Source organism: Dasypus novemcinctus, chromosome 1, assembly GCF_030445035.2.
Source record: "Dasypus novemcinctus isolate mDasNov1 chromosome 1, mDasNov1.1.hap2, whole genome shotgun sequence".
NCBI classification, from domain to species: domain Eukaryota; kingdom Metazoa; phylum Chordata; class Mammalia; order Cingulata; family Dasypodidae; genus Dasypus; species Dasypus novemcinctus.
In genome coordinates, this window is record NC_080673.1 from 136700081 (window position 1) to 136844259 (window position 144179).

Genomic DNA, 144179 nt, shown 5'->3' on the forward strand with positions numbered 1-144179 from the left:
AAATCTGCTTTAGTCAGCAGTTACATTCCTTCTTATTTCCTCAGTCTTGAGGAATTTGGGACAATGTCCATTCTGACTGCTTCAGGTTTAAGACCTGCCCACCTTGTTTTTATTCTTTCTTTTGTTTTAAATGACTAAACAGTGTTACTGTTATTTTTAATGGTTGGAAAAGATTTGAAGAGACTGGTTAAGTATCTGTGAGGGACACTGTACAAGTGATTCCTGCTTTCAGAGGGAGATAGACTGAGTACTTCAAAAGTTCCTTCCTATGCTAAGAGTCATAGTGCAATGAATAATTTCAATATTTGTGTTGTCATGTTATCTGAAAATTCTTGCAAAAGTTGAAAATAAGTCATAGCCTTCTTCTTATTAAAAAAAACTTTTTTTTCACAAATATTTGTGCTATGAGTAACATAGACACCTTTCTTTATTTACTTTCTTTGTCTAGAGAAGATTGTTGAAATTACCAGGTATAATTTTGGATCTATTTCTCCTTTTACTTACATCAATTTGCTTCATATATTTTGAAGCTCTGTTATGAGGTATATACTTATTAGGATTATTATGTCTTCAGATGAATTGACCCCTTTTAATTATAAAATGATCTTCTTTATCCTTAGTAATATTCTTTTTTCTGATATCTACTTTATCTGATATTAATATATCCACTTCAACTTTACTATATTAGTGTTAGCATGGTATGTATCTACTCTCATTTTGCTTTTTATCTATTTCTTTACCTACTTTAGAGTAGGTTTCTTGGACATGGCACATAGTTTAGTTTGCTTTTTATAAAAAATCTGAAACTTATCTACGTTTTAACTGTGTTATTTAGACTATTAAACTACCTGCATTTAATATGCTTATCCTCGTAGTTGAATTGAAACGTACCATCTTGCTATTTGTTTTCTAGTTATCCCATTTCTTTGTTTCATTTTCCTTCTTTTCTACCTTCATTGGCTTAATAGAGAATTGCTGAGAGTTGCTATTCCAAGTTAGCAACCCCTGCTGTGGGCTGCTACTCTAAGTTAGCAACCTACGAGGACCGGGCGGGCTTCCACGGCTCGGCGGTGAGCCCCTAGGCCAACGCGTAGGCCTAGGTTCTCCAGGCGTGGGGCACGCGCGGTAAAAACCACGGAGACAGCCTGTGAGAATGAGCTAGTCCAATTTATTGCGGAAATACACTTGATTATATAAGGTCGGGTCAAGGGAGGGGTAGGAATTGGGGCGGGTAAACTACGGGGCGGTAGTGGATAGGCGGAACTGTGCAGGCAGCTATGAAGTAGGCGGTGATTAAGAAAGGGGGCAGATTATGAGTTGGCTAAGTGGACGGGACTGGCGGGAAGGATAGCAACGGCTGGAAAAGGGAGATAACAAAGGCTAGGAGGAGGGGTGAAGGGAGGCAGCAACAGAGAATTTTCTTGTAATTCTATTTTATCATTTCCATTGGCTCATTAGACATTCCTCTTTGTGTGTGTGTGTGTGTTTAGTGGTTGCTCTAGAATTTACAGCATATGTCTTTAAATTATTACAGTATATCTTGAAATAACATTATACCATCTCATCTTTTGTTGGGGATTGAATCATGTACCCTACAAAAGGCATGATCTTAATATGTGCTCCTCTGAGTATGAACCCATTTGTAAAGAGGATCTTTGAAGTTTTAATTATTAATTAAAGTGTGGCCTAATTGAATCAAGGTAGGTTTGTATCCATATTACTGGGAATTTATAGAGAAAAAATTCAAATGCAGTCAGAGAAGTCAGAAGATGTAGAAGCCAGAAGTCAAAGAAAGTCAGAAGAGGAGAGAAATAAGCAGTTTGCCATGGGATGGAGGGCTGCCATCACCAGAATGCTAAGAGAAGTCATGACCTTGCTGACATCTTAATTTTGGATTTCCAGTATTCAAAACTGTGATACAATAAATGCTTGTTGTTTAAGCCAACTCATTGTATGATATTTTAAATAGTAGCTCTGGTAATCTAAGACACGCCTTTAGCATAACAATCTCACAATAATATACTTCCTTTTACCTCTCCACCATATTTTGAACTATGGTTGTTACATATTTTATGTATATATACAATAGAAACTTCACAATACATTTCTTTTTTCTTCTTTTTTTTTGGTCTTTATATTTTTAATATTACATTCAAAAAATATGAGGTCCCCATATACCCCCACCCCCCTTACTCCACTCCTCCCCCCATAACAACAGTCTCCTCCATCATCATGTGACATTCATTGCGTTTGGTGAATACATCTCTGAGCACTGCTGCACCTCATGGTCAATGGTCCACATCATAGCCCACACTCTCCCACAGTCCACCCAGTGGGCCATGGGAGGACATACAATGTCTGGTAACTGTCCCTGCAGCACCACCCAGGACAACTCCAAGTCCTGAAAACACTCCCACATCTCATCTCTTCCTCCCACTCCCTACCCCTGGCAGCCACCATGGCCGCTTTCTCCACACCAATGCCACATTTTCTTCAATTACTAATCACAATAGTTCATGAATAGAATATCAGTAAGTCTACTCTATTCCATACTCTACTCCTCCATCCTGTGGACCTTAGAACAGTTGTGTCCATTCCACATCTACCTCAAGAGGGGGCTTAGATTGCAGATGGATGCTGATGCAATTCTCCTGCTTTCAGTTATAGGCACTCTTGGCTCCCTGGTGTGGTGGTTGAGCTTCTTCACTTCCATGTTAGTTGAGTGGGGTAAGTTCAATAAACCAGAGTGTAGGAGTTGCAAATCTGTCGAGGCTCAGGGCTTGGTTATCACATGGTCAGTCCAGAGATTCAGGTCCTCCGGGTATACACTATACCCCAGCACCAACTACAGTTCCAGTAAAAGTAGTAACAGGAGAGGCTTGTGAACAAAGATCACATCTGAGTCCAGCTCCATCACACAGAAACACAAACTCCAAAGTAGGGCCAACTGACATGGCACTGAACTCCATCTGCCATGACCATAGAACCTGTGGGTCTCTGTAGCCCTCAGAAGAACTAATACCTGGGATTGTGTCTACTTTATCTGTCTCTGGGACTCTGCTGAGGTGTGCATAAGGGAAACCCTCTGATAACCTTCCAGCTCTTTTTGGAGACTCATAGCCATATAAACTCATTTGTCCTTTCCATTTCCCCCTTTTATTCAGGTCAAAAAACATTTTTAACTCCTGGTATTATATGTAGATTGATATATTCTGCTGGTCTGAGTTGACTCTTTTATTCAAGGTCATTTTCTAGTTACATCATCAGCTGGTACTTGGTAGTAATCCCTTGGTGCCAGGGAGGCTCATCCCCTGGAGTCATGTTCCATGCTGGGGGGAAGGTAACGCATTTACATGCTGAGTTTGGCTTCGAGACTGGCTACATTTGAGCAATACTGAGGCTCTCAGGAGGTAACTCTTAGGCACCCTGCAGCTCTAGGCCTTGTTCTTATTTCAGGTGCACAGGCTCACAAGCATAGTCATTAGTATCAAGGGCTCATTGTTGAACCTTCCTTCTTTTTTGGTCTTTGCCATTGCACTTGGGGGATTGTTGCTGTTCCTTTAGGGACTATGATAGAGCTCTCCTGGCTAGGAACTCAGCACTCCCTCAGTTGTTGTTTTTAATTGTAACCACTATGAAAATATTCAAACATTTTTATGTACCCTGCATATATGCCCTAGAGAACTCCCTGCCAACCATGTGTCCCCTGTCAATAACATCCCACACCAGGATTCCTCCCCTGCCATTATTAAACCTCTCTGTGATCCAAAACTTCCTGAAAAGTGAAGTCCAATATATTGCCAGGTTCCATTAATAGTAAAATGGAATATAGTGATAAGTTTAAAGGTTAGATATAGAATACATACTAATTTAGAAAAATTAAGGTAAAAATAAATTGGGGTATCAAAAAATTTAAAAATATAAAAGCTTTGTTTTTGATGTTTTGCCTTCCATCACTGCAATAAGTGTTGCCCTGTATGCAAATTGGCAAGGCAACTACTTCTATCTTTTCCTCAGTGTCTCCATCCTATCTTTTTCTTCTTTTTTTTCTAATTATTAAGCTTATCTCACAAAAGTTTTAGATCACAGTAATTCATATATATAATATACAGTACTCCCACACACTTCTGTTATTTTGGTTTTGAATATCATTTAAACTTTACAGATACTAATTAAAATATGAAAAATGTCTTTAATATTCACCCACATAGTTAACATTTACTGTACTCTTCATTTATGCAGACATAAATTTCCATCAGGCAGAATTTTCCTTCTACTTGAAGTACTTCTTGTAATTTTTTAAAAATGTTAGTCTACAGAAGATTAATTATTTAACTTTTGCAGGTATGAATTACCTAGGTATGTACTTTTAGGTTAGGTGTTTTGTTTTTGTTTTTTCTTCTTTCACTACTTTATATAAGCTATTCCGCTGTTTTCTGGTTTGCGTTTCTTATAACAAAAAATGTAATGTTCATTTTTTTTCATTCCCCAATACATAATCTGTTTACTGTTGTTCCTCTGTTTTTAAGATTTTCTTATTATCACCAGTGTTCAGTATATTGATTATGGTGTGCTCAGGGGTGATTGCTTTCTCCCTCCCTCCCTGCCTCCCCTCCTTCCCTCTTGACTTTCTCCCTTTCTCTTTCTTTGAGATTATTTGAACTTCTAGGATATATGTGTATATGTATGGGAATCATCAAATTTGGAAACTTCTGGCCACTCTTTATTTCAGTATTTGTTTCTGTCTATAATCTCTCCTTCAAAGACTAATGATGTGTAAGCTAGGCATTTCTGTTATTTTTTTTTTCTGGGGAACTGGTTATTTTTCTCTGTGATTCATATTATATAGTTTCCTTTGCTATAACTTCAAGTTTGCTAGTTGTTTCTATATTGTTTCTAACTTTCTGTTAATCCTACCCAAATGTATTTTTTTAGATATTGTAATTTTTATCTCTATATATTTAATATGGATCACTTTTGAAATCTTTCATTTCTCTCCTCACCATTCTCATGATTTCCTGTATCTTCTTGTATAGAAGCTATTTATAATAGATATTTTAAAGTCCTGTCTCTTAATTCTATCATCTATGCCATTACTGTGATTTCATTTTACAAATGACATTTATTCGGGTTATTCGTGACATTTTATGCTTTGTTGTGTGCCTTATAACGTTTCATTGTGGATTTTACCTTGTTGGATGTGTGTGTGTGTTTATTCTTTGAACTACTAAAGACATTTGTTCTAGTAAAGAGATATTTGTATTTGACCCAGTAGATGCTTGCTTTTAAGTTTGTTACATCAGATCCAGGATGACTTTTAATATAAGGTAAATTTCACTCCACACCGAGACAATGCACATCTAAGGACACTACTTAGACTATTTGGAGAAGTTTTCACTTTGGCAGGTAGTCATATGAACTGTTCCTGGACCACCTACTTATTTTTGGTTGTTCTCCCTCCAATCTCAGTAGTTTCTTCACATGCATGTGCACATCAGTACTCAACCAAAGACTTCAGGGAACTCATCAGAATTAACCTTTAATTTTAGAAGCTTATCATGGAAGCAAAATCTCATATTTATCAGAAAAAAATAAACTTGGTTTATTTTTTTAGCTCCTCATAATTCTGTTTTCTCCTATTAAGATAATGTGTTATAATTTTATGCAACTCTCCTGTAAATCAAGCAGCTGATATGCTTATCATTACTCTGAAGTTTCATTTGCTTTTACTTTTCAAAATGCAAATAATAGCTTATTTTTCTCATGGAAAAAATGTTTTAATTCTAGAGAGATCTTGAGCTATTTTATAACTAACATCTACACTGTTTTAAAAGATTATATAGTGCAGTGTGAGATTATATTGTCTATCAAATTGCATTGGCCTATCAAGTTATATTATTCTTCCTTGTTAAGTCCATGATTACAGGTGTGGTACTCTTTGAGTTTTAATTTTTAAACTGCCCATGGAAAGCAGCTAACAGTTTTGAAATAACATTTAATATTATTACATAAGATATAACTGCCATAACTTTAAAGTAACAAAAGAATATTTTCTAAAATGTGAATATCAGGAAGAAAACGTTAAGGTCTTTTTTAAAAACTTTTGCAAACTCAATAATTTTTTTCTGCAGCTAAATATTTTGTGGCACTTTAAAGTAACAGGACATTAAAAGATTTTTTTTTATGATGTTTTTTCTTTCTATCTAGCAATTCCATTATGAGTTACCCAAGAAAGCAGATGCTAGATTTTCCTGCTCCACACTGAGGAAAGCCATTCAGCTATGAGAAATAACTTTGTCCAACTTTGTTTTTTTTTCTGTAACAATTAATATGTTGTCATTTTTGTAATTATAGTAAGAGAAGTTTATGTCATATATTTATTACACAATAAATGTGGAGTTATTTTAGTTTTCAATTTGAGTTGAATCAGGTGTGAGTTACTAGGATTCTATACTGTTTTCTGACTGATATTTTAAACATCATTCTGTGTTCCATGCATCTTCTTCTGGTGAAACAGGCATAGCCCATTTTGTATCATATATCCCAGCACACTAACTCACTCTCTGTCCAGGAGTGCCATTTATAAGAATTATATAAATTAGACATAATGAAATGAGGAATATTTTTTACAGGAGTCATAGCTGAGAAAATAGCTATACTTCCATGGCATAAGTGGGAAGAAATTAAGAGCACTGGACTGGCAGATTATAATATAATCTTAGAGCTACAGATAATGTCTGATGACATTAAAAAAGCAAGGAAAGGTGCTCATAAAGTAAACTAAATGAGACTAAAATTTTTTTAATGTACATTTTTATTTTTAGTTGAATTTTTAAAATTAAGATAGTCTCGTACAGCTAATGTCTATTCCTAAAAACAAAACATTGGCTACTGTTGTCCATTACATTGCTCCCAAGGGCCCAAGGTACTTTTGCAAAGTATTAAGATTTTGAAGGTTCACATATTTTATGACTGTGATTAAAAAGTAATGTTAGCATCATCTTTAGTTATTCACATTGTATTTTGATCTGAGCAATAGATGTAAGAAATAATATATTTTTGTCAATTTTTCAGGTGTTTATAATTGTCCCTCATATAGTTTTGCACATATTTTGTTAAATTATGCCTAGTAATTTATCTTTTTTTGTGGTATTATGAGTGGGTTATCTCTTCCAGTGTATCTTCTATTGGTCATTGCTTGTGTATATAAGTTCACTTCTCTTTTAATTTTCATCTTATGTCCTGGTTAATTTCCTTCATTCTCTTATCCTTTGTAGTAGTTTTCCAGATACATGTTCATATGAACTATAACCAGAAGTATATTATCTCTTCCTTTACAATATTTTTGTCTCTGATTACAATCTCTTGTCTGATTTCATTTCCCATATACCCAAAGACATATTTAATAATATGGGGGAAGGAAGCGGACTTGGCCCAGTGGTTAGGGCATCCATCTACCACATGGGAGGTCTGCGGTTCAAACTCCAGGCCTCCTTGACCCATGTGGAGCTGGCCCATGAGCGGTGCTGATGCCCGCAAGGAGTGCTGTGCCATGCAGGGGTATCCCCCACATAGTAGAGAGCCCCACGCACAAGGAGTGTACCCCGTAAGGAGAGCCGCCCAGCACGGAAGAAAGTGCAACCTGCCCAGGAATGGTGCTGCACACACGGAGAGCTGACACAACAAGATGAGGCAACAAAAAGAAACACAGATTCTCGTGCCGCTGACAGCAACAGAAGCGGACAAAGAAGAAGACGCAGCAAACAGACACAGAGAGCAGACAACCGGGACGGGGTGGGGGGGGGGAGGGGAGAGAAATAAATAAAATAAATAAATCTTTAAAAAAAAATAATAATAATAATATGGTAGATAGTTGCCTTCTTGTCTTATTTGTAAATACTGTGGAAATGACTCTAAAATATCAGATAAGTTAAGGTGCTGATTTATGAGTCATATTAATTAAATATCAATGAATTTCTCTTTATTTGAATACTATTTTGGTCAGATAGAATTGAGTGTAATATTTTGTCAACAGTCCTTTTTTCCATATATGGAAATAATTATATCAATTATTTTATTTACTTATGAGATTAATTATATTCATGGATTTCCTATTAGAGAATCATTGCTGCAATGAATCCCACCATTGATGAGAATGCAATGTGTGGTAGACATTTGCAACATGGTTGTCATAATTTCTCCCCCTGTAACTCTAGGTTTGTCCAGATAACTTACTTTGACCAGTAGAAGTCTACAGAAGTAAAATATGACTTCCATGCATAGGTCTCGAGAAGCCCAACTGCTTTTGCCTTCTCTCTCAGAACACTGCACTGAGCCTGTCAGATAAAGAAGTTCCAGCTTAGCTGGTCCATGGAACCAAGCAGCCGATAGCCAGCACCAACTACAGGTCATATAAATGAGGCCATCTTACTCAAGCAGAGCCACTAGATGACTCGCACTGCATGAAGGAAACCCAGCAAGTTCAGCAGAATTGCCCAGCTAAATATAGTCCAAAATGCTGACTCACATAAATGGTAGCAAATAAAATGATTGCTGTTTGAAGCTACTAAATGTTGGAATGATTTGTTTCACAGAAATAGATAACATACATATCAGAAAAATAAAACTCAGTGGTAAAAATGATAAGAAAAATATTTTATTAAATTTCACAATATTGATAGCCAATGAAAACAAGAACACTTTTTCTTTTAATCAAAATTATCAATTTATAATTTCTTGGGTTATAAAGAACATGCACATATTGAAAGAGCTCATTACTTTCACACATTATGACCAAATAATTTGTAGGAATAATGTATATCAAACACTCTCATACACATAGGCATTTTGGAAGAAAAAAAAATTGTTAACCTCAATATTATCTTTAGTAATGGGATGTTTACAAATAAAATAGAACATGGGTTAAGGGATTTTTAGTGGCTAATGTGTGATCAGAGAAATTATTTAGCACTCATGTCATCTTCCATTTGTGAAGGCAGAAGTTATATGATTAGGTATTAAAAACTAAGAAAAGCTTTTGGCTTTTTTTTTCAATCTCAGCTCTCATCCTGAAAGCTTTACTTGAAGAATTATTTAGCTGATAGGTGAATTACATTACTAATTCATGATAAAGAAATAAAACATGCACTCAATATCTCTTATCTAGAATCTGGATATCCATGAATTGATAAAGAATATTTGTAGTCAGGTGTGTGTAGAAGAAGAAACATGGATGTTTTTAGAAAGAAAGCTGTACCTGTAAGAGAACAAAAGCTCACCTGATTGTGGAGGAGAAAAGAATTTTATTAATGATCTTGCAAGAATGGTTGTGCGACTTGGATAAAATGGCTGGGTGCCAAACAACAAAAACAACAACATTTATATCCTAAGTCTAGCATGGAGGTCCCTCCACTGTTCCCCATTGATTAGGTACTTCAGAGGTCACAGCCTATCTGAGAGGTCTAATTAACTTACATGGGTTCCTGCTCTTAGTTACCGCTCTCATTCTCTACATTCTGGTGGTTTGGTAGTTGGCGCCGCTTTCAAACTCAGTGCCACTTTCGAACTCGGTGCCGCCTTCAAACTTGGCTCTGCCTTTAAATTTGGTGCCACTTTCAAATTCAGCTCCAGAGCCATTAGAACTCTTTTCTTTCCTTACTTTAACTGCAGAGCCAAGTTTAGGTTGATATCCATGTGAAAGCTAAATGTAACCTTTTCCCTTACAATGTGAAGCCCTGTATGCCTCCACATTTCTCACAGTTTACACAGAGTCTGTCTCTGAGGGACTATTTCTAATTTACAATCTGTATGAACTTTATTGCTACATTTGTTTACTAATTAATAGGAGTGATGTTATTCTATCCCATCACTTTATTACTAAATATGACATATTTTCAAACCTATGCCAAAGCACATACTAAATAAATTTAATTTAAAAATTTTATCCTGTTTCATAAATATTGCAGACAGACAGTAATGGTAATTTCAATAGCCAAGGAAGTTACATAATGAAGGTGTGTGGCTTTAAAATACTTATTTAATTATCTAAATTACTATATACTTTTATAAATGGCAAAGATTAATCAAACCACCAGGATTTTCCAGGGATGCTTCAAATGCCTTTCTTCTTCACTACATAGAGTAATTCAACTTTGCCCTGGCTTCTATCTCTGAATTAACATGCCTTCTCCCATCATCATAAGGTCCAGTGTAAAAAGGACTTGTCAATTTAAAAAAATTCCTTTTCTTATAATATTATATTATTATTTGAGATTGAGTGATGCTAATTTTACATACCTCTTAATAATAATCCAAGATTAGTAAGTTAGTAATCATTACTAACCATTATTTCAGATATTTATAGACAGTGGCAAATGGGAGAGGTGTAGAGAAGACCATGATAACAAAGTAAAAAAGCAATGCAAATAGTTACCAGTGGAACCAGTGGAACGATACACCTTTAAAAAAATGTTAATCCTCTTCATAACATAATGGGCGGGGAATGTTAAGCGTAAACAAATCTCAATAATCTTCTTTCACTTTAAGATCATATTCCATATTCCTCATCATATTTCTCTTTCCCAGTTTAGGACTTATTTAAGTTCAACTTCTCCCTGGTGGCAAACAATCACTTTCAAAGTTCCTCCTGGAAACTTCAGGTAAGAAATTTGAAACTTTGCATGACAAACAATATATAATATACAACTGGATTAAATCTATATTTTCTTCTAAAAGAAATATTAATCACTACAAGGTTGTGGGCTAACTTTTGGTTCTTTCTTTGTTTCCCCTCAAAAACTTTTCAGTTCTATTTTGAAATATTTTGAGCTTTTACCAGATTTTGTCCTTCAAAATAATTTTTTAGTAATAGAGTGAACATTTTATAGAGAAGTCAATTGAGAGCTTTATCTAAATGTCAACTCACTGGCATCTTTCACGATACATCTCTTTCTCATGATTGCAACAAGTGGAGAATACATTTGTTGCTCTATAAAACTACACATGGAATAATAAATAAGGTATAAGTATGATTTATGTGGAAAGGCAAGCACGATTCTCACAAATGTGCCACTCTCATCTTTAAAATTGCATATGCATCAAGCTGCAAGATGTCATTCTTTGGTGGGAATTATATTTTCTTAATATTGTATGTATTTTTCATGTTTATATATTTTAAATTCTATTTGTTTAACATAGATCAAAGAAGCTAAAATTTATTTATTAAAAAAAAGACAAAAAGGAAACTTTCTTAAAGTTCCTCTAAAAAATACTGTTATTTTGTTTTAAAAAAACCCTATAAATACTTTTGGTAAAGTAAATTCCATGCTTCCTCTCTTTTTATGAAATTAAATAAGTACATCTTTTATTTTCATCCTTTATAATAAAATATTTGCACGTCACTCAAATGTATAAAATTTTTCTCTGAACCCACCTGTTTTTAAAATATATTAATCATATATTTAACTATTATTTCTTTCAAAGTTTTCTTGAAAGAGTAGTTCAGCTTTTCAGTGATTTTAAGATCAGAATAATTAAAATTACAAGTTCAAACTTTCATTTTTGGCAAACTATTTTTTACAACCTCTTTAAAGCTGTATGGTCAATAGAATATCTTCCTTTTGGTTTTCTATTAAAATCAAGAACATAAACCAATATAAAATTTAACCTTCATAATTTGATTTAGAAGGTGGAATTTCTTAATGCTAGTCACATTTCTGAGGAGAAGTTATAAAAAGTGAGAATTCATTTATGGTTTTATGATGTACCATTGGCTGCCTATGTGTATTCTGCCTGTTTTCCTGAGTACTCTCCAGACTCATCATTCAATTTCTGATGCTCCATATTCTGAGATGAGCATCAAATACCACATCTCTCATGAAGACTTTCTTATACTCCCTGCATCACCCCTCTCTACCCCTCAAAAAGCTGGACGCTATCTCTAATCTCTAGAACTCTTAAAACTTTTTACCTGTGTCATTTCACCTGAGAAAGGATTAAAAGAGAACAATAGATTTTAAGCATCTGGGTTCTATAATTGTCACTTAGTTGCTTAATAAATATTATTTTATTTATTTAATTCTTTAAATATGTATTTATCTTATATTTTAATATATTATTATATAATAATATATGGTATCTATTTCATAGATTTTCATTTCTTAGAAAATAAATATTATATTATTTATTTTCTTGCATTATTTTATACTCACAAAAACTTCTTAAGCTTGTTTTACTTTTCGTTTAAAAATGAAGAAACTGAGTCTCATAAATGTCAAGGTACACAGGTTAAACTAGGATTCTTTGGTCAACATGGTTTTAAAATTTAAATTCTTTACATAATTGATGCTAACTCTAAGAAAACTTTTCTGATTTTTGTTACACTTATGTATATACTTTTATTTTCTTCTATTGACAGACTGTAAATTGGATATGAGAATTCTCTCTTTGATTCATCTTTCACCTAGTAGCATGTGCTGTGAATAGTAGGCATGGATAAACAATAGTAACTGAGTGAACTATTTTATTTTCATTATCTGAAACTGGATCTGATCCCCTGCTCATAGATAAAAAGTTAAAATGATAAAAGTGAATTGTGACCAGTTTTCCATCCTAGACAGTCTGACAATCACTACAGACTGGGCTGGCACTAGTAGGCAACAATTTTGCATAGACTTTAAAATCTTACTGCAGAGGGCCTTGAGTTGAAATCCATCCCCGTGAACTGTATGATCTAGTCTGCTAAACTTTGAGCAGTACTTTGTAAAAGTTAATAACTGTTTTAAGGAAATAGTCAATATTTAAACACAAATTATCTTTGATGATTGGAGAACTCAGAGGAGACTAAGGAGATAGTTACTATTTAACCACAAATTATCTTTGATGACTGCAGAGCTCAGAGGAGACAATGTTAAGACATCATCTAAGAATAAAGAATTTCTAACTTCAGCAGAATTATTATAATACAAGAGTCATTTCTATTTATTCACCGACCCAAATGCATACACATGTACAATTTTCATAGAGATAATTTTAGCTGTATGATTTGATACTACATTATCCAATGTGTGTTACACAAATTCATATTTTACATTTTGTGTCAACATGTTTGAGTCAATCTCTTGTTCTTATAGATGCCTTATAGTTGATAAGGATGCATGATACATCCTGATAGGACAATTTTAGTTGTCAGTGTAATGGGCTTTGGAAGCCAGAAAGCCTAAAGGTGCCACTTATCAGTCCCTTTATTTATTAGCTATATGAATTTGGCAAGTTACTTGACCCTCTGAACAATGGTCCCTTCTTTGATGTGGGGATAATTATAGACCTCACTTCATTGGAGTATTTTTACTGAGAAATAAATGAGATTATCATATATAAAACATCTTGAACAATGTCAAAGGGCTCAATGCATACTAGCAATCACTAAAGGCAGAGTCTAAATCTAAAGTATTTATTCACAGAGGCTAGTTAGCTTTTAAGCAGTGATTTAAGTAGAAGACTCTGAATAAGCAATTCCCTTCAAATAGGCTCCTTTTACACTAGTAAATTACTTATAATCTCTTGCACATATTACTTGTAGATATTGTATTCATTTAATTGCAATTTTTTTCTTAATGATCCATTAACATAAATATTTATCTAAACATTATTAAAGTAATAAGTATTATACTTACTATATTTGTACTTCATATTTTATAAATATTATCTTTGTAATCTACCTATCTCAATAATTAATAACTATTATAATTCAAATATTGATAATAGCAATTTATAAAATGTATTAAATATGATAAAACCTATAGCATTAGCATCACTATATTCTGAATGAGTTTTGGTCCTCACTGAGGTTTTAGGACCAAGACTTAGATGTGTAATAGAGATGTTCATTTGTTTCAGTCAATTCAGTAATACTAATTTAAAAGTTAGTGCTCTAGGTGCTGAAAATTGTGAGAATCAAAGAAAGGTCTGAGAAATACAGTTCAAAAGAAGGATCAAAATCAAGAATGACTAGCAAAGGTGAAGTAATAGGTTGAAAAGTCAGACACATTTTACACTTAAAACTGTAATTACTATAAAATATGGAATTACTATGATTAACACCATCTGGTAAAGTAAAAGCTCTTAAGAGTATTAACTGGTTTGAATGAAAACTGAGAAATAATTTTGTCTCTCCTTTTTTCTTTGAAAAATAGAGGAATTCATTTGATTCACATCTCACAAAATCTTTACTTCAAGCTATATCATGTTAAACAAGAAGATTCTGTTGCTGTTTCTCCAGATAAGTCTCCTAGGAACCACTCTTGGAGGGAATGTTCTGATTTGGCCAGTGGAAGGTAGCCATTGGCTAAATATTAAGATAATTATAGATGAGCTGATCAAAAAAGAGCATAATGTTACTGTCTTAGTTGCCTCTGGTGCACTCTTCATCACACCATCCCATAACTCATCTTTGACATTTGAAATATATAAGGTGCCCTTTGGCAAAGAAAGAATAGAAGGAGTGATCAAGGCCTTTGTTTTGACATGGCTAGAAAATAGGCCGTTTCCTTCAACCATTTGGAGATTCTATCAGGAAATGGCTAAAGTCATTCAGGACTTCCACAAAGTGACCAGAGAAATTTGTGATGGTGTTCTTCAAAACCAAAAGTTGATGGAAAAGTTGAAGAAAAGCAAGTTTGAAGTCTTGATATCGGATCCAGTTTTTCCTTGTGGCGATATAATAGCTTTAAAACTGGGAATTCCATTTATTTACTCCCTGAGGTTTTCTCCAGCCTCAACAGTGGAAAAGCATTGTGGGAAAGTTCCATACCCTCCTTCCTACGTCCCTGCCATTTTATCAGAGCTCACCGACCAGATGTCTTTCACTGACAGAGTACGAAATTTCATCTCCTACCATCTACAGGACTACATGTTTAATACTCTTTGGAAACCATGGGATTCCTACTATAGTAAAGCTTTGGGTATGTAACAAGTTTTGTTTTATTATTTGAATTTGAACAAAGACTTTGTGCCACCTATTCTTTCTTTATTTCTCAATGCCTATTTCTTTTCAATCCAACATACTGATGTACTCTCTACTACTATCACTTGATAGTGGAAAAGAAGATAAAAGATAATATACTTCAAAACTTCAGTGTGCTGTTTCCTACCTTTCTGGAATTGAAGATTCCAACTACTTTATTTTATATATTGAAGATTCCAACTAATTTATTTTATAACATACCTTAGTTTAAAAATATGACAGGTTCTCATTTACATGTTACAATGAAAAGAGAAATTGCCTGGAAACTAGTGTGTGGAGAAATTCACAAGAGATTAAGCTTTCTAAAGGCCATTCTTAATATATGTACTTATGTGTGTGTAAGTTTAAAAATATACACATAAATAGGTAATCTCTGATCATTGATCAAAAGAGCATTGCAAATAAAAACATTATCCATTTACACATTAAAATATTATGTATATTTATAAGATGTGAATTTTAGAGAAAATACAACATCAATGGTCAGGATGATTATTCATTTTAAGTTTATTTAAATGATTTAAGTGTGATATACTATTTATATGATGGGTATGATGGAGAAATATATAATCATTGGTATATTAGCATCAAAATCTATAATGATCATGCTGCTGTGTTTATATACCTATTAGTCAAAATTTCAAATTGGCTTTGTCCATTTCATGTTTTTGAGTTTTATTATTTACTCTTCACTAATTATGGAGTTTCTACCATTTACTAGGCACTCTCTTAGATAGAGAAGTAACAATAAAGACAGATAATATCCCTGACTTTAAGGATTTCATAGTCAAGCAAAGGAGTCAGACATGAAGGGAATATTACAATGTGATTGAGTGAGATAATGGAAATGTGAATAAAGTTTAGAGATAGTTAGATCAAATAGCCATTATGTGACAGGAGAAAGTGGTATTCTGAAAAGGTGAGTTAAGGTGATGTACAAAGAAATTTTTAAACAGTGAATTTAAGATTTCCTGCAAACCAAGTGTGGAGAAGAAAACTATATAACCTAAGTTATGAAGAATCAAAACAACAAAAGCATATTAGGTATTACTAATGGTTCAGAATTTCTGAAGGCCAAAAGATAAGCTGCGGAGGCTGGGAGACAATGCTAGAGATGCAGGGGTTGCAAGAATGAATTAATCCAATAAATATTTGTCAAAGCATCTATGTGATGTGGAGCACTCTGGATTTTATCTAATAGGAAATTGGGAGCCATTTAAATGGGTGTATTATGATTTAATTTGAATTTATATACGATACCCTGGATATTTGTGGGGTTAGAGTGGCCAGAGGTCAGACTGTAGACCACTGAGTCCTTCAGAAAAGACATGGTAAGACCAAATACTAGGAAAGTAACTTATGAATGAAGAAAAATAATACAGTTTGAGAAGATATTTATAAGATTACATAGTAACTCAATTAGGTTGTTGATACACAATTTCCAATTATTAGGGTGTGTGACCATGGAGAAGTTATTGTCTCTTTGCACCTACACTTCATTTTTTACATCTTTCAGAGGGCAGCTGAAAAGATCAAATTAGGTAATATAGGAAAGGATTTTAGAAGAGTGGCTGGATATATTAAGCATTCAATAAGTATTAGATGTTTATCAGGTGGAATTAATAGAAGCTAATGGCTGAATGTCAAATAGTGGTAAGACTGGTGAGGAAGAGATTTGTATGGCTTTAAAATTTCTGACTGCAGTAAGCAAATAAATGCATAGTCAAATGAGATTTTGAATATGAGAAAGAACAAATTTGGGGGTGGGAATAATGCATCCAATTTTGGGCATGCATTTGAGATGCTTTGGGGAATGTCCAATAAGAAGGTAGAAATGTGGGTTGAGATCTCAGAGGAAGTGTCATGAGAAATTTAGTGTTGTCTACTAAATAGACATAACTATTTTTGATATAACTAATTTTGCTTCTTTGTTGGTAATCTCATTTCTAAGTTTTCTGCTTTGCTTGTGTGTGCAGGCTATTTGATAATCTGCTTTTTTATATAACATCTTCCTGAAATTGTCAAAAGCAAATGATTTAAGGTCCAGCAATAATTTTACATGTATAAGCATGATTACCTTTCCAGCTAACATTATTCCACAAAGCATAATTATGGCCCATAATTTGTATATAGTCTTATCTTACTTGTTATTTACTCAATATCTTTCATGGTTTTCAAGATAGACTTCATAAGTACAGACTAAACCCAATGATAATGAGATGGAACATTACCTTTCGAAAAGTTGTATTTCTCAGATTAGTATTAAATTTTGAGACTTTAACTTTTCATCATTAACATCAACAAATTGATTCATGCTCTTATTTTAACAAAATAATAAAAACAAAATTCAAAGAATATTTAAGGAATCATACTTTCTTGTATACAAACTTCAGAAATTGCGATGTTGGCTTGTAGGCATAATTTGTGAAGCATTCAGATGGTTATCAGCTAATGAATAAAAATCCTAAATGGCATCAACAATTAAAAATGACAGCCTCCAATGTGCAAAAGAGTGGGTTGCATGAATCTCAAAAAGAGAAAATTTGAGGATCCTTTGCAGTGATCCTCTGTAGTGATAGCTAGTGACACGCTGGCTTCTTTGCTATAAACCTCTGTTCTAAAATAGTTATAAAATATGATCTATATCAATAAAAATAGATATACATAGCTTAGTGTATGAGACTGTGTGTTGCTAAAAGTGGATAAGAACAGGCATAGTGTTGGAGATTTGGACCTGAAGGGTATCGGGAATGAAAGAAAGAGAAAAGGGAGAAGGAAGCAAAGAGAAAGAACGAGAGAGCTGGGATCAGGGGGTCTGCAAGTAATGACTCCTCAGACAACTTTATTGTTTACAAGGGGCTTTTTATATACCCCAGTGTATGTGCTGAGATGCAGGCATACATAGCCTACGTGCCAATAAGCATAAACACATAGCCTATGTGTCATCAAGCAGAACATGTATTAACTATCAGCATTACCCATAGTCTAAGGAATTTAAAAAAATCTTATCTTAAGGTACAAAGTCTAAGTGTCCTATTCACTACAAAAGGTATGTGCTCATTTTTTCTTTCAGCCTTTAACAGCTTCATCCCATTTGCCGGGAACTCTTAATTACCGCATTCTTTGGGTTGCAAGCATAGCCATGGAGACAGCATGTCTCTCCTTGAGAGGCCACTGTGCCTCAGTTTCCAACAGCATACTCATTTTATTGTGCTTCGCTTTATTGTACTTTGCACATATTATGTTTTTTACAAACTGAAAGTTTGTGTTAAATCCTGTGTCTAGTAAGTCTATTGGCATCATATTTTTTATTGCATCTGCATGTGCCCACTTTGTGTCTTTGTATGTATCACATTTTGGTAATTTTTGCAATATTTTAAACTTTTCCATCATTAGTTATATCTGTTACAGTGATCTGCAATTAGTGATCTTTGATGTTACTATTGTAAATATTCTGGGACACCATGAACCATGTCCATATAATATGGTGAACTTAAGGAATAAATATGTGTGTGTTCTGACTCTTCTGTCAATCAACTGTTCTCCATCTCTCTCTCCTTGGGTCTTCCTAGTCCCTGAGATACAACAATATCAAAATTAGTCCAATTAATAATCCTAAAATGGCCTCTAAGTTTTCAAGGGGAAGGAAGAGGTACATGTCTCTTACTTTAAATCAAAGCTAGAAATGATTAAGATTAGTGAGGAAGGCATGTCAAAAACCAAGATTGTCCAAAAGCTCGACCTCTTACAACAGTTCACCAAGTTGTGAATGCAAATGAAAAGTTCCTAAAGGAATTTAAAAGCACTACTACAGTGAACACAGGAATGATAAAAAAGTGAAACAGCCTTATTGCTGATATGGAGAAATTTTAGTGGTCTGGATATAAGATCAAACCAACCACAGCATTTCCTTAAGCTAAAGTCTAATTCAGACCTAAGCCCTAACTCTTTTCAATTCTATGAAGGCTGAGAGAGGTGAGGAAGCTGCAGAAGAAAAGTTTGGAGCCAGCAGAGGCTGATTCATGAAATGTAAAGAAACCATCTCCACAATATCAAAGTGCAAGGTGAAGCAGCAAGTGCTGATGTAGATGCTGCAGCAAGTTAGCCAGAAGATTCAGCTAAGATAAATGATGCGGGTGGCTACACTAAACAACAGATTTACAATGTAGATGAAACAGCCTTCCATTGAAAGAAGATACCATCTAGGACTTCCCTAGCTAGAAAGGAGTAAGTGCTGGGCTTCAAAGCTTCAAAAACTGGTTGACTCCCTTGTTAAAGGATAATGTAGCTGGTGAATTTAAGTTGAAGCCAATGCTCATTTACCTTTCCAAAAATACATGTCATAAGGTTGTAACTATCATAGGTAGTGATTCCTCTGGTGCATCTGAGCAAAGCAAACTGAAAACCTTCTGGAAAGTTTCACTGCTCTAGATGTCATTAACATCTGTGAATCATGAGAGGAGGTCAAAATATCAGCATCAACAGGAGTTTGGAAGAAATCTATCCCAACTCTCATGGATGACATTGAGGGGTTCAGGACTTCAGAGGAGCAGGTAACTGCAGATAAGGTAAAAATTGCAAGAGAACTGGAATTAGAAGTGGAGCCTGAAAATATGGCAGAATTGCTGCAACCTCATGATTAAACTTGAAGGGATGAGGAGTTGCTTCTTATGGATGAGGAAAGAAAGTGGTTTCTTGAGGTGGAATCTATTCTTGGTGAAGATGCTGTGAACAATGTTCAAATGACAACAAAGAGTTAAAATATTATATCACTTTAGTTGATAAAGCAGGGGCAGAGTTTGAGGGTATTGACTATAATTTTGAAAGATTGGGCACAATGTGATTCTATTGTGGGTAAACTGCTATAAAATAGCGTTGCATGCTATAGAGAAATCTTTCGTGAAAGTAAGAGTCAATTGATGTGGCAAATTTCATTTTTGTCTTATTTTAAGAAATTGTCATGGTCTCCCTAACCTTTAGAAATCAACACTCTAATCAGTCAGCAGCCATCAATACCCAGGCAGGACCTACCACCAGCAAAAAGATTATGGCTCACTGAAGACTCAGATGATGGTTAGAATTTTTAGCACTATAAGTATTTTAAAATTAAGAATATACATTGATTTTTAAGACATAATGCTATTGCATACTTACTAGACTACAGTATAATGTAAATATAACTTTTATATGCAATGGGAAAAGAAATTCGTGTAATTGCCTTATTGTAATATTCATTTTATTGTGGTGGTCTGGAACCTAACCCGCCATATCATGGAGGAATGCCTATATAACCAAAAACAGGAGAGCTGATTTAATTAATACCGCTAATCAGCAAAAATCATCATCCCCTCCATGTATCTTATCTAGTTGTTACAAAGCTCAGAAACAGCTGTTTTTCTCCTGGGACATAAGAGGACCCAGTTGCTCTGTCATCCAGGGAGAACATAGCCATGAGGATTACAAATAAGCCTGAAGGTTTCCTTGGAAGAAGTAAGAAAATGCGCAACATCATAAGGCTGAAAATGGATCTTAATAAAAATGATGAAAGAGAAGGAACAAAGGGTACTTTATAAGGCAAATGAAGCTGTGAAGATCTGAAAAATTTCTCATGTCTTTGTGCAGGTACTTAACTAAAAGTGCCATCTGAATATATGTAGCATCTCAGTTAATGTAAAGCAGAACGTAAGTAGAATGGTCCTTCCTCACAATGTATGTTTACATTTTTGTCCCATCACTTATGCTTTTATCAAGTATTCTTCCTCCTCAGCCTTGGAATAATAATGTTCATGATTACAATGCCCCTTTAATGAGTATAAATACTCCTATATTGGTGAGGGCACCCCCCACTTATTCTTTCCCATGTTTGTAGTCTCAGAATCACGTGTTCCATTGTCTTTTGCTTGTAAGTTAATGCTGGTGATAAAAGCACACTATTCTCCCAGTATTAAGCTCTGACGCTGGGGCGCGCTGCCCCGCCCCTCGCGACGCCCCGCCCCTCGCGACGCCATCTTGGGCCCTGGGGCTCCGCCATCACCCTTGGCGCCGAGGCCCAGCGCGCCTGACGCCCCCGGACGCGCGCCTGACGCCTCCTGACGCCCCCCTGGCGCCGGGCAGTGCCGCCGGGCCTCGCCCTGGCTCCTTTGGGGCCCGCCACGTGGCCCCGGGGCAGCGCTGCACCCTCCAGCCCCCCTGGCTGGCCCCTGCCCGGGTGACGTCGCACCAGTAGAGATGCCTGTTGTCCCCGCACCCGTCGCACTTCCAGGCCGTGCTCGAGGCCCTTCCTCCTCCCCTCCGCCCTCGCGAGGGGCCTTCTCGTGTCCCCAAACAGCATGGGAGCACCCCTGCCGCGCCGCATTGCACGGGGCGCAGGCCCTGGGCCGCCTCGTGTCCTCGGCGGCCAGCCCAGGGCCCCCGCACTCGGCCGCAGAGGAGGACTGGGTCTCCGGAGGAGCTGCAGGGCGCGCCCGCTCACCCAGCGCAGCGCCAGAACGAGCTCTGGCATGCTCCTTCGGCCCTTCCCCGCCCGGGCTTTTGGAGGCAGAGGCCCCGCTGCACGGCCCGGGCTGGCGGGACGCCCGGGAGCACCGCCTGCAGACGCCGGCGGGCAGCGTGCGAGGGGCGGCTGGAGGGCGGGCAGGGGGCTCTGCTTGCCTGGTGGCTTGGGGGGTGGTCCGGGGGAGCTTGAGGTGTCTGCTGGGCTGACACCCCAGCACGGCTTAGTTTCTGTATTAGTGTCTTTTGTCCCCACTCCTCTTGCCCTTGGTGCCAGTTCAGTTTTTGTTCTTTATTTTGTTCTGTGATCTGAGAATAAATTTGTTATGAAAAACTCAAAAAAAAAAAAAAAAAAAAAGATACTAATCCTTCTTAACAATCTGTTCATGGGAAAAGTAATCAGGATTTCTAAAGATATTCTTAAGTACTCATTGTGACAGTATCATGTTTCTCATCCAATTACACCCTGCTGCCTCAGAATGACTAAGTTAGTCTTTACTAAAACATGGTGTTGTTCTTATGTTCCTGGACACAAACACTCATATTCAAAAGAGCAGGTAAGAAGTAAATGTACCGACATGACAGAGCAATTTATTTTATATAGAAGCCTTTCTAGATTTAGAATCATACATGAGAATGATAAATCAACTGTCTTATAAAAATAATTTCTTTACAATTTATAATTTGAGCTTGCCTTCTACAAATTTTGCTTAAATATTATAATAAAAGTCATTGTGCAAATCCACATAGCCATCTCTCTCAGGTTTCAAATTGTCACACTTGAATAAATAAATAGGACAACTGTCTCTAAGATTACTTTTCTTCAGTGGAACACAATAAGTACCTCAGTGTGTATCCTTAATCTCTGCTAATTGCTAGGTATTGGATACATGTTGTTGAAAATACTGGTTTTATTTCAGGTCATGCGTGCTTGGTTCAAAATCATAGATATAATATTAGTAATAGCAATTAACTTTAATTGATCTTTTCCTGTGCACTGGGCACTGTGATAAGTGCTTCACATATATTATCTCTAAAACCTTGAAATGAATTTATGAAGAAAAATCTATTGTCACCATTTTAAAGATGAGCTTATTAAGGCTTGAAAAGACTGAGCTATATATGTTCTTAAAATCTCATATAGCTACTAGATTGAGAAACTAGCTTTCAAACTAAAGTCCTTCTGATGCTAAACCTTCTATGTCATATTCTCTAGTTACAGAACATTTTTTCTCTCCTTTTAAAATTTCAGGTGGAAATCCATTTTTTATTGAGGATATTTTAGGTTTAATATCCTTGGGTACGTTTTATCTTCCTTTCAATGTATAAAGCCTTTGCAGTTTACTTTTCTATTTCTTACCTATTTTGAAATTTGCTGAATGGAGTTTAATTGGTCCATGCTATCACCAAGTAACTTGATATTCCTAAGGCAGAGGTCACCATGCGACTCTCTTACCTTGAGCAGGTTGCTTGAGAATTTCTTTCTGACCTTAACATCAAAACGCTCCTTAACATCTTCTAATGAAAGCAAGAAAATGATTTCTTCAGATTTCAAAATGTTCATTGAAAACTGAAACAAGTAAATTTAATTTTAATTTTCATAATAGCAACAGAAAAGCTACTATAATTATGAACACATTTAAAGAAAGGATCCTGCAATGTTTTAACACCAATAAAAATATTTATACTCCATAAACATTGCATATTATTAGCAACAAAGAATCTTACCTTTTAGCCACTTTAAAAACAAAAAGTAGGATGAATAATCTCTAAAAATTTATGTCATCTAGAATAAGAATATACTATGTTGCAAATATATTAAATAGACAAAATAACAGATCTTCAGAAAGAATGACTAAAATAATTACTTCCTTGCATGAATGAGGTCCTCACTAAGAACTGATAATTAAGTTACTGTAAAGTGCTAGAACTGAAGTACCTTTGAGAGTGTATGTCTCCGCTGTATTTGATTTCCAGTAATCGTTTTAAAAGAGAAAAAAATTATTCAAGTCCTTTTCCTTGGAGAATAATAATTTTTGGTTTTGATCTTTATTTTTCTTTCTAGTTTTGCCCTTGCTTCCTTCCCTTTCTTTCTCCTATCTTTCCTCCCTTCCTCTACTTTTAAAATTTAAATTAATCTCAAATCAGTAACTCATAAACCAGATGACAGTCACATGACATGGATGGGATGCAGTAGAGAGGGTCTTGACTGTGGGAGGCACAATTCCCAGAGAAAGCTGTCAATCTTTCTTTATTCCTCCCACTCAGGGAAGGGTTTCAGAATGAAAGAGAATGGAAATGATAATTTTTAGAGTATAATATTGAAGTTTATATGTGCATATTTCTTAATGTAAATCATTTGTGACTTTTAATACTTGATGTATTATAACATCATTTGGCACATGACTCAAGACTGAATGGCTCAAGTCAGCATGGCTGACTCTGGCAGGGAATGCAGTGTTTGCCATTGTCTGAGAGGGCACAAGCAGGGGATGAAGGTGGTGAGAGCTCATTAATTTGAATAGCTTAAAAAAGATTGTCTCCCTACTGTATCATATTCCACTAACATTTAGTGAGCACAGATGCTATTCTGAGTAATTTATGTGTAGTTTTTTCATTTAATTCTCACAGCTACTCTAGAAAATAAATCCTATCGTTTTCCTCATTTTGCATATGAGGAAGCTGAGTAGTTTGCCTGTGGTTACAATCGAGAAAGTGGTAGATATCACCAGGAGATAATCAGCAAAATAAAGGAAAGACAAAAGTACATCTAAACTTAAGCTTTTGAAAGAATTAACTACATTGGATTCAAGAAACTCAAGTTAAACTGAAACACTGATGTGAGGATGAAATTTAATGTGACTAAGCAGTTGATCACTTAGTATGAAGTTAAGTTTCCAGGCTTTTGTGGCCTCTGGAGCCACCTCCAAGCCTGGGAAACAGTGAAAACAGAATCAGCACAGTTATATCCTAGAAACTCAGCGCAATGCTCACAGAGAGCCCAGAAAGAGGAAACCTTCAAGGCAGGGAACATCTGGGGGCGGGGGGGGGGGAATGTAAAGTAGGACATCTGTACAAAAATATTGTTTTAAGGATTCACGATTTGAACTATTGGCATTGTATACATTTGGAGAAGATTTAACTCTAATTTGATTTTATCCAGATGAATTAAGCATTCTCCATCAAGTGTTACACACATTAAGTGTTATACACAAAAACATATTAAAGGTTTTATGAGAACTTAGTCTCTGTTGCATTACCCGTTGGAGTGCTCCCTTTCAAAGTAAACAAAGATAGGAATGAAAATGAGAACTTGAACCAATTTATCAGGACAATAGTCTAATAGGTGTGCATTTTATATGGCTGAATTATTTTTAACTCAATATGCTCATATATTGATGCATCATAGGCATGCTTTTTAAAATTTCATTATAGGAAAGAACCTTGGCCTGGGAACCAGGTATTCATTTATTCATCCAATCTGCCATCTATCTGCCATGTATGTGACTGCGGCAGTTTTTTTAAACCTTTCTCGACCTACTTTTGTGGACATGCTGGACTCAAGCTCCCTCCAGAATGACAGTCACATTTTGCAGTAATCAAATCTTATCTAGAATAGCTATTATTAGACTCTTGTAAAGAAATACATGATAATTTTAAGTTAATGAACTTTATTTTTGTTTTGAAATTAGGCATAATAGTCTTTTTTTTTTCCATTTATGGAAATTAAAATCTAAGATTATACTTATGTATGACCCCAGATATATATTTTTTAATTTTAAATAACGTTTGAATTTGCAATTATGAGACATTTCAGACATACAGGAAACTAAAGAATAAATATAACAGAAACCTATGTTGCCACCAATGACATTAAATATTTTTAACACTTGAATATAATTTGAAAACAAAAAAACATAACGGTTATAAATCTGTTTATTATCTCTTATTGTTTTTTTACTAAATTAGATCATTGTTTTATCGAACTGCAGAGAGTTAACAGTAACAAAATATCACCTTGAAATCTTCAATTTTTTTTCAGGGTAAATCAGTGGTGTCTATATGTATTTTACCTTCTGGGGTTTATTTTGATAATATTTAAGTGCTATCATAGCTTAGTAATAGTAATCTCTAATTGTTATGTTCTACTTTCAGAGACCTCAATAATCGGAGACATCTAAATATTTTATAAACACACATTTGATTATGTCTGGTATGTCTTTGTCACTGTTTTATTGGAAGATCATAGCAGCAACAAATTTCCCCAAGAAGAAATTATGCAGAAATCCCCTATGTAGTCCTATTTTACTGGTCATCAGGATTAGAGTGTTAACAGTCCTCTCTGGCAGTTTTGTTTTATTTTTATTTTTTTAAACAAATGAATTTTATTGTTACACATTAATCAAGCACACAATCTATCCAAAGTGTACAATCAATGGTATTTGGCATAATCACATCATATCTATCTAATTTTTACAGTGTTGCCACTGTATCCAAACTGGGAGTGACACTTGAGAGGACACAAATATAATAATTTTAGAAGTATCACTTCTTTTTCCTCTTTTCCTCCATCCATGTTCCTTGTTCTTTCATTGCTCAAGGGCCTGAAATTCATAACTTAAGGGCAACCAAGTGTGAGGACAAAATTAATAGAGTAAACAAAAGGGGTTGATAGCTTCAAATCCACCATTTAATGCATCCTCAAAACCTGTTTTCTATCAGTTTAATATTTTTGTTGTCTGGTCTTTTTAATGGCAGCCTCTAATGATTTTAACTTTTAAAACAAAATTAGCACTAGTCAGTCTTGTTTAGTTTGAAATTCACTGAGAATCACAATTGATATCACTAAATCAAATGCCTAGCCAGTTACTGTGTAGAGAGCCCACTGATATACTAATCAATTGTTAGGCTAATTCACTAAACTGCTGACATTACTGAACCCTTGCTCTGAACCCAGCAATTTGCTAAGCATTTTTGCAAATGTTATTGTTAATCTGTAAAGTAATACAACAAATTAGCTTCATTGTCTTCTTTCAGATGTGGAAACTGAGCCTGAGACAGTCTATGTAACCCCTCAGGCTCACAAAACTTGTAAATGGCCAGTTTGTGAATTTAGGCTATTGAACTTGAGTCCATCTAACTTAACCCACTACCTGCTTCTGAATAAAAAAGCCCCATGGTCTCCAGGATATATCTCCCTGATATGTGTATAAAATGGCATGTAAAAAAGAGTGAAAAAGTCCCTGTTTCAATGGGTAGGAGACAATGATCATTTTGTTTTATCAGAGAAGAAAAATATGTTCTATTAAATGTGAAGTAATTCACTCTATAACCTAATTAATTAAAACATCTTGAAATGTTTAAATAGACCTCCTATAAATGAAGATTGTTTTTCAAAATTTAAAAATTGAGCCACAAGTTAGTGATAATAATGCTGGTCCTTGTGCCTTGCCAAAGATTTTAAAAGTTACTGTGGTGAAGTACCATATCATAGAAACCAGCATTGAGTCAATATGACATTAGGTCCCAATTGTAACCTTTGTCATATGTGTTTGGCTGTGTAACTCAACATTAGGTTCATTATCCATGAAATGGAGAAAATAAGTTCTGTTATACTACATTGTTAAAAGGATTGAATAAGACAATGCATGTATAAATGATTTGTAAATAAAAACATCTATCTTGAAGGTACTACCGGTTTTGACAAAGTGGCTTTAGCAGTAAAAAAAAAATGTTATTTTTATTTTACCTTGATGTTGAGAAAGAGATATTAAAGACACATTCTATAAATGATAGTTATTATCACAGTCTACGTAGATACCAAGCTTACACTTACTTGCTTCTTTGTCTTTAAAATAGAACCATATTTCACTTTCATTGTTGGATTAATACTACTATTGCATATAAGATTTTGAACTTTTTGTAGTCATTTTAATTTAGAGATCAATTGACCTATGAATGAGTGTAACCACCACATTAAATATTATTTTATTTGAGAAAATAATAATCTACCTAAAAGCTCTTTCTAATGTTCCTTTCCATCTTAAAAAATCTACAGTAGGATGGTTTCCATACTGAATATCATCATGCCTAAGAAGTTTGTCCAACTTTTGGTTTATAATATGACCCTGATTGCAATTGTTCTAAGTGGGAATGTGTTAATTTGACTTATGGATGGTAGTCACTGGTTAAATATTAAGATCATTCTAGAAGAGTTAATTCAAAGAAATCACAATGTGACTGTACTGGCATCATCGGCAACTCTCTTCATCAACTCCAAGCCTGATTTTCCCGTGAATTTTGAGTCAATACCTGTTTCCTACAACAAGAATACTGAAGATTCCTTAATTGAACATATGATAATGCTATGGATAGACCACAGACCAACTCCTCTCACTCTCTGGACTTTCTACAACGGGCTAGGAAAACTTCTAGATACGTTCTTTTGAGTTAATATACAGATCTGTGATGGAGTACTAAACAACTCCAAGTTAATGGCATGACTTAAAAAGGTGGTTTTGATGTATTGATAGCAGACCTGGTAACAATCTGTGGAGACTTGATTGCTCTGAAATTAGAAATCCTATTTATCTACACCTTGAGGTTCTTTCCAGCCTCAACAGTGGAGATCAAGTGTAGGAAAATCCCAGCACCTGCCTCCTATGTACTTGCAGCCTTGTCAGAGCTCACTGACCAAATGACCTTTGCTGATAGGGTTAAAAATACCTTATCTTATTCTCTGCAAGACTATATATTTCAATCCTACTGGGGAGAATGGAATTCATACTGCAGCAAAGTTCTAGGTAAGTCTGCACAATTTTCTCTTATTAATGACTCCACAGATCATAATCATTCTTGTTGTTAATAGCAAGATATTTCCATCCCACTGCATACACCAAACTGAAGTAAATGTTCTTATTATATCTTTGTATAATTCCCTGATGTTTTCTTTTGATAAACTCCTAAAAATGACATAGTGTTATTAACAGGTTATGATCTCTTAACTGAATTTTTTTGTGCCTATTTAGGAATCTCTTTTTTCAAGGTGTAGATCAATCCTCAAAAATAAATGAAATGACCTTTAAAAGAATAAATTGTGACAGTTTTCAAATAAAATCCCATAAATTATGTGTGTGCTTACATACATATACATATAAACTGACAGTTCCTGGCAAACATTAAGTGAAACATAATTTAATTTGTTCTTCATCTTGTTTGTTTGTTTGCAGATAACTTTAAAAAGCATAGGATGGGGAATAAGAAAACATGAGTTTATATCCTATCTGGTCTCTTAATACCTTTAAATGCTTAAGCTTCTCATAGTCCTTGGGCTACCACTGTGTCTCAACTTACTTTTTCTGTATCATTTGGCAAGCCTCAGTTTCCCTGCCTTGCAGATTATTTATAAGGATCAAATAAAATAATGCAAACTCTCACACAAATTCTGATTGGTTCTCTCTAGTTTCTGAACTTTGTGAAAATTCCTTCCTTCATTTTCCTATTTTCCTCTTTCCTAAATGATTTTTCCTCTATCTGTCTTTGTACCCAGGGGCATTAATTAACAAGAATTAGCAGGAATTAACATTTGGTGCCACCAATGGTACTTTCTTACAGAGGTAATGTACACAGTATTGCCCTTTTACCCTACCTCCCTCCTTTTCTTCTATCCTCCTTTCTTTTCCTCCTTCCCTCCTTCCCTCCTTCCCTCCCACTGTACTTCCCTTCTTCCTCCCTCCTTCTTGACTTCTTTTTTGAAAACTATTTAATAAACAAGAACCCAATGTCTACCTCTTTTATAGGTACAGAGAGTGCATTAGTGAGCAAAACAGATCAAATTTCTACTTTATGGAGCTTACCTTCTAGTATGGGAGAAAGACAGTAAAGAAAATAAATTTGTAAAACATATAAGATGTTAGACAGTGATATATGCCGTGTAATAAAATAAAAAGCATAGATAGTTGTAGGGGAGGGCTTTCAATTTTAAATAGGAAGGCCAGGCAAGGTCTAAATCAAGAAAGTGACATTTGAATAAAGAGGTGAAGGAAGAGAGGGTGAGAGCCAATGCAATCCTGGGAGGAAAAGCATTTCAGGCAGAGGTAAAAACAACAACAAAAATGAACATGAGCTAAGGCCAGAGATAAGCCATTGGTGGGGAAATATCCTTACTATAACTCAATATTAATCTCAATACTCATAAGTAGAATTTATATAATATTTTTCTTCCTTAGATGTTGGAATATTCATCATGTAATTTTACACTTAAATTCTGAAACTTCTTCATAGATTAGATCTAGAAAGAAGATATTGAACATATCACAAATGTAAATAGAACATGTAAAGTTTTTACAATGTGCAAAGTTGAAATTATGCTAATTGGAATTTTGAAAATAAAGCTCTTCTTTTATTCTTTATAAAGTGAGAACTATATTTTATTGTTTATAAATTTCAAGTTTTATAAGCCTCAAAAACATGTTTTCCTTTAAAGTTAGGTATTATTCACATGATCATTTCCCAAAACATTTCAAAATGTATTATATGATAATAATCATTGCCTATATATGTATCATATACTGACTATGGCATGTATTGAATAAGTAATGGTCTATACTCCTTAAATAAGGGGAGTACAAAATGTAGGCTGGTGAAGGATCTTGAAAAAGACATGAAGTTCTGGGTTCATGTTCTACCTGTCATGTTCCACCTGCTAGCTGTGTGATCTCAGGCAAGTGACTTAAACCCTTTGAGTCACTGTGCTTTCTCCTCCTTAAAATGGAGTTAATAATTTAATCATACTTTTTAGGAGGATCATGTGATTCCATATATGTGGATATACTATGTAAATTATAAAGAATCATATTTATGTTGAACATTATTTGCATCAAAGTAAGCAGGAACTTTGCAATAGCAAAGTACTAATTCCACTACCATGGGTCTCTGTGTATAGAAGTAGTCAATGCATATTTGTGAAAAATAATCTCTGGAGTATATTAAACCTTCTTTTTTAAAGGAAGCCACACCAAATTATGTAATGTGAAAAAGCCTTTGTGAAACAGAAAGTTCTCAACATCTCTTTACAGTAATCTAGTTTCAGAACTCCCACCTTTTAAGAAGGTTCTTATTTACTTAAATCCTTTATGCTTCTTATGTTACTAGACTCAATACTACCTTGAGTTTTTATTTCAAAGTGAAGTATACTGCCAAGAAAGGCTGGTAGAATCCAATTAGTCTTTAATTTGAGATTACATTCTTAAAGTATTAACAGCACCTGGTAACTGTAAACTGATACAGAAATAGGGCAGGGACCTTAAATATTGTCTTATTACCTTTGAACAAAGGAGATTTAGTAATGCATATCAAATTTCTTTGGCGTTTCCATTACAATGGTTGACCTTTAGGCGTGGGAAAAATAGACTAGAAAAATAACATGTTGAACGGTTGTGAAACCCCAGATGCCAAATATCTTGAAGGAGGAGGAAGTAAATAAAGAGGAAATATCTGAGTGTATTTGTTAAAAACAAAACAAAACAAAACAAAACAAAAACAAAAAAATAAATGTTTCCTATATTAATGAAGCGATCTTAAAACTTACATGTGAAATGAATAAAATTAATCATCAATTTTAACTACTAATAGAACAGGGATATCATGGGATTTAGAAACCATTGCTGCTTACATCCAGGAGTGAATCTCTTAATAAATCTTGCCCTGACCAATTGTTCTGCACAGTACTTAAAAATTGCATTGACTCTGATCTGTCTCCCAACTTCTGAGAGACCTGCTTCAAAACACATTTATAATTATCCCTTGGGATTTGAGACTAGCTTTTGCTGTGTTGTTGGAAGGCTGAGGCCTTGAACACTGTAAAGAAAATAGTAAAGTGGCTAATGCAACTGCCTGGTCACATATTGCTGTAGTCTTTTGGGTTTCCAGGCTGCCTCCATCCTTCCTATTCTCTGCAGATCAGAAGGGAAAACCCAATACGCCACTCTGTTGGTGCAATTTGCTTTTTCTTGTCCTTACCATTTTCATTCCAGTTCCCCTGCTGCTAAATTTTAAATGGATTTCCTATAATGGACAATCTTTTTCTAGCATATTAAAAAAAATTGCTCTTTAACATTTTCCCTCTGCCTAGACCTGGACTAGATAAATCACATTTGATCTATGGTTCCATTTCTAAGCATTGCTGTGGGGCTGTTTTAAATTTTATGTAACTTTTTTTTTAAGCAAAACACAAATCGTAAATTTTATAACTCAGTGATGTTTCAGAAAGTGAACATGTCCATGTAATCAGCACCTAAATTAAAAAAAGAATATTATTTCAACAGATAACTCCTCCTTCCTAACATGAGGTCCTACAATCTCTATCTAAGGGTAATTACTTTCTTGACTTCTAACACGATAGTTTAAATTGCCTAATTTTTTACTTTGTATTAATGGAATCACATGTTATGTAGTCTTTTGTATGTCCTCCCTGTTGGTGGCTTCCTTTTAATTTAATTAATGGTGAAGACAAGAATAATTTAAATTTGATAAAAATCTGTTTCATTAATGCTTTCTATGATTGTGAGTGACTTTTGTAACCTGAGAAACATTTGCCTATCTCAAGATCATAAAGATATTGCCATATGTTTTCTTCTAGAAGCTTTATATTAGTTTTAGCTCTAATACATAGGTATATGATCCATATTGAAATAACTTTATGTATATTTTGAGGGGGGGTGTTGAGCTTTATAATTTCCACATTGATATTCAGTTTCCCAGCATCTTTCCCTTGCAGCTTGATACAAGAATTGAAAATAATTTAACCATTTATATATGGATCTGATTTGACTATTTTCTAGTGCATTTTCTATTTGTCTATCCTTATGCCAATATCACAACATACTATTATAATTTTATAGTAACTATTAATATCAGTGTATTTACACCAAATTTATTTTTTTCCAAGTTTTTTTTTTTTTTGCTTTTATAAGTCTTTTGCTTTTCCACATAAATTTTAGAAATAGTTTCCACAAAAATCCTGCCAAGACTGATTGAAATTGTGTTGAATCTATGGAACAATTTGAAGAATATTGTCATCGTTAGCAATATTTAGTGTTCTAGTCCATGAACATTGTATATTGTTCCATTTATTTAGACGTTTATTTCTGCAATGTTTTGGTGTTTTCAGTGTCAGAATCTCGCACATCTTTTATTAAATTTATTTCTAGGTATCTTATGTTTTTGGTACTATTGTAAAGGGTTTTATTGTATTTTTTTTGTTAATTGTTTATTGCCTGGATATAGAGATAAGTTAATTTTCATAGGCTTATTGAGTGTATTGTGACTTAAATTTACTTTTTGGGGTCTAATAAGTTTTTTGTATTTATATTCATTAGAATTTAATACATATATATTATTTTTTCAAAGGTTAATCCATATCATCTAAGATGTTGAATGTGTTGGTATAAATTATTTTTAAAATATCCTTTTCTCCTTTTAATGTCTGTAGGAGCTGTACTGATAAGCCTATTTTATTCCTCATATTGGTAAATCATGGTTTCTCTTTCATTATAAAATAGTCTTGCTAGATGTTTATCTGTAGTATTAATCAAAGAATCCGGTTTTGGCACTTTTGAATAGTCCCTGTTGTTTGTCCATTTTCTGTCATTGGATTCTGCTCTTTATTATTTCCTTCATTCTACTTATTCTGAGTTTAAATTGCCCTTTCTTTACTAGATTCTTCTGAGGGATGTTCAGCATACTGATTTTAAACCTTCCTTTTTTGTAATATAAAAACATAAAGTTATAAATTTCCTTCCCAAATCTGCTATAGTGGCATCCCATTAATTTTGTGATATTGTGTTTTCATTGTCAGTTCATCCTAGACCAAATCCTTTTCCCTGCTTGGGTGGGCCCTCACTAAAATTCTCACAAGCCTAGACTAAAGTTTTGTATCAGCTTCAACATATCTGCTTGACTGTGATTCTGAACAGTAATTGCAATTCTGTCTGAAGTGGTTATAGTTCTATTGCTTCTCCAGGCTTCAGCCTTAAAGTATATGTAATTTTCAGTTTATTTCCAGGTTCTAAAGAATCCCATCTTCTTTTTCTGGCTACTAGCAGCTTTACTACTTTCACTTCTTAGTATTTCTTCTGTAGAATGCATCCCTCCACCTAAAATGGTTTATTGTTTCGGTGCCTGACAGCTTCCTCTGCTGCACCTGCTATTTCTGTGGCCTAAAACAAATGTCCCTGAGATCCCTTTGACCTCCTGTCCACTCCTGGGCAAGATGATATCATAATCACTCATCCCTCCAGAGGTTGGAAAAAATACCTCGACAGAGTCGCTGTGCAACCATGGTTTCCCAAATTTAGCACGCATGAGAATCAATCAGAAAGCTGGTTGAGGATCCTGTCCTCCCACTCCTCCCTATCTCATGGTTTTTTTTTTTAAGATTTATTTTTTATTTATTTCTCTCCCCTTCCTATCCCATGTTAATTTATTCTCAAGGTGATACCCAAAATTTCCATTTCTAACAAATTGCTGGGTGATGCTTTAATGACCTATTTTCAGGCCACACTATGTATAGCCCTATGAAATATGGACTGGCACCCATCCTCTCCATTGGGGATGAGAAGAGACCATATTCATTTCTCCTGATGACTTAACATTACCACTTAGGAAGAAATATTTCCACTCGGGGTGGCCTGGCCAAACTCTCTTGCATGCCAAACACATAGCTCCTGGACAGGTTGATAATATCCCTTTATTGTCCCCAACTGACTTGCAAAGAGTTAGAGATAAAAATTGTTCATTATTCTATGCAGTATAATCAGAAAAAAATGGTTTGTTGAGGAAATCTTATAAACCACAAAGTATTAGGACACACAATCCCCTGAGTTTCTCATTACCCACAGCTTAGTAAGAATGAGCAATAGTAGTCTTCAGACTTCATGGCCACTTTGTTCTGAGTATTTTATTTAACTTATAGACATTTTGTTTTTCCTTTCTGAGAGAGTAGAGCAATCTTGTTTCAATGTTTATTATTTTTTAAATTGTTCCCAGGATCATAGAATGGTTGATAAGATTTGAGAAGACACAATTATAATAACAAAAGACACTACTTCTCCCCTTCTTCTAACCTCTTCTTTTCACTTTACCATACTGGCTTCTGCATTCACAAGAGAATCTGAAAAGATGCAATTCAAAAACAGCACAGGAAAAAGAGGAGGTGGGGAAGCATCGCTGAAGAAGGGACTCACTTCTCTGCTTATCAGGCTAAATAACTCCCAGCAGCTAACTTTCATTCTTAATTTCTATTTGCATCTGATTTTCTTGCTTTGATTTTTAATGCATCCTCTGATCATGCAACATGATTATATTTTCACTAATGTTCATTTAGTGATCCGTAAAGAAATTCTGGTCTAGTTCTCTTTTCAGTGATTCTGTAGCTAACTCCCTTGTGTATTGTGGCACCTTTATATTAATTTATTAAATAGTTACTCTTACTAAACACCTACTTGGCACCAAGAACTTTGCTAGGTACATTCCAAATATTATTGCAAATTCACAGAAAAAAACAGCCAGGGACTATCATCGACCTTTTACACACGAGGAAACAGAAACTCAGAGAGATTAGGTAATTTTGCTGAACTCACAGCATTTAATAGAAGAAGGTAAGAATCTAAGTGTATTTAATTTATTATGTGTTCTGAAGCATAAAATCCCTAAATAAAGGTCCCAGGGATGAGCTACAACATATCTCCCTGGATTTTGATTGACAAAGTTAACACACTGATTTGCTTTACTGGAAAAGAAAATTATTATTATCCTTCATTTGAAGTACTTTCACTATAACCTAGTTTATCTAAAACGACTTGAAATATTTGAAATTTTGGATGGTCCTTTAAGCAAAAGTGTTTTATTTTTAAATTTAATCTTCTTAAATGTGAAAGATGAAACAAGGAAGGGATATCAATATTTATTATATATTTTTTCATTATTTATACAGATGAAGAAGTATTTCTTAGGGAGATAGAACTGAGCTAACATTTTGTTTGGTGTTCTGTTTTAGATCCTGAATTGTGTTTTGGAAGGAAATAATTTGGGGAATTACCTTTTGTTATAATATACTTGAATATGTTCAACAAGACAGCGTATGCAAAAGTGCTTGGGAAACATAGAGCCATACATGGAAGATAAAATATTAGAAGTAAGGAAGATGTATATATATTTTACATTTGGTATTGAGAAATACGTGTTTATGTGATAAGAGATTTCCTGGATTATAGATATTAACAGAGTACATAGATTAAAGGTTTGTACACCCTGCAGACATCTATTTTTTTTCTTAAAATAAATCCAGATTTACTTTTGAAATGAATACTTGAATTGTTTTTCTTATCCTTTCAACCTAGAGATCCAAGTAATACAAGCACCAGAAAAACAAAATGTATTTCTTGATTAAAAATAAGTCTCCTTACATATAATTAGCTTTTTTCCTTCTTAAAATATTGGAACAATATGATTTCCACATTAATTATCACCATGCCTAAGAAGTTTTGCAGCTCCTGTTTTTAATTAATTATTGACACAAATTTTTCTTATAGTAAGATTTGACTTATATATGTAGTCACCAGTTGTTTCAAAGAAATCCCAATACACGTATATTGGCTTCATGAGCTACATTTTTCACCAACTTCAATTCTGACTCTCCCATGAACTCTCAGGTAATTTCTGTTTCCCATGAAATGAAAGCTATAGAATCTTTAACTGATCATATGTTAAGGCTGTCGATCAATCATAGACCAACTTTCCCACACTCTGGACATTCTATGCACGTATCAAAAATGAAGAAAAGACGTGATAATAAAATATTTTACATCATTTGCTTGTAGCTTATTGAAATAGTAAAAAGTGGTTTGATAAAACCTTTAGAAAATACTGACAAACCAAAGGAAGAAAAGAAAATTACCATTAAAACCAAATTACAGAGAGAGAATCTATTTTAAAATTGTAATATAGAGATACCCAGTCTTTTTCTCAGGCATGCTGTCCCCCTCTCCTCCCATCATCTCTTCCTCTCATCATTTTGCTTTTCTCACTTCCATGTTTTTTATTATTATATATGAACAAATAAAAATACGTTGTAAAGTGACTGCTTCTCTTCTGTTTCCAGATTTTTCATAATATCCTGATGGAACAGAAACTTGCACTCTTTCCAAATTGAACTTGACAAAACGATAATAGTCCAAATTTCAAACTGTCTGTAACTAAATATATATTCTAACCAATCACACCATTATTTCACTCTTCATGAAAAGGGTTACATTTTTTGTTTACCTATAAATAATGTTTAGTTTTAATGCCTACCTCTTCTTATATAAACACTACCAAGTGAATGCATATATTTCATTTCAAATCTTAAAAGATTACATTTTTGGAAAGAAATAACATAGGTCTCTGTAGACATTTGATAGAAAGCCCTTTCACCAAAGGACTAACTTTTTAGGACTCTGAAAATTAAAAACTGTCCTTGTTTTTTTAGTAAAAAAGACTGCCCTCTACTGGGTATATTAATGAAAACAAAATAAAATAGGATATTGTAAAGCAAATCTATTGTATATCTCTTATTTTTTAAATAATTTTTAAAAATCTACTGTTTAAAAAAATGTAACCTCCTTGAAACAGGACTAAAGTGTTGCTTTCAACAGAACTATCATTGCTTTAAAGTAACCTCTGGTACTGTTGAAATCTGAAAGTATTCAGAGTCCATCTTAAACTCATCAAAATCATAAAAAACACAAATTCCAGGTTACTCCTTACCTGCTTTGGTGTACTGGGAGATCAATGAAAAAACTAAAGTCTCAATGAAATCTTCATTCACAAGTAAGTTTAAGTAGAAATACTCATATTTCTGTGTTCCATGTTATGTGGAACATATAATACCCAACATTGGGTATAAATAACATATTATACCCAACATAAAAATTTTGAAAAACTACTTAATCCCATAAGTGAAAATTCATAATAATAACCATTACTTCTTTCACTTTGATTCTTAGCTTCAGGAAAGAAATTTCTTATTTTTGGTATATGATCAAATTATCTTTTGTTTGTTAATATTAATTATTTTTCCTGTCATTACGTCAGGTTGGCTTAAACATTTTCAAATTTGTAGGGCATTGTCTTTTTTTTCAGAGAATGATAATTTATTTGTTTGATAATTTTGATTGACTCTTGCAAATAAACCTCTAGACAAATTTAGCACCTTCTAATCTTTTAGAAAATAAGGACAAATAGGGAAGTTAAGTTAGAGTATAATTTCAGAAATGAACGGAAAGACTATACCTGTGGTACATTTTGGATACAATTGTTCAACTCCTAAATCTTTCCCCTATATTAATATTGTGGAATTATAATTGGCATAAACAATATAGAAACTGAATTTTGCAGATGGCAAAGATCCAGTAAATTTTTTAAAAAATGTAATTGTGATAATATGTCATGATATGTCAAATATTACATATTTGGCTCTAATATTTTTGTAATCATTTTCCTTGGGGGATTGCTATATTTGATTAATTTTAATATTTTGATTCACTCACTTTATTTGCTTACAATATGATATTATGCAGGTCTTAGTACTGATTTTCTTTATCAATGTGAAATAATTGGTTTGGAGTAGTTGTTTCAAGGCTTACTTCAGAATTACATTTCTAGTACTCTGTGATGTAAACTTCATTCAGAACACCTATTTTTAAATCTTAAAGAAAAATAAAAATGTAGCATACTGTTAAGTCAAGACAATGCATTTTCATCATGAAATTGAAAAAGTATGTATATATCACTTTGATATAATGAATACTTTATATTCAGGGTAAGTTAGATATATCTCTTCAAATTCTTAGTTACGAGATTTACTACAGTTTTTTTTTTTTATAACACATAATCCCTAAAAAAATATGTTCTACCAATTCTACCACAGGAATTAGGTATATTAAGTATTATAGTAAGCGAGTTACTCTTGAATGGAGCATAACTAAAAAAATATTAAAAGGCATATCTTTAAATCCTTTCCATTTACCTTCATCTTTTTTATTTGGTTTTTATTTATTTATTTATTTATTTGTATTTAACACTTGTGCTCCTCTATTAGATCCAGAATCTGAAATTAAGAAATTTGAGAGAAAAGTAGAGTAGGAGAAAGGGAGATTGTAACCTACAAAAGGCCCTGCCTTTCCAAACCAAACCTACTTGAGCACTATCATCATTTAATTTGCATTTTAATTACTATAGTCTATCTGAAGTAATTTGTGTCTCTCTACATATTTACTGTTCAAAATCATGCTATCTTTTTAAAAAAGTGTAATTACCGTAAAAAAGAAACAATGAAAGCAACAAAAGTAGGAACTATAAACATTTCTAGGCTCAGAGTGTCTAACAACTTATAGAACATTAATCTGTACTTATCCTACACTCTTCTACAGTGATGAGTTGGAACATACACCAATCCTATATATAGAAGTCATGGCCCCACAATTCATGAGATTTTGTGTGCTTATTAGAGGCTACCACCCATGCTTAGTAACACTGTTTTATGATGGACATCATACGCTCTATGGCTCTCTCAACCAGCCTTTCCCTACAAGTTATTGAGTCCCTAGTGTGTACCAGGTGGCAGGCTAGATATTTTACTTCTATTGGCATAAATTATTTTCTTCAGATAACCATATGAAATGGATAGTATTGTTTTCACTCACAGACTAGACTAATCTATGTTTTTTACTCTAAAAGCCTTGTTAATCCACATTGAAACATAGCCTCTCCAGTGCAAATTCTAACACTCACTGGATAGCAAGAAGTGTCACTTTTACAAATAATTTGCTATTAATTTCACCCTTTAAACTCTACCTCCTTACATATTCTTTTTTTAAATTTTATTTTGAAAGAAACTTTAGATTACATAAATGTTACATCAAAAATATATACTCCACCCCCACTTTCTCCCCCTCCCCCACTTTTCTTCATTAACAACATCTTTCATTAATGTGGTACATTTGTTACAATTGATGAACACATATTGAAGTATTACTACTAACCATGGACTATAGTTTACAGTACAGTTTACACTAGGCACTGTACAATTTTAGGTTTTGACAGAATGTATTATGGCCTATATTCATCATTGCAATGTCATATAGAACAATTCCAATTCCAATATCCCAAAAATGCCCATTGTTCCACCAATTCTTCCCACTCCCTCCCCTCAGAACCTCTAGTGGCCACTGTCTTTATATCAACGTTACAAGTAGAATAATGTCCACTTTGTCCATAGCTGCATTCCCCCCTTATGTTTGTTCACTCTTCAATCTTGAGGACTTTAGAATGATAATGCCCACTCTGTTTCTGATTGAGAGGGGGCTTAGATCCTATGGGGCAGATGGATGAAAATGTCTTGCTTGCAATTCTTTACATACTCTTTACATTTTTGTCCTTATCTTTCCAAACTAGTCCAGCTAAATAAATAGCATTATTTAATTTCTCTATTAATTTCAGATTTCCATTATGTGTTTTGTTTTATTCTGTCCAATTTTTAAACTCCCATTTTTCATGTGATATTTCAAAATAGTTAATCATGTTCTCAATCATGTTCAGTTTAGGAAACCGTAGAGTCTTTGGACTATATAAATAAATGTATAGGTAAGCTCCATAAATAGCCCACTTTCTTGCTCAGCAATACTTTTATAGAGAAAAATATAAAATCACAGGAAAGTTACATAACTCCAAATTCCAAAAGCTCTTTTAGGCAAGATGTGAACATATGTCTATTTACCTCTGAAGTCCACCTAAATAATTTCATGACACACTTTATAGTTACCCCTGTGCTTCTAGATATATAAACGTATCTCCCTGCTTTTATGAAAAGGCAAAGGGATATAAAACATTCAGTCTTGAGAGAGAGAACACTGGTTTTGTTTTAAAGAATAGGAAAATATAGTGATTCTATCCTTAGTGTACTAAAAATTTGTGTATTCTTATTCTTAAGTGACCTTAATTTTTTGATCATATATGCAAATTTTAAAATGTGACCAAAAGCAAAGTGACATCAGTGTTCACCTGTGTATCAACAAATTTTACTATTTCACGACAGATTAGGCATTCTTCCCCACAGAACAGAAGGGAACTTTAAATAGGTAATATTGTTAACTTTGCCACTTAGTCAAATATTGTTTTGTAAGACTTCTTAAGTGATGATTAGGTTCAAGATCTATAAAACAGAAAAAAATATCCTCCCACAGATAATTTTATGTCAGTATTTAAATTTCATTCTAAAATTAATTTTTGAGAAAGATGCATTACAATGAAAACATATTCTAAATGTTGGTTCTATCATGGAAACTAGAGAATCCATGCAGATTTATTATAGCTTATACTTTCTTTACCAAGGACTAAAATTAATTGTTGAAAATATTAATGCATTTAAAAACTTGCACTTTTATTTTCTTATTAGTCAAGAGCTCTAACAGTTTCAAGGAGTAAATTGTAACCATCAGTTAAAAACATTTTTCTTGTGCAAAATGGAAATAGATCTGATATTATGTTGAAAGATTTATTTCTGATCTTAAAATATTTAGAATAATAAAGTTTTATTACTGAACACTACATGTTAAGGAAGTTTGTCCTGATTCTGGCTCTAAATTGGACTCTCATAGCAATTGTTCTTAATGGCAATGCTAGAATTTGGCCTTGAGAAGGCAGACATTGGTTAAATATGAAGAGCATTCTGAAGGAATTGATTGAAAGAAATTACAATATAATTTTACTGGTTCCATGACAAAGATACTAATGGACTCTGAAACAAGTGTTAACTCTGTAGTAATCCTTATTGCCAACATGATGAAAGATAGAGAATCCATAGTTGATTCCATAATGTTGTGGACCAAATGTTTTCACAATAAGAACATGCTACAGGGAACTAGGAAAGCTAATGGAAAATCTTAGATTTAATATGAACATTTGTGATGGAATTTTATACAAGCCAAATTTGATGGTAAGATTTCAGAGATGTGGCTTTTTTAAATTTATTTTTTAATATATTTTTTATCGAAGTATATATCATTCATATATGAGCATGCATAAATAATAAGTGTATAGTAAAGATTGTGAACTTACAAAACACACATACATAACATCATACAGGGGTCTTATACATCACCCCTTCATCAACACTTTGTATTGTTGTGAAACATTTATTACAAACTATGCAAGAGTATCATCCAAATTTTATTATCACCTATAGTCTCTATCTTACATTTGGTGTATTTTTCCCCCAACCCACCCCATTTTTTAAAAATAAATTTTTATTACAGAGGTTGTGAACTTGCAAAACAATCATAGACATGTGTAGAATTCTCATACAACACCCCTTCACCAACACAGCACACCACACCATGGTGGAATATTTGTTACAGGCTATGAGATAATGTCATCAGACTATTACCACCAACCATAGTCCATAATGTGCATTTGGCACACTTCTTCCATATACCTCCATTATCAACACATTGCATCTTTGTCGTTAATGCAAGAATATTACAGTATTGCTGCTAACCACTGTCAATAGGTCACATCAATTTTAGTTTTCTCAGGCTTCTCCACATTCCCACCACCCTGCAATACTGATGTACATCTGCTCTACCTCACAGAAAGATACTTTTGCAATTGTACCCTCAACCAAAATTCTCATCCACCTCTGGGTTCACTGTGTCATTCAGTTCCTTGATTACTCTTTAACTTTCTTTCAATTGACGTTTACTTCCCCAGACTACCCTTTTCAGCCACAGTCCCATTTATAAACCAGTTGCTACTCACTATGTGTTACCATCAACTCTATCCATTTCCACACTTTTACAGTCAAGTTAACAAAAACTTCTATGTACATTAAGCATCAGTGTTTCTTCTCAAACCTCCTCTTATTTCCTAATAACCTATACTCTAGGTTTTAACTCCAGGTGTTTATTCTTCATATTTAGTTCATAATAATGAGACCATGCAATATTCGTCCTTTTGTGTTTGGCTTACTTCACTTATTATAATATCTTCAAGATTAAGCCATGTTATCATTTGTGTCCCAATTTCATTTCTTCTTGCTGCAGCATACCACAATTTGGTATGTATGTATATACCACATTTTGTTTATCCATTCATTGATTGATGAACACTTGGATTGTTTCCATTTTTGGGAATTGTGAATAATGCTGCTGTGAACAATGGTGTGCTGATGTCTATTTGTGTCATAGTTTTTAGTTCTTCTGGATATATTCCTAGTAGAGGAATTGCTAGATCTTATGGCAGTTCTATATTTAGCTTCCTAAAGAACCTCCAAACTGTCTTGCACAAAGGCTGCACCATTTTCCAATCCCACCAACAGTGAAGGAGTGTTCCTACTTCTCCACATCGTCTCCTGCATGTATTGTTGTCTGCTTTTCTAATAAGGCCATTCTATGTGTTGTAAGATGATATCTCATTGTTGTTTTGATTTACATTTCCCTAACAGCTAGTGATATGGAACATTTTTTTAAATGTGCTTTTTGGCCATTTGTATTTCCTCTTTGGAGAAATGTCTATTTAAATCTTTTGCCCATTTTTTAATGGGATTGCTTGCTCTTTTATTGTTGAGTTGTATGATCTCTTTGTATAAAATGGAAATCAAACCCTTATCAGATATGTGGTTTCCAAATATTTTCTCCTATTGAGTGGGCTACCTTTTCATCTTCTTGTTGAAGTCCGTTGAATCATAGAAGTGTTTAATTTTTAGGAGGGTCCCATTTATCCATGCTTCCTTTTGTTGCTCATGCTTTCAGTGCAAGGTTTAAGAATGCACCACCTACCACCAGGTCTTGAAGATGTTTCCCTACATTTTTTTCCAGGAGCTTATGGTACTTGCTTTTATATTTAGGTCTTTGATCCATTTTGAGTTAATTTTTGTATAAGATGTGAGATAGTGGTCCTCCTTCTTTCTTTTGGCTATGGATATCCAGTTCTCCCAGCACCATTTGTTGAATAGACTGTCCTGTCCCAGCTGGGTAGGTTTGACAGGCTTGTCAAAAATCACTTGGACAGAGATGTGAGGGTCTGTTTCTGAACCAATTTTACTTCTTCCTTTCTGATTTGGATGCCTTTTATTTCTTTTTCTTGCCTAATTGCTCTAGTTAGAACCTCTAGCACTATATGGAACCATTCAGGTCCATTGGTCTATTTGTCTATCTTTATGCCAATATCATGCTATTTTTACCACTGTAGCTAGTCAATATGATTTAAATCTGGAAGTGAGAGTCCTCCAACTTTGCTTTTCCTTTTTTAGATGTTTCTGGCTATTTAGGGCACCATACCCTTCCAGATAAATATGATAATTATGTTTTCCATTTGTTTAAAAAATGCTAATGGAATTTTTATTGGGATGTCTTTGAATCTGTATATCAATTTGGGTAGAACTGACATCCTAATAATATTTAGTCTTCCAGTTCATGAGCATGGAATGTTCTTTCAATTATTTATTTTTAAATTTCTTTTAGGAATGCATTCTGGTTTTCTGAATAAAAGTGCTTTACATCCTTGATTAAGCTTCTTCCTAAATATTTGATTCTTTTATTTGCTATTGTAAATGGAATTTTTTCCTGACTTCCTACTCAGCATGCACATTACTGGTATATAGAAACACCACTAAATTTTTGCATATTGATCTTGTATCCTGAAAATCTACTGAAATAATTTATTAGCTCTAGCAACTTTGTTGTTGATTTTTCAGGACTTTCTATGTATAGGATCATATCATCTGTGAATAGTGAAAATTTTACTTATTCCTTTCTGATTTGGATGTCTTTTATTTCTTTTTCTTGCCTGATTGCTCTAGCTAGAACCCCTAGCACTATAATGAACAACAGTGGTGACAATGGCATTCTTATCTGGTCCCTGAAGACAATGGGAAAACTTTCAGTCTTTCAACATTGAGTACAATGTTAGCTGTGGGTTTTTTATATATGACCTTTATCATGTTGAGAAAATTTCCTTCAATTCCTATCTTTTGTAATATTTTTATCAAGAAAAGATGCTATATTTTGTCAAATGCCTTTTCTGTGTGAATCAATAAGGTCATGTGGTTTTTCTTCTTTGATTTATTAATGTGGTGTATTATGCTGATTGATTTTCTTGTGTTGAAACAGTCTTTCATGCCTGGTGTAAAATCCACTTGATCATGATGAATAATTCTTTTAATGTGTTGTTAGAGTTGATTAGCAAGCATTTTACTGTGAGTTTTTGCATCTGTATTCATTAGAGAAATGTGTCTGTAAATTTATTTTTTCATAATCTTTATCTATTTTTGGTATTAGGGGATATTGGTTTCATAAAACCAGTTTGATAGTGTTCTTTCTTGTTCAATTTTTTGGAAAAGCTTGAGTAAGATTGGTATTAAATCTTCTGTGAATGCTTGGTAGAACTCATCTATGAAACTGTTTGGTCCTGGGCTTCTCATTTTGGTGAGCTGCTTGATGACTGTTTCAATCTCTTTACTTGTGACTGGTTTGTTGAGGTCTTCTATTTCTTCTAGGGACAGTGTAGGTTGCTTGTACATTCCTAGGAATTTTTCCATTTCATCTACATTATCTAGTTTTTTGGCATACAGTTGTTCACAGTATCTCTTATAATCTCTATTATTTCTGTGGGATCAGTAGTAATGTTCCCATTTTAATTTTTTTATTTCATTTATTTGCATCTTCTCTCCTTTTTTTTTAGGCAGTCTAGCTAAGGGTTTGTTGATTTTCTTAATCTTCTCAAAGAATCAACTTTTGTTTTTGTTAATTCTCTCTATTGTTTTTTTCTTCTCAGTTTCATTTATTTCTGCTCTAATATTTGTTATTTCATTCCTTCTACTTGCTTTGGGGTTAGCTGGCTGTTCTTTTTCTAGTTCCTCCACTATGTAGTTGCCATTGATTTTAGCTCTTTATTCTTTTTCGTGTAAGCATTGAGGGCTATAAATTTTCCTTTCAACACTGACTTTGTTGCATCCCATAGGTTCTGATGTGTTGCATTATCATTGTTATTTATCTTGAGATATTTATTGATTTCTCTTGAAATTTCTTCTTTGACCCTCTGATTATTTAAAAGAGTGTTGTTTTATCTCCATATATATGTGAATTTTCCTTTTTTCTTCTGCTTGTTGATTTCCAACTTTATTCCATTATGATCAGAGAAAGTGCTTTGTATAATTTCAATTTTGTAGAATTTATTGAGATCTGTTTTGTAATCCAACATATGATCTGTCCTGGAGAAAGATCCATGAGCACTTGAAAAGAATGTACATCCTGCTGTTTTAGGGCACAATGTCCTGTATATGTCTATTAGGTTTAGTTCATTTATCATAGTATTCAAACTCTCTGTTTCTTTATTGATCCTCTGCTCAGATGTTCTATCCAGTTCTGAGAGTGATGTATTGAAGTTCCCAACTATTATTGTAGAGGCATCTATTTCACCCTCCAGTTTTGCCAGTGTTTGACTCATGTATCTTGGGGCATCCTGGTTAGATGTATATAAATTTATGATTGTTATTTCTTCCTGGTGAATCATCCCTTTTATTATTATGCAATTTTCTCCCTTGTCTTTAATAACAGTTTTGTTTTTAAAGTCTATATAATAAGTATAGCTACCCCAGGTTTTTGTTGTTGTTGTTGTTGTTGTTGCTGCTGTTGTTGTTGTTATTGCATGCATGGAATATCTTTTTCTAACATTTTACTTTCAATCTATTGGTATCCTTGGGTCTAAAGTGAGTCTCTTGAAAAAAAGAGAGAAGATGCAAATACACAAAATAAGAAATGAGAAAGGCGATATCATGACTACTGTGGGGGGAGTGGTGGGGTGGGAGTGGTGGGGGTGAATGGGGACCTCATATTTTTGAATGTAATATTTTTTAAAAAATGAATAAATAAAATAAAATTAAAAGAAAAAAATAAAGTGAGTCTCTTGTAGACAGAATATAGATGGCTCTTATTTTCTTATCCATTCTGCCAGTCTGTGTCTTTTGATTGGGGAGTTTAATCATTAACACTCAATGTTATTACTGTAAAGGAGTTCTTATTACATCCATTTGATCTTTCCATTTTATCTGTCATTTTATTTTTGACATTTTTAGTTACTGTTACTGATATAGTCATAATTTCTAGACTCTCTTCCAAGCCTCTCTCTCCTGTTTTTTCCTGTTTGTTTGTTTTGTTTTTCAGGCTGTAGCACTCCTTATAGTATTTCCATGAAGCTGGTCTTTTGTTATAAACTCAGTTTCTATTTATCTGTGAATATTCTAATCTTCCCTCATTTTTGAAAGATAGTCTTGCCAGATATAAAATTCCAGGCTGAAAAAGTTTTTCTCTTGCAGTATCTTAAATATAACATACCATTGTCTTCTTGCCTCCATGGTTTCTGGTGAGAAATCACCACTTAATCTTATTGGATCTCCCTTATATATTATGCATTGTTTTTCTCTTGCTACTTTCAGAATTATCTCTTTGTCTTTGGCATTTGACATTCTGATTAGTATGTGTCTTGGAGTTGGTCTATTCAGATTTATTTGCATGGGAGTACATTGTGCTTCTTGGACATGTATATCTATGTTCTTCAAGAGAGTTGGGAAATTTTCCACCATTATTTCTTCAAATATTCCTTCTTATCCCTTTTCCTTCTCTTCTCCTTCTGGGACACCCATGACATGTATGTTTGCAAGTCTCTTGCTTTCATTTAGCACACTACTACCCTGTTCAATTTTTTCAGTTTTTCTCTTTATTCATTCACTTCATGTTTGCTTTTGGAGACTATGTCTTCAAGCTCACTGATCCTTTCTTCTGCTTCCTCAAATCTACTGTTATACCCTTCCAGTGTATTTTTAATTGCATTTATTCCACCTTTCATTCCCATAAGGCCTATTCTTCTATGTATGCTTTCAAATTCTTCTTTGTGCTTCCCCAGTGTCTTCTTAATATCCTTAATCTCTTTTGCTATCTTATTGAATTTATTAAGGAGATTTGTTTGAACATTTATGATTAGTTGTCTCAACTCCTTTATGTCATCGGCAGACTGATCTTGTTCCTTTAACTGGGCCATATCTTCCTGCTTCTTGGTATGGATTGTAATTTTTTGGTGTTTTCACATCTGTTTTGCTAGATGCATTTATTCTTGGTGCAGTTTCTCACTTTGGTTTAGGGCTTTCTTGTCTTTTCTCCCTTGCTCCTTGTGTGGTAGGAGTCAAAGATGTAGTTGGTTTTGTAAGCTATGGAGGCTGAAGCTGCTTTCCTTGCCCCAGAAATTGATGAAACTTCTCCCCCCTTCTCCTTTGTTGAGGGTAAGGACAGAGTTGCAACTGTCTGTAATAATCCAAGTTGGTAGCATAAGACTATCTGTAGTTGCCTGGAGAGACTGATAAATATTCACACCCCTTCATCCCCTACCTTGGGTAGAGATGGAGCTATAGTTGTGAGCAGCAATCTATGCCATATAGGTTCAAAATGACCACAGTTGACCAGGTAAACTGACAAAGCACCAGCCCCTCTCCCTGCTGGGGGTGAGAATGGATTTTCTGGAGTGCCCAGCAATCTAATCTGTGTGGTCCAAATATGTCTGAAGTTGCCCTGAGAGGCTGAGGGAATACTGTCCCTTCTGCCCCTTAGGAGGTTGGAATGGAACCACCAATGCCCAACAGTTCAGTACCTGTAGGCTGAACATACCCACCACTGCCTGGAGAGGCTGAGGAACACCAGCCCCCTCCTATCCTATTAGGGCATTGGGTTGGATCCACAGGCATCCAACAGTTGAGTCCCTGTGGGCCAAAAGTATTCATCATTGTCCAGAGGCTGTGGATGTACCAGATCCTTCCTATATCCTACTGGGGTGAGGGTGGATCCATAGGTATCCAACAGTTCAGTCCATGCAGGCCACAAATGTCTACCATTGCCTGGGAAGGCTGTGAAAATACCAGCCCCCTCATTTCCTATTTGGGGATGAGGGTGGATCCACAAGTATCCACCAGTCCAGGCTGTGTGGGCCAAAGGCACCTGCAGTTACCCAGATAGGCTGGGCAAACACAGGCTGTCTCTTGTCCTATTGGGCATGGATGTGGATACACAGGTGCCCAATGGTCAGGTCTTTGCAGGCCAAAAGCATCTGAGAGGTTGAGAGACCACCAGCCACCCTCCTATCCTATGGGGGAGCAGAGGTGGAGATGCATTTGAAGACATTCAACAAACTAGTTCATGTGGGTTGGAAACTCCTGCCACTGTCCAGAGAGGCTAAGGATACCCAGCTCCTCTCCTATATATGGGTATCTGACTATTTAGTCTGTGCTGGCAGAGAGCACTTGCAGTTGCCTGGAGAGCCTGGTGCAGGTCCCTCCAGCTTCCTCTCTGCTGGAAGTGAGGTGGAAGCCTAGGCTAGGGCTGCAGACTAATCTTGGTGGAAAGAAGCCAATCCTTAACTTCACTGGATTTTTCAGTTAGCCAGGCTTCCCCTCATGCCAGGGACAGAGTCAAAATGGTGGTTAACAGACCGTTTCCAAATTGGACAGGTTCAAATCCTAACTGTTCCTAGGATTATACTTTAGCCAACCAAGTCCACTAATCAGTAGCTGAGGTGGGTGGACAACTGTATCTTCCTCCACCATTTATAGGAAATGGAGCTTCTAACTCCAGCCATGGAATAGCTCCTAAGCCAGCTTGCGCTGCTAGAGTAGGATGGGCACTGGCCTCTATGGCATGGCTTACAGTTTCCCAAAGAGGTGGTATAGGTCTCCCCAGTTTCCTCCCTGCTGGAGGTGGGCCTGGGGTTTAGGCTAGACCTGCAATCCAATCTGGGTGGAAAGAAGCCAACATGTTCCTACAAGCACTGTGGTTTTCAATCATTTCCACTTCCTTCATGTTGTGGAAGAGCCAAAATGGAAGCTACTGGCCTCCTTCTGACCTGGACAAAGCTCAAAGTTTAGCTGTTCCTAGGATTATACTTCAGCCTACCGAATTTACTAATCAGTAGCTCAAGTCAGTGCCCACCATGTTTTCCTCCCCCATTTTTTTGGAAATGGAGTTTCCAACTTCAGCCATGGAAGAGCTCCCATGGTGACTTGTGCCAGAGGCACCAATCTCTGGGCATGGAGATCTCTACTCACAAATCTTCTCTGTGGATGGGCAGTTTCCTCTTTCCATACTTTCAAGGATCTTGCGGGGATGCCCTTCTGGTCTCCTAGGGCCCCAAAACAGTCCTTTAGATAGCTTTGGCTGATTACTAACTGCTCTGTAACAGGAGCTGACTCTAGGAGCTCCTTACTCTGCTGCCATTTTGGCTTTCCCAGATAGGTGGCTTTTAAGTGTTGTTATCAACTTGCCTGAGGACATTGCTGTGGAATCTTTTTAACTTGGCAAAATTATTTATTTTTCCAAACCAAAACAATAGAGACCAAAAATATAATAATACATTAAAAAATTTATAAATGTGTATAAAATATAGCAATATATTTACCTATGTAGTTACCTTACCAGAGTTTTCATTTATTTTTTTCCACATGCCTTAGAGTCACTGTCTACTATCCATTTTTTTAAGCCTGAAGGACCTCCATTAGTATTTTTGTAGGGCAATTATATTAATGATGAACTCCCTCAGCTTTTCTTTACCTGAGAATGTCTTAATTCTCCTTCATTTTTGAATGATACTTTTGCTAGATATAGAATCTTGATTGACAGGTTCTTTGCTTCAGCACTTTCATGATGACATCCCTCTCCCTTTTAGCACCATAGGTTCAGATGGGAAATGGCACACAAGAGAAAAGGAGGTGGCCATAGTAGAAGGACAGAAAATGGCCACTTAGAGTGTATTCATGCCTGACTTCCCCAGAAAAAGAGATGGGGGTAGGTGCAGTCTGAGGTGATGGCTGCTTAACAGTGTCTGTGATTTCCCAAATACTGTAGAACATTGCCTCCAGAGATTAATAAAACTCTCTTAAACAAATAAGAAACAAAAATAGTTCTTTTGCATGCTTTGTAATGTTGTATTGAAATCTGACCACATGAATATTATAAAGTGATAACTCTAGAAATCAAGTTTTTCTCCTTTCTCAGGCTTTGTTTTTGTTGCTGTTTTTGTTTTTTTTTTTTTAACATACGCAAACTGAGCTTTAAATTTCCCTCTCTTCCTATGCTGCAACTCATAAGGTTTGGTATATTGTATTTTCATTTTCATTCACCTCAAGATATTTCTTAATTTTCCTGTGATTTCTTATTTGAGCTCTCTGGTTATTTAAGAGTGTATCTTTAATGTCTGTATTTGTGAATTTTCCAGTTTTCTCTCTCATTGATTTCTAATTTTCATTCCATTTCAGTATTTTTAAACTTACTGATATTTGATTTCTGACTTAACATATGAACTATCCTGGAGAATGATCTATGTATACTAGAGAACAATGTATATTCTGAGTGTTACATATATGCCTATTAGATGTTTTATAGTACTTTTCTGTCTTCTATTTCTTTAGCAATCTTTTGTCTAGATATTCTATCTACTATTCAAAGTGGTGTCTCCTAGTATTAATTTAGAACCTTCTATTTCTCCCTTCAAATTTGTCGATATTTGTTTCATATATTTTAGGGATGTAGAATGAGTTGCTACAATGGTACACCATGGAACAAAGGTTGAAGGCACAACAGAAACTTTCAGGAAATGATCTCTTTATTACTTGCCATTAATATTTCCTTTAAAGGGAAAATAATCTCCTTGTCATTTGCACAGCACAGTCCAAAAGACAGGGGAGGAAGTCCCATCCCAGCTGGTCTCCAGGGTTGGCAAAAAGTGTGTTCTAAATCAGGCTCAATAGATGGCAGCTCCAGACATAATGCTGGAGAAGAGAGAAAAATCTATACTCTTTGAGTGTGGTTTTCATCCCATTCAAGCCCTTCCACTGAGAAATCCTTTTCTGATGAGCACCTGGGACTGCTTGTTTTATTTCTGGTTTTAAAGTCTGGCAGGGTCTTTTTACTAGACTTAGTATCTCCCCCAGGTTGTGGAATGGCACACAATAGTAAAGGAGGTGGCCATAGTGGGAGGACAGAAGATGGCTACTTAGAGTGTATTCATGCCTAACTTCCCCAGAAAAAGAGATGGGGGTAGGTGCAGTCTGGGGTGATGGCTGCTTAACAGTGTCTGTGATTTCCCTAATACTGTAGAACATTGCCTCCAGAAATTAATAAAACTCTCTTAAACAAATAAGAAACAAAAATAGTTTTAAATTAGGATTGCTGCACACATACAAAGAATGAGGGGAAAAAACCTCAAAGCTATTCTATTGAATGAAAGGCTGTCAAAATTGGCCACCTTTGCCAAATATCCTACTAAGAAAATATTTTGTTTCTTTGGGGATATATCTAAATCACACTACAGAGATCTTTTTCACTTTTTGCCCTCCATCCTTTTCTTCTTTTTTTGAGCACCAAGCACTTTTAAAAAAATGGGATCAACATTGGAAGGCTGAACTGAGTTCTGATTCTTCCATTCGTTAATTCTGTCTTCCCAGAAGGCAAGTCTGGCCTTAAAGACATTCCGGAATCTTATCATTACTCCTTCAGCCTCATTTTCTTCACCTCCAACCATAGTGGGAGATTTCTGATGAAAGTCAAATGACTTAGAACAAATATCTAAGGACTATTCAAGTTTGTTCATGATGTCAATCTTTTCTCTCTGCTGTTTCCCTTTCTTCACTATTAAGTTTTCTCCTTAACAGGTTTTACAGCACATTTCAAACTTCATACATATAAAAACCATCTAGTTCATGATTAGATTTCATTCAAATGGCTATTCCCTAGATGGATGACTTTATAAAACTAGTCCCAAGCCAGACATAATCCCCCATACATACCTGGTATTTGTACCTGTGGGTGCAAAGCATTTAAAAATAAAGCATGAGCAGGGAGCCAAGAGTGCCTACAATTGCAAGCAGGAGAATTGCATCCGCCATCCATGTGGAATCTAAGCCCCCTCTTGATATAGAGGTGGAGTAAACATAACCATCCCAGAGTCCACAAGATGGAGGAATAGAGTATGAATTAGAGTGGACTTACTGATATTCTACTATGGAACTATTGTGATTAGTAATGGAACAAATGGTAACATTGATGTGGAGAAAGTGGCCACAGTAGCTGCTGAGGGTAGGGAGAGGGAAGAAGAGATATGATGTGGGGCATTTTCAGGACTTGGAGTTGTCCTGGGTGGTATTGCAGGGACAGATGCTGGACATTTTATGTCCTGCCATGGTCCACTGGGTGTTCTAGGGGAGAGTGTCAACTACAATGAAAACCATTATCCATGTGGTGTAGCAGTGCTCCAAAATGTGTTCACCAAGTGCAATGATGATGAAAGAGGTTGTTGATGTGGGAGGAGTGGATGAGGGGAGTAGGGTGTATATGGGGACCTCATATTTTTTTAATGTAACATTTAAAAAAAAATAAAGCATGAGGGGCTGCTTTTGTAGATGGCAGCTTTTGAGCCCTGGGGACATAAAACTAAGAAGGAAGAATTTTAAATATCAGATGAGTCCTGTATTGAGACACTGTGTCTAAGGTCCACTTGCTAACTCTGAGATTGCTGTTCATGGCAATTTATAGGTTCTAATCTCCTGTTATAGTTTACTTTCTTGATATCATTGACAGCATATGTGTGAACATGCTTTTTGAGTTTTTTAAAGTATCATATAACAAATTTGCTTTGAAAAATTCCAGCCTGAAAATCTCAACACACAATGCTGATTTGCACTATTACATTGTACAGCAGTCACCTGGTGACTATCAACTAGTACTGAAATATTGCTGCTACCTTCTCTTACGTCCTTAATTTCATATGGAAAAGATTTGATCACTCAGCTCAATCATGGTAGATTTCTTTTTTACTGTATCTGTATGTGGAAAGTAATGGATTAGAAAAAATTGAAATTTATTTATTGACAAACAGAAATTTTTAATGACTTTTGGTGGAAAAGGTAGAAATAAGTGGCTGCCCATAGGCCTCTAGCCAGAGACCTCAGGAACTTATCTGTTGTTAACAAAGTTGGGTTTTTCATTCTTGCAGCATAGGAGAATACAAAGCATGATGGATAGTGGACTTTCTCCAAGAGGATGTTAGAAATGACTTATGGTATGATTTAGGCTTGTGTTGAGTGATTCAAGGAGGGTTACAGATAACAGAGATTGGCAAGAAGAGGAGAAAATTCAAAGATTTGGTATCTCGGAATAAAGACGAGGATGATGGTAAAGCTGTCATTCGATAAGAGGCATCAGTCTCTCATATGAGGCAAGATATGGGAGTGCTAAGTATTTTGCATCTTGTCATTGTTCAGGGTTTGTCTCTGTTCAGGTGGATAGAGAACTAATTCTGTATTTGTCTTCCATCCACCACAGCTGCAGCTTGGACTTGTCTGATGTTGAAGTTCTGGGATGTCCTTGTGTTCCACAAGAGAACACCAAGGCCCCCATGTGAGCACTGGGCCACACCTTAGCAACCCCAAGGCCGTGCTTGCAGGACCAGGTCAGCTCCTGGTCAGAGCCAGCTTTATTCTTTTACTTAGCACAGCAATATCATACTGCACTCATTAAACAGCCAGGCTTCCATAATAGTTGAAGGATTTTAATTATTAAGTATGAATATAAGTAAAGTATCCTGACTTCTAGGTATTTGTAATAATCTATTCTAATTTTGTACATTATGCATGTAGCCAGTGGAGATGGAGTAAAAAAACTCACAAACCTGTCTTGATGTCAAGCAGCTCTGACAACTCTCTGTGTCCCTTTGTGTCTGCCTTCCAGCCAGCTCATCCACTGGAGGCTAAAGGCTCTACCCCATCCCCAATCCTCAGATACTGAATATTAAATAGATCTCAATAATGCCTCCTTGCTTTGTCCACATGTGGTATCCTGGAAACCCTTTGAAAAAAACAAGCCCCTTTACTTTCCTCTCTGGAAAACACATGTAGTGGCTTAGATTTATTGCCTCTGTTTGAATTGTAAACAGGCCTCTCCATCTCCCTTTCCTAGGGCTTTATGATTCAATTTTACCATCCCAGTGTCTTCCAACTCCCATCTTTGCTTGGTGATCCTGGCATTTCCTACCAACAAAATGTGGTATCTATTTAATTTAACAGAGTTAGATTTTTTGCAGGTTAAAGATCTTTGAATAGTTGGTGCAAGCACAGAATGTTTTGTCATGTGTGTCACTGAGGAAAGCATAGTCCTAGGGTTTGTGCAACTTTACTCTGCCCTATACATTACTACATCCTGGGGCAGTGGCCTGTAAGGCAGCTCCTTCTCACGTTTTTGGCTACTCCTGCATGTTTATTTTTACACAAGAATTTTGAAATTATCTCAAGAAACTACAGAGTAAGAAAGTAACTATTGTCATTTTTTTATTGGTAAGCTCAGATAGTAACTTTTCACAGTGGAATGCATGCTGAGTTCCCCTTTCAAGGAAATGGTATTTCTTTTGATTTGTTTTACATTATCACCTTTTTTTAATCTTTCTGGGGTGTTTATAATTTTTCTTCATTTTGGTTTTACAGATATCTTTGTTAAATTTATTCTTAGTTGTTTTATCCATTTTGTTGTTGCTATATACTATAGTTTACACGTATAACAGCTTATCTCTCAATTTTAATTTTAAATCCTGTTTTTAATTTATTCTTACATGCATTGCGGTTTTCCAGATATATATTCATCTGAAGTGCAACAAAAGATAGTTTACTCTTCTTTTTCCATTCCTGTATCTCTGGTTACCTTTACCTGTCTAATTTAATTTTGATAATTCCAAAGGCATGGTTAATAGTAATGAAAATGATGGCTTTTATTTCTAAATTTTTGATTTAATGGAAATGATCAAAATTTCCTCATGAATTGACCTGCTTGTTTATGAGCCATGTTAAGATAATAACAATTATTTCTTCTGTTACTGAACATTTTCTTTTGTAAATCAGAATTGTCAAGTTCTGGCAATTGCTTTCTTGTTATCTATGTTGATTTTCTCATTAGGATTTATGGATTTTCTTATTAGGTCTTAAATTAATTGTTTAAATAGGTTTCATATTATTGCTTCTTTCCTAAAATGAATAATTGTGGTATATTTTTGACACTTTTTAAAATATACTGATAATATTTCATTGGCTGTATTTTCTTTGGTAAAAGCAGTATTAGTGTGTATTATTCTATTTTTGTGCAATCTTTGTAAGTTTTTGGACTCCTTGTTATAATCATTTCATGAAAAAAATTGTGAAATTTTCTTTCTTTTTCCCATGCTTGAAATAGTTTAGGGAGATTTCTTACTATCTCATCTTGTAAACATTGGTATAATTTCCTATAAAACACTTTAAGGTTGGAAAATTCATTGTAGGAGAGCTCCTTGATAATTTAATATTAATATATCTTTTCCATGAATGTTATCCATTTTTATCTAGGTTTCCAAATTATTTTCCTAAAAATGGAAAATAGCCTTTTTTAGTGTTTTCTTTTACATCTATTCCTTTTAGGTGGATTTTTCTGTTGCCTTTTAGTTGTAATGTGAATAATTATGCTTTCTCCCACTCTTTTTCAAGTTAGATGTGCTATTGGATTAGCTAATATGTTAAGTAAAAAAATTTTTTTTGAGGTACTGGGGGCTGGAGATTGAACCTGGTACCTCGTATGTAGGCAGCTAGCACTCAACCACTGAGTTGCATCAGCTTCCCTATGTTGGTTTTATCATTTGTTTGTCTTATTGTTTGTTTTTGTTTTTTCAGGAGGCACCGGGAACCTAACCCAGGACCTCCCATGCGGGAGGTGGGCACTCAATTGCTTGAGTCAAACTTTCTTTTTTTTAAGATTTATTTATTTATTTCTCTCCCCTTCGCCCCCGCCCCCGTTGTCTGTTCTCTGTGTCTATTTGCTGCATGTTCTTTCTTTGTCCCCTTCTGTTGTTGTCAGCGGCATGGGAATCTGTGTCTCTTTTTGTTGCGTCATCTTGTTGTGTCAGCTCTCCGTGTGTGCGGCGCCATTCCTGGGCAGGCTGCACTTTCTTTCACGCTGGGCGGCTCTCCTTATGGGGCACACTCCTTGCGCGTGGGGCTCCCCTACACTGGGACACTCCTTGGTGGCAGGGCACTCCTTGCGTGCAGCAGAACTGCGCATGGGCCAGCTCCACAAGGGTCAAGGAGGCCTGGGGTTTGAACCGTGGACCTTCCATGTGGTAGATGGACGCCCTAACCACTGGGCCAAGTCTGCTTCCCATGCTTGAGTCAAATCTGCTCCTATTATGTTAATTTTTAAAGGTACCTTTTTGAATTGAATTATTCCTGTACTGTTTTTCAGTTTGCTATTCAAAAATTTGCTGTGATTATTTTTCTTTCTATGCTCTAGTGTTTATTTCATTGCTTTTTTCCTAGCTTTCTGAATTTGAGTTTACTTCACTCATTTTAATTTTTTTTTGGTATAAGTTTTTAATTATAATTATGTACAGTTCAGCATTACTTGAGTTCTATCATTACAGATTCTGATATGTCATATTTTTATTACTTCAATTTTGTTTAAATATTTCAGTTTCCTTTCCTATATCCCCTTTCATCTAAGAATGTTTTAAAAATTTCCAGGGAATGGATCTATTTAACAATAATTTCTAATTTTTTAAGTTTTTTTTTTTAAATCTCGTCCTCACCCAAATGATTCTCTCTCATCTATCTTTTCATTGTTTGCTCTCCTTCTCCAAGAGACACTGGTAACCGAACCCAGGACCTCCTACATGGGAGGTGAGTGCCCAATGGCCCGAGCCACATCTGCTCCCTGCAGGATGCAGTGTCTGCTGGCTTGTGGCATCTGCTCATTTTAGGCATCTGCTCTTTGTTGTGGTGCAGCATCTAGCTCGTTGCAGCAGGTGTGGCATCTGCTTGTCTTCTTTAGGAGGTAGCAGAACCCGAACCCAAGATCTCCCATGTGGTAGGCAGGCACCCAACTGGTTGGGCCACATCTACTTCAGGTACCCAACTGGTTGGGCCACATCTACTTCCTTAATTTCTGATTTTATTCACTTGTTCTCAGAGAATAATATTTTTGTTACTTTCTTAGTTTGAAATTTATCTAGAGACTTTATGACTAATTACATGAAAACTGTTTTGAATAATTCATATTCACTTTAAAATAAAGTATATTTCCCATTTTGATACTAGTTTTGATATATTTATAAGGTCTATTTTATCAATTATATTGCTCAAATGTTCATTTCTTTGCTAATTTCTATAAAATTCAGTTTATAATGATAGGAGAGCATTTATTGAAATTCGACGACTTTTATTGTGTATCTGGTTCCTCCTATCTCCTGTAATTTCTGTTATGTGAAAATTTTTAGAATGTCATTTGAGGTACAGGTATTAATATTTAATATGTTTATTATGAGTTATGCCTCTACCATTTTAAGGTGTGCATTATTTGTTGACTTAATGCTTTTTTTAAACCTTAATTATACCTTTTCAGTTAACAAGGACATTATCCTGTTTTCTTTATTTTTTGTACTTGCTTCATACACCTCTGTTCATGCTCTTATTTTGACCCATTCTCAATAGCTATTAAGTTTTTTCTTATATGCAGTTCTGTAGAATTTTGCACTATGATCCATATGGTTTAGTGTTTCTTCTGTGGAAGCTGTAAGTCATTCCGTTTTATTTCCACAAAACCCATTGTAGTAAATGGATAATTAACCTGCTATAGTAGCGTTGGAAAAAGAGACAGGAAGTACATTATTTGCAGCTAAAGTTAATGCTGAAATTTTCATAGCACTCAAAAAATCTCATTTGACTACAACTAGGAATTATTTTGTCATATTTGGAGAAAGAGAATGTGAATGCTGTAGATTCTCATGGGGCATGATAATAGAGATGATGATTATAATAATGATTGACAATTTTCTAGAATCAGTATACAGAGTTTTATATATTATCATACATCCCTTTTATAATATTTGAAAACTTACAAATTTCTATAAATACAAAAATAACACTTTAATTTCATCTCTTGAATGAATTGCTTGTTCTATGAGTGTTCTGGAAAAGTTGAGTGTAGGAAAGGTCAATAAAACAGTAAACTAGAGGCTGAGCTTTCATGATATTATTATTATTGTGAATGATTGTGGAAGGAAAACATAAATCTAAATTTTAAAATGTAGAATAAGATCATATGTGAAGATAGGTAAAAGATATGAAGAAGGCAAAACTCAACCAGTCAATAATCAGTAATATTAAAAATATTTTGATATTTATGTGGAAGACTAAGAAAAATGATGAATACAATTTGAGTTATATACAGTAGAACACAGTTAAATTTATAGCTTGCCCCCCTGAGGAAGGGGATGCTGCTTAAACATGTATACCCGATGCATGCCATGGGAATGTGCTAGGTTGGCCTGCAAAAGGTAGTCACTGGTTACATATGAAGACCATTTGGAAAGAATTAATTGAAATACATTGCAATGTAACAGTCCTGGTTCCATGAGCATATGTATTCATTGTTCATTGACTCCTCTCCTGAATTATGTGTGACTTTCGTGATAGTCTATATTGCAATGAAGAAAAAAAAGCTATAGAGACCATTATTAATGCTTCAGTAATGTGGGGCATAGAGCATAAAACAATTATTTTGACATTATGGCATTCTCATGAAACTAGGAAAGTTTATGGAAACTATCTTTAGTTTTAATGTGAACGTCTATGATGGACTTTGAAACAACTCAGATTTCATGGCAAGACTTTAGAAAGGTGATTTTGAAGTGTTGGTAACAGACCCAGTAGTGTTCTGTGTTTCACTGGGTGCTCTGCAATTAGAAATTCCATTTTGTGTACTTTGAGGTTCTCTAACTTCAACTATGGAACAATACTAAGGGAAAATCCCAACACCTGCTTCCTATATATTCACAGCCTTGTCAGAGTTCACTGACCATATGACATTGGATGAAAGAGTTAAAAATATCATTCTTATGCTCTGCAAAACTATATACTTTATTTCTACTGGAGCATTTAGAATTACTACTATAGTAAATTCTAAGGAAGTCCCCCAAATTTTATTTTGCCTAATTTGTATTCTTCATGAACAGAACTTTTTCACTTTATCAAAATGCTATTTTATAAAATTGAGGAGGTAAATTCAGCAGAACTGATACTCTTTCATTATTGCAAAGGAAAGAAGCAAAAAAACTAAAAAACCAAGTAACAGCTTTTATTATGACAATTTCTCAAATGAAATTTGTATGTTTGTTTATTTCTTGATGCCTGTGAAGAGTGTATTTCATTTGTCACACAGGTACTTATACAGAGTATATTTAGCCTCATATTGCAACTCCATTAAAAAATGCGTTCTTTTTCTTCAAATACTATTTATTCCTGATATTTAAGTTACCACTGAAGTAATTCATTTTACTACTGGTGTGTTTTCCCAGAAGATTTTACTTTGCAAAATGTAAAAAAAAAATCCCAATAGTCCTCCAAGAGACACCATAGTCATATAGTAATGATATAATCAAACAGATTTATATCATTAAATTCTTATTTTCTTCCAGGCAAATAGATAAATATTTTGCATCTATTACCCACATCAACAAAATTTAGGTCTGTTTAAATTTATTTGTTATTGCTGGTGGTAGTTTGAAGCTGTATGTTCTTAAATCAAATCGAAGAGGCTACTTCAATTAAGGTATGACCCATTTCATTCAAGATGGGTTTTCATCACCTTGCTGAAGTTCTTTATAAATGGGATGAATACAAGGAGTGAGAGAGAGAAAACCTTGGGAGCAAGAAGTTGAATGATGAAACCCAGAAGAGAAGGAGAGACCAGCAGTTATTGCCATGTGCCTTGCCATATAGCAGAGAAGCCAAGGATTGCCATAAGTCAATGTTTGGGAAGAAAGCACAGATGATGTCTTGATTTGGACATTTTCTCAGCCTCATGCTGCAGACTAATAAATTCCCATTGTTTATGCTGACTAATTTCATAGTTTCTGCTTTAAGGCAGCCCAGGAAATGAAAATAGTATTTTATTTGGTGAAGATACAATTTTCTTGTCAAACATACACAATTTCCATGAATTGACTGAAAGGAGAGTAAGCAATAAAGACCTATAAAGAAAAACTAAGATAAACAATTGCAGAAAGGAGAAGTGATTTGTTGAAACTAGAAATATTACAGTTTAGAGTTTTGTTTTTAGTGGAAACTTGGAATGGTGAACAAAGCCTAGGCCTTAACTGTGTATGGCAAAATCTGTGTAAGAAAGAACTAAGATGCTAGTAAAAAGAAGTGAGAGAGGAAGTAGCACAAAGTAAAATCCACAACTCAGCAGTCAAAAATATCAGAATGATGTTGAAAAATGCCTTGGACAAGAAAAAAACAAACAACCAAAAAACAGGTAATTAACTCTCAGTATTCAGAGGAAAGAGATGATGAATACACCTTAGTTTTCTTTTTTACTTTATTGAAAATCACAACTAATATTTAAGCAATAATTTCTTCATGCTATGAATTAGACTACTCCCCCAAGAATGAATAGTAACAGTGGGCTCATGTATTTTCATTGTGGATTTATTAGCAATTTTTTTTCATACTTTTCATACATGCATCAGTGAATATATCTGTGAATAAAATTTTTCAGGCATTCACAATAATTTTGATAAAATGATAAAAATGAAATAAAGTGTTCGAAAGAGTAAAATAAAATTTGTTGTTCAAAGTAATAATATTCTGGAAGGCATCATATCCAAATATAAATAAAATTATCTTAACTAAAGAAGAAACTATGATACATTCAAAGAAGGAACCATACATGCATATATGGAAAAGAAAAAAAAGCAATTCCATAAAAGGCTGTATTTTATGATATGATTATGGTTTAGAATTATAATAGGATGATATTTTGTTTCTGTTGACATTTTAACCTACCTTACAACAAGAAACCTTTTTTACCCTTTCCTCTTCATCATTTCTTCCTCATCTTTGTCTGCAGAGCGCTTCAAAAGCTTCAGAAGAATGAGCTGTGCCCTCATTCTTCTACTATTTACTTCTGTGTCCTCTGGCAACTCTGGACTTAACTTCTTCCAGAACCTCAATCTTATTTCCTCACCTTGGTTTTCCTCACCCTCAAAGGTACTGGCAGATTCCTGTTGAGAATTCAAAAATTATGGCTTAAAATAATTGTTTAAGCACTATTGAAATTTGGTTCATTACTATGGTCTCTTCTATAGGATGTTTTACACTGTTTTTCAAAACTTATATGCAAAAAGTCAGTCTATTTTAAACTAGATATCATTCACATGGCTATTTCTGAGGCAGAATATAATCTAAAATGAGTCCTGCATCAGAGATAATCTGCCATACATATTGTGGATACATACCAATGCATGCATAGAGGTTAAAAAAAAAAAAAAGAAAGAGTTTTTTGAAGATGGCAGCTTTTCAGCTTCAGGGTCAGAAAACCAAAGGAATAAAGATTTTGGAAATCATATGAGTCCTGATTTCAAAAGATTGGGTCCACGGTTTATTTGCTAATGCTCACATTGTGAAAATAAATATCCCTAGAGTTGAGCTCCCACTCTTTGAAATGGAGTCATTTCAATAAATATAGGGAAAAAATTTTGGAGAATATCAATTTGTTAACCAGGTGAAACCATTCAAAATAGAAAGAACTTTATAAGACTGAGAGTTTACTTGGCTTTAAAATCAGGGTGCTCTTGGGTTTGTCTGTAATTTTCTTATAGTTAGACTGAGATTATGTATTTTTGGCACACAAAAAATGCAGAAGAGATCCATGTGTAATCAGTATAGCATATCAGAAGATGCATGGTATGATATAGATAGCTTATTACCAATGACATTAATTTTGATCACTTGGTTACAGTGCTGTATACCAGATTTCTCTACTGTAAAGTGACAATTTTTACCTTTTTAATTAAAGTTTTTTGTAGGGTTATGCTTGAAGACTATGCAAATCACACTGTTCAAGACTATGTTCAAGACTATGCAAATCACACTGTATGTGTGTATGTATAACTAAACATCATGTATTTATACACATATAATTGCAAACATACATACATATTTAATATATGTATATTTAAATACACATACTCAATAAATTTATTCTTTCTAAAGTACTCCAACATATCTATTCCATCAAATCTTATTTTCCTAATACTTTGTTTTCTGAGGTCTCCATATACCTGCTCCATTTTGGGGTTATGCTATCTAAAGCTGATACAGAACTTTAGTGTGATTTAAGCTTTGCCACTCTCTTTAGTAGATCCCTCAATTTCCTTGGTCTCCTAGGGAAAGTGACTTTCTCTTTATAGGTGTTCTTCCTTATTTGGTTGAAGTATATTTTAAAATAGTTTTCTTTAAAAAGGGTGCATTTTATTTTGGAGAATATTGCAAAACCAGCATTGTTTATCAGTATCTATTAACCCACATTCATTCTAGCTGGAAGTTTTATAACCTGGATCGGTAGAACACATTGTATTGTTTTGAATTGCATTTACTAAATCGTAAGTTTATTATTCATCTATTTCATTTATTAAACATCTCATGTAAAACTGTTTATTTTTAAGTTTGAGGTGTTTTTAAATTTTTGTGCTCAATGAAAATAAAGCAAATTAGTCCTTGTTCTAGCATAGGTGTTACAAATTTATTTTTGTAATCTCTCTTTGATTTCTTTAAAGATTTTTATACCAACCTGCATACAATTGATTAGTCTTTTTCCTTATCATTTCTGGGTTATTTATCCTCCATACAAGACATACATTCTCTAAAATCAAACTTTACTTTTATTTCTTCTACTGCTTTTATGGCCCTGTCCTATCTTCCTGACATTTTTTTTTATGAATTACTACCAGAAATTATACAGTGTCTAATGATGCAATGCATCACAGCTCTCTGAAATCTTTGACCCTACATGTATGTTTGCCCCTTCTAAACAAATCTACTCTGTGTCTACTTTTCAGCAAAACAAAAACTGTCATGGGATTTGAAATTTCATTACTATGTTCCACCAAGTTTTGTGACCGAATATAATCCTTGATGTAACATGTCACTTCTTAGAACATAAAAGCATCCATAATCTCTTTAATTTTTAAATGATACTTTTAACATACTCATTCTTAAAGACTCACCTAAATCATTATTTCATCATCTCTTTCATCCACAAAGCAACCTGCTTCATAGATTTTGCCCATTTTCAATTCATCCCCATTTTCTAAGACCATCTTACTTATTTTTGGCAAATAAGTGTAGGTTAACTGAAATTTTCTGCAGTAACCTGGAAACTCATTCTGAATCAAACTCTTATATTACTTGCCTTTTTATGTCCTTTATGTGGTACTGGCATATAATAAGTAAATGCTAAAGCCTCTTTATTGAAGCTTTACAATTGTAAAGGTATGGAGAGGAATTTGAATTGGATTGAAAAATGGATGGATGACTAAACACTAAAGCTGTATTTCAAAGTCTTATTCCTATTGTAAGATTCATGGGTCATATAAATAGATATTGCTACAAACATGTCCAATCATTAACTCACATGCCACAGGACAAAAAAAAAAAAAATTCCCATAGTTACTCCTCATAGTGTTTCATGTCTTTTCTAGAGTTATTATCACACTTTGATTCTCAATTTAGAAATCAAAGAACTTCCTATTTTTTAAACCATTTCTCATCTTTCATATCTAATCAGTCAAATGAACTCTCATTCTATGCTTTCCATTCACAAACCAGGATGATATACTTACTGACAATTTCATCAGATTTTGCTTTCCTTATATCTAAAACCATATCTATATCTTTATTTTTACTATATGTCTATATCTATCTATACACACATATGTATATATATTTACATTCTGAAATATTTGCTTTTATATATTATCTCAGTTAGAAATGGAATTTGAAATGTAATGATTTTAGGCAATCATTAACTTTCGTAATGAATCCTTTGACCAATCAATTTTAAAAGGGAACCTCTACCACCACTACCTCCTCTCAATCTTCCTTCCTTGCTTTATTTTTCCTCCCTACCATTTCACAAACACATCATGTATTTTATTTATGGATGGTTTGTACTGTCTCCACTACTAAACTTCAAGCTCATTAAGAATATAAGGATTTTGATCTCTTTTCCTCACTGTAGACTGATATTTGCTGAAAGCATGAATAAATGAAGGAATGAATGAATCATCATAGTTAATTTGTGTCAAGCATCTGTGGGGTGTCAGGTACTGTGTTAGACATTTTTATACAGATTGGTTTGTTTATGCTTCCCAATACCTCTGTAAGGCCTCTTTTATAGTTTGATCAATTGGGGATAAAATTGACTAAGATCCTTGCCATTAATTATCAGTGACTTAAACTTGGGTTCAGGTCTGTCTAACTGCAGTTCATGCTGTTCACCTCTAAACTCTACGCAACTAGTTAATAAAATACTGGCCTACAAAGACGGTGATGAGTCTGCACTGCTCATGCCTCACTGTAATATTATTTGTTTGATGACAGTATAAGCTTGAAATGGATCTTAACTGTGGAAACAATCTAAATGGAAAATTAGGCGGCGGACTTGGCCCAGTGGTTAGGGTGTCCGTCTACCATATGGGAGATCCGGGGTTCAAACCCCAGGCCTCCTTGGCCCATGTGGAGCTGGTCCACGCGCAGTGCTGATGTGTGCAAGGAGTGCCCTGCCACGCAGTGGTGTCCCCCACGTAGGGGAGCCCCACGTGCAAGGAGTGCGCCCTGTAAGGAGAACCGCCCAACACAAAAGAAAGTGCAGCCTGCCCAGGAATGGCACCGCACACACGGAAAGCTGACACTAGATGACTCAACAAAAAAGAAACACAAATTCCCGTGCCACTGACAACAGAAGCAGACAAAGAAAGAACATGCAGCAAATAGACATAGAGAACACACAACTGGTTGAGGGGGGGAAAAAGGGAGAGAAATAAATAAATAAATCTTTAAAAAAATAAATGGAAAATTGTTGGCTTTAAAACCTTTTCCTCTTCTGCCAGATTTTTTACCCATGACCCTAATTTTATTCTTTTTGCAAGTCAAGTCCTACTTAAAAATACGTATTTATTTATTTATTTGTTTGTTTGTTTGTTTGTTTGTTTATTTATAGGTACCAGGGCCAGAGAGTGAACCCAGGCCCAGGCCCTCTTAAATGGGAAATCAGGCTCAACCATTGAGCCACATTGGCTCCCCTGAGTTGGTTTTCTCATTTGTTTGTTTGTTGTTTGTGCTTATCTTAGGAGGCATGGGCAACAGAACCCAGGACCCCCCGTATGGGCAGCAGGCACCCAACCCCTTGAGCTACATCCACTCCCTCAGAACAATTTTATTAAAGGACAAATATTATCATTTCCTGAAACTAATTTGAATCTTTCTATGGAGATTCAAAACAGACTCAGAGCATAGCATTCAAAGATCTCCAAAATCTCCTATTTTAACTAATATTTTCTTTTTCTGTAGTGTTTCGTGTCACTCTCTGCTCTATCTACAGCAAGCTGATACCTGTCTACTTAAGTAATCATGGTTTCCATATCTTCACTCTTTTTTTCATGTTCTTCCATTTACGTTAAATACCCTCCTACTGCCACCTTTGCATCTATGCTCAGATCAAATGCCTCTTCCATGCAAGAAGCTTTTTCTGATTCTCTCCATATAGGAATGACGGCTTCTTCCTCTGGCATACTGAAGTAGAGTACAAGTGGCATAATATTTGGCATGTTGCTCTTCTTGTGATGTGAAGCTCATGTCTTCTCACATAATAACGCGTGTCCAAACTGATGGCAAGGCTTGTATTTTCATGTTTCTCCAAATTAAATTATCAGTCATCATGATGTACAAGATATACCATACTATTTACTGGACTCATTTAACTTAAATGAGTTCATCTGTTGTATTTACAAATTATCAGATAAAAAAATCACTTCTCTATTTTAAAGTATTTAAATGAGAAATCATAGAATGCTAGAACTATTTCCTTCCTAATTTAAAAATATTTCTTCTTGACTTTGGAACAAATTTCATATTGCGCTGTGCCAAGTCAACAACAGTGAACAAAGTTCAGGAACTATGCATGTCCCTTCCAAATTCCATTTGTTAATTTTTAACTTATTCTTTGATTAACTGTCAAAGAACAGAGTGTGAAGGAGCTGCTGTTATGATGACTAAGAAGCTGTTTTTGGGTACTTCTTGTGCAACTGTGTGGATTCTGTGGGAAGGTCCTGGTGTGGCCCTGGGACTTGAGCCATTGGCTTAACATAAGGATCAGTCTAAAGGAATTCACTGAGTGGGGTCATGAGGTGACGGTGCTGGGTCTGTGGCCTCATTGGCCTCAGCAAGCCTTCCACACTGAACCCTGGGTCACTGGGCAGAGAAAGTGCTGAGAACACAGTAACATGAATTTTTGGATTTCATGCCAAACTTATCCTGGCAATCAACAACGAACTGCAAGAAATTTTGCTTCAAACAACAGTTTATATGAAACATCTGTGTGAAAGTTTAGTGTATAATCAGACATTCATCAAGAAGCTCCAGGAAACCAACTATCATACAATGATGAAAGATCCCTTGATGCCCTGTGGAGCGCTGACAGATGAGTTGTTTGCAGTCCCTTTTGTGAAGGTACTAAGGACTTCCACAGATGACATGATGGAAAAATACTGTGGGAAACTTTCACCTCCACCTTCCTATGTACCTATTCACATTTACTGATTAACAGGTACATAGGACCTTTGTGGAAAGGGTGAAAAGTATGTTTTCACTTTTCTTAAACTTCTGGTTCCAGCAGTGTGGCATTCAATTTTGGGACCAGTTTTAATGAAACGTTAGGTAAGAGACTGCTTCATTCTAAATTAGTTATCAAAAGAAACTTAGAATGATTCAAATGAAGTCTAGGTAAATGAAAAGAATATATTTTTAAAAGTAAACCTCTTCAGGTGAAATAAAAAAACTGATCATCAATAACTAATGGGGGAAGAGAGGCAAGAAATCCTTTGTCATGTTTACACTTTCTTTAGTCATCTGACCATTTCTGTAAGAGACCCTGATTTTAACAGTTTGTTCTCAAAACAAAAGGCTATATAAAACAAGCAAGTAAATGTGAATCCAATGTAAGTTGTTTTGTTTGTCACATATAGACTGTCATGAACAAATCTATTACACTGAGTTTACCTATTGGGTAAGTTTCTACTTCTTATTTGTAAAGAAATTGTAATGTTTGCTGTCAGAGTAAAATAACCTCCTTACCTGGCACCAGTAATAAAATGAACTTTGATCAAATTAACAATATATGATTTGGCTCTTTACTTTGCCTGAAATTGGCTTCACAATATTTTGAGAATCACTTATTATTACTCTCAATTTTAAAACATTCCTCTTAGACCAAGGTACCTGCCTTCTTGGTCCTCTCATAAATTTAGGATGGAGAATTCCAACAATCCTTTGTGGATTATCTCATCTTGGCAAGTCATGTTAACTAATCTAACTTGGTTTTCCAAAAGATATATTGTTTCACAGAACCAATGTTCAAAGGAACCCACTTTAAAAATCCTTAATTTTAGATATGATTTGAACTTACACTGCACTGATTTCACAGTAGATAATTTTTTTTTTTTAGCGATCAATTACTCTCCCCTTTATTCTTTTTTTTTTTTAATTTTTTTATTTTTTATTGACTTTGTAATAATATTACATTAAAAATATATATGTGAGGTCCCATTCAACCCCACCCCCCCACCCTCCCTCTCCCCCCCCAACAACACTCGTTCCCATCATCATGACACATCCATTGGATTTGGTAAGTACATCTTTGGGCACCTCTGCACCTCATATACATTGGTTCACATCATGGCCCATACTCTCCTCTATTCCATCAAGTGGGCCCTGTGAGGATTTACAATGTCCGGTGATTACCTCTGAAGCACCATCCAGGGCAGCTCCATGTCCCGAAGACGCCTCCACCTCTCATCTCTTCCTGCCTTTCCCCATACCCTTTGTCCATTATGTCCCACAGTAGATAATTTAACAATCAGTATGTACGACCTGCATGTGGATAATATTTTAGGATCTATAGGATCTATGGATTTAAGTAAATAAAACAGGGATCTTGTTCTCAACTCCATCCTCAGAGATAAGTGGAAGAGTCAGAATTATAAACATAGTACTATGAATCTTTGGTATAACAGAGTTATGAATTAAACCCTCTGGGAGGCCATTAAGTTTATTGCAAGAAACAGAAACATTATCAGAGGCAAAGAATGAGGAAAAGGAACCTACCACTAAGTAAGAGCATGTACTGACAGTGACTGCCATCCTCGTCTTGCCAGGACTCTCTTATTATGACAAAGATTTGCCATATTATTCCTCTGATGAAAAGATGGGTATGGCTTTCCATTTGCTTGGCAATGACTAATACAGTCTTATTGGCTTAAGATCATTTACTGACCCTTTCTTTTTACCCTAGTATCCCATTAAATTTGATATTTTTAATACAATACGTTTGCTGCTTCTGGTTTCCTAATTTTTATCTTTCTTCTTCTTAATACTTCACTTTTAACTAGACTGAGATAAAATATTTTTTCTATAAAAACTATTGCAGTTCATTGTTGATTTCTATAAGATCTAAGTGCATCTTTAATTCACAGGTAATAAATTATACTTAATCACATCAAAGTAGAAAACAATATGTAATTTAATTTTATTTACTAGAAATAGTAAGGATTTCTGTTTCTAAATATCCCTGGACCACACACATCAGGTTTTGCAATTATCAAATATCCCCCATTAACTTCTGTCATTTGTTATGTTGTGGGGTATTCTTTCTTTTACTTGGGTTCCATTGCACAATAAATTTGTCCACTTTAGTATCTGACATATGCAATTGAGGTCTCTGTAGCCAGTGCCTCAAAGGAAATGCCAGGACAAATTTTATACTACTAAGAAGGCATCAAGCTGCTCCAGTAAAAAGGAGCTCCATCCTTTAGTGGCAGAGAGCATATATTAAAAACTTGAAAATGTTGAGGAAATTTTTCTTCTTGATCTAGCTTGATTTCTACTGTGAGCTTTAGTAAATATAATGCCACACCTCTTAGAAAAGAGTTTTTCTTTATTCTTTACTGAGTTTCAAAGAAAAGAGTTTCCTTCTTCTTGTACTCTACCTATTTCTACTCATCTAAATGTGTGGGGAGAATTTTCTTCTTTATAGATTTTTTAAGTCAAATTAAGGATCCCAAATGTATTTTATGAGTTGAACTTTAAATGACCTTGGTGGAATCTTATGGAACAGTATGTTTTTGATGAAGGATATACTTTTTGTATTTTCATAGCTGCATAGTTGTCATATGTGCCATGGTAGGGCCTCTTTACTACAGCCACAGAAAGAAATTCTGAGTTTCTTGCTCAATAATATATATGTAATTTCTGCCGTGGATATATCAATCCGTTTTTAAGTTTCCTGTTATAATTTTCAGAACTGAAGTTTGCCCTTTGACGTACTCATGGCTGTCAATTCATTGACAAAGAATGAAATATTATTGTTTTTCTAGTAGCCAGCAAGCAATAAAGGTATGAAAATATAAAGCAAAAAGGAAAGTTTGAGATTTATTGCACCATTGCTATATTGGTTGTTTAAGATAGGTGTTAAGATAACCAAAGAAAGCAAATTTAAAGGAACAATATATTTTATATCTTTATCTTTTCTAAAACAGCTTTCTATTTTCTGTTTATTTAGAAAATTAGTGATGCTTCTGTAGTTCCAAACAATAATTTACTAGGGCAAAGGACTGAATGGATTTGTCATAGTATACATGAGTAATGGAAAAGTATAGACGTTTGTATGTATAAGTATTGTGGGTTAAATATAGTCCTTAGGCTTTATGGCATTTTTTAACTATATCATCTTCAGCAGATTTTCTTTTGCTGCAAGTACTCTCAATGGTTTTCTTTATTTTATTTTCTCATGTTCTTTATTAGACAAATTTGAATATACTAAATATAATTTTGCTTTTGACATCATATTAAAAATAACAAATATATATGGTTTTGTCAATTGAATCACATCTCTCACAAAAGGCATGTTCATGTCCCAACTTCTGATCCTGTGGATGTGTAAATAGGACTTTTTAAGATGCCATTAATTAAATTCTGTCCAAACTAAATATGTGTGGGTCTTTATCCAATATGACCGAAGTCCTCATAAGCAAGAGATAAGATCACAGAAAGAGAAAAGCCACAGGGAGCAGCCAGAGGCTAGAAGTCAACAGAACACAGAAGAGAAAGGAAACTCTACCACATGCACTGCCATGTGATGGAAAAGCCAAAGAACCCTGAGGATTACTGGCCAGCTAAAAGTTACCTATCCAGAAGGAAGCAAGCCTCCTAAGCTTCTGAATGTGAGCCAATAAATTTCCATTGTTAAGCTAACCCATTGTATGGTTAAAAAATACATGGTTAAAAAATTCAAATGGGCTAAAAGTAGTTATAATGAAAAGATAATTTCTTCTCCCTTCCCCCAAGCTTGCATTATTTGCTTTTCTTGTTTCCATTTCAAGATACTGTCTATGAATTATTAAATATTTGTATGTGTATATGTACTTTATTTCATTTTTTTACTCAGTGGGAACAATGACTATTCATTTCTACTTCCTTTTTTCGCCTAGTATAGATCTGAAGATCTTTTCACATCAACATTTAAAAATCTGCATCATTCCTTTAATTGGCTTAATAATATCACTTTGTATGGATCACAAAAAAAAAAATCAATGAACTAGTCTAGTACTAGGAACTACTTGATTTGTCCAACTCTCTGTTATTACATCAAATATTATTTTGATTCTTTACATGTATTTCTGCCATTTTGTTCTCTGAAACTGTTGAAACATTATGATTTATCTTTAGGCCTTTATGGAGGGTGGGCATCGTTTCAGTGTTTGTTCAGTTTTCTATTGGCCCATTTATTTTATTGTTCTATAATTCTTCAGGCATTTTAGGAAATGTAAATATTTTTTCTGTGATATGTATTCCAAATAATTTTTTCAGTCCACCAGTTAATTTTTGAATGTTTAAAAGAATTGATAAACACTTTAATATTTTAAATATATTTTAAATGTTAAACAGTTCCGATTTTGAAAACAAATCATACCTTCAAAGTATATAAATTTTAACAGTACATGGATTCAAAGAAATTCATTATATAGTCTAATCTTTTTTTATGTATTACAAATCTATTTTCTCAATTTATGTGTCTTCTCACTCTCTTTGTAATATCATAAGTTGAATTGCAAATTTAAAATATAGTATAGTTGAATTAATAAATCATTTCCTTTTTGGGTTAACCTTTATATTTCTGTATAAATCCTTCCTATTTCTAATCATTAAGAATTCCTATTATATTGTCCTCAAAAAAGCTATGGTTTTGCTTTGAATTAGAAGGTTTTACTGTACTTGGAATTTTATTTTTTGTATTGGTAGGGTCAATTTCTTTTCTTTTTCTTCTCTCCCTTTCCTGTCTTCCTTCTTTGCTTCAGCCTTCCCTTCTTCCCCTCCTTCCTTCTTTCTTGTACAAAGGGATAAGGAATTGCCCCACTACTATTTATTGAAGAGCCCTTCTTTCACCTGTTTACTTACAAAGGCTTTCTTTGTAATTCAGAAATTTCATTATATATGTGGGTTTGCATTTATTCAATAACTTAACTGTTTTTTAAAAATTATTCTTGTCTTCCCACAGGAAATTACTCTCCCACCTGGAATCTGTTTTCTGGAGGGAGCAATTACTGATAATTCTTGACACTGCTCCTCCATTCAGATTTTAGAATCTCTTCTAAAGGTCTACAAAAATTGTCAATATTTATGAAACTTTGGACTTTGAGATTAATAACATTTGCAATGAATCTGTAGATTGATTTGGAGGAAATGAGCATTTTTATGAATTTCAATCTTCTTATCTATGAACATATATCCATTTTTCTATAAATGTTTTTCAGAAGATTTTATAATTCTAACCATCAATGGCTTACACAAAATTATAAAAAGATTTTCAAGTTGAATTATATATTTTCAACTAAATATTCTGATTGTTGCCAGAACCATAGAAATTGAAAATGCTAATTCATATTTTGTTTGTATCCAATAAAATGACAAAACTCTCTTATTCATTTTATGATTTACCTGTGTATTTGCAGGGTTTGCAATCACACAATTTACAAAAAAATATATAGATTAGCTAGGTCTCATTTGTTATATTTGCTTTTATTTCTTGTTTAACTCTGATGGATTAAGACTGTTGAATTAAAATTGTCATTAACCCATACAATTGACTTGTTCTGATTTTATGACAACACTTTCAATATTCCAACATAAAATATTATGTTTGATGAGAGATTTTGTTAAGTGTCTTTCATCAGACTAAAAGCGTACTTTGTATTCCAAATTTGCTAGTAGTTTTAATTATGTGTAAATTTTGAGTTTTTTAATTGCTTGAGATATTATGTTTTTTCCTTTTCCAGTTCATAAAGTGAATTTCACATTTTAGTTTTCAAAATTTTAAAGTATCATTTCATTCCTAGAATGAATTCAACTTGCCTATATATGTTCTTTTAATATTAAAATACTGAATTTTGTTTTAGACTTTTGGTCTCTGAAACCATGAAAGAATTAATTTCCATTGTTTAAGTCAATCTGTTATGTGGTATTTGTCATAGGAGCATGCCATAATAAGACAATCAACACCTTTACTCTTTGGTAATATGATCATTTTAGACTGTGTTGTATACATACTCCAACCCAAGCTCACATGTATTTTAAGTTTGAAATGTTATTTTTTGGTTTTGACTCTTTATGTTCTCAAAATAGATCTACTCTTTTGATGATCTCATCAAATTAAATGGATTCAATTATAAATTGTGTGCTGATGACTCAAAATTTATGTATTTTTGTGTCCTATCTCCCCTGTACTGCAGACTTATAAATCAATCTGCCTTCATCATACCTACATTTAGATATTCATTTGTATTATGGATGTTTCTTATGTAAAATGAGCACTGCTCTTACCCATCCCAAATGTGTTCTTCCTGGTATCTTTACCTTTTCATTTATTGGAAATTCAGTTCTTCCTATTACTCCAATGAAAACACATGACTCATTATTCAACAATTTCTTCTCCCATTCCACAAGCAACCTATCAGAAGTTCCTATTACCTACCCTCAAAATATATGCAAAAGAAGTAGAAGAAAAAAAAGACAGTAAATATATACCATCCATTTCTCTAGTGTAACTGTCCTCAGGAAGATAGGAATTTCTGCTCATAAAGTCATCCAGGTATCCACTAATTGACTGCCTTGTTGCTCTGCCATCTCTTAAGATGTTATTCTTGCCAATAGAACTGGACAAGGACACCTGTATTCTATTCTGAGAAACAGTGAAGGAGAAGTTGAGAACAAACACCATCTCTTTTAAAAGATACAAACCAGAAATTGTACATATTTATTTCATTGCATCCCTTTGGAAAGAACTTATCTAGAGACTCTAAGATTGTTTCTCCTTATATCAAACATGCTAATATGGCTTACTTTTGAGAGATTGGTAATTGTCACCCACTGAAGCCTCCTCCTATTTACCTCATCTACAGTAAGGCATTTGGCTGTGCATTGAGGCTGCATGCAAGGAATTTTTGCAATTAAATACCATCTCATTTGATTGAGTGGGTAGATTTAAACAATAAATTCACTCAACATTTATGTGAGAGCTCAAATTTTATGACCTATTGATAAATTATATATTTTATACAATTATCCATTACTTGTATAATTAAATTTTGTGTGACTATAATACAATAACTATAGGAAAATCTTTTCTGATCAATTTTAATTTAGCATTTTTGTTCCATAATTACTCATGTGTCCCTTTTCAAAAATCTTATGAAATGTTTATCAACTTTATTATCATTATATTGAGTTCAAATTCTTTTCTCTTTAAATCCCTTTTATATTTGTTGTTGTGAACTGCTGCCTTAAATAAAGAATTTTTGAAAATACTTTAAGCTCATTTTTCTTCAAATGAAGTCTAATTGTTAGGCATATCAAAACCAACTAGATGTTTGATATCAAGGAAGAAGGTAAAATACATAGATCAAGACATATATAGGACATAAACACATTGGCCCTGAAGCTATGAAATTAGTTTTCATACAGTCTCTGACAATTTCAAGTTTAGTTTGCTTGGGTAAAACTTCTTTATTATCAAATTAAGGCATTGATTATATAATCTCAGATACAACTTTAAACACTAAAATGTGGAAATTCTAAAAGGAAGCACTCTAGAAGTTTCTAAGATCCCTGAGTTTTTTTTTCTCAGTTGCAAAATATGTGTTCTGTGTATTGAAATTGTTTCCTAGACATTTGCAAATAGTTCTTACATTTTACAAAAATCCTAAGATTGATACTTAAAATTTGTCTCCCATCAAAAAATACCATAAAGGCAAAACTAAAATAAACTTGGTATGGTCATGTATACATTACTTGCCCAAAGGAGGATGCCATGGGTGTGAGTTTTTCAGGAACGTCTTATTAAGGAAATAGAGGTCCAACAAGAGAAATGTTGGAATGTGACCCAAGAGGATAAGGTGGACCATTATTGTTGGGATCATTGGCCTATATGAGTGAACTAGAGTCGGTAACAAGTGTATGCAGGGATACATTTCTAGTTGGAGACTGGAAAGGCATGGAGACATGATTTGGTATAGATATTGTGGGGCTAACTTGTCTTCTATAATTTAATGGTAGAGAAATAATGAGTAGTAAATAGTTTAGTGCTGTGGTTAATTTTTTAGTGGAATTTATTGTGGTGACACTATACTTATATTTAACTACTCTTTCTCTACCCAAATTTCCTATCTCCCTGTCTTCTCTTCTACCATGCTCTATTCTTTCCACTCCTTCCTTCCCCACTCCCTCCCTCCCTCTTTTCTACTTACCTCTTTTTCCCTTTCCCTTCCCTTGACTTGCCTTCCTTTTTCCTTTCTTTCTTTCAACTTTAGTCCTCCTTTCCATTTAAATTCTAGAACTCTAAGTATTCTGGAGACCTTAAATTTATTTTTCTTTTCATAGTTTATCAGAAAACTAGTGGTACAATTTTCATATTTTTATATATATATATATATGCTAATACCCTCCTTTCTTCACCTCTCCCAGGAAAACCAACTACATTATGTGAGACTATGGGGAAAGCTGAAATTTGGCTAATGCGAACATATTGGGATTTTGAATTTCCTCGTCCATACTTACCTAATTTTGAGTTTGTTGGAGGATTGCACTGCAAGCCTGCCAAACCTTTACCTAAGGTAAGTCTATTAAATTGGAGGATTTTATATACCTTATGATATTGTACCTGCCACAATAAAAAGCATGTGCTAGAAATATTCAATTTGCTACCCTGGATATATTTCCTAGAACAGGTGTTCTTATGAGTGATATTAAATTTAGGGGACTTTACATTGAAATTTTAAGCAGAAGAATGCCATGATTGAAATGATATTTTGCCATTTGGGCTGTCGTTTATAGAGTGGATTGGTTGGGAGGGAAACTAGAGCCACTTACGTAGGTCATTGGGGAGGCTGCTTATTAGTCCTAAAAAGCATGATGAAAATCCGAACAAGGGTATTTACTATGATAAGAAAAAGATAAAGTTTCTTTCATAAGAACTTTATGGTAAACTCCACAGTCTTTGTTGCATTTGAGGATGAGGTATGGAAAGAAGAGATGGTTTCAAGGGTCTTCTGGATTTCCATTATGGAAGTTTATTTCAACACTAGTGAATTTTACTGGGTCAGGAAAAACTTCTTTGCGATGAGCATGAAAAGCTCAATTATAGACCTAATCACTCTGAGGAGACAATGGGATACTCAGGTGCAGTTTTCTAGAAATTGTTTGGGTGGTATATGGTCTCAGTCTCTGTATAGCAGAGAACAATAGAAATAGATTGAGATCCATCAGCATAAAGTAGAATACATAGAAATGAGAAACTCAAATATTAGATCGATTCTTTATCAGCATACTTTTTTTTTGTAGTGAAAAAGAAAACTGTATACCATATACCACAGTATACATGTAAAGTACCAGGAACATTGGAAGATAACAGTATTGAGAATCATAGAGTAATAGACAAGCATTATCAAGTGTATTTAGCTATCAATAGGGAGTGAGAATATATTTACTTGGGCACTGGAAAAATGAGCAAAACCTCTTTAGGAATGTATCAGGGTAAATGGTCTTCCCAGGAGAGGTCTTGATTTCTTTCTATGATCATTTCTGTATTGACATATGAAAGTTCATTTCTGGATTCTGAATTACCTTTTTTTTTTTACCAGAAAAGTTATAGTTGCAAACCAAGCTCTATTCATTGTTGGTAATATAGGAGATAATGAACCAATATTTAACTATAGATAGAAATGTTACATTAGTATCCATGGCTCTCTAAATCTCTCACTACACACTACTATGATTGTCCTTCTGACTCCACTCCCCACTTACCCACTTCTTTCCCACAACAAACACACTACATGAATCTCATGATTTCACAAAAGCATCTCAGACAAGTGATGAAAGACAGAGAAAGGTATTCTCTTCCAAATTCAACTTAGCTACTGATAAAGAAGTTTGGGCAGTATGAATACCAATCATGGTTTATAACTCTTCTGAATGAATTATATCAGTCTTTGGATACACAGAGTAAAAACTCAATAAATTCCACAATGAGTGATAGTCAAACAAAGACCCCAAAACCAAAGTTATATGTGTGCATGTTTTACATATATGTACACACACGTAAGTGTGTTGTGTCCATTTTATTCAATTATCATGTGTTTGGGCAGATGACAGAGAAGAACTACCTCATAAATATTATTTATGATTATATCAACACTTTAATCATTATCTCCTTTTAAAATATATTGCTATATATCACATTTCTAGCAAAAATTTTCTTAGCCTGATTTATCAGGGGAGATGTAAATAAGAAAAAATTTCCTGAACGCTTTGTCTAAAAGAAAGTTAGATAAACTTATAATAATTTATTGGGTGAAAACTGGCCTGCTATTAATTACAGAAACCTGATTCAGGATGCTTCTTTCCATGAAATATTTTTACAAGTTTGCAAATACCTCAGTTGTTGGTAAAATTAAACTTGGGGGAAAACATTGCTCATCAACTAAGAAAAGAGCCTCCTTCTTATTCCTTATTCCTTTTATATAGTGTTTGATTTCATGCCTTACCTTGAAATCACTATTTATATTTAAACTGTAGGCCCCAGATACGTATTTTCTCCTAAAGTGATTAAATCCTTCTTGTAATATACAAACCCAGTCTAACAATCACTCTTACATTTTTTTCTGGAATATTTAAATTAAGAAATGTAGGTAAATTTTATTTTTTCCCTTAGATACTGCCCTTTTACCATACAAAGTATTTTCTTTTCTGCAGGAAATGGAAGAATTTGTCCAGAGCTCAGGTGAAGATGGTATTGTGGTGTTTTCTCTGGGGTCAATGGTCAAAAACCTCACAGAAGAAAAAGCCAACCTCATTGCCTTAGCTCTTAGTCAGATTCCACAGAAGGTTAGTACAACATCTTATCCTGTTTGGCAGCTACTTTACCAATTGCAAAGGAGTGTGGCTACTAATGTTCCTTCAAGATGAAAGTGAAAACTTATTATAGAGCTGGTATAACTGCCACAGCATTAAGGAAAATTTCATAAAACAGTAAAAGAGTTTATTTATGCATATTTGATCATTTGCCTTGAATCACTAGGGAAGCATATCTTTTTGCAGTCGTTTATTTTTAATGGAATGGAGATGAAAGCACAAGCCCCCATTATTGACCTTTTACTCTTTTACTATTTGAAATCTAAGTCCTGCTCTGACTGCTCCCCAAAGCACTGCAGTGTTTTAGCTCCAAGTTTCCACAAAGGGAGAGCTCAAATGATAAAGAGTGGAGAAGAATTATGCTCAAGAAAATACTGCACATTTGTAGGTATTAATGGACTCTATCCAAGTGTAGTTTTTTTTAGAAATAGAAGACTAGATTCATTTAATCATGTACATAGAGTTTTCTACAGTTAAATAGCAACTGAAATTCCTAACAGTATTGTCAGCACTATGTATGTTCTAGTTTATGATATTGAATTAATTTTAATTTTGTTGTCCTTACACTTCTACTCTTTATGTACTGCTATTCACAAAATGTCCAAGGACTCTTTATATTTCCATATTTTTTTCAAGTAATTAAAATTTCATGAAGGCAAGTGTGCTAATTGAGTATGCTGAAACTCTGATTTTTGTTTTTAAACTTCTCAGTTAAATGATATGGGCCATCTGTGCCCTCCCTTATTATGTAATCTAAAATTCGTCTTACAGATTTCCCCAAATATAAAGAAAGTATAAAAGTTTCAAATTCTAACAAGATACCTCACTGAACAATGGAAAATAAGCAATCCTCTTCTCTCATTTTATTTAAAAAATATTTTTAATATGAAAAATGAGTGAAAGAAGGAAAGAAAAAGAAAGGAAGGCAGAAAGGAGAGAGTAAAGAAGGGGGAAAGAAAAGAAGCCAATCATCCAATAATCTAAAGCAAATTATATTTATGAAAGACATTAAATTTGAAACATGAGAGTTAGGATATCTCAGTGACACAAATTTACATAGATGCAAAAAAAGTTAACTCGCAACACTGATTGATTAAAACATTCTCTCCATTTTTTTTCTTTTATAATCTCATTACTGAGCTCTTAAATGGTCACTGTCAAAGTGATATTACAGTTACACATATACAAGATTGCTTTGTCAGTTCACAACTTCTGTAATAAATATACATTATTAAAAACCCACAGCTATTCAATGCCCCAAAATGATATTATAGTTAGTAAACTATTTGTACAAGCCTTTATAAAAAGAGTGTTGTAAAGATTTCTACTTTCTTTCATTGTTTGCAAAGTTCCCTTTGTATAACTTGCCTCCCATCTATCACCTGAAGTAGGACAGGATATGTGATTTTTAAATAGTTCTACAGTTTTAAGGGGCAATATTCTGTGTTCTTACTTGTGAAATAAATGCATTTTCTCCCACAGGTTTTATGGAGATACAAAGGAAAGGAACCAGCCACATTAGGAGCCAATACTCGGCTTTACGATTGGATACCCCAAAATGATCTTCTTGGTAAGGCTATGGGGAGGAAAAGCTGTAGAGCTGCATGAGGGGCAAGTTGAGTAACTGTTAAACAACAAAAAAATTCAAGACATATTTAATATTTGTGAAATTGCATGCCTTGCTTTCTGTTTTAAATCAGATATAATTAAACAATTGGCCACAAATTTTATAGATTCATGTTTCTAATAGTTGACTTAAGAGTATCTTCAGTTCAGATTGTCATTACTCTTTAACTTTAGACTCAGTTCAGATAGCATCTCTCTAATAAAGCCATCCAGACAATACAAAGCATATTAAGTGATCCATTCCTCAGGTTGCAATGTTCTGTGCTAGCAATCTCAATGTCTATAGCCTTTATAGGAAATGCTTCCTTCTTGAATGTTAGAAATTCTGTCGTTTCAGGGATCGCACTTTCTGTTCTAGCAGTACCCCATTTACTTAGCCTGAGTACAAATGCTTCCTTCTTGAGTAATTTATCCTGTTGTCTTTTTCCCTTCTGTCTCTGAAATTATGTTAATATATTATAATGAAACTCCCATTTCTCACCCAATCTCAAAACTAGGTCATCCCAAAACTAAAGCTTTTATCACTCATGGTGGAACAAATGGGATCTATGAAGCTATTTATCATGGAGTCCCTATGGTGGGCGTTCCCATGTTTGCTGATCAGCCTGATAACATCGCTCACATGAAGGCAAAAGGAGCAGCTGTGGAAGTGAACATGAACACAATGACAAGTGCAGATTTGTTCAGAGCCTTGAGAACAGTCATTAATGAACCTTCGTAAGTACTCCTGCTTTCTTTTTTTTTCTTTTCTTTTTAGTGTCTTCTTTTTAAAGATACATAGATCACACAAAATGTTACATTGAAAAATATAAGAAGTTCTGCTATACCCCACTCCCCAACCCCACCCTCATTCCTCCTACATCAACAACCTCTTTCATCAGTGTGGTACATTCATTTCATTTGATGAATACATTTTGGAGCACTGCTACACTGCATGGATTATGGTTTACATTGTAGTTTACACGCTCCATTGAAGAACAAATACTACATGAACTCTCTGATATGAATTAAGCAAATCAAGCTGTCTCAGAGAACTAGAGACTGGATGATAGGCTTACAGGAAATTGGAAGATTGTGAGCTGATGCCCACATATTTGAAATCTGTGATCAAGTGGAGGTAAGTAGTTGTGCTTTCTAAAGAGTCACCACAAATGCGATAACCATCAGGTAGAAAATGTCCAATGTCATGTCTTTTTAAAAATATTTTAAAATTCATTTTGAGGAAGCTTTAGATTACATAAATGTTGCATAAAAATTAAAGGGGGCAACAACCAGCAAGATGGTGGCAGAGTAAAGGAGCTCCTAAGGTCAGCTCTTGCTACAGGGCAGTTAGTAATCACCCAGACCTATCTAAAGCACCTGTTTGGAAGGAGACTAGTAGAGCATCCTGCAACATCCTTGAAAAAATGGAAGAAGACTGCCCGATATGCAAAGAAGATTTGTAAGTAGAGGCCTCCACGCCCCAGAGGCTGGTGCCCATCCTCCCCTGGCCACATAAGCTGCCTCGGGAGCTCTTCTGAGGCTGGAATTGGAAGCTTCCACTTCCCAAAAACAGGGGAGGAAGAGATGGTTGGGTACCAACTAGAGCTGCTGGTTAGTAAATTCTGCTAGCTAAAGTATAATCCTAAGAACAGCTAAAGCTTGTACCTGTTCAAGTCAGAAAGAGACTGGGAGCCACCATTTTAAATCTGCCACTGACATGAGACGTGGGAAGGCCTGAAAATCCCAGTATTGGTAGGGACCAGCTTCTTTCCATCCAGATTGGACTACAGCTCTAGCCTAAGTCCCAGCCCCATCTGGTAGGGAGGAAGTGGGGGGACCTATGCCATCCTCTCCAAGAAAATAATCACCATGGGGGCTGGTGAGCATCTTACTTTGGCAGTGCCAGGAGCTATTCTGTGGCTGAAACTGAAAGCTCCATTTCCCAAAAACAAGAGAGGAAGAGATGGTTGACTACCGATTTCAGCTACTGATTAGCAAATTCAGCTGGCTAAAGTATAATCCTAAGAATAGCTAAAGTTTGAACCTGTCCAAGTCAGAAAGAGGCTGGTAGCCACCATTTGACTCTGCCCCCAGCATAAGGGGAAGCTGGGCCAACTGAAAATCATAGGGATGGTAGGGACCAGCTTCTTTCACCCAGAACAGCCTGCAGCCCTAGCCTCTGCTTCAGCCCCCTCTCTGGCAGTGAGGAAACTGGCAGGCCCTGCACCAGCCTTACCAGGTAACTGCAGGTACATTTGGCTGGCACAAACTGAATAGTCAGAAGTCTACTGGGGCAACTGTAGTCATTTTGGGCCCACACAGCATAGATTGCTGATTATAACTGCAGCTCCATCCCTATTCCAGGCCAGGGAGGAAGGGGCATGAAGCCTCATCAGTATCCCAGGGCTTCTACAATCTAGGTCTGCATGACTTGGATTATTACACATGGCTGTGGCTCTGTTCCTACCCCTGGCAAAGGAGAAAGTTGGGAGAAGCTTCATCAGTCCCTGGGGAAATGAGGGCAGCTTGAGCTTCCACAGCTTACAGCACCAACTATATCCTTGGCTCTTATTATACAACCAACAAGGGAGAAAGGCAAGAAAGCCTTAAACTAAGAGAGAAACTGCACCCAGAATAAATACTCTAGTATGTAAGATGCCAAGACACAAACAAATAATTACAATCTACACCAAGAAACAAGAAGATATGGCCTAGTTAAAGGATCAAGGTAAGCCTCCAGCTGACATAAAGGAGTTAAGACAATTAATCATAGATTTTCAAACAAATCTTGTTAATAAATTCAATAAGATGGCTAAAAAGATTAAAGATATTAAGACATTGGATGTGCACAAAAAAGAATTTGAAAGCATACACAGAAAAACAGCAGAACTTATGGGAATGAAAGTTGCAATCAATGAAATTAAAAATACATGGAATCATATGAGAGCAGATTTTAAGAGGCAGAAGAAAGGATTGGTGAGCTTGAAAAAATAACCTCTGAAAGCAAACATACAAAAGAACAGATGAAGAAAAGAATGGAAAAAATTGAACAGGGTCACAGGGAACTAAATGACAGTAAGAGACGTGCAAACATGTGTCATGGGTTTCCCAGAAGGAGAAGAAAAGGGAAAATGGTAAGAAGGAATATTTGAAGAAATAATGGTAAAAAATTTCCAACCCTATTGAAGAAGATAGATGTCCATGTCCAAGAAGAACAACATAACTTCCATCCAAATAAGCCTAAATAGACCAACTCCACGACACATACTAATCAGAATGTCAAAGGCTAAGCACAAAGAGAGAATTCTGAGAGCAGCAAGAGAAAAGTAATGAATAACATATAAGGGATATCCAATAAGATTAAGTGGTGATTTCTCACCAGAAACCATGGAGGCAAGAAGGCAGTGGTATAGTATATTTAAGGTACTGCAAGAGAAAAACTTCCAGGCAAGAATCTTATATCTGGCAAGATTGTCTTTCAAAAATGAGGGCAAGTTTAGAATATTCACAGATAAACAAAAACTGAGAGAGTTTGTAATCAAGAAACTGCCTTTGCAAGCAATACTAAAGGGTGTGCTACAGCCTGAAAAGAAAAGACAGGAGAGAGATGCCTGAAAGAGTCTAGAAATGAAGATTATACCAATAAAAGTAACTAAAAGTGTCAAAAGAGTGGTGAAAATAAAATATGACAGATAAAACCCAAATATTGTTGGGAATAAACTTACCCAATGATGTAAAACACTTGTATTCAGAAAACTACAACTCACTGTTAAAAGAAATTTTAAAAAGGCATAAATAATTGGAAGAACATTCCAAGCTCATAGATTGGAAAACTAAATATAAATAAGATGTCAATTCTACTCAGATTGATACACTGATTCAATGCAATCCTGATAAAAATTCTACCTGCATTTTTAAAATAAGTGGAAAACATGATTATCAAATTTATTTGGAAAGGTAAGGGGTCCTGAATAGCCAGAAACATCTTTAAAAGGAAAAGCTAAGTTGGAGGACTCTTAAATTCTGGACTTTAAATCATATTCCCTACCTACAGTGGTAAAAACAGCATGATAGGGAAGTAGCTGTGGCTCAATCAGTAGGGCTCCCATCTACCATACAGGAGGCCCTGGGTTCATGTCCCAGGGCCTCCTTGTGAAGGCAGGCTCACCTGCATACTGCAGAGAGCCACTGTTCTGGGCACTGCAGAGTGCCACTGACCTGCAAGTGCCATGGAGAGCCGACTCAGCAAGATGACACAACAAAAAGGGAGACAAGTAAAAACACAGAAGAGTGAATGGACACAGAGTGCAGACAACAAGCAAGCTGCAAGGGGGGTGGAATAAAAAAAAACAAACAGTGTAGTACTAGCATAAAGACAGACACAAAGACCAGTGAAAGCAAATTGATTGTTCAGAAACAAACCCTCACAACTATGGTAAAGTGATTTTTGACTAGGCTGTCAAACCCACTCAGCTTGGGCAGAACAGCCCATTTAACAAATGGTGCTGAGAGAACTGGGTATCCATAGTCAAAAGAAGGAAAGAGGACCCATATCTCACACCTCCTCCAAAAATTAACTCAACATAGATAAATAACCTAAATATAAAAGCAAGAACCATAAAGCTTCTAGAAGAAAATGTAGGAAAATATCTTCATGACCTGGTGGTATGTAGCGGATTCTTAAAGGAGATAAGAAGAAGGCTAAGATGGGCTACTGATGTTTAGCATATGTAGAAGTTTTAATCAGCTTTATTGTATCTGTGTAGAAATGTACAGAGTTGATGGTAACACATTATAGTGAGTAACAGCTGGTTTTAAAAATGGTGATGTGGCTCAAAATGGTAATCTAGGGGTATAAATGCCAATTGACAGAAAGCTGGAGTATAATCTAGGGACTCAATAGCACAGGAAACCCAGAGGTGGATGAGCATTGTGGTTGATGTACAGATTCAAGAGTGTCCTTGGTGAGCTAAAGCAGATGTACATCATTATTCCTGGATGGTGGAAATGTGGAGAACCATGGGCAATATGCAACTGGAGTGACCTATGGACTGTGGTTAACAGTAATAATGTAATATTCATGCATCTATGCCAAAGATCTACTGTGTTGATAATGGGGGAGTATGGAAGTGTGCCAAATGTATGCTATGGACCTGGTAATAATCTGATATTATCTCATAATCTGTAATAAATATTCCACTACAGTGTGGTATGTAGATAGAGGGGTATTGCTTGGGAATTCTGCACATGTGCATGATTGTTTTGTTAGTTTAGGCTTCTGTCATAAAAATATATTTTAAAAATAATAATAGGGTGGGTTGGGGGGAAATGCACCAAATGTAAGATAAGGACTATAATTAGTAGTAAGATTTTGACAATATTATTTCATAATTTATAACAAATGTCTCATGACAAAGCAATATTTTGGTGGATGGTTAATGTATGGGACTTTTGTTGAGATATTTTGGTTTGTTTTACTTCTGTATTATTATATCTATCATTGTTCTGATCCATTTCTACTCTTCCTAATTCACTGTGATTTTATAAAATTTTTCCTCAAATTTACTAAAATGATTTTTTTCCACACAAACAGTGCTTGCTGTTTCTAATTTATCTAAGTTTATAAAGTGTTCTTTTAACTCATTTTATTTAAATCTAATTCTCCTTTACCATATTCTATTTATTTTATAATATGATTTCTTATTTCATTAAACAAATATACATATTATACTTCAATTTCTCTTTTCTTTGGGTGATATATTGTACTGATTGCATTCTTTGTCTGTTATTGTTATTTTTCTCATTTGCTAAAGTGAATGTGGCTACCAGTCCCTGTTTTTTTATCCTGTTATCTAAGTATCTGCTCTGATATTGTGCAGGTGCATTACATTTAAACTTCTTTCCACACTATTGCAGAATCAATTATTTTTATTCAGAGCCAAAAATTGAAGGGTGTATATAATATTCCACACACTTTCAGAATCCTGAAATTTAAGAAATAGCAGAGAAAGTGAGCCTAGCTGGAATTTTGTGTAGCTTTTCTGACTGAACTAGGCTGCAAAAAAAAACATCTGCTGAATGCTCTTACAAGGCTAAGGAGCCGCTGTGTTCTTTCCAACAGGGAAGACACTCAACACTTGACTTGGATCCTTCATAGAGTCAGTCCTGGTTATTCATGTCTCCCTCCCACCCTGCATTCCATTCAAATGATTTAATCTTCTATAGATGTATTTCATAATTTTAGGATATTATAGAAATAATTAATTTGGGAGCTGGGAAAATCTTAAGTCTTACTACAATCTTGTTTCTTATGAAGGTTGGTATTGATGTCTAATGTATTAGGCCATTACCTTTACCTGCATTGTTAGGTGCTAATGATTTTATTCACTTTATAGAACATCAGAACAGGAAGTTGTGTGGTATTTTTCACTTCACTCTATTCTATAGAATGCTTTTTATTTATTTTTCTTTATTAGAGAAGTTGTGGATTTACAGAACTATCATGCATAAAATATAGGACTTCCATACCCCCTATAATTAAGACATTGCATTGGTGTGGAATATTTATTATATTCAATGATAGAATATTTTTAGAATTGTGCTGTTAATTATAGTCCATGGTTTAATATAGGACTCACTGTGTAGCATAGGTCCATGGATTTTTTAAAAATTCTCTTAATATATATAAAATTGAACATTTCCCCTTTTAATCACATTCAAATATATATTTCAGTGCTGTTAATTATATTCACAATGTTGTGCTGCCAGCAGCACCATCCATAACCAAAACATTTCCATCATTCCAAAAAGGAATCCTAAACATTGTCAGAGTACATGAGCTAATTCTCTTCCCTATTCTTCTTATCTTTAAGATGGAACTTTTACTTCCAACCCAATCCACAGTAAAACCTACTAATTTTGGGTCAGCTTCCAAGAACCTTCAAGAGAAAACATGGCTTGCCTTTCTAAAAGACCTTGCCTAGTGTTGAGAGACAGTTAGTGATATTGACTATCACTATTGTTCTTGTTATTCTCTCGTTATTAGAAGCCCTTATTCCAACATGACATTTGTACTTAACTTCAACCTCAAAATACATGTGCTTGGATATGTCATCTTTTATGTTAGACTTTTATTTGCATCCTATCTTGACAAGATCAAAAGAGACACTATCCTTTGTGTCACAAACATAAAATACAAAGGAGGGATTATCACAGAGATCTGAGAGATTGAGAAAATGACTCATTAATATTGATTAACAATTTCTTTTGCCAGCCATTGTCAACTAACCAGACATTATAAGCTATGATTATGGCATTTTTAGTGAATTTTTCCCAGTTATTAGTTTTTAACAATCTTGGTGTTGGAAATGGATAACAATTTCTTCCTCAAAAAATTAAAGGGAAGAGGGTAAAGCTCAAGCAACTGAGCTCCCACCTACAACATGGGAGGTCCAGGGTTCAGTTCCCAGTGCCTCTTCAAAAAGATGAGCAAAACAGTGAGCTGATACAATGGGCTGGTGCAGAAAGCTGACTCAACAAGGTGACACAACAAGAGACACAAGGAGGAAAATACAATGAGAGACACAAAAAAAGGAGGGAGAGGAGGTGGCTCAAGCAATTAAGGCCCTCCATCTCATGGGAGGACCTACGTTTAGTTCCTGGTCCCACCTAAAAAAAAAATAAGATGAGTATACAAGGAACAGACATAGCAAGTGCAAACAATGAGGGGGTGGGAAAAATAAATAAAACAAATCTTAAAAACATTAAACTAAACATTCTAAACCAGGTTATTCCATTTTTTTCTGCCTTCAACTGACTATACTCTGTCAAGAATATATTTCTTCCTCACCTTCCCCTTTACAAGAGGTAAAAACCAATGTAATAACCAAAGTACACATCATAGTAAGAATTAATTTTTTTCTCAGTATTTCTGTGGCTCATGTCTTGTATAACATTTATAACATGTATCACACATGTACCTTCATTGGGGAAAAAAAAGACTCTAATTTCTCTGTATGTATATACCTTCTAGTTATAAAGAAAATGCTATGAGGTTATCAAGAATTCACCATGATCAGCCTGTAAAGCCCCTGGATCGAGCGGTCTTCTGGATTGAGTTTGTTATGCGCCACAAAGGAGCCAAGCATCTTAGACCAGCAGCACATGACCTCACCTGGTTCCAGTACCACTCTCTGGATGTCATTGGGTTCCTGCTGGCCTGTGTGGCAACTGCTCTATTCTTGGTCACAAAATGTTGTTTATTTTCTTATAAAACATTTGGTAATAATGGAAAGAAGAGAAAGAGGGACTAGAGCATTGCGTTTCAGCAAATGCCGAAGTGGGGCGATCTTGTTTATTCTAGTCACTACAAGATTAATGAGAACATTTCACCTCCTTCCTGTTTTCAGATTTCCCATTCCAGGACGTTAGACTAATGATAAGGCCTAGAATTCAGCAAGATCCTTAAATAGCAAGTATATCCCACTATTCCTTTGTCTTTTTCCAGATATTTTTACCTTCTTTGTCCTAATTTCTTAACAAAGCGGAACAAATAATTCTAATATGTTCTATTCATAGAATCAATATTTTCATCTTTTAAACTTAGGTGATATGCTGACATTATGCTGACTCCTGGGAATTGTACAACATGTGAGCTGAATTTGATGATGTAGGCAGCTCAAAAGAGTAAAATTCACAAGTTCTCTTATACTATACAAACAGGCACACATCATAGAAGCTTAGTTTGTTATGAGAAAATTAAAGACTTTTTTCAAAAATAACAAGCCTTTCTGCTTTACACATGTTCCTGAGATTAGAGCATAAACTGGTAATAAGTGATAAGATATCACACTAGGAAAGGCCCATGATATTTCCATAAAGCTTATCCAGAATATCATGGTCTATGTTTCTGCCTTTAGACAAATTTTCTCATGTGTCTTTTATGTGCAATGGACAGTTTTGGCACTGGTTTTATACGGTGAAGAGAATCACTGAGACATTACTTTTTCTCAATGACAGAATATCACCAGTTTTTTAAAGGTGGACATAGTTTGGGAGCAGAAAAATATCAAAAATATAAAATATTTTACTAACTTTATGAAACTTTTAATCAACAGTACAATGAAAAAACTTAGAGTTAATTGTTGATTGTTGACTTACAAAATTTAAAAATCACTAATATTTATAATCTCTTATCACTGTATATAATCAAAGGTATAATTTCCTGTGAGAAAATGAAGAAATATTTACTCTGAAAAAATAGATCAGTTTATTGTCTTCCAGTCCCTATATCTAAAAAGGTAAACTTATCAATTACTTATCTGTTTTGCTGAGGATATAAGATATTTGATGCTCTGTTTGACCAAGGGTATGTTATATTAAATATTTAAGAATACAAAGCTCTATACTAAAGCAAATATATTTATTCAGATTTTAATTTTCCATATCTATTAAAGTTTGCAATTCCTTACCCTCATATGATCTTAATGACATACCTACTTAAAGTTTTAATTTTAGAATTTTATGCAATTTTAATGAAATAAGTGGCCTGTAAAAGGGTTTACCGAAAATTCTGAAATTCTTATACATTTTAATATGGCATTTTTGGAACTTACTACCAATATAAAAATAATTATGATAGGAAATATATTCCTTATTGATTGTATATGTGACTGAATGTGCAAGTTAATTTTACAAATTTTGTGAATGCTGGAAATAAATTTTTTAAATTAAAAAAATTAACTGATTCATATTGATATGAATTTTGAATTAATTTTATTGTATTTTGAATTAATTTTATTGTATTATGAGAAGAGGTTTTTTGGTTTGTTTTAAGCTCAGACTGTTCACTGTAATTAGAATGCAGCAATAAACTTGAGCTTAACCCTACATATACTCAGATACTTCCTTTGGTTTCTGAGATTGGCCATTAATTGCATACATTATAATTGCCATGCAATAGCTATTCATCTTCTTTCCCTTCAATGTACATTGCATTTTGAAATCAATGGGAATTTGACTTCTGTTGGCCTTATGATACATTCTGTCTGTATCACCCAATTAAAATTGTACCACAGAGGGTATTTCACAGCTCCCTTGGCTATGTATTAAGTTTTAGATATTTATTTGAACTCTAAGCAGAAATATCATGCCTAGAACTCAGGAGACCACTCTGGTCTAAACATATAAAATTAGATATCAACAATCTATAACTCAGTATGCTATTCCATAATACTGGATAAGGTCCTATAGCTAGGGGAAAGAAGAAGGTCTACATATCACTTATGGATTTGAGTGGAAACAGTATTACCCATGATAATTCAACTGAAGAGAGTTTTAGGATATGATTACTTCTAGAAATGTTGGTGTAGCAAAGGAATAAGCAAGGGATGATAAATTGCCAGGAGAACAAATTCTTTATTACCCCTACTGCAGGAAGGACAGGGAGAATAAATAACACTCTTAGAGCCCAATAGTAACTGGAAATGTGGAAGAAATCACATGGCTAGAGAGAGGTTCATAGAGGACACAGTTACTGCCACAAATGAGTGGTCAAAGCAGAAAGGGAACAGGGAACATATTACCTGGTTTCTCTCTTCTTGTTCTGATGATGTTCAGGTCTCTCCTTTAAATGAATCTCACCAGAAGCCAGGTCGTAAAAAGTCTTGGGTGACACAATCTGCATTAATTGGTGGCACTGCAGTATAAATCAGAATAGAAAAAGGCTGAGAATGGATTCCTCTTTGTAGTCACTCTTGTAGTTGTTCAGATGAAGAAACACCAAAACAAATACCAAGGTCCATATGATACAGTACTTTTGTGCAGTTCTTGCAGTCGTGATCTAGAGTTAGTGAGGAAGCTGAGTTGATACTCTAATTTATGTTGTCTACCAAGAATCCATTTGCTCATTATCTTGTGGCAGCAACTCTATTGTTCAGAGTTCTCTACCTGGTGGGATGATCCAATTTATCATTCAAAATCCATATGCTAATATGTCTTTTTGTTATTGATTTGCCGTATTTCTCTTATGATTTTTATTATTGGGCATTGGATTATTAATAAGTGCTTTCATTATCAGCTAGATTCTAGACATAGTTTGTCTATAACCATATAGTGGTAGCAATCTACTTTATCTTTGTTATTTTGGTTCAATTACCCATACAAGACAGTAACTCTTCTAATGAAATTCTGCTGCAGTGGAGCTCAAAATACTCAAGAACAATAAAATTCTAATCCAAGAAAATCATAGGCATGCTCCCAGATGAAATCATTCCTCTCTTGACTAAAGGTTGTAGTGATGAACAAAAAACTTATCTAAGGAATTAGGGAAAGGTACTTGTTAGAAGAGTCATTCTCACTTTCATGTATTTTATCTACAAAATAAAAAGCATCATAACTCGTGTATTTTTTAAGACAGCACATCAAATACATATGGTATTGATGTCTAGCTGAAATCCTAATGACCTGTCATTGGATGATGGGAAACATGGCAAAATCATCCAATTCCAAGGATGTGATCTCCTTGTTACTTTTCCTTTGTTGTAAAATGTATTTGCAGATCATACTCAATGTTGAAATCAATACCATAATGGTGACTAAGACTTCTTCATTTTTGCATCTCATGACATAAATATTACAGGGTGGGAGTGAAAATTCTGTTATATTAATATTTACTGTGAAGTAAACTAATGAACTCTCTAAGATGGAGGTGACCAATACAATCATTCTGCTGTTTTATGACTTGCTAGGCCCCTAGAAAATGCTGTTATATTGAAGTATCTGCTATTAACAATTAAGCATATGGCAGCTGCAGTAGCCAGATCAGTCTTGGTGAGGATAAGTCCATTATGTGAACTTATGCATAGTGTGTGGCAGCCACCATTGTTCCCATGTTCTTGACTCTCTGATCAAGTTCTGGAGGATCTGGAGAAAGAGATTGAAATCTACAGGAAAGTTCATCCCATCTTCCTGGTTACTGAAACAATTCTCTGAAATGAATATATTCTGGTGGGCATCCCCATGGAATATTATAACTTCATACTCAATGACTATTTACAGAGATGATCCACATAATCTTCCTGCAGATCTTTGTATCATTTATCTATAGATCAGATTCTTTCCAAGTTCTAACCAATCAATCCCCTGCTCATGAGTTTGTATATCTCTATCTCAAGCCATTTTATCAAAAGAAAATAGATTTCCAGATGTGCTGCTTGATGATCTGCCACTGGGGAAGATTTTGCTTCCCCACTGTCTTTCATAGCCACCTCCAAATGGAACTATGTCACAGACCACTATCTGCTGCTGTGGAGTATCACTAGACTCACATCTACAATGGTCCTGAGAAATTTTTCTCTATTTGCAACTGGGGTTTTCCCCAAGAGTGTAGTTGGAGCTGAGGAAGATTGGTTGAAAAACAGGTATAGGTTCCAAGAGATTCAAAGTCACTTGAGAGATTATTTTTTGTTTGTCTGCTCCTACTCTAGTTTGGTCTAATTCAAACCAGTTTCATTTTACCATCAAGTCTTGTGTTAATATTTAGCTGTATATATTTTTTGTCACAAAAACAAACCCCAGATTCTTTTTATACCTTTAAAGTTAATACAGTACCAACTTTGCTTCTGCTACAAAAACATCACAATATCATTAACTCTAGTCCAAAATTGCATTAGCTATTAGAAATGAATGGAGCCATGAGACTCTGAAAAGCTCATTTAGGCAGTCATAGACATAGCTGAGAAACTTATTAAACTCCCTGAGCATATATATACAGGTTACCTAGAGGTATTCTGTGAAATTAATCTTATAATTACACAATTGTGACCATATCTGCTACGTCATGGCAGATAGCAATGCAAAATAATTAATATTTGCCAAACTTCAATATGGGAATCTTAGAATCTTGAAGAAAATCCATGCTCAGTTTTCCTGACAAGTCTTCAGGATCTGAAAATCTATTCCTAGTATGTTTTTGAGTTTCTCATAGACTGAATGTTATACCATGGGTATCAAATGACTATGCCCAGTACGCTGTAATAAGTATAAAAATATATCTGGGACCCAAGATGACATTGGCATAGCTCAGGTTCCCTTATAAAATAGGAAAGAAGACATAGAAAGAGTCTGATGGAATCAGTTTGGGGACCCCTGCAGGCCAGGAAAGTGCTCCACACATCATCCAGGAGGGACTATGGATGCAGAGATGGAAAGGCCAAAGGAAAAACCATGTGTTGATACCCCTGCAGCTGGCAATGCCACTGAGTCCCCAGTCAAGACAACCAAACTTGGTAAAACCTGCAGCTGAGCAGCCAATGTAGAGGGGAAGATGGAGGATGTGACAGACAGCTGTTTGGTTTCTCTTCAGTGAATAAGACTTCCATAACTCACACTCTCTCAGAAGAGATAGTGGAAATTGAAGGCTTCATCTCCATGGAAAGGTTTCTTGAGGAATGAATGTCAGCATACCAAGGGGGCAGGTACTCAACCTGAGTTATGCCTTACTAATGTAGTCCAATCAGAAGCTCTAAATTGATTCTATCAAGCAAACTTAATCAGAGACCCCTCACTGAATTTAATACAATCAATGGGTATCACACCCAGAAGAATAAATTAGTTTACAAACATATCCTTTCTTTTGTTTGGATTTATAAAGAATCTCAAACTGCCACAGGCATATAACAGCAGATTTGAAATGTTAGAAGAATGAATACATAAGCTGAACTTGAAGATAAGAATTTGAAATTGAAAACACAGGAGAAGAGAGAGAGAAAGAATGTAAAAATTGAACAGGGTCTCAGGGAACTGAATGACAACATGAAATGCATGAACACATGTGTTATAGGTATCCTAGAAGGAGAAGAGAGCAGAAAAAGGATCGAAAGAATATTTGAGGAAATACTGAAAATTTTCTAACCCTTATGAAAGACATAAATATCAATATTTGAGGACAATGTATCCCAAACAGAATAAATTCTAATAGGCTTATTCTGAGACAATTCAGATTGTCAAAAGATAAAGAGGATTTTGAGAGCAACAGAAGAAAAGCAATGTGTTACTTACAAGGCCTTGATAAGGCCAAGTACCTATCTCTCTTCAGAAACAATGGAGGCAAGAAGGCATTGACATGGTATATTTAAGATACTAAAAGAGAAAATCTTCCAGCCAAGAATTCATTATCCAGGAAAACTATCCTCCAGAAATGAAGGTGAGTTTAAAGACTTCACAGATAAACAAAAACTGAAAGAATATGTTACAAAGAGACAGAATCTACAAGAGATATTAAAGGGTGTGTTAAAGCCCTGGAGAAGAGTGTAGAAATGAAGAATGTAAGTAAAAGACAGACAATAGTAAGATATGAGAACAGAAAGCCAAGGGATAAAACGGATGAAGTAATCCCTTTGTAATAGTAACACTGAATGTTAATGGATTGAACTCCTCAATTAAAAAACGTAGATAGAAAGGATAAAAAAACAAGAGTCATCTATTTGTTGTCTTCAAGAGACTCATCTTAGATGTAAAGACATAATCACACTGAAAGTGAAAGATTAGACAATATGTAGCAAAGGCTTCAACTAAGTACTGCAACTAACTAATTAATGTAACCAAGTCTGATGCTAAGCTATAATTTTCCTTCGGCTATATAAAGAAAGGATATTTTACACATTCTATAGAGGTTTTTATTACTCTACACATGAGGTGTGAGGTGATGGCTCTAAAGATAATCTTTCCAATTCTATTTTTGTGCATTCCAATTTAGCAGCAGTCAACTCTCCCTGACTTTCACTGGAACTTTAACAATTAAGTACCTAATTTAAAATCCCAAACTAGCCCGTTATCAGTATTTCTTAATACTTTTACAAACAATGATAATTTGAGGAGTCGTGATACCACTGTACTAAACAGATGGCTAGCAACCTATTTTCCTCCACATGCAGGGCATCCACATATGTGTCAAGTATGAGAGCAGTCATAGACTCTAATTATAGTTGTCTCCAGGCCCCATTCTAAGTACCAACAAAAAATATTTCAGCTTCCCTGCAGACAACAAAAAACACTCCATATGTTTGAAATAGGAAGATTTTAATGAAGGGAATATTTCCAAAGGTCTAGACAGTATTCAGGGAACAGATAGAAATGGTGTAACACACAGGGACTAGCAACAGAGGAAGCCATTACTATCCCATTTGGCTAAGAGATGAGGGGAAGAAATAATATTCCCAGAGATTAGTAACAATTAGAACTGTGTAGGAGGGGACAAATGCCATGAGATGTAGTGATGAAGGAATACAATAGTTGCCTAAAACCAGGTCCTGAGCCAGGGAAGGAGCAGTGATAAAAGATGACTCTCACCATTCTCAATGGGTTATTTCCACCAAGAAACAAATGGCAAAGGAGTTCAGTTGACAGTCTACAAGTATGAGTCAGCTGAGACAAAACACGAGAACAGAGCAGGGAGGATCATAGACTCAGTAATACAAATGAAAATTAACCAGGATATTCCAGGGTCACCGTTAGGAGCATTTGGAGAATAAGTAGAGGTAGCAAGTGAGAATGAAAAACAGCGGTTAAGTTATTAGGAGTAACACTGAGGACTCTGTTGTTATGTAAGCCAAGAAATGGTGATGTTTCAAGTAGGGAATGGACAACTGTGAAACATTCAGTTTCTCTGTTAGGTCAGTCAAGGAATCTATTACAATACACTACCTTAAAAAGCAAATATGAGTTATATCTAAGAAAGAAACTATCATAATCAATTTTGCTGATGTAATTTTGAATTTAAAATATAAAATTATCAGTTTGAAAACTGATAAATATGTATAAATAACCATAGTTATGGTAGACAAATGTAGAATGACATGACATTCTTCAGGCAAATGACAGGGAAGAACTGGAATTTTGAGAAATCATGAAATATGAGAAGAATGTTTAGCACATTATTATATACAGAATATTTGAAGTCAGTCGGATTGAGTATTAGAAGGACTAAATCATGCAAGTTGTGTAAGTTATATAATACTTTCTGAAGGTGCCCAGTCCCTCACAAGCAGCCTATAATCAACTCTTGGCTTTTAGGGCTTCCAGAGTCTGATGACCCCAAACAAAAGAATAAGGTAGTGAAGCAGCTGTGGCTCAATCATTTGGACTCCCGTCTACCATATGGGAGGCCCTGGGTTCATGTCCCAGGACCTCCTTGTGAAGGCAGGCTTACCTGCATGCTTCAGAAAGCCAGCCTGGGCGCTGCAGAGTGCGGCTGGCCTGCAAGCACCACGGAGAGCCAACTCAGCAAGGTGATGCAACAAAAAAAGGGAGACAAGCAAAAACGCAGAAGAGTGTGCAGCAAATGGACACAGAGAGCAGACAGTAAGTAAGCTGCAAGGGGGGGTGGGGGATAAATAAAAAATAAATACAGACACAGAAGAACACATAGCAAATGGACACAGAGAACAGACAGCAAGCAAAAAGCCTGGGGGGGGGGGGCGGTTAAAAAAAATGAGTAAGGTGTAAGAAGTCCCAATATGGGGAAGATGAGGAAAATTTTCCTATCCATCTCTTGATGCCTAGCTTGGACAGATTTGGTGCATTACCACAACTTACTAGCACATCTGGAAATTATAACACACCATTCTCAAATTTGTATGCTTTTTGCCTTTATTGATATGTGCTTTGGCATTAAAAAGAAATCACTAAAAATAAAATGACAACAGAGTAGGGAATTCCAAGAGTCAGCTCATCCTACAGTCCAGTTAATAATCAGAAACTATCTAAATCACCTATTTGGGGGCTCAAGACAAGAAGAACACCCTGCAACATCTTTGGTAAAATGGAAGGAAGATGTTGACCCTTTGCAGTGAAGAATTATTGGCAGAGCACTCCATGCTGCAGAGGCCAGTGTCCATCCCCCACTGGTAGGGCAAGATGCCTTGGGAGCTACTCCCTGGCTGGAGTTGGAAGTTCCATATCCCAAAAACTGGAGAGGAGGAGATAGCTAGGCACCAATTTCTGCTATTAATTAGTAGATTTGGCTGGCTAAAGTCCAATCTGAATTACAGCTAAAGTTTGCACTGTTCCAAGATGGAAGGACACCAGTAACTTCCATTATAACTCTGCCCCCAGCAGGAGGGGAAGAGGGGCTAATTGAATATCATAGTGATTTCCTGAATGGAAGGGACTGGCTTCTTTCTACCCAGGCCAGATTTATGCCCCAGGCGGGGCTCTGTCTTCACCCCCGGCAGAGAGGAAGCTGGACATAGCTGCACAGTCTCCCCCAGCAAATGCGATCTGTTTCAGCCTGTGCTGTTAAGACTATTGCCCACATTTATGGCTCCATCCCCACCCCTGACAGGGGAAAAGGGTGGATGGAGCTTCATCAATTTTTTTATGCAGCTGCAGATGGTTTTGTTACATGGCTTAGATTGCTCCCCATACCTGCTACTCCATCCCTGCCCCTTCCAGGGGAGGAAGGTGGGCAAAGTTTCATTATTTAGTTTCAGTCCACATGACTTAGTTAACTGCCTGCACCTACAGCTCTATCCCTACAGATGGATTTGGCAAGCAAGGATTTGATTGCTGCCCATGGCTGTGGCTTTGGCAATACCCCTGCCAGAGGAGAAAGGTCGGCAGAGTTTCATTCGTTCCTGGGGCACCATGGGTAGCTTCAGCCTCCACAGCTTATAGTACCAGCCAACTGGATATTCATATCCAAAAGAAAGAAAGGGGACCTCTATCTCATATCTCATATAAAAATGAACTCCAAATGAATCAAAGACCCAAATATAAAAGAAGCAACCATAAAACTCCTAGAAGAAAATTAGGGAAACATTTTCAAGATCTTGTGGAAGGTGGGGGGTTTCTTAAACCTTACATGCGAAGTATGGGCAACAAAAGAAAATTAATAAATGGGACCTTCTCAAAATTAAACACTTTTGGGCTTCAAAAGACTTTATTAAGAGGGTAAAAAGGCAGTCTACACAATGGGAGAAAATATTTTGAAACCACATATCCAATAAGGATATGATTTCCATGTTATATAAAAAAATCATACTACACAACAGTAAAAAAGGCAAGGAATCCAATTAAAAAATGGGCAGAAGACTTAAATAGACATTTATCCAAAGAGGAGATACAAATGGTCAAAAAGCACATGACAAAGTATATAATATCAGTAGCTATTACGGAAATGCAAATGAAAACTACAATGAGATATCGTTTCACACTTTATAGAATGTCCATTATTAAAAGTACAGAAAACTACTAGAGTTGGAAAGGATATGAAAAAATAGAAATCCTCTTTCATGGTTACTGGAAATGTAGAATGGTGCAGCCTTTGTGGGTGGACAGTTTGGCAATTCCTCAAGAAGCCAAATACAGAACTGTTGTATGACCTGACCATTTGTCTTCTAGGAATATATTCAGAAGAATTAAAAGAGGGATGTGAACAGACATTTGCATACTGATGTCCATAGTGACATTAGTCAGAATTGTCAAAAGATGGAAACAAACCAAGTGTCCATTAACTGATGAATGGATTGAAAAATGTGATATATGTGTAGGATGGAATACTATGCTGCTGTAAGAAGAAATGAAATTGGGATGCATATGACAACATGGATGGATCTTGAGGACATTCTGTTGAGTGAAATAAGCCAAACACAAAAGGACAGATATTGTATGGTTTCACTAATCCAAACTAAATATGAAGAGTAAATGCGTGGTGTTAAAATCTAGAGTATAGGTTACTAGGAGATAGGATGAGGGTTGAGAAAGTTTACTGCTGCTTAATGTATGTAGAATTTTTAATTAGATTGACCATAAATGTGTGGAAATTGATAAAGTTGATAACTGCATTATAGGGAGTATGATTAAAGGTGTTGATTTATAATTGTTACTGTGGCTGCAAGCAGTAGTCTAGGGACATGAATGTCAATTGAAAGAAAGCTAGAGAATAATCTAGGGACTGTACAACAGTGAACTCAGTGGTGAATGAGAATTATGGATAATAGTACAAATGAAGAATGCTCTTCTATGAACTAGAACAAATGTACATCATTATTACAAGGTATTAAGAATATGGTCATTCATGAGAAAATACAAGTAATGTTAACTTATGGACTATAGTTAACAGCAATATTTAATATTCTTGCATCAATGTCAAGGAAGGTACTATATCAATACTAAAGGTAAATAATAGGGGTGTGGGATTTTCTTCTATTGTAGTAAGGAAAGTATGATGGCACAACTCTGTAATGAAACTGAGAGCCACTGAGCAAACACTTTGGATGGAGTGACAGGGCATGGGACAAGGCATAACACAGTGAACCATGTGGTGGATTGTGGACTGTGGTTAACAGTACAAATATGAGAGAATTCTCTCATGAACTATAACAAGTGTACAATACTAATACGTGATGTTAATAATAGGAAAAATACATCAAATATAAGCTAAGGACTACAATGAGCACAATGAGCAATTATATTTTAATGATTTTTTTTAATAATTTGTGACAAATGTTCCACAAAAATGCAAAGTGTTGGTGGTAGGGTGATGTGTGGGAATATTGTACTTTATGTGTGACTGTTTTGTAAGCTCACAATTTCACTGATAAAAATATATAAAAATACAAATAAAAGATCACTAACAGGCAATGCCATAGAGTGACTATCTCTGAGAAGCACCTGAAGTAAATACTGTATTAAAGTTTAGAACCCAAAGATATTTACATAAAATAATCTTTTCAATAAATAATTTCTGAGTTATTAAAATAACACTCAAAATATCCTTTAGATATTTTGTTATATAAATGATTCAGTTCAAAATAATTTCCTCAGGAAAATATGCCTTGGGTATGTTAATTTTCTATTTGATAGACTCTTTTTTTTAAAAAGATTTATTTATTTTTATTTATTTCTCTCCCCTCCCCCTCCCCCCTGCCCCAGTTGTCTGTTCTCTGTGTCCATTTGCTGCATGTTCTTCTTTTGTCCACTTCTGTTGTTGTCAGCAGCACGGGAATCTGTGTCTCTGTTGTGTCATCTTGCTGCATCAGCTCTCCGTGTGTGAGGCGCCATTCTTAGGTAGGCTGCACTTTCTTTCACGCTGGTGATAGACTCTTAATCAACAAACAGACATGAAATTTTGTTAGAAATCTCGTCACATCTGACTCTAAAACTTAAAGGGTCTTACTCACCTACATCAAAGACTATTACAATTACAAAAGAGTGAAGGAAGTATTATTATGGACACTCCTAAAACCTTTTACTCTGATGGAAAAAAAGGGAGGGAGGGAGAATACAAGGAGGACATCCCAAGTCCGTGATACTTTAGTTAAACTGTTAGAATGAAAGGGTTAACGCACCAGTACTTGCACAATTATGCAGGTAGCAATTATAAGTAAAGGAATAATAAATAAAATGGGTTTATATTTATTTTATGGACAGTTTAACTTATTTCATGAATGAAAATAAGAACATGATTCGTGATCCTGACTTCTGTAGTATTTGTGTCATCATTTCCATTCCCACAATTCTAATTACAGAAGGAATCCTTCTATTCAGTGACTAACATTGAAAATATACCTTTGACTCTCATTTCCACTAATTCCCTTAAACTTTCACCTGCATGAGAGCTGGCCTCAAGACCTCAAGACCTTCGAATCAATGGACTCTCGAGAGAATCTTTGCAGTGTTTTCTAATTTCCTTCCTCCTTTCACATTTGCTCTACTTTTTCTATAATTCATTCTTCAGCCAAATCCATAGTAACCTTTCACACCTTCAATAACATCTGTCATGGTTCAGTTCCTAACTCTAACAAAGTCCACCTAGGAACCATGTCCCTTAATGCCACTCTCACATAATATCACTCTGGTCTACCGCACCAACCAGGCTCCACCACTGACCATCTTGCTCACTATGGTTCTGGCACATGGATTCGTCCTTGTTCAGCCATCTTATCAAACTAACTCATCCTCAGGAAATTTTCACATCTTGTTTCCCTTGTCTAAAGTACCTTTTCCAACTGTTGTCTAAATCAGTGTAAATTTCATCAGATTTACAATAGTCACTTCACATCTCATATATTTCCCTTTCAAACTTAACTACTCTGGTTATCTTGCTTAATTTTCTTTTTCTCTTAGACATGTATTGATCAATAAAATACAGTAAATGGAAGGCAATAGATTCTCCTATTTTGTTCATCACCGCATCTTCAATATCTATTAATCACTTGGGCATATAATATTACTTGATAAATATTAACTGAATTAGTAAATAAAGAACACTTAAAATTACCAGATAGACAAAGGGTGCAATATCATGAAAAGCGACTGAGACAGAGCAAAGGGAATATAAGAGAAAACCTGGAAGGTTGGTTTGTCAAAAACCAAATAAAAATGTCAATAGATGTAGGAAATATTATTGAATTTTAGGTCAGGTAGACAATATGGCTAAAATGCTTTTATCTGATTTGGGAATTTTGCTGCTGATCCCTACATAAGCTATTTCAATGAAATGGTGGTAACAAAAACTAGATTAAAAATATGATGTGAGTAAATAAGAAAAAAATGTGTGGGCAGCTCTTATATATATCTTCACTACAATCCCTCTTCACTTATTTTCCCCATACCCCTCCCCACTTCTTCCACAAATTTTTTGAGTCTTCATTCCTCTTTCTTTTTTTATTTAAGCAGTTTTAATTTTTAGCAAATGATGGATCTTTTGAAAGGTATCTCAAATTTACAGAGCCATTTTGTAACATTTGACATGTTTCTTTTTGACTCTTTCATTTCAAATTTAAGTCATCTTGCCATGATGTATTTAATTCTTCTTTTACTAGCCCACAGAGGAATGCTATTTTTTTCATATAAATCTTTTCCAATTATTTTTAGTTTATTTTTAAAGTGTAATTGCTGTTCCTTTAAAGTGTAAAATTGACATTTTTCTTCCATTTATTTGGGAATTTTTTAATCTAGAAAACTTATTGATATTTTTGTAATAATTTTACAACTATTCACCTTTAATTTTCTTGCTGTTTAATTTAGAATTTTATTTAATTCTCCAATATATATCAGGCAGATATAGAGCCAAATCTGCTGAAAATATGTTTTCAGTTTTCCAATATTTATACACTTATTTCTTTAAATTTTTAGTTTTATTTACAGGTTCAAACAAAAAAAAAGTTAATGAACTCAACCTTGCCATTTCCTTTAATGGATTTATTCTATTAGTTTCAATATTCCACTCAATATATCTTTGACTCAAGAGAGTAATTATTCCATTGAATGGAAACATATTTTTTACTCTATTAAAAAATTTATATAGCATGCCATTTTGCCAATTATGAAGATGACCATATGTTTTATTCCTTTGAACTGTTGACATGACAATATATATTAGTGTCTATTATATTAATTAAATATGACTGGATATTTCTGGAATTAAACCACTTAATCTTGGATTGCTTTTTCTGTATTTCTTTGGTTGCCAATTTTATTTGTTATTATTTAAGAATCATGACTTAATATTTATATATGTTTTTAAATATTTCCCACATAGAATAAGTTATTCTGTAGATTGCTTAGCTACAGGTCCTGTTAGTATATTTAAAAGAGGAAGTCTATAGTACATTCACAGAGAAACATATCTTGAAAATACACATCTTTTGTTCACAATGAAATTCATGTACATTTAATGATTTGGCATATATAAGAAAAGTAACTTTTCAGATCAGGGGTGGAAAAAAAATTCCATTTGAAAATATTAAAAGATAATTCCAAATGGCATAAGGGCCTTAATTAACAAACAAAATATTAAATATACTAATAGAAATTTAGGACACCATATTTATCACTGGAGACAGGGATAACCTAATATAAGCCCCAAAAAGCAATGACTCAAAGGAAAAGAATAAATAAATTTTAAAGCTTTAAAACTTATTTTAAAAATCATATAAAATGAAAGACAGAAAAGTTGAAAATCTTTGCTATATGTCAATAAACACATATAGATTATTCAGGTTAAATAATCATTTCTTACAAACCAAAACAATGAATGTTTATATCATTAGGATGATATATATATATTTTTCAAACCAGAATAAAATATTTTATCATGATTACTTTCCCAATAATATAAAATTTCACTTTAAGTTTACTTACCTTTTGCCTGAGTATGCAGAAAATAAATTCCCCTCTCTCTCTTTTTATACTATACACATGTATAACCACCATGCATAGAAATATACATACTTAGATACAAATAAACATACTATGCACATTCATGAGTTTACATTTGCAGAAATACCTTGGAATTTTGCATTGCATTTACAAAATCATAAGTTTATGATTTAGTCACCCGTATTTTTTTATGCTATTTTCCTACCAAATCCTTCATCTCTTTTTAAATTTGATATCTTTTGAAACATTTATGTGCTCATGAAAATAGATTAATCCTTATTCTATCCTTGTTTTCATTCATCCATCCAATGTTTGGTTTATTTAAAGCCTTTTATACCATATCATCAAACTTGTAACAGTGTGTAGGTAAATTTGTCAGTCCATTTTTCTTATAACTTTTGGGTCATTTACTCTGTATAAGAGAACTTTCAGCCTCTCAGATTAATATTTATGTTTCTTCTAGTTCATTTATGGCACTGCATGCTCCCAATGTTCTTTTACTGACTTTTCTTTCAGTTTGTTACTGTTCTCTATGAGTTACCACCAGAAAAAATGCAAAGTCTCATAATGAAATACATTACAGCTCTCCAGTCCTTGACCCTAGATTTACCTTTGCACCTGGTAAACAAATGTATTTGCTTTTTAACAAAACAGAAAAAAGTCAAATGATTTTTTATTTATTCTTATGGTATTTTATCTTCTAATCTTTTTTAAATTTTTATTTAATTGCCTTTTTTTAAACATACATAGATCAAAAAAATGTTACATTAAAAAAGAGAAGAGGTTCCCATAACCCCACACCCCATACCCCCACTCCTCCCACATCAACAACCTCTTATTGTGGCACATTCATTGCATTTGGTGAATACCTTTTGGAGCACTGCTACACTGCAAGGATTATAGTTTACATTGTAGTTTATGGTCTTCCCCCAGTCCATTCAGTGGGTTATGGCAGGATATATAATGTCCTGCATCTGTCCCTGCAATATCATTCAGGACAACTCCATGTCCCAAAAATGCCCTCACATCACACTTCTTCCCTCTCCCTGCCCTCAGCAATTCCTGCAGACACTGTCTCCACATCAATGATACAATTTCTTCCATTGCTAGAGTCACAACAGTTCTATAGTGGAATACCAGTAAGTCCACTCTAATCCATATTTTATTCCTTCATCCTGTGGACCCTGGAATGGTGATGTCCACTCCACCTCTAAATTGAGAGGAGGCTTAGATCCCACATGGCTGATGGATGGAATTCTCCTGCTTGCAGTTGTAGACACTCTTGGTTCCCTGGTATGGTGGTTGGTCATCTTTACCTCCATGTTAGTTGACCTGGGCAAGTACAACAAACTAGAGAGTAGGAGTTGCAATTCTGCTAAGGCACAGAGGCCATACTGCACATGACCAGCCCAGAGATTCCAGTCTCCTGAACCAACCCCAGCACAGTCTCCTACACCAACCCCAGCACCAACCACAGGTTCAGTAAAAGTGACAGAAGAAGCATGTGTAAAAGGTCACATCTGAGTTCAACTCCATCACACTCAGGTGCACGAATTCCAAAGTAGGGTGCATTGGCAAGGCACTGAACTCCAGAGGCATCTGTCATGACCATAGAACCTGTGTGTCTCCATAGTCCCCAGGAGCATCAGTACCTGGGGTTGTACCTACTTTGGCTGTTTCTGGGATCCTGTTGAGACATGCATAAGTGCGACCCATCTGATGACCTCCTGACTCATTTTGAAGTCTCTCAGCCATATAAACTCATTTGTCTTTACCATTTCCCCCTTTTATTCAAGGTCTTTTTCTAGTTGCATCACCAGCTGGTGCTTGGTAGAAGTCCCTCGGCACCAGGGAGGCTCATCCTTGGGAGTCATGTCCCATGCTGGGGGGAAGGTAATGCATTTACATGCTGAGTTTGGCTTACAGAGTGGCAACATTTGAGCAGCACGGAGGCTCTCAGGAGGTAACTCTTAGGTACCCTGCAGCTCTAGGTCTAGTTGGAATTTCAAGCACATAGGCTCATAAGCATAATCATCAGTATCAAGGGCCCATCATTTGACCATCCTTCTTCATTGGTCTTTACCCTTGCCCTTGGGGGATTGTTGCTGTTCCGTTGGGGAATGTGACAGAGCTCCATTGGCTAGGAACTCGGAACTCCCTCCGTTATCATGTGTAACTCTACCTACTATGACAGTACCAAAAGAATATCTGAACATTTTTATATACCCTGTATAAATGCCCTGGAGAACTCCCTCCCAACCATGTGTTCCCCATCAATGACACCTCACACCAGTGCTCCTCCCCTGCCATAATTGAACCCCTCTGTGATCCAAACTTCTTAAAAAATGAAGAGTAATAAATTACCAAATTCAATTAGTAGGAAAATTAAATAGTAATGATACATTTAAAGGTTAGAAATAGAATACATACTAATTTAGAAAAATGAAAATAGAGAATAAATTGAGTTATTAAAAAATGAAAAGTACCATAAAACTTTGTTCTTGACATTTTGCTTTTCATCACTCTAATAGTTATTGTCCAAAGCAGTCTCTTCCATTCCTTCCTCAGTGTCTACATCCTTTTTATTTTTTAATTTTTACTTTTGTCCTCAAAAAAGTTTTAGATCACAGTATAGTCACATAGACAATATAGGGGACTCCCATATACCCAACATCAAACCCTTTTCCCCCTTCCCCAGTAATATGCATTTCACATGTGTATGTTATTTTTGCTACAACATCTTATTTTGATTTACAATTATTGAAGCATAGCTACTAATCATGGTTCCATTTTGATTTACATTATGGCTTATATTTTAAACTGTATAATTTTCTAAACTTTTAGTTACATTATGGTTTTCTTTATGGTTTATATTTTAGACTATACACTTTTATAAATTTTTGGTGAAATTTAACATGGCCTATATCCATCATTGCACAATCTTGTGGAACACTTCCATTGCCACCCAGTTACCCCCAGTTCCATCTATTCTATTCCTCTCTCCCCCTCCCTTTGGGGCCCACAGTGACAACCAAGTTTCACTGCTTAGAAGACAAGATTCATAGATACTTGTAGCAATGTTGAGGGCTTGACACACTAGACCGTCCTTCCCAATTGGGAGCCACCAATGCTCTCAGGAGACACCCTCCCCTCTGTTTGAGAACATTAGGTCTCCCTAGGATTGGGGTAAAACACCTTCTCACTCATTGTATGTGTCTCCACCCAATGATATATCACACCGTGACAAGATGAGCACTCACACACTCCCTAAAATCCTGCCCCAGGTGCACCCTGTGCCAGATGCCCCCTATCAAGCACCTTAAATAAGGAACCCTTCCTTATTATATTTTCTAAAGACTTTTCTCAACACTATATTTTCAACTATGTACCTGACAATCTTCCATGTTCACCTGTTCCCCCCAAAAACTTCCCCCAATTCCATGCACTATATGACCCATCCTCACAATCCTAACCCCTATCAAGCCTGTAAAGACCCACCCAATAGTATTCCTATGCCCACTTCTTACCCCTTCCATGCATAACTACGTACCTTCACTTTATCATAGATTTCACCCTTGTAGGTGTCAGCTCACAACCTTCTTCTCCACCCCCCGCCCCCAATTTCCTGTAAGCCTATCATCCAGTCTCTAGCTCTCTGAGACAAAAAGCTTGATTTGCTTAATTCATATCAGAGAGGGCATGTAGTATTTGTCCTTCAATACCTGGCTTGCTTCACTCAACATAAGGCCCTAAAAATTCATCCATGTTATCGCATGTGTCAGTACTGTATTCCTTCTTAGAGCTGAGTAGTATTCCATTATATATATATATATATATATATATATATATATATATATATATATATATATATATATATACGCCACTGTTTGCTTACTCATTCATCTGTTGATGGACATGTGGGTTGATTCCAACCTTTGGCAATAGTGAATAATTCCTGATATGAATATCAGTGTGCGTATATTGGTTTGTGTCCTTGTTTCCAGTTCTTCTGGGTATATACCCAGCAGTGGAATTGCTGGGTCATATGGCAAATTTATAGCTTTTATTTTTTTAGGAAATGCCAAACTGTCCCCCAGAATGGCTGAATCCTTCTGTATTCCCACTAGCAGTGGATGAGGGTTCCCATTCCTCTACATCCTTTCCAACACTTGTAGTCTTCTTTTTTTTTAAATAGCTGCCAGTCTAATGGATGTAAGATGGTATCTCACTGTAGTTTTGATTTGCATTTCCCTGATAGCTAACTATGAAATTTATTTGGAAAGGAAAGAGGTCCCAAATAGTCAAAGACATATTGCAAAAGAAAAATGAAATTGTTTGTCTTTATATTGTTGAGTTGTAGGATTACTTACAAATTCTGGTAACTAAATTCTTAATAGATATGTGGTTTCCCAATATTTTCTTCCATTCTGTAAGTTGGCCTTTTATTTTCTTAATGAAGTCCTTTGATGCACAAAAGCCTTTTATTTTAATGAGGTCTCATTGATTTATTTTTTGTTGTTGTTGCTTGTGCTTTTGGTTTAAGGTCTAAGAAATCACTGCCTAACAAAAAAGTTCCTGAAGATGTTTCCCTATGTTTTCGTCTATGAGTTTTATATTCCTGGTTCTTATATTTCGTTTTTTGTAATCCACATTCAGTTAATTTTTGTATATCACATGAGATAGGAGTCCCGTTCATTCTTTTGCATAGGGATATCCAGCTGTCCCAGCACCATTTGTAGAAGAAACTGTTCTTTTCCATTAAAGTGGATTTGGCACTCTTATCAAATCAGTTGGCCATAAATATGAGGGTCTATTTCTGAACTCTCAATTCAATACCGTTGGTCTATATATCTGTCCTTGGAATAGTACATGCTGTTTTGACCACTGTAGCTTTGTAATAAGTTTTAAAATCAGAAGTGTGAGTCCCCCAACTTTGTTTTTCTTTCCCAAGATGATTTTGGCTTTGGGGGACCCTATCCCTTCCAAAAGAATATGATAGTTGGCTTTTCCACTTCTGCAAAGAAGGCTGTTGAAATACTGATTGAAATTGCATTGAATATGAAATCACTTTGGGTATAATTGACATCTTAACAATATTGAGTCTTCTGATCCATGAGCATAGAATGCCTTCCCACTTATTTAGGTCTTGTCTTAGTTTGCCAAAGGGCTGTCAATACAAGCTACCTGGAATCTGTTGGCTAATATAATGGCAAATTTATTATGGTGAAAGCTTGCAGTTCTAAGGCCATGAAATGTCCAAGTCAAGGCATGATCAGAGATGCTTTCTCACCCAAGTCAGGTACTGGTCATCCTAGTGCCCTGCCATGTGGTGAAGCAAGACAGTGGGCAATCTATGCTGATGTCTCTGCCTTCCCATCAGGGCTCACCATCTCCTGGTGTTCATCTGTGGTTGATTAGCCTTATGGCAGGGCTTGTCTCCTCAACCTTGACCTGCTCTGTGAGCCCGGGACCTCAGAGCTTCTCTGTTTTCCTGCGGTACTCTCACTCTCACTTGGCAGGATCAAAATAGTGGCTTCCTTAATCTATGAGGCTCCTCTGTGTCTCCATTTATATAAGGCCCAACAAGAGGGCAGAGACCCAACCTCTGTCATGCCTCATTGATGTAGTCCAATCAAAAATCCCAAAGTTATCTAACCAAGTCATCTAATCAATGGTCCTTAGCTGAATTTAAAGCAATCAAAGGGTCTCATACACACAGCAATGGATAGTTTAATAACAACATTTTTGAAGATTAATGTATCTTAAAGTTTCCTGGGTTTAAGACTTTTACATTCTTTGTTAATTTTTTTTTGTAGCTATTTGATGATTTTAGTTGTTTTTTTCCTTGATTTTCTCCTCAGATTGTTCATTGCTATTGTATAAATGAACTACTAATTTTTTAGTGTTGATCTTGTACCTCACCACTTTGCCAAATTTGTTTATTAGTTCTAGTAGCTTTCTAATAGATTTTGGAGGGCTTTTTATATATAGGATCGTTCATTTACACATAATGAAACTTTTACTTCTTTCTTTCCAATTTGGATGACTTGAGGTATTTCAACATACCATACCCATGGGGCTTGTATTAAACTGCCTACATCTATTACCTAATAATTTTAAAAGATAATAACTTAGCTTCAGTAACATACATGATATCTGTTCTGATATTCCTCCATTTCCACTCTGTATATTGTTTTGTCCCATATTATATATATTATAAATATATAAATATATTATATTTATATTCTGCATGTCCATTATCAGAAAACAGGGCATTTTGCTCTTCAATTGTATTCTGACTCTTATAAAAATTAAAGAAAATTTAGGACACAGTACTATTATGTTTTCAATAATACCTTTTTAATACATTTATGAAAATTTTCACTTTTACACACTACTGTAAGCCACTCTTTCCTGTCTTTTCCTTTCAACTTGCAGAATACCCTTTTAATAATTCTTGTAGGGAAGGTCTTCTGTTGAAAAACTCTCAATTTCTGTTTATCTGTGAATATTTTAATATCTCTCACATTTAAAGTACAGTTTTGTGAGAAAGAATATTTGACTAGGAGCTTTTTTCTTTCATAGACTTAAATATATCATACCACTGCTTTCTCACCTCCCTGGTTTCTGGTGATAAAACGGTGCTGAGTCTTATTGAGGAACCCATGCTGTCCTCTTGAAGCTTTCAGAATTCTCTATCTTTGAAATTTGGTATTCTGATTAGTATGTGTTTTAGAGTGGGCCTTTTAGGGTTATCTTATTTGGAGTATGTTGAGCTTTTTGCACATGCTTATTTATTTCTTTAATAAATATTTGGGAAATTTTTGGTCATTATTTCCTCAAATATTTTTCTGACCCTTTTTCCTTATCTTCTCCTTCTGTTACACCCATGATGTATGTGTTTATATGTGTTATACTGTCACTTAGGTCCCTGAGACACTGCTTAAATTTTTCTGTTCTTCATCTGTTCTTCTGACTACATGTTTTCAATTATCTTGTTCTTGTTTGATGATTCTTTCTTCTATCTGTTTAAGCTGATGTTGTATGCCTCTAGTATATTTTTAATCTGCATTATATTATTATGCCTTTCATCCACATAATTTATTTGACTTATTTTTAAACTTTCAAATTCTTCTTTATGCTCACATATTGTTTTCTTAATATACATTAATTCTATATCCATCATTAGTTTATTTCTATCCACATTTTCCTTCATTTCTTTGAGTTGATTTTGGAGATGAGTTTGAGTTTTTTGTATTAGTTGTTTCAAATTCTGTGTCTCCTCTGAAGTTTTACTTCACTCCCTAGACTGAGCCAAGGGAATGAAAAATTTTTTATGTTTTTTAGTATGGCTTTAATTTTTTACTGATGTATGAACATAGATTATTTTCATGCATTAACTCTGGAGATCATTTTCTCTTTCTTGCTAATGACTTATTTTTGATTGGCTTTGTGTGTTCAAGCTCTTCTTTGTTGCTTACTCCAACATATTCTGGCATTATAGAGTATTCTGTGTGAATTAGTTATGGTTCTTTGTAGAAAAATAAAAGCATAACTTTGCAGAAAAATATCTAATGGGCAATTCCTGCTCCAGCTCATGAAATCATGGCCTTTCAGGAAAATATCAAATGAACAACTCCTGCCCCTCACTTTGGTAATCTAACAAACCACTCCATACCCCCCACTTCTATAAATCAGCCCACAACCTTGCACCTGCATTCTGCTTCTGTAACCCCGCTTGCAAAATTAGCAATGCATTAGCCAATGAGCAAAAGTCATATTAATCCCACATAAAATCTTATATAAACCTATGAAAACTGAAAAACAGAACTTAAAATTGAGAGATCGACTCTTCTGGGCCTGTGCATAATAAATCTGTTCTTCCACTTCTCCTGAGTGACAGATTTGGGTTTCTTCTGTGGTTCAGTACTCCTGGCTTTGCTGCAACACTATGGGGAAACAGAACTAACAGGAGATATCTGTAAATATTATGAAATCTTTATAAGAATTGTCTCACTCATGTGTGGGGATGCACAGGTCCAAATTCCATAGAGCAGGCTGCAGTCAGGAACTCTCATGAATGTCTTCAATGAATTCTCCAAGAGAAGCTGACTGGCTAAAGTGAATATGGAACTTTTCTCTTCTGACTGCTGAAACCATCACTTATCCTTTTAAAGCCTTCAACAGATTAAATTAGATATATCTCATTGTTGACGTCTCTGTTGATTGTAGATAACATCAGCCTAGATGCAATCAATTTATGGATGATTTGAGCCCACAAACTGTCCTCAGAGTAGCATGTAGGCCTATCCTTGCTTAACCAGACAACTGGACACCATCACCTGGCCAAGTTGACACATGCACCTTACCATCACACTGTTCAGATTTTCTCAGCTCTTCTTCCCTGGATATGCAACACAATTTTTAAGATTGCCTTTTTTGCATCCAATTGTTTTAGCTCCAGGAGAAAACCTCCTGTTCTCTGTTCCTTCTAAAAATCTTAATTTGTTCTGTTTGTTTTTGTGCAGAATTTCACCCCAACTCCTGAAATTTGTTTCAATTCCCTCCATCACCCTTTCCATTACTTTTCAATTCTGGGATTTATTCTGTCTTATAACAGTTCAGTTTGTCCTGCCTTTCTTTTCCTTGATGCTATTCTGCCTACAGTTTCTTCCCCATTAAGATATCCTACCCCTGGGAACCAGATGGCCTCAGTCTGGTAGAGTCCATTTTGCTTTAGGTCATCCAGAAAACATAGAATGGATTGATTATGTGCATTCTTGCCAGCAGTTAGGCCACAGTCTATTTTTTCTAAAGGCTTCTTTGTATGGTACTCTCCTCAGCCACTTGTGTTCCACCCTGAGTCTCTGTGGACTTGGGTCCCTGTGACTGGGTATGTGTGAGATTATAACTCATGGCTGTGAGTGACCTTATGGCCTGCATCTGCAGCAGGAGTGACCCAGGGAATGTTGCCTCTGTGCAACTCCCAAGCTGTGTGAGATCAAGTAAGGAGCAGGAGTCTGGTCTGGTGTGTCTAGGACACAAATTTCTTGATTTTGGTGTCTATTTATTTTTCTTTGAGTCAGCGTTTGTAGAGTTTTTCTTCAGTCTCTTTAGTACACCAGAGATGCAAGCAATTATTTCACTTTATTAGGTGATATTGAGAGGAGATTTTTCCAGGGGATGTCTTACGTAGCCATATTGATGCAATCCAATACTTGGCCTTTTTCTCTGTGGTTTATTTCACTCAACATGGTGTTTCCAAGGTTCATTCATATTGCCGCATATATCAGGACTTCATTTTTATGGCTGGATGATATTCCATTGCACAAATATATTATTTTATTTATCCATTCATTGGTTGATGAACTCTTGTATTGCTTCCATCTTTTGGCAATTGTTCATAGTGCCACTATGAACATCAGTATGCAATTATCTGTCTGAGCCTCTACTGCTTTCTCTTCCTTTGGGTTTATACCCAGGAATAGGATTGCCAGGTTATATGGTAGTTCTGTACTTGGCTTTTTGAAGAATCACCAAACTGTCATTTACAGTAGTTGTACCATTTTACATTCTCACCAGCAGTGAATGACTGTTCCTATTTTTATACATCATCTCCAATGTATGTAATTTTGCATTTTGAATAGTAGTTATTCAAGCGGATATGAAATGGCATTCTAATTTTGGTTTTGATTGGCATTTCCCTAATAGCTAATGATGGTGAGCAGCTTTTCATGTATTTATTCACCATTTGTAGATCTTCTTTGGAGAAATGTCAATTCAAGTCTTTTGCTAATTTTTAAATTGGTTTCTTTGCCTTTTTGACATTGACTTGAAGGGTTTCTTTTTAAATTCTGGATATTAAGCCTCATATGTAGTTTCCAAATATTATTTTCTCTCAATGTGAAGATTGTTTGATTTTTTAAAACTTTTCTTGATAAAGGACTTTGAGGTGTAAAAGTTTGTTTTTATTTGATGAGGTCCCATTGATCCATTTTTCTTTTGTTGCTTGTGCATTGGCTCAAGTCTAAGAACCTATTGCTTAACACAAGACCCTGAAGATGTCTCCCTAGGTTTTGTTCTGGGAGTTTTATCATTCTGGCTGTTAGGTTTTTTTATCAATTTTGTATTGATTTTGCATAAGATATGAGGTAGGGTCTCTCTTCTTTCTTTTGCAAATGGAGATCCAGTTCGTCCAGCAGTTAACTTTAATAAATCGATTTTATTGATACATATTAATAAAGCATAAATCCATTTAAAGTGTTCAATGAATGTTATTCAATATAGACATATATTTATGCATTCATCATTTCAGTAATTTTTACAGCACTTTCATTATTGCAATAATAATAACAAGCAAAAAAACAAATTCATCACCTCTCAGTCTCTCTATGCTTCCCCTGCTGTACATAGCTGTGATTCTTTTTCCTTCTCTCCAGTATAAGTGTATTTATGTTTTGTAAAAGCAGTCATATATGCAATTTCACCTATATTCATGTTTTACATAAGGTTTTACTATCATATACAGTACCATATTACAGTTTTTAGCTTTCCTTCTAGTAATACACATGATCTTAGACTTTTCTTTTTGACTGTCATACCCATGCAATAGCACAGCTAGTTACAAACACCATGATATGCTTTTACCATTGTTATTCACTTCCAAAGATTTACAAAAAAACTTTTTACCAATTCTGTTCAGATTAACCCTCAGCTTTCCATTTTCGACCCTCTTATTTTCTAGTGACCTATATTCTAACTATTACTCCATGAGTTTACACAGTATATTTAGCTCATAAAATAGCATAATCATACAGTATTTGTCTTTTTGTGTCTGTCTCACTTCACCCAACATAATGTCCTGCAGGTTCATCCATGTTGTTATATGCTTCACAACTTCATTTCTTCTTGCTGCTGCATAATATTCCATCCTGTGAATACACCTCAATTTGTTTATCCATTCATCAGCTAATGGATACCTACCTAGGTTGTTTCCAACTTTTGGCAATTGTGAATAATGCTGCTATGAACATTGGTGCTAGCATTATATTTTAAAGAGGGAATTATTTCGCAATTCATTTTTCTTTGCCCCTTTTTCAAAAATTTGGGTGGAGATTCACACATTAAGCAACAAAATATTAAATTCCCATCCTGGGGAGTCCTGCTGTGTTCCCTAATATAGTGGCTAGAATCTCTAAAGTAATAGGCAGTGCTTAATAAAAGAAAAATAAAACAGATAAATATGTCAAGCCCTTGATATTAATGTTTATACTTATGAAACTTATTCTTATAAAGTTGAAATTTAACCTAAATAATATCTATTACCCAAATGTTACCTTCTGAAAACCTCCTTGTTACTCAAATGTGGCCTCTCTCCAGGCCAGACTCAGCAAATAAACTCACTACTTTCCCCTGGCATAGTACATGACTCCTGGGGATGAGCCACCCTAGCACTGAAGGATTAATACCAAGTGCCAACTAACAATGCCTTGGGAAAAGACCTGACCAAAAATGGAAAACATTAGATACAAAAGGCATTTTATGGCTAAGATATTTAAAAAGAAGTAGGAGGCCATTCCAGAGGCTACAATTTTGCACTTCTGAGGCATGTCTCACTTACTGCCAAAGTCTCAAATAGGTTTGCTTGTGAGGGCTCTTGAGGCCTCTGGACACCACAGGCAAGGCATACAGCCCTATGAAATCAGTACCGCATTGGTGGGTCTTACCTTGGAATATATGATAACCTATTTCTCCAATGTAACAGAGTCAGATTCATTTATAATGATTCTTCTACCCCTTTTATTTGATCTTATAAGTAGATTATACCCAATAATTATATGTCCTAGATACTTAAATCTTTAGTCTTCTCATATGCCAGTTGAACCCTGAATCTCAGCAGAGTTACAGTCAACACCTACTCTCCAGTTCATCACACTCACCCAGGACACCTAACAAAATGGTGATGATGGACAAACCCCCATCCCCCAAAGCAATGTATATCTACAACTGCGAACAAAACAGTTCATTTCATGTGCCACATAAGCTCTAAACCCCATCACCCCATCTCATTCTTATGCAGGGCAGGCAGTACCATCCCCAAATCCTCAAAATTGAGGCATGAATAGACATAAGGGGGAAAGGCAACCATGGACCAAAGTAAACCTATTATTATTGTCGTAATGGATGAACTTGTAACATTAACATTAATATAAAGATAGTAGTTACCATATGTTCTGAGGGGAGGAAGGAGAAGAATAGGTGGAACATAGGGCAATTTTAAGGCATTGGAATTGTTCTGCATGATATTATAATGACAGATGCAGGCCAATATACAATTTTGTCAAGACCTATAAAATAGTACAGGGCAAAGGGTTAGCCATGATATAAACTATGAACAATGGTTAGTAGCAACACTTCAATATTTGCTCATCAGTTGTAACCAATGTACCACACTAATGTGATATAAGATGTTACTAATAGGGGAAAATGTGAAAGGAGGAGAGGGTGGGTATATGAGAATCTCCAATATTTTCAATGTAACTCTTCTGTAATCTAAAACCTCTTTAAAAACAAAGTTTAAAAAATTCAGTTGGCCATAAATGTGATGGTATATTTCTGAGCTCTCAATTCAATTCCATTAGTATATATGTATGTGTATAGATAGATAGATAGATGATAGATAGAGAGGTAGAGAGATAGGTAGATAGATAATGTCTTTGTGACAGTACTTTGTTGTTTTGATTACTCAGATTTGTAATAAGTTTTAAAACCAGGAAGTGTGAGTCCTCCAACTTTGTTCTTCAATATGGATTTTGATTTTTGGAGCTCCTTACCCTCCATATGAATTTGATGGTTGACTTTTCCATTTTTGCTAAGAAGGTTGTTTGAATTTTGAATGAAAGTGCAATTAATCTATAAATCACTGTGGGTAGAATCGACATCTTAAAAATATTTCATCTTTCAATTGATGGACACAGAAAGTACTTCTATTTATTTAGAACTTTGATTTCATTTAGCAATATTTTTTGTTGTTTTCTGTGTACAAGTCCTTTATATCCATGTATAGATATATTCTTAGCTATTTGATTCATAATTCATAGTCTTAGCTATTTGATTCAAAATAAAATTTTTATCTTGGTTTCTTCTGATTGTTTATTGCTTGTGGATAGAACCACTACTGATTTTGGGGTGTGGGTCCTGTGCCCCAGCATTTGCTGAATTCATTTATTTGCTCTAGCAGCTTTGTTATAAAATTTTCAGTATTTTCTATATATAGGAGCATGGCATTTGCAAATAAGGAAAGTTTTACTTCTGCCTTTCCAAATTCAATACATTTACTTATTTTTCTAGTCTAATTGCTCTGGTTTGATCTTCCAGTAGAACGTTGAATAACAGTGGTGAAAATGGGCATCCTTGTCTTGTTCTCAGTCTTTAGAGAGAAAGCTTACATTCTTTCATGATTAAGGATGATGTTAGCAGTGGGTTTTTCATATCTCTTTATCATATTGAGGAACTTTCTGTTCCTAGTTTTCTGAGTCTTTTTTATCATGAAAGAGTGCTGTACTTTGTCAATGCCTTTTCTGCATCAATTGAAAGGATTCTGAGTTTCTGTTTTCCTTCATTCTATTAATGAGATGCATTACATTAATTGACTTTCTGATATTGAGCCACCCTTATATGCCTGAGATAAATTCCACATTTTCATTGTGTATAATTCTATTAATGTGCTACTGGATTTGTTTTCTTAGTATTTTCTTGAGGATTTTTATTAATATGTGTAATTCATAACTTTTAATGGCCTGTAATTTTCTTTGTGTGTGGTACCTTCATCTGGCTTTAGTATGATTGATGTTGGCCTCATAAAATGAATTAGTGTGTTCTTTCCTCTTCAATATTTTGGAAAAGTTTGCATAGGAATGGTATTAATTCTTCTTGGAATGTTTGGTAAAATTCCCCTATGAAGTCATCTGGTCCTGGGTTTCTCTTTGATGGGAGGTTTTTAGACTGATTCAATCTCTTTTCAAGTTATTAATTTGTTGGGATCCTCTATTTCTTTTTGAGTCAGTATATAGAGTTTGTGTGTTTCAAGGAATTTGTCCATTTCATGTAAATTACCTAATTTGTTGGCATATGGTTGTTCATAGTAGCTTCTGATAGTCCCATTTGTTTCACTGGGGTCAGTGTAAAGACCCTTTATCCATTTCTGATTTTAGTTTTTTTATCCTCTATCTTTTTTCTTTATCATCCTAGCTAAATGTCAATTTTATTGATCTTTTCAAAGAACCAGCTTTGGTTTTATTGGTTCTCTCCTCTTTTTAGAATTACCTGTTTCATTTATTACCACACTAATCCTTGTTATTTCCTTTCTTGATTTGGTTTCAGTTTGCCTTTCTTTTTCTAGTTCTTCCAGTTTTGAGTTTAGGACTCAGATTTGAAATATTTCTTCTTTCTAAAATGTAAGCAGTTAGGTATATAGATTTCCTTCTTCACACTACTTTTGCAACATTCTATAAGTTTTGGTATGTTGTATTTTCATTTCATTTGCTTCAAGATATTTCCTAATTTCCCTTGTGATTTCTTTTTTGACCCCCTGGTGTTTAAGAGTGCATTATTCAATTTCCACATATTTGGAACTTTCCATTTCTCCCTCTGTTATGGATCTATAGCCTTATTCCATTGTGGTAAGAGAAAACACACTATATGTTTTCAAATTTTTAAATTTATTGAGACTTGTTTTATGACATAAGAAATCATTTTTAATGGAGAATAGACCGTGTGCACTGGAGAAAAATATGTGGTCTTTTGTTTTTGGGTGACATGCTCTATGTATGTCTATTAGGTGTAGTTGGTTTCAACTATTGTTTGAGACTTGTATTTCCCCATTGATCTTCTGGGGAAGAAAACATAGACATTGTCTATATGTTCTATCCACTATTGAGAATGGTGTATTGAGTCTCCTATTCTTAATGTAGAACTGTCAATTTCTCCCATCAAATTTGTCAGTATTTGCTTCACATATATATATTGGAACTCTGCTGTTAGGTACGTACATATTTAAAATTGTTACATCATATTGAATTGAGCCTTTTTCAGTATATAATGACTATCTTTGTCTTTAGAACTATTACTGACTTAAAGTCTGTATTATATGATATTAGTATAGGTTTCCCAGCTCTCTTTCAGTTACTACTTGCATAATACATTTTATTATTTTTGCATCTTTCATTTTCAAACTACTCACATCTTTGAATTTAAGGTGAGTGATTTGTAAATAACATTCAGTTGGCTCATGCTTTTTTTCATCCATTCTGCCAATCCTTGCCTTTAACTAGAGTTTAACCCATTTATATTAAAGTAAATACTGATAATGCAGGACTTTCTTCTGCCATTTTGTTATATAATATTTGGAAGTCATATTTGTCTGTCAATTCTTCCATTAATGCTGAATTTCATATTCATTTGATTTTTTTTCTACTGTATTGAGTCACTTCTCATTTCTATCTGGATATATATTTCATATGCTTTCTATGTAATTACCATGGGGTTAAAATTTAACATCATAAGTATATAAAAATCATATTTGATCTGATACAAACTTGACCAATCACATACACTTATATTTTTCCTATGCCTTTTGTCCTTCAACCTCATGTTATACTTGTTAAAAATTGCATCTTTGTATATTGTATGTCCAAAACCATCAATTTATCACAATTTTATATATTTGCATTTTACACTTGTCAGATGTAAAAGTGGATTTATGGACCAAAAAATACAAAACAATAATAGTGGTGTTTATAATTATGCCAATGGTTACCCTTAATAAGAATGTTTAATTCTTTTTGCTGCTTTGCACTCTAGTCCAATGTCCTTTCCATTATGATTGAACAACTCTCTTCAGCATTGCTTGTAGGATATGTCTAGCAGTGATAAAATCCCTTAGCTTTTTTTAAAAATTACTTTTTTTACTTTTAAAGATTTAGATCACATAAATGTTACCTAAAAAATATAAGGGATTCCCATATGCCCCACACCCTTCCCCTCCCACACTTTCCCACATTAACAACAACCTTAATTAGAGTGGTATATTAGTTCCAATTGATGAACACATATTGAAGCATTGTTACTAACCCATGGATTACAGTACACATTATATTTTACACTATGTCCTGCACAATTTTGTAGGTTATGACTAAATATGCAATGACCCGTATCCATCAGTGCATTGTCATGCAGCACAAATCCAGTATCCCAAAAATGCCCCAATATTACACCTATTCTTCCTTCTCCCATTCCTAGAACATCAATGATAAGAGGTCTTCCATTGCTATAATAATAATAAGTCTGTAGTAGAATAATAATGAGTCTACTTTAGTCCATTTTTCATTCCTAAATCTTGAAGACATTGTGATGATGCCCACTCTGCTTCTAATTAAGAGGGGTCTTAGATCCCATGGGGCAGATAGATGGAACTATCTTGCTTGCAGTTGCTGACACTCTCTGATCCTTGGGAAGAGTATTGTCCATCATCATCTCCTTGTTAGTTGTACAATGGACTTGAGAATAGATGTTGCAACTCTGCTGAAATTCAGGGCTCATCTGGCACATGGATGAACCAAAGATTTAAGTCTCTGGGACATATATTTTAAAAGTACAGGGTGGCGTTATGCGGTGGCTTTCCTGGGCTCCGTGGTCCCCAGATGCGTGGTCCCCAGGTCAGTGTTCCCTGAGCCCCCATAGCCTGTGTTCCACGGACCTACATGCCCTTGGTCTGCAGAGTACTGGACTTCCCTTTCCCAAGTGCAGCTCTCCCAGAGTTCCGGGATTGCCTTAGCCCTCCGGTTTTGGACTGACTCCGTGGGCGGGAGGGATTCGGTAAGGGTTGCAGTAGGGGGGCCTGGCTAGTGTGGGTTCGATTTTCTGGTGTTCCCCCCCCCCTCTTTTTTTCTTTTCTTTTTTTCTCTTCTTGCTCTTGGAGGAGCATACCGGCTGGCTTGGGGAGAATCTGGGAAGAGAGGAGTGGTGAATCTGCTGAGAAAGCCTGATTCACCTAAATACCCTGGGATAGGAAAATTGGCCTGGGAGAATGTGGAGTCAGAAAATCAACAAGCCCTCTCATAGCACACCTAAAGGAGAGGGACTATAGGAGTTGCTTTCCAAGTCTCCAGTTGCATACTTGGGGTTCCTGGTGAGGTGTGGGTGCTCTCTCTCTGAAAATTAAGAGTCATTGTTTTCTGTGTGGAACTGATTCAATAAGGACCCACTTGAATCTCCTACTGGACCTCTCAGGCAGCTTTCCTGCTGCCTGGGAGAGAGAGAAGTGAGGAAGGGAGAAAAGGGGGACGTCAGATCCCTAAGCGTTTTATTTAACTACAAACGATTCCTTGCTTGAAATTTTCCCTAGTATTTGATTGGTTTTTCCTTATTTTTCCTTCCTCTTTATCCCCCCAAGGCCCTTTTTTCTTTCTTTATTCTTTCTTTCTCTTTTTCTTTTTCCTGTTTACTTCCCCACTCCCTTTTCACTCCCTTTTGTCCCCCTTTTTTTTTCTATTTCTTTCTCTGCTTTCCTATTCTTCTTACAATTAGGTGCTGTAGGTAGAGCTTCACATTTGCTGTATTTCCTCATCCTCCATTTACTCTTTTCTGTGTGTATTGATTTTGGCCACCAACACTATTCCCTTCCCTCTACATCTTTCTATCCTCCATCATTGATTGTTTCTGTTACATTACACCTCACTTTGTTTGCCCCCTTATTTTTTTGACATTTTACTACTAATACCTTTGTTCTGTTTTCTGCCTTATATTCACTCTTTATATTATTGTCCTCTCTTTTCTCTTTTCCTCTCTCCTAAATACACAGGCCTTTTAATTCACACTATTCCCCCCCATATTCAGATTTTTACATACTCTATTTTTTTTTTACTGTTATAACTCTACATACCTTACATGAGTCTAATATCCATTCTCCTAGATGTCACATGGTTCCTCTGTTAATATTTACTATCAATACTACTATTATTCATTTTCTTTTCTTACTCCTGTTGCTTTCTCTGGCCCTAATATTTTCCTTCAAGTAAACTTAGCCAACAACAAGGAATTAGAATAAGAAGAACAAAGTGACAAATAGAAGACTTAACATGCATGCAAAAACAACTAATTAAACTCCAATCTAGACAAAGAAACTAAGCAACCGACTAAACCTGCCAAGATAAAATGATGATCAGACAGCAACAAAAAACTACAAACTGAACCAATAATCAGAAAAACATGCCCCAATCCAATGAACAAACTATAAACCAGGAAGAGGAGCAGAATATCAAACAACTAATTAAAGATCTCAAAACATATATTAGGGACCAATTTGATGAGGTGAAGGAAGAGATTAAGAATATGAAGAAAACAATTGGAGAGAATACAGAAGAAATTGCAATCATACACAAAAATATAACAGATATGATGATGATGAACAGCACAATTCAAGAAATCAAAAACACACTCTCAGCAAATAACAGCAGACTCAAAGAGGCAGAGGAGAGATTAAGTGATGTGGCAGACAGTACATCTGAAGTCAAACAGATAGTAGAACTGGTCGATAAAAAGATAGAAAAAATCCAGCAGGGGCTTAGGGACCTGAATGACAATGCAAAACAGGCAAACATACCTATTATAGGCATCCCAGAGGAGAAGAGAAGGGCAAGGGGGCAGGAGGGGTGTTGCAGGAAATAATGGCTGAAAACTTCCCAAACCTATTGAGAGAGATGGATGTACATGTCCAGGAACCCCAATGCACCCCAAACAGCATAAATCCAAACAGGCCTACCCCAAGACATATATTTGTCAAATTATCCAATGCTTAAGACAAGGAGAAAATACTAAAAGCAACAAGAGAAAAGAGAACCATCACATACACAGGAGGCTCCATAAGATTAAGTGCTGATTTCTCATCTGAAACCATGGAGGCAAGAAAACAGTGGTATGACATAGTCAAGGTACAAAAAGAAAAAAAAAATTCCAACTGAGAATATTCTATCCAGCATTCAAAAATGATGGAGAGTTCAAAATATTCACAGATAAACAGAAACTAAGAGAGTATGCCAACATGAATCCTGCCCTTCAAGAAATACTAAAGGGAGTTCTGCAGGAAGAAAGAAAAAAACAAGAGAGACAGTGTTGGAGGAGAGTGTAGGAGCAACTAAAAAGACAAAAACAGAAAAAGAAAATCAAACAGAATATGACAAACACAAATCCAAAGAAAATATGGCTAATATAAGTAATTCCTTGAAAGTAATAACACTGAATGTCAATGGATTAAACTCACCTGTCAAGAGTCTCAGACTGGAATATTGGATAAGGAAATATAACCCATCTATATGCTGTCTGCAAGAAACACATCTTAGACCCAGGGATTCAAGAAGGTTGAAAGTGAAGGGCTGGAAAAAAATCTTACAAGCAAACAATAACCAAATAAGGGCAGGATAGCTATATTAACATCAGACAAAATAGACCTTAAGTGCAAAACAATTGTGAGAGACAAAGATGGGCACTACATATTAGTGAAAGGGATAATCTTTCAAGAAGAAAGAACAATCATAAATATTTATGCTTCTAACAAGGGTGCCTCCAAATACAAGAGGTAAACACTGGAAAAACTAAGTGAAGGAATATATGCCTCTACAGTTATAGTGGGGTACTTTAATACACTTCTATCAACTTTGGACAGAACTTCTCAAAAGAGAAACAATAAAGAAACAAAGACTTTGAACAATATATTAGAGGAGCTGGACCTAATAGACATATACAGAACACTACACTCAAATACAGCAGGATATACATTCTTCTCAAGTGCACATGGATCATTCTCCAAGGTAGACTACATGCTAGGCCACAGAAAAAGTCTCAATGAATTCAGAAAGATAGAAATCATACAAAATAATTTCTCTGACCACAGTGGAATGAAGCTGGAAATCTGCAAGGGCCAGAGACCCAGATTTGGCACCAAGGTTTGGAAGTTAAACAACACACTCTAAGAAAAACAGTGGGGTCAAGGAGGAAATCTCAAAAGAAATTAATAACTACCTTGAAACTAATGAAAATGCTAACACAACATATCCAAACTTATGGGATGCAGCAAAAGAAGTACTGAGAGAGAAATTTACAGCCATAAATTCGTACATCAAAAAACAAGAAAGAGCTAAAGTTGAAGAACGAAATGCACACTTGGAAGAATTAGTTAAAAAACAAAAAGGTAACCCACATGGAGAAGAAGGAAAGAAATAACAAAGATCAGAGCAGAACTAAATGAAACAGAAAATAAGAAAGCACTTGAAAAAAACACACAAAACCAAGAGCTGGTTCTTTGAGAAAATCAATAAAATTGACAAACCCTTAGCAAGACTAACAAAGAAAAAAAGAAAGAAGATACAAATACACAAAATAAGAAATGAGAAAGGAGATATCACCACGATCCCACAGAAATAAAGACTATCATACGAGGATATTTTGAAAAACTATATTCCAACAAAAACAACAATTTAGAGGAAATGGACAAATTCCTACAAACACATAAGCAGCCTACATTGACAAAAGAAGAAGTTGATGATCGCAACAAACCAATCACAAGTAAAGAGATACAATAAGTCATTATAAACCTCCCAACTAAAAAGAGCCCTGGGCCAGATGGCTTCACAGGAGAATTCTACAAAACATTCTGGAAAGAGCTAACACCAATCTTGCTTAAACTCTTCCAAAAAATTGAAACAGAAGGAACATTGCCTAACTCATTCTATGATGGCAGCATTAATCTAGTACAAAAGCCAAAGTCACCACATGAAAGAAAAATTACAGACCAATCTCTCTAATGAACCTTGATGCAAAAATCCTCAACAAAATACTTGCTAATCATATTCAATAACACATTAAGCAAATTATACACCATGACCAAGTGGGGTTCATTCCTGATATGCAAGGATGGTTCAACATAAAAAAATCAATTAATATAATACACCACATAAACAAATTGAAAGAAAAAAAATCACATGATCATATCTATAGATGCAGAAAAAGCATCCAACAAAATACAGCACCCTTTCTTGTTAAAAACAGTGCAAAAGATAGGAATGGAAGGAAACTTTCTGAACATGATAAAGAATATATATGAAAAACCCACAGGTAACATCATATACAACAGTGAAATCCTAAAATCTTTTCCTCTAAGATCAGGAACAAAATAAGGATGCCCACTATCACCCCTCCTATTTAACATAGTCTTAGAAGTACTTGCTCAAGCACTGAGGCAAGAACCAGACATAAAAGGCACCCACATTGGAAAGGAAGAAGTCAAAATTTCACTATTTGCAGATGCTATGATCCTATACATAGAAAACCCAGAGAAGTCTACAACAAAGCTTCTAGAACTTATAAATGAGTTCAGTAAAGTCACAGGTTACAAGATAAATGCACAAAATTCAGTAGCATTTCTGTACACCAATAATGAGCAATCTGAGGAGGAAATCAGGAATCAAATACATTAACAATAGTAAATAAAAAAATCAAATACCTAGGAATAAATTTAAATAAAGAGGTAAAAGACTTATACACAGAAAACTACACAACACTGTTCAAGGAAATCAAAGAAGACCTCAATAAATGGAAGAATATTCCCTGTTCATGGGTAGGAAGACTAAATATTATTAAGATGTCTGTCCTACCAAAACTGATCTACAGATCCAATGCACTGTCAATAAAAATCAACACAGCATTCTTTAAGGAAGTAGAGAAATTAACTATGAAATTTATTTGGAAAGGAAAGAGGCCCTAAATAGCAAAAGACATATGGAAAAAAAAAAACCAAAGAGAAATTGGAGGAATCACACTACCTGACTTCAAAACATACTACAAAGCTACAGTAGTGAAAACAGCATGGTATTGGCACAAGGATTGACACATTGACCAATGGAACTGAATTGAGAGTTTTGATATAGATCCTCGTATATACAGCCATACGGTATTTGACAAGGCCACCAAACCCTCTCAACTGGGAGAGAATGGACTCTTCAACAAATGGTCCCTGGAAAACTGGATATCCATATGTAAAAGAATGAAAGAGGATTACCATCTCACACCTTATACAAAAATCAACTCAAGATGGATCAAAGACCTAAATATAAAACCCAACACTATAAAGACCTTGGAAAGCAAAGTAGGGAAGCATCTACAGGACCTTGTAATAGGAAATGCCTTCATGAACTTCACACCAAAAGCACGAGAAGCAAAAGAACAAATAGATAAATGGGACTTACTCAAAATTAAAACCTTCTGCCCCTCAAAGGAGTTTGTCAAGAAAGTGAAAAGAGAGCCTACACAATGGAAGAAAATATTTGGTAACCATATATTTGATAGGAGACTAATACCTTGCATATATAAAGAACTCCTATATCTTGAAAATAAAAAGACACACAACCCACAACCCATTTAAAAAATGGAAAAAAGATTTGAACAGACAATTCTCCAAAGATGATATACAAATGGCTAAAAAACACATGAAAAAATGCTCAAAATCCCTAGCTATTAGGTATATGCAAATCAAAACAACAATGAGATACCATCTTACTCCCATAAGACTGGCAGCTATCAAAAAATCAGAAGACTATAATTGTTGGAGAGGATGTGGAAGAATGAGAACCCTCATCCACTGCTGGTGGGAATGCAGAAGGATCCAGCCATTCTGGAGGACAGTTTGGCAGTTTCTCAAAAAACTAGCTATAGGTTTGCCATATGACCCAGCAATTCCACTGCTGGGTATATACCCAGAAGATCTGAAAACAGAGACACCAACTGATATATGCACACCAATGTTCATAGTAGCACTATTCACTATTGCCAAAAGTTGGAATCAACCCAAATGCCCATCAACAGATGAATGGATAAATAAAATGTGGTATATACATACAATGGAATACTACTCAGCTATAATAACAAATACAGTACAAACACAAGTGATAACATGGATGAATCTTGAGAACCTTATGTTGAGTGAAGCAACCCAGGCACTGAAGGACAAATACTACATGACCTCTCTGATATGAACTGTCTCAGAGAGTTAGAGATTGGATGATAAACTTTAAGGTAATTGGAGGGTAGAGGAAGGTTGTGAGCTGACAGCTACTTGGGTGAAATCTGTGATAAGCTGGAGGTAAGTATTTGTACAGGGGAAGGATAAAATGGGGGCATAGGGATAACTTTGTGTGGGGCTGCATGGGTTTTAGGGGTGCACGGGATGGGAGGATGGATCAGATTGACCAAGAAATTGGGAAGAGGGTGTAGGGAACATTTGATCATGGGAGATTATCAGGTATGTGTTTGAAATTGTGGTGCAGAGAAAACTCTTTAGGGAATGTAATATGGAAGGTTGCCTGTTCGGGATGCTTAATGGGGGGGGGGGGCATCCAACACAGGACAAGCTTCTGGGGAGTATGTGAGTGCTCATTTTGTCATAGTGGATTATATAATTGGGTGGAGACCCACACAATGAGAGTGAAGGTATACCCACATCTTGGGGAGGACTGATGTTCTCAAACAGAGGAAATTGTATCTCTTTAGAGAATCGGTGGCTCCCAATGGATTAGGGCAGTCAAGTATGTCAAGTCCTCAGCATTTTTGCAAATATCTCTGAATATGGTCCCTCAAGTAATGAAGATTGGTTGTCATGGTGGGCCCTAAGGGGATGGGGACAGATGTGTTGAATACATAGAATCAGGGTAACTGTGGGGCAATGGAAGTGTTCCACAAGATCATGCCACAATGGATATAGGTCATGTTAAATTACACCAAAAATGTAAAAAAGTCTATAGGATAAAATGTAAACCATAATGTAAAACATAAGGTAACTAAAAATTTAGAAAACTGTATATTCTAAAATATAAACCATAATGTAAACCCAAATGGAACTATGTTTGAAAGCTATCATTTCAATATCTGTACATTAGCTGCAGCAAATATAATATGAACATGTAAAAAGATCACTGTTGGGGAAAGAACAAAGTGTTTGATGTTGGATATGTGGGAGTACCATGTGTAGCAATATGTGAATTACTGTGACCTAAAACTTATGTTAAGAGAAACTTAATAATCAAGAAAATAAAAAAAGAAAGAAAGGAGGTAGACACTGAGGAGGAAATGGAAGAAATTGCCTTGCCACTGTACATACAGGGCAACAACTGTAGCAGTGATGAAAGGTAAAATGTCAAAAACAAAGCCTTTTCATTTTTTTCATTTCTTTGATACCCCATTTTATTTTTCATTTATTTAATTTTTCTAAATGTTTATGTATTCTGTATCTAACCTTTAAACCCATCACTATATTCCATTTTTCTATTAATGGAACCTGGCAATATATTGGGCTTCACTTTTGAAGAAGTTTTGGACTACAGAGAGGCTCAACTATGGTGGTGGAGGAGCACTTGTGTGGGGTGTCATTAGTGGGGGACACATGGTTGGGAGGGAGTTCTCCAGGGCATATATACAGGTACATAGAAAGGTTTGGATATTTTCATAGTGGTTTCTGTTGGAAACGACAAATGAGAGAATGCTGAATTTCTGACCAGGGGAGATCTATCACATTCCCCAATGGAATAACAACAATCCCCCAAGTGCAATGGCAAAGACCAGTAAAGATGGATGGTCCAATGAGGAGCCCTTGATACTGATGGCACCGGTTATGAGCCTGTGTGCCTGAAATATGAACTAGGCCTATAGCTGTGGGGTGCCTAAGAGTTACCTCCTGAGGGCCTCCATGTTGCTCAAATGTGGCCACTCTCTAAGCCAAACTCTGCATGTAGATGCATTGCCTTCCCCTCAGCATGAGACATGACTCCCAGGGATGAGCCTCCCTGGCACCAAGGGATTACTACCAAGCACCAGCTGATGATGTAACTACAGAAAGACCATGAACAAAGAGGTCAACTCAGATCAGCAGAATATCTCAGCCTACATGTAATATCAGGTGTTAAAAACTGCTTTTTGACTTTGGATAAAAAGGGGACATGGAAAGGACAAGTGAGTTTATATGGCTAAGAGTCTCCAAAAAAGATTTGGGAGGTCATCAGGGTTGATGCTTATGCATGCCTCAGCAGGGTACCAGAGACAGCCAACGTAGATGGAAACCCAGGTGCTGGTTCTCCTGAGGGCTGCAGAGACCCACAGGTTCTATGGTCAAGGCAGATGGCTTTGGAGTTCAGGGCCATGTCAGTTGGCCCATAGGTTTTGACATGTTGTGATGTCATTTTCATTCATTTCAAGGTAGTTATTGATTTTTTTGTGATTTCCTCCTTCACCCACTGATTGTCTAAGAGTGTGTTGTTTAGCTTCCATAACTTTGTGCCTAATCTGGGTCTCTCTCCCTTACTGAATTCCAGCTTCATTCTATTGTGGTCAGAATAATTACTTTATATAATTTCAATATTTCTGAATTCATTAAGAGTTGCAATGTTTTTATATGCCTATTAGGTCTAGATCCTTTCACATATTATTCAAGGTCTCTCTCTCTTCATTGGTCCTCTGTTGAGATGTTCTGTCTCATGGTAATAATGATGTTTTAAAGTCCCTCAGTATAATTGTAGAGGCATCCATTTCTCCACTTAGTTTTTCCAGTGTTTACCTCATGTATTTTGAGGTGCCCTGGTTAGGTGTATTAATGTTTATTATTATTGTTCTTTCTTCTTGATAGATTAACCCTTTTATTAATATATAGTGTCCATCTTTGTTTCTTACAATAGTTTCGTATTTAAATTCTATGTTGTCTGGCATTAGTATAACTACTCGTGCCCTTTTTGAGTTATTGTTTGCATGTAAAATTGTTTTCCCACCATTCACTTTCAACTTTCCACCATTCCTAGGTCTAAGGTGAGTTTCTTGTAGACAGCATTAAGATAGATCATATTTCCTCATCCATTCTGCCACCTATGTCTCTTGATTGAAGAGTTTAATCAATTAATATTCAATGTTATTACTGTCAAAGCATTACTTAATTTAGCCATATGTTCTTTAGATTTATACATGTCATAAGTTGTTTTTTTCTCTCTTTTTATCTTTTTAGTTATTCTTTTAAATAAACTTCATTCCTACACTCTCCTCCAACATTCTCTCTCTTGATTTTACCTGTCAACTTGCTGAACTCCTTCTAGTATTTCTTGAAGGGAAGGTTTCTGTTGATAAACTCTTTAATTTCTGTTTAACTATGACTATTTTGAACTCTCCCTCATTTTTGAATGCTGCTGAATAGAGAATTCTTGGCTGAAAGTTTTCTTTTACTTTTAGCACCTTAACTATGTTATACTACTGCCTTTTGGCCTCTGTGGGTTAAGATAAGAAATAAGCACTTAATCTTATCATGATTCCTTTTTACATGATGGATCTCTTTTCCCTTGCTGCTTTCAGTATTCTCTCTTTGTCTTAAGTATTGGACAATTTGATAAGTATATGTGTTGCTGTAGGCCTATTAAAATTTACAGTGTTTGGGATATGCTGTGCTTCCTGGACATCTATGTCTATGTCCCTCAAAAGAGTTGGAAAATTTTCAACCATTATTTCCTCCAACAAACTTTCTGCCCCTTTTCCCTTCTCATATCCCTCTGGGATGCCTATAATGCATATATTTGTGCATTTCATGTTTTCATTCAAATTCCTAAGTCTCTGCTAAATTTTTTTCTCTCTTTCTATCTGTTCTACTATCTGTCAGATTTCAGATGTACTGTCTTTGACATCATGATTCTTTTCTCTCCCTGTCCAAATTTGCTGTTATGTGCTTCCAGTGTATTCTTGATTTTTTGCAATGTGCCATTTATCATCATCAGATCTGTTATCTTTTTATGTATGTTTGCAATTTCTTCAGTATATCCCCCCAGTGTCTTCTTAATATCCTTTGTCTCTTCCTTCACTTCATTAAGTTGATTTTTGATATTTGCTTGGACATCCCTTATTAGTTGTTCCATGTTCTGCATTTCCTCCTATTTTTTGTTTTTGTTTTTTAGTTTGTTCATTAGACTAGTCCTTGCCTTCCTGTTTCTTAGCATTGCTTGTAACTTGTTGTTGGTGTCTAAGCATCTGTTATCTTGATGGGTTTATTAAGTTGGTTAGCTTCTCTTCCTACTTGAGTTTTATTTTTTGTTTGTTTGTTTTTGCATGTGATAAGCTTCCTTTTTGACACTTGGCTCCTCTTATTCTATATCCTTGCAAAAGTATGTGTTTCTTTGAAAGAAAATATTGGGACCAGAGAAAAGCAAAGGGATAAGAAGAGAAAAACAGTAATAGTAATAATAGTCAAAAAGAAATGGTAGAAGAGTTAGGAAACTAAATAATATGAGTAAAAAATCATAAAAAATACAAAGGAATAAGAATAAAAAGGGCGAAATAGAAAATAAGGTAACAATTAACAAGTAGAGAAAAAAACAGAATGAATTAAAACACCAGAAAGATGAGAAGAGAGGAAAAGAAGAAAATATGAGAGAAAAATAAAAAATGACGGCCATAAAAGAAGTGAAATGAAAGAAAAGCAACAGAAGGCAGAAGATAGAAAAAATGATAGAAAATAAATAAAGTAGGTAGAAAAAATAAGTAAAATTTAAAAAGAAAACAAAGAAAGGGGAAAGACAACAAACAACATAGAAAACAGCAAAAACAAAACAACTCTGGATAAACAGCCTTCCCTCTTAGGTCCCTAAGGAGCTTTTCAGGCTGCCAGAACTCATCAACCACCCTGCAGTCTGCCCTCCACAGGTGATACACCCAGTTTTGCCAATAAAATAAAGAAAAAAAAAGGAACCAGTAAAAAAAATAAAAAGTGACAGATCCAAGAAGACCTAAAACAAGAAGAAATCTGTCTATATAGTTCCCTGTCATAAGGTATCAGCCTAACCTAGTGGATTCCCTTGTCTTAGGACGTACAAGGTATTGAACCAAAGACCTCATACAATGGAAGGGAGGAATTCCTGCACTGAGCTACACAAGTTCCATAGGTCAAATAGGCTTCTGAAAGCTTTTCTGGGTCTTCCTGCCCCCATTCCCTTAGGCAAGTTTGCCAGAGCCGGGTTCATTAGGTGCCTGTCTCTGTCCCCTTACTGACCTAGTTCCTCTCTCTCTGAGGGCAGCTGGGTGTGACAACCTGCCTGATCAAATCCACTCTCCCCTCTCCCTACTTAGCTTCCTGAGTGTTGGTTAGGGTCATTTTTGAGATTCAAAGGGGGCTCAGGTGACCAAACTTACTGAAAATAAACCACTCTCCACCCTCTGCCAAATCCCTCTTCCTCCCCAGAAATTCTCCCTCCCATTCAGTTGGCTGCAGTGAGTCAGGGGTTTTGCCAAGGCTATTTGCCTTCAGAGTGGGGTATATCTGTAGTTTCCATCCATAGGGGTGAGTAACTCATGGTTTTCCTTTGGCTTCTTTAATCAGTCTGACTCCCTCCTGAGTGATGAGCAGCACCTTCCTATTCTATGGATCCTCAAAGCAGCTCCTTTAGGTAGGTTTTTGCCCTTTTTTCCATTATTTTTGGTGAAAGAGTTGAGCTCTGCCTACCTAATTCAATGCCATCTTCATGGAAGTCCCCTCAGCTTTTATTTATCTGGTAATGACTTAAATTCTCCCTCATTTTTGAAAGTTGTGCCACTATGAAAATTCTTGTATGGCAGTTGTTTTATTCAACACTTTAAGTACTTCAATCACTGCTTTCTTGCTTCCATAGTTAGTTACTCATTTAAAAAATCAATACTTAATCTCATCAAGACTCCCTTGTACATAACGTGTTTTTCTATTGCAGCTTTCAGAACTCTCGCATTGTCCTTTGTATTTGGTAATCGATATGTGACGGTGTGTATTTTTCTATAGATTCATCCTGTTTGATGTTCTCTAGGCTTCTTGGATGGGTTATTCACATCTTTTGCTAAATTTGGGGAATTCATTGTCATTATTTATTTGAATATTCCTTCTGCCCTTTTCTTAATTCTACCTGGGATTCCAACAATGCATATATTGGTGTGCTAGATCATGTCCCACAAGTCTCTTATGCTATTTTCATTTTTTTTTACAGTTCTTTTTTTTTTCTATCTGTTCATTAACATGGGTCATGTCAATCGCCTTGTCTTTTTTTTAAATTTTATTTTATTTATTCATTTTTTTAAAAATATTACATTAAAAAAATATGAGGTCCCAATTCACCCCCACCTCCCCCACTCCACCACTCCCCCCACAGTAACACTCTCCCTCATCATCATGACACATCCATTGCATCTGGTGAGTACATCTCTGGGCATCGCTGCACCCCATGGCCTGTTCATTAATTCTTTCTTCTGCCAGCTCCAATGTGTTGTTGAAACCCTTCTGGGAATTTTTCATTTCATTTATTCTGGTCTTCAACTCTAGTAGTTCTGTTTGGCTCCTTTTTTAAAATTTCTTTATCTTTGTTTGAGATTCTCACATTGCTCATTTATTGTTTTTCTGATATCCTTTAGTTCTTTTTCTGTATTTTTCTTCAACTCCATGAGCATATTGAAGATTATTTTGTTAAAGTCCTTGTCTGATATGTCCACATTCTGGATTTTCAGCTTCTTCCTTTGGATGTATCATCATTTTCTTTTCTTTATTTACCTTTAATCTTTTGTTTTACAATGTACATTTTAATATTTGAAAATGTTAACTGTGGAATTTGTTACAGGGATGTCTGTTTCTTGAGTTTGTTTCCAGATGGTGTTAAGACAGAGATTTTCTTGAATGTTAACCCTCTTAGGAAGACCTGCTCAAGGCAAATGCAAAGTGAATTTTACTGAGATAAGAAGCATTTGTAGCAGTTTGATATTGTTTATGAATTCCAAAAAGAGATAATGGATTGTGTTTATAAACTGGTCTGTTCCTTTAGACATATTAGATTGTATTAAATTCCAGAGGTTTCACTTTTGCTTTATTAAATTATGATGAGGGCTTTGGTTTGGCCCTGTCAGTAGCATGTTGAGTCCCTGCCCCTGGTGGGTGGGGACTTACAGAGAAAATGACATGGCAGAGGAGAGAGTTTGCATTTTGATGCTGGAGCCCTGGGAAATAAACACACAAGAGAAGAACACAAAGGAATATAGACAGCTCATTAGACATGGCAGGGGCCCTGAGAATAGACATGAGTCTAATAGTGTACAGCTGACCTTGTGAAGAGAACAGAGCTGCTGAGCCTGGAAAGAAATGAGCCCCAGGGAGAGATATGAGCCTTATGCCATCCTACAACTGTGATCAGGAGAAGCTGGGCCCACAGAGCATTAAGAGGAAATAGGAAGGCTGAACACTCACAGATATTGGCAGCCATCCTGCACCAACATGGCAACAGATTGGGTAAGAAAGTACCTCTTATGGTACCTTGATTTGGACTCTTTAGGGCCATGTGACTGTAAGCTTCTACCCCAAATAAATACCCTTTATTAAAGCCAACAGGGTTCTGGTACTTCGCATCAGCACCCCTTTTAGCTGACTAATGCAACATTTGACAGAAAATCTTTGATTTGAGGATGATGAATTCATTATGAACCTAATCACTGTGATGCAACAAGGCAGTTTTCAGGTGGAGTTTTCTAATAATCACTTGGGTAGTACAATGTCTCAATCTCAGCAGAGGGCAATATAAATAGATTCTGATTTATCAGCATAAAGAAGAATTCATAGAAATGGAGACCCAAATGTTGGATTGGTTCTTTAGCAGAGCTACTTTTTGATAGTGAAAAAAAATTGTATACCATTCACCAATGCATACATGTAGAATTCCATCAATTTTGAAAGGTAAAAGTACTGACATTAAAAAAGATTAACAGAAAAGCATTATAAGAATACTATATTTGATTATCAATGGGTAGTGAGAACACAAACCCTTATTTACATGGGTTATGGGAAAATGAACAAAAACTCTTTAGGAAAGTTGCCAGAATAACTGTGTTGCCTGGATAATTCTTAATTCTTTTTATGACCGTATGTATATTGACATAGATTCTGAATATCCTTTTCTTATTAGTCAATTGAAACCTGCAAAGTTCTACTGAGAATTGGTATTACAGGAGATAATGAACCAATAAATTACTAGAGATAAAGAAAGAAATGTGACATTATTTATGGGTCTCTTGATCAGCTCTCATTCCACACTATGCTTTGCCTTCTAACCCCACTGCCCACTCTCCTACCACCTCCCAATACACACAAATTTCTGATTTCACAAAAACCTCTCAGATAAGTGATGAAAGAGTGAGAACATTGTTCCAGTCCAAATTCAACTTACCTATTGACATAGAACATTGTGCATTCTGAATACCAATCACAGTTTATATTTATGAATGAATTATGTCATTCACTGGATACACAAAATAAAAATTATAACGAAGTACAGTGAAATCAAGAACACAAATCAAATCAGCACATACATATAACTTTATATACATACACGCCCAGATACACAAAAATAGAAACACGTGCAAACACAAGTGTTTGGGATAGATGACTTGAAATAGTAAAACGCCAGTCTCTGGGGCTTCAGAGATATTACCCTGAACATTGCCCAACATGAAAAATTGCAGTTTACTTTCACCTCAAACATTAATCCATCCCATAGTTTTAATGACAATTTGAGAAGCATGGTGGTTCCAGAGGTGCTATAAAAAGTTGCACAGGGAATGAATAAAACATACTTATAGGGTGGCATGCACCTAGATTATGATATGAATAACCCAAATCCAGAAACTTCAGTGCCAAACTTGCAAAACTATAAGTGTTGACACAGGAAATACAATAAAGTCAAATTACATGTCAATTCTGGGCTAAGACTAATACTAAATGCATGCAGTTAGTGTCCCCCTCAGGTGTGAGTTCATACATCAGGAAGACAGAGAAGCACTGTCTTATAAAGGTTTTTTACTATTTTAACAGCATTAACCATCATATCTTCTTTTAAAATATATTTCTGCATGTTCTATTTTTTAAAACATTTCTTCTTAGCTGAATTAATCAAGGAATGTATAAACTTGAGAAAAATAACCTGAAATTCTGTATAAAGGGATAGATGATCAATTTAGTATTAATTTATAGGAAGAAAAATAGCTTGCTATTAATTCCAGAAGCCAACTTCATGTCCTTTCTCTGAGTATGCCTCCAAGGAATATTTTTACAAATCTGCAAGCAACTTGGTTAGTAAACTTAAACCTGGGAAATAATGGTGTCCATTACCCAGGAAAAGAAGTATCCCTTATCGACTATTGCTTTTGCATAATGATTTGATTTAATGTTTTGCCTAGTAATCACTGATTATACGTTTAAGCCATAGGTATCAGATACATATTTTTTCCTAAAGAGACTAAATGCTCCCACTTATGATAGAGTCAATCTTTAGTATCATGTTTTGCTTGGCTCATTTTAAGTTAAGAACTATAAGTGAACTTTATTCTTTTATTCTTGTGATGCTTATCTTTAAAATAGAGAATTTTTTTTATTTCTCTGAAGGAAATAGAAGAATATGCCCAGAGCTCAGGTGAAGATGGTGTTGTGTTATTTTCTATGGGGTCAATAGTTAAAACCTCGCAGATGAAAAAGCCAATCTCCTTGGCCTGATCCGACTACTCCAAAAAGTTCTGAGGTATTTTAACTCCAAGATCTGGGAAAGGGAGAGTGGAAATGGCTAAGAATTGGGAGGAATTTTCCTCAATAATATACTAAACATCTCTAGGTGTTCTTCTTTTTTTAATTTTTAATTGTTTTTTTGAAGATACATAAATCACAAAAAGATTTTACATTAAAAAATATAAGAGGTTCTGATATACCCCACTACACCCCTACTCCTCCCACAAGTTCTTAAGTCTCTATCCAAGTATATTTAGTTTAGCAGTAAGGATTCATCTAGTCTTTCCACATAGAGTTTTCTACAGTCAAAATCCACATGTTCTTAAGTCTCTATCCAAGTATATTTAGGTTAGCAGTAAGGATTCATTTAGTATTTCCACATAGAGTTTTCTACAGTCAAAAATCATGTAAACTCTTAATATTATCTTCAAACAAAATGTATGTTCTTATTCATGATATTCAATTAATCTTAACTTTGTTGTCACTACATTTCCAGATTTCAAAACTTTGATTACTGCTATTCATGCAATATCATATCCAAGGGCTCTTTTTATTTCTATATTTTGTAAAAGTACATGGAATTCTGTTAAGGCAAGAATACTAATTGAGTATGCTAAAACTTTGAATTTTGGTTTAAATATCTCAATTTAAAGGTTTAGGATATCTATATCTTCCTTTATCATTTTATCTGAAATTTACATAACAGATCTACCAAACAGTAAAAAGCATATAACAAAACGTACAAATCATATCAAGAGACTTCATTGACAAGGGAATAAAATCAAACTATTTCTCTTGTTCTCACTCAAAAAAATTTTTCAAGGAAGGAAAGAAAAACGTAAGAAAGCTAGTAAGTTAGGCAGTTAGAAATTTAGAGGGGAGGGAGGGAGAGAGGGAGAGAAAAAATAAAGAAGAAACTAAGAGGAGGACTAAGGAAAGAAGAAATAAAGCAAACAATAATCTAAATAAGAGATATGCAAAATATAAAGCAAATTATATTTGTGAAAAACACTGAATTTTTAACATGAAATTTAGGATGGCACAATTACTTAAATTCATCCAGATATTCATGTTTTCTATAATTTTTTAAACTTATTTTTTAAAAGATACTTATTATATAAATGTTACAGAGAATTGTAATAATTTTAATGCCAAACTTTCATTGTCAATAGTATTTTATGATTTTAATTTTTCACTTATAATCTCACTATTTAAAGCATTTAAGTGATAACTGTCAAAATGATAATATTATACCTAATATATTTAAGTACAAGTCCTTTAAAAAGTGTATATAAATAACCCAATTTCTTTTGCTGTGTGCAAAGAACCAATTTTGTACTCCTTTCATTTACACCTGAAGTAGAGTGGGAAATATGACTTGTAAATAGCTCTAGAGCCTTAAAAATGCCATCATCCAGTGTGTGATGGTTACACTATTGTGTCAACTCGGCCAGGTGATTGTGCCCAGTTGTTTGGTCAAGCAAGCACTGGGCGAACTGTACTACAAGGGCATTTATGGGCTTTAGTCACCATTGACTTTACTACAGTGCTAAATCACAGATAGCTGGTTATAATTACATCAGTCAGGGAGATTGCCATCAGCAGTGAGTGATTCTTAACCCAATCAGTGGAATCCATTAAAAGGGGAAGTGTTTCCAGCATTGAGAGAGAATTTCCCAGCTCATCTTTGGACAGCAAACATCTCCCAGAACTTGTCAAGAATCTTCATTGGACTTTCATCAGAGCCCCTGGTTGCAGCCTGTCTGCAGAACCTGGACTTGTGCATCCCCATGACTGCATGAGAGACTCTGATAAATCTCTTACTATTGGCAGATGTCTGTTGTTGATTCTGTTTCCCTAGAGACTAATACACTGTGTTTTTACTGTGAAATGCATTTTCTCTCACATGTTTTATGGAGACATCAAGGAAAGGAACCAGTCACATTAGGAGTCAATAATCTGCTCTATGATTGGATACCTCAGAATGATCTTGGTAAGGCTATGGTGAGAAAAAGGTGAAGAGTTGTATGAAAGGCAGTTGAGAAATCATTTAACAGTAAAAATATTCAAGACATATTTAATAATTGTCAAATTTCACATTATACTTATTGTTTTAAAGCAGATATAATTAAATAATTGGCTATTTTTATAGAGACATGTTTCTAATGGTTGACCTAAGAGTGTCTTTATTTCAGACTCTTACTACTTCTCGAGTTTCAGTGTCAGTTCAGATAGCACCTCCCCTGTAAAGCTTTCCCAGACAATGTAGAGGAATTTATTCATCCTTCTCATAGTATAGCAATTTTCTCTTCTAGTAGCACCCCATGTACTTAGCTTGTACAGAAAATGCTTCCTCCTTGAATGATTAACCCTGTTTTTTCCTCTTCTGTTTCTGAGATTGTGCTAACAAACTATAATGAAATTCTCCCCCACTTCTCACCCAACTCTTAAACTAAGTCATCCCAAACTAAAGCTTTTATCACTCATGATAGAATGAATGGGATCTGTGAAGCTATTTATCATGGGGTCTCTATGGTGGTAATTCCCCTGTTTGTTGTTCAGCCTGATGACATCAATCACACTAAGGCCAAAGGAGCAGCTGCGGATGTGAACATCAACACAATGAAGTGCAGATTTGCTCAGTCTTGAGAACAGTCATTAACGAACATTCGAAAGTATTACTGCTTTCTAAAGAGTCATCATCATACTAGAAATCGTCCAGTATTAACTTGGAAGGAAGGAAGGAAGGCCAGTACTACCTTGTCCTCAGGACTTCTATCTACTTTCAAAAATGAACATTAAATCATTTCTGAGATGCACATGCAATGAGTCCAACATCCCCCCTTCCCAGGAACATCAGATCAATGGGGATAGTTACAGAAGGCCCCCTTCCTAGACTTCACTCTCCTGGAGGCCTCACCTGTGTGTGCTCTTCTCACAGCCTAAAGCTGCAGATCTGTGCTCTAGTCACAGAAATATCCTTAAGTGAATACTTAATCAGAAGCCCAATGCATTAAGGTATCTGTAATTCAAGAAAAAGACTGTTGATCCATAGAAGGAGGAAATTCATGTCCCCCACCATCCAGTCACTCCCCAGTCCCTCCAGGAGGTTACAGACACTCCAGGTCTTGCCATTCTAACTTAAGGGAAGGAGAGAGTGCAAAAGTACAAGAATGAGCCAGGAGGGAGCAGGGAGAGTGCTGTGGACCCACCCAACTCCTTTCAACTATTGCTCCCCAGTAAGTTCCTGCCTGAAGCCTGACCCCAAGGTGAAGCTTGAAGTGAACCTCTCAAGGCGCAGTATGTGATCTGAACTTCCCTTCATAGGAAGAACAAAGCAAAGGGGATTTTTTCAGTCTGTTCTTTTAAAAATGTAATTTTTGTAAATTTATTAAAAATAACCATAATATAACAAATATAAAAATCATTTTCTGGTTTCATTTCCCAAAGTAAGTGCTTTACTGAAATTAAAATAAAAACGATGACTTCAGATATTCCATCAAAATAATTTTCAAAATGAGTATATAATGTTATGGCTCATAAAAGTTCTCAGTTTTTTTCCAGAAGGATCTGTTCATTTTTGTAAACAAATATACTCTAATTTACACAATATAAACTATTCAGTAAGGACAGAAATGGAAGTGATAACTTGCCTGATATTAATCATACTGAAATGATTAACACTAAGTATAAACCATTTATCACTATAAATGTAATACAGGAAGAGAGATAAAGATAATTAATAATTTTATAAACATTGGTTGGTACTCTTTTTAATAAGATTTTAAATATACTATTGGTTTAACTAAAAAATAAGATCAAATGAAACAATAAACTTTCATTTGCTAATTTTAGATACATATACTTAATTTTTTAAAGAGTTCACTAAGAATTAATATTATATATACTTAAAGTTTTGGGTCATTATTTTTATCTATTTTTAAATTTATTCATTATCAGTTAAATAATTGCTGTGGAAGTAATATAATTCACAATTTGCATTACTTATATGACAATTTTAATTTGTTCATATGTTACATTTATTATCGTCATATTTGTTTAACCAATATTCACTATCACTCTTTTAATTAGAGGTTCTTTAGTCCAAAGTATATTTGGATTGATTTCTTTTCTGAGTATTATACAGATTTTTTTCCAATAAAGAGACATAAAGTCCCATATACCCAATGCCTTCCCCCTTTTCCCCTTTCCCTTATTAAGAACATTTTGCACATTACAATGGATGTACACATATTGAAGCATTGCTATTAACCATGGTCAATGGTTTACATTATGGTTTACATTTGGATCACACACTTTTATAAGTTTTAAAAATATTTGAAGTGGCCTGAATCTGTTATTGCAAGATCATGCTGAATTTGTGGCTTTTCTGTCTCCTTTGTTTCTTTGAAGATAAAATGAAAAAAATAAGACACTGGGGAAATATATGGAAGAAAGTGTCACTGTACATATAAGGCAACAAAACTTATAGTGATGAAAAACACAATGCCTAAATTTTTTATTATTTCAATTAAAAAGTTTTTTGTACTTTATTGTTTATTTTTATTATTTCTCATTTTCTTATGAATTTTATTCAGTTATCTTGTTGGCTTCATTTTTGGAGAGGTTTTGGATCACAGAAGGGTCACAGCAGTGGTAGGGGAAGATCACTGTTGTGGGGTGGCAGTGATGTGGGGATGCATGGGAAGGGGTTCATCTAGGCATACCTCTAAGACATAAGAATATGGTCAAGTGTTCATGTGACATTGTCTTGGTGCGTGGAGATCCACACAATAACTGAAAGAATATTGAATTCCCTTCCTGGAGACTTCTGCTACGTTCTCTAATAGGGCAGCAAGAATCATCTAAGTGCAAAGACAATGTCTAGTGAAGGAAAACCAACCATTACCCCAGGTCATTGATACTGATCACTTTACTTATGAATCTTTTCTTGTGAAATTGAAACTTAGCCTAGTATTATGTTCTGCCTAAGAGTTACCTCCTGAAAGTCTCCTTGTTGCCCAAATGTGTCTTTCCTCTAAGCCAACTCAGAATATAAACACACTTCCTTCCCCCTGGCATGGGACATGACTCCAGAGGATGAGCCTCCCCAGCACCTAGGACTTATTACCAAGCACCAGCTACCAATACATCTGGAAAAAGACCTTACCAAAAGGGGGAAATGGTAAGTACAAATGAGTTTTTATGATTAAGAGATTTCAAAGTGAGTCAGGAGGTCATTCCAGAGGTTATGCTTATGTACATCTCAGCAGGATTTCATTGAATGCAACAGTAAACAATTTGTCAAATAATGGTGCTCCTGAGCACTCAAGAGATATCCAGAAAATGTAAGCAGGGCAGGCAAGCTCAGGGATTTGGCACCCTGTCAGTGGGATTTACTTTTGAACTTATACTCCCTAGTGTAACAGAGTTAGACTCATTTATAGGTTCTCTACACATGGTTCTTCTGCCCCTTTTATTTGAACCTATAATTAGCACTATACTTTTAAAATATATGTCCCAGAGACTTTAATCTTTGATTCATCCATGTGGTTTATCCAGTTGAGCCCTGAATTTCAGCAGAGTTGTAGTATCTACTCTGCAGTTCATTGGACTCACCCAGGACAAATAACAAGGAGATGATGATGGAAAACATCATCCCAAGGAACAGGAAAGTGTCTGCAACTGCAAGCAAGATAGTTCCATCCATCTGCCCCATGAGATCTAAGACCCTCTTAATTAGAAACAGAGTATGCATCATCATCACAAAATCCTCAAGATTTGGGAATGAAAAATGGACTAAAGTAGACTTATTATTATACTACTGTAGATTAATTAGTATTCTAGCAATGGAAGACCTCTTATCATTGATATAATGGCAGTGGCCACCAGAGGTTCTGAGGGATGGGGGAATGGAAGAATAGGTATAATATTGGGGCATTTTTGAGACATTGGATTTGTCCTGCATGCCATTGCAGTGACAAATACAGGCTTTTTCAGACATAACTTACAAAATTGTGCAGGACAGGGTATCAGCTATAATGCAAACTCTAGTCCATGATTAGTAGCAATGCTTCAATATGGGTTCATCAATTGTAACTAATGTACCACATTAGTGCTAATTAAGGATATTGTTAATGTGGGAAAGTGCGAGAAGGGGAGGGAGTGGGGCATATGGAAATCCCCTATATTTTTTTATGTAACATTTATGTAACCTAAAGCTTCTTTAAAATAAAAATAATTAATTTTAAAAAATACAGATTCTGGACTTGGAAGAGGCTGGATCAAATCTTAGCTCCCCCAGAAAAGTATCCAAAACTTGAGAATACACAAGGGATTACTGAATGTTCTTTTGCTATAGTCTGGGTTCGACTTTCTGTTGACAATGCAATTTTCAACTTTGTAAAGGCAGAGGTTAACTTGCAAATTTTGGTCTTTTAGAGATGCAAATAATTTACATCTTGGTTATGATTTATGGCCCTATTAAATATTAACAAGTTGTTAAAATCTAACACTGTAATCTTTCTGTATTTAACTTCATACTACTGCTGTAACAATTTACTATAAACTTAGTTACTTAAAAGACTACAAAATGATTCTTTAGCAGTTCTGGAATTCAGGAACCAAAGTCAGTTTTATTGGGCTAAAATAAAAATTTGTACAGGCCTGAGTTTCTTCTGGAAGCTCTGGAAGAAGATCCATTTCTTTGCCTTTTCCACCTTCTAGGAAAAAAACGTCAGAGAATCATGGATTTGAATCTTCTGTGGTGATGTTTCCCAATGTTTGTCTGTTACCTTTTTGTGAGAATGGCCACTGTTCAAGCATAATGTACTTAGGTCTCTCTTTTACTCCTTAAGTACTTTCTAAATATTACTTATAGACTTCAGCCTTGGAAAGTTCCTGTGGAATTTATGAGGGTTGCCCAATTGTTTTCTCTTTTTAAAATGTATTTTTTTTTTTTTAGGGACTAGAAAACATTTTTAATTCAGAAACTTATTTATATAACCTTATGAATCATTTCAAACATTTTCCCCTGGGTTATAGTGTGTCCTGACAATAGTGCAAATCTGGGATATAAATAATTAAATTTTTCTCTTCAGAATTTTTTGGTTATTATTTATTACGATGTCTCTTTTTCCAATTTTTATTCTCTATTGCAAAGATATCAGGTTTCAGTTTCCTTATGTTGAAATATTTTTGTCCTCCCATATTATTTTCTCCCTAATTATTATAATCGATTTCTATCTTCTTAATTCACTGTGATTCTATGACATATTACATCAAAATTGGTAAATTGATCTTTTCTGCCATGAGCAATGCCTGTGTTTAATTTTTTATTATCTTGTAAAGTATTATTTTTAACTTAATTTATTTCAATAGCACTCCAATATTTTTATTCCTGTTGTTTTATAATCTGATATTTTATTATTTTATGTTTAACCACACATTCTCTTATACTTCAAATACTCTCTTCTTTGAGTGTTATATTATGCCTAGTTGTATTCTTTATGTTTTCATTTTTTGTGCATTATTTTTTAAATATATTTTTAAAAGATACTTAGATTACATAAATGCTACACACAAAAATATAAGAGATTCCCATATGTCTCACTCCCCACACTTCTCACCCTTCCCTACATTAACAACTTCTTTCATTAGTATGGTACATTCATTATAATTGATGAACATATTTTGGAGCATTTCCACTAAGCATGAATTATGGTTTACATTGTACTTTGTACTCTCTCCCACTTAATTCTACCAATTATGGAAGGTATATAATGGCCTGTATTTTTCATTGCAATGTCATTCAGGACAATTCCAAGTCCTGAAAATGCCCCATATGACACCTCTTTTTTCCCTCTCCCTGCCTTCAGCACCTTCCATGGTCACTGTCTCAAAATCAATGATGTAATTTCTTCCTTTGCTAGAATTCCAATAAGTCTATAGTATAATACCAGTAAGCCCACTCTAGTCCATATTTTATTCCCCAATCCTGATGATTATGGGATGGTGATACCCACTCCACCTCTAATTGAGAGGGGACCTTGATTGCCCATGGCTGATGAATGGGACTCTCATTTGCAGTTGTAGACTGTCAGTTCCTTGATATGGTGGTTTTCCATCCTCATTTCCTTGTTTGTTGTCCTGGGTGAGTTCAATGAATTGCAGAAAAGGTGTTACAACTCCATTAAGGCTCAGGGCACAGCTGGCACATGGATAGTCTAAAGACTCAAGTCTTTTGGGCATATGCCTACCTACTCTAGCACCACCTATAGGTTCAAAGAGAAGGGACAGAAGAGCACATGTAAAGAAGTCACAACTGAGTCCAACTCTGTCACACTCAGGGGCACAAACTCCAAAGTAGGGCCCACTGGCAAGGAACCAAACATCAGCGCTATCTGCCATGACTGCAGGCTGTCTCCAGAGCCTTTAGGAGTGCCACTTTTTGGGGTTGTATCTACTTTGGCAGACTATGATATCTTGCTGAGACAAGTATAAGAGTTACCTCTGGGATGACCACCCTTATATCACTTTGAAGTCTCTTAGCC

The 144179-nt window shown here is 35.1% G+C and overlaps 1 protein-coding gene and 1 pseudogene across 5 annotated transcripts; both read left to right on the forward strand.

Annotated features, from left to right (window-relative positions):
• The first annotated feature begins 10553 nt into the window (after positions 1–10553).
• LOC101437136 (UDP-glucuronosyltransferase 2A1) lies at positions 10554–91426 on the forward strand. Of its 5 annotated transcripts, none has more exons than XM_004477562.3 (7): positions 10554–10658; positions 14193–14960; positions 75786–75934; positions 78072–78203; positions 79713–79800; positions 80354–80573; positions 87871–91426. In XM_004477562.3, exons 2-7 carry the CDS (start codon positions 14243–14245, stop codon positions 88148–88150), a joined length of 1587 nt encoding a protein of 528 aa, XP_004477619.1. In that variant the 5' UTR covers positions 10554–10658; positions 14193–14242; the 3' UTR covers positions 88151–91426. The 5 variants fall into 5 exon arrangements, with proteins under 5 accessions (XP_004477619.1, XP_004477624.1, XP_058153543.1 ...); XM_058297560.2 differs by lacking the exons at positions 10554–10658; positions 14193–14960 and adding exons at positions 67209–67223; positions 70070–70163; XM_004477567.5 differs by lacking the exons at positions 10554–10658; positions 14193–14960 and adding an exon at positions 67117–67223.
• Positions 27577–53837, forward strand: LOC139438623 (UDP-glucuronosyltransferase 2A2-like; annotated as a pseudogene).
• Positions 91427–144179: the final 52753 nt, after the last annotated feature.

What these genes read in the sequence shown, in the direction of transcription:
- LOC101437136 (XM_004477562.3), top strand. Translation starts at nt 14,243, where the DNA reads ATGTTAAACAAGAAGATTCTGTTGCTGTTTCTCCAGATAAGTCTCCTA. An exon ending in TTAGTCAGATTCCACAGAAG is followed by an intron (nt 78,204 to 79,712) that starts GTTAGTACAACA and finishes TTTCTCCCACAG; the next exon opens with GTTTTATGGAGATACAAAGG. An exon ending in ACCCCAAAATGATCTTCTTG is followed by an intron (nt 79,801 to 80,353) that starts GTAAGGCTATGG and finishes TCTCAAAACTAG; the next exon opens with GTCATCCCAAAACTAAAGCT.